Source organism: Arvicanthis niloticus, chromosome 2 (genome assembly GCF_011762505.2).
Source record: "Arvicanthis niloticus isolate mArvNil1 chromosome 2, mArvNil1.pat.X, whole genome shotgun sequence".
Classification (NCBI taxonomy): domain Eukaryota; kingdom Metazoa; phylum Chordata; class Mammalia; order Rodentia; family Muridae; genus Arvicanthis; species Arvicanthis niloticus.
The window spans coordinates 93031364-93137568 of NC_047659.1; the positions used below are offsets into that span (position 1 = coordinate 93031364).

Here is a 106205-nt window from a genome sequence, read left to right on the forward strand (position 1 = left end):
CCCTCTGAACTGTAAGACAACCCTATTTAAATGTTTTCCTTTATAAGAGTTGCTGTGGTCGTGGTGTCTCTTCCCAACAATAAAAACCCTAAGACAGGAGATGGAGCCTTGCTGAAGAAAGTATGTCACTTAGGGTGGGGCTTTGAGTGCTTCTTACCTTACCCCTGTAGGCTTGGATTTTTCAAAACCTACTTTAATAAGAGTTATTAAAAGCTTCAACCTCCCTTATAGCCCACTGACCAAAGGTAGGGGAGAAAGATGGTTAATGGGACAAGGGGGAATGGACCCATTTAGAAGTAGTTCCTTGGGGAGATTCCAATATTCACAGCAGTCTAGTCCACTAGCAAAACACCAACATGAATCAGCAGCAGCTGCTGGATTCAGAAGAAATCACAAATCTCCACCAATCGGCAGGAGTCCACTGAAGCAGCAAAAAGCAGCCAGAACACCACCAGAAGTTCTTTGATGTGTTTCTCTCTACGAAGTCATGACAAGGGAAGCCCAACAAAAACCAGCAAGGTGAACCAATGCCAGAGTGTCATCCATCGTCTGTTGGTTTATACTTATATCCTTTCTATATATCACGCGCTCTCTCAAGAATCCACACCAGCAAAACAACACATGCCCTTTCACCAGACAACTTCCAGAAAACACCACGTTCTCAATAAAGCATCCTCTCATAATACAGTTTCCAGAAAAACATCACTTGACACACTGAGTCTCCAACAAAACCAGAAATTCCCACTTCCCACACCACTTCCTTTCTGCCTCCTCTGCTTCCTGTGTATGAGTAAGATGAGATTAGCAAGCTTCTTGTTCCTCTCACAATGCCTGCTTATTGTTATGCCTTCCCCATCATTATGAACTCCGCCTTAGGAACAGTAAACTAAAATAAACCCTCCCTTCTATAAGCTGATCGTAGTGTTGTATCACAGGAGCAAAAAATTAACTAATTCAGAAGCTGACAGCAGTTCTGAAGACAGTAACCACGTTGGTTTTTAGAGGATGACTTTGTACTTAAAAACAATTGACTGCCATGAGCAGAGCTTAGATGTTTGTTAACAGGCTATTTTAGTTGAAGCTGTAAGAGCAAACGTTATGTTTTAAGTTTTAACTACTGTGCCTAAGAGATCCATAAAACAAAAATGCCTATAACCTGTAAGCCCTTTGTCCAAGGACAGATACTTCCTGAAATGCTGGAGACTGTTTTTATAGAAGATAGCAAGCCACATGTTTCTGCTTCTGTAAACAAGGCTGTTTGACCCAACTGTACCAGAAGTGCTTGATCACATGTAGGCAGGAGGTACACAGGCAGGAAGTATGTCAGGATGTATGCTCGCCCCTGATTGGACCTGATGGGAAATACGTAGCTTTATGAGTTTGTCTTTACAAGCCTCTGCACAATGTGACTCATTGCCATTCTGGGAACCCCAGAATGGCCCTGGCTTTTAATAAAAGCATTCTTCAGATTTGGCTCAAAACTGTAGTGGTGGTCTTGTTCTCACCTGGCAGGATTAAGAGAGCCTGGGAGATAGTAGTGCCAAGAGTAAGAACACACACTGTGGAGAGCTCATTCAAGAGGTTTCAAAGGGGAACAGGTGCTCCATTAACAAGTAGCCTAGAAAACATACATGTGATATTTTAGTAAAGAATATGGTTGCATCTGCTTATGCCCTTAAGACTTACTTGAGAATAAAATTTTAAAGTAATGGACTAATTTCTTTAGCAAAGGAAATTTCAAAACAGCCTGTGGTGGTTTGAGTAAGAAATGTCCCTGTCCCTGTATATTTGAACACTCATGGCACTGTTTGGGACAGTTCTGGGGAGATTCAGCCTTACTGAAGGAAGTATATTTGTTCTCTCTGTTTCCTATGTGTTGGTGGAAATACACCCTCTCAGCTTTCTGCTCCAGCTGTGCTGCCATACGTCCCTGGCCATTATGGACTCTTCCTCTGAAACTCAAAGCTCTTATAGACTCTTATTCTATAACCTACTTCTGGTCCTGGTGTCTTAACACAGCAACCGAAAAGTAACTGGTACAGAAGTTGGGCAGGGGCTGGATAGGGAGTCGTTGCTGTGAAGACCCCAACCATTTGGGTGTTTGTTTGTTTTGAAGGAATGTGGAAACCTTGACCTAGAAAAGTGGTTGAGTATTGTAAGCAGAGTTTAAAGAGTCATTCTAGTGGAAGCCTGGGAGATAGTAGTGCTGAGAGCACTGCAAGTCTGACTCAAGAGCTTTCAGAAGGTAACAGTACTATCAACTGAGCTAGAGTCAGTGATGCTTTAACTAAGTATCTGCCTTCTACCCACGGCCCAAGAAAATGTCTGCAGCTAAATTAAAAAGCAATGGCACAGGTGGAGGAGATTTCAAGGCAGCATAAGATTGAATCCATAGTATGGTTATTGCTAATAATGATTATGTAGGTCTACAGTGAAAAAAAGCAACTGAAGAATAAAATATAAGATGAATAGTTTGGAGAGAAGAGTACTCAGAAACTTAATGTTGTGGTCTCCATGTGGGCTGATAGGCTGTAGGTGTTAATGAGATTTGTGTGATTAAAGAGACCTCCATCTCTTCACTGGAACAAAGGGAAGGGTACCCTCAAGGCAAGACCCCACCCAGCTAAGCTTCCCACTTGTGAAAGATAGTCTGAGGACTTCCCTGTTCCTAGAAATCAACTGCATGCAAAAGTCACCGCTGATTGGATTCAAGGGTGGAAGGGTCCATCCTAAACTAACAGCCAAACTTGGCAGTATCATCCATATAGAACTGGCTGTAGGGGCATGAAAGATTCAAGAGTTAGGGGCTCATGGATTTCTCCCTCCACAGTTTCAGAGAGCCGCTGAAGCTAAGTAACATGCAATCGGACTGGCTTACTTACAAAAAAGGCCCTAAGAAGTCACTGTATAAAGACGTAAAGGTTGCGCCTGGGTTGTGGTGGAGACTCAAGATGTCAGAAATGTTAGAGCAGTGAGACATCACAATGCAGAGCTTCATACCAGGAGGTGGGGGAGGAGCAGGAAGACCACATACAGCAAAGCTGGAGGGTGGCCCAGATACCAGACACAGAACTACAGGATTTGGAGATTTCCCTGCTGGGTTTTCATCTTGCTTTGATCCAATCTTTTGTCACTGTGTCCCCATTCTTCCATTTAAAAATGTCAATGTATATCCTGTGCCATTATGCATTGGTGACATATAATTTATATTTTGATTGTATAGGGGGTCATAGTTAAAAAATTGCTTGGAGTTTCAGATGAGATCTGTTGAAAACTATGAGGACTTTTGAAATTGGACTAGATGCACTTCCATCAGGAGAGGGCCATGAGCCTAAGGAGCCAGGGGTCCACATGTGGTAGTTTGACTAAGAAATGTCCTCCATATCTTACATATTTGAACAGTTGGTCCTCACTAAGTGGTGCGGTTTAGGAACGTTATGGAACTGACTGGAAGAAATACTGTTCATCCCACCAGGTAAGACTAAGGCCACTACCACAATCTTTAAGCCAAATGTGAAGCAAGTTTTATTAACTACTGCCCAGGTCCATACTTGGAATTCCCAGAGAATGGTCCTGAATTACCTTAGTCCAGTGCTTATAAAGGCAAAATCCACAAGGTTACTACGAACTTCCCACTTTTGTCCTGAAAGAAAATTTTGAAATAGGCCCAAACTAATAAAATAGCAGGGCCCTGTGATTCCTTTTCCTAACCTAAATAGTTAAAAATGCCTGTCAGCAGGTTTGGGCCCAGTTAATTAGTTACAAAAGATGTGGAGTTACAAGACAAAGACCTATTAAATCATCCAAAGAAACTGACTGACCATGAAAGATAAAAAGTATACAAGGACATCCTTAGAAGAACAGAGATATGTCCAAATGAGTAATGAGCCATCTTCTTCCACCCTTCCCCATTTTGGGCCCACTTGGCCTATACAGCCTGCTGATGTTCAAAAATGTAAAACAACCAATCATATGTACCCACGTAAAAATCTCCCACTTCCCCCACCCCTTGCCTATAAAAGTCCTAATCCTTTGAGCTTCCAGGTCAGTCCTTCTATCTCCTATGTGAGATATGGAGATATGGGCTAGCCCAGAGCTCTGATATTAAACTGCCTCATGTGTTTGCAGCAAGCTGGTCTCTCGTGAGTTTTTGGGTGGGCACCATCCTGAGACTTGAGTGAGAATCCCCCTTTGAGTTTTTCAGTCCAATGAGGGCAGATACACACCCTGAGATACTTCCTGCCTATGCACCTCCCATCTGTGTGTGGTCAAGCACATCCTGTGCAGTTGGGCAACCAAACATGTTTACCATAGTGAAGACATTTGGCTTGTTATCTTACATGAACAACATGCCCCAGCATTCCAAAAAGTTATCTGTCTCATAGGTTAGAATCACTTTTGTTTTAAGATCTCTTAAGCACAGTAATTTAAACTTCAAACATAACTTTAGCCTTCCCAGGACATCACTGGGAGTTTATAACTTTGCTCTACTTCCTGCTTGTTCTCTCTGCTTTCTATGTGTGTATAAACAGTGATCAGCAGGCTTCCTACTTTTACCATTATGCTTTCCTGCTGCTATGTCTTCCCCACTATTACAGACTCTGGAAATATAAGTTAAAACAACCCTTCCTCCTACAAATTGTCATGGTATTTTATCATAGCATCAGAAAAGCAACTAACAGACACTTAACCCCTCATTTGCTAAAAGCTTATCTAGTCTTCATTGGCTCCCTGATATAAATGTTGTTATCACTTTCAGGAGAGTAAGGAGATTTAAAGTGCTTGAATAATTTTCCCTAAGCTTTCAAAACAAAACAACAAAAAGCAAGGAACTGGAAAATAAATGCCCATGGCTAGGCTTCTCCTTCTTTTTCTCTCTTGTATATCTGTCATGCTTTGACCTTTCAGGGTAATTATGGAAAACAGTAGTGCTTGCATAATAAAAATAAGGAAAGAAAAAAGTCAAAATATCAACTAAATAACCAATAAACATTTAGCTAGAAACCTCCAAGATGGCAGTGTGTATGTCGTAAAATCAGAAAGTAAGAAAATGCTAGAGGAGAAAAAGGAAAAACAATGGAAGGGAGAGAAGGTGGAGGGAGGAAGGGAAGAAAGAAAGAAGAGAGAGAAAGGGAGACAAGGAAGAGAGGAAGAAAAGGGGGAAAGAAAGAGAAATGAATAAACACATCAAAAGAACTCAGAGGCCATGTTGGAGTGTATAACAGGAGTTATAATCCTGCTGTTTATTAAGAAAATAGCAGGCAAGTCAACAAAGGTTGGTGGAGTTACTTTAACTTGGGTCTCACTGGGTGAGAACTCCAGCTTCCACCTATTCTGAAGCAGGATTGCCCAATATTCATTCTCTCTCTCTCTCTCTCTCTCTCTCTCTCTCTCTCTCTCTCTGTGTGTGTGTGTGTGTGTGTGTGTGTGTGTGTGTGTGTGTGTCTTTTTACCCACAGACCACAAAGGTGTGGGAATCCCCTGGAGTCAGGGTTATAGGCAGGGTTGTAAGCCACCTGATGTGGGGACTGTAAGCCAGATTCAGATCCTCTTCAAAGAGAATACATACTCTTAATGGCTGAGACACGTTTCTTCCTCCTCCCTCTTTTAAAAGATTTTCTATTTATTTATTTATTTATTTATTTATTTATTTATTTGTGTGTGTGTGTGTGTGTGTGTGTGTGAGAGAGAGAGAGAGAGAGAGAGAGAGAGAGAGAATGAATGTGCACGTGGGTACCAAGAGACCAGATGTGGGTGTTAGATTACTTGTTACAGAGACCGTTGTGAACCCTCTGGGAAAGTGCTTTCCCTGTTCACTTCTATGTTATAATTTCATAGAAAAAAATTAAGCTAGGAAATACACATACATTTATTTATGTTGACAGAACTGTGTGAAGTCTTTTCATGGGAAGCAAGAATCCACCCAAACATTGGATTCCTGGGGGAATTTTAATTCTTTGGGGCCAATGTTTTTAACAGTCTGGTAGTCAAAAGGATGGAGCACACGTGCCTTTCTTTAAACTATTGCTTTTTCTCCCAGAGTGTTTACAGTCAGAGGTCAGCCTAAAAGAGCTCACAATGAGGGAAGAAGTAATCACCTAATCCACAAATATATGGGGGCAGAATTATATCATAACCCAAGGAATAATAAATAATTATGAGTTTACTCTGACATAAAAAAAGCAATTAAGTAAACAAATAAATGGGAGGGAAAGGGCAATTACTATTCACAGAAGAATTCTAATTAATAATATAGAGCAAACCCAGCTTGTTAGGGCTGCCAGAGTCCTAATAAGTTAATAGCAATACCATACTAACCAAATGATCATGGTTAACAATCATCAGAAGTTAGACATGCTGTAAGAAGCCGTGGTCAGTGGTTCCATTCCAAGATGGCGCTGGCCTTGTGTCTTCCCACTGGTAAACAATTAACTGCGCAGCTGCAAAGGCAGAAAGCCCGCCAAAGTCACTGGCCAATCCCGAGGCGTAATATTGGGTGATGAGTGAACAGTCAATCAGAAGTGAACACGTCACTCTAGGGCGTATTTAAACGGTGCCTCTTCTGGCTTTCTCCATCTTTCCGCTTTACTGTTACAAGAAGTAAATCCTCGTTTGCAGTAATACCCGATTATTGCCTCTCGTGTCCTTATTCGAGGGCGAAAAGGGGCTTGGGAGGTGCGCGGAACGACATGCCACTATCATGTTCCTTTGAAAACACAGAGAAAGGCTTACTACCTTTATTTTTAGGTAAAATACCAAAACAAACAAACAAAAATCTGTGATTTCAGTCTAATGAAAAAACAGATAAACTCAAACTGACATGCATCTGCTGGATTCCTAGTTACTGTAATTGAAGAGGTTGTGCAACACGCGCATGATGGGGAACTGTCAGAGATACAGGAGCCTAAAGACACAGGAAACTTAGCTGGGGTGGCACTTGAGGAACACAGGCTGGAGGTTCAAAGAAAGTTCAAAGCCATTGTGGTCTACAGAGTGAGTTCCAGCTCCAGGCTGTATATGAACCACCTGTCTTAAGAACAACAAAAAGCAAAGGCAAAGGCAAAGGCAAAGGCAAGAGGCGAGAGGCGAGAGGCGAGAGGCGAGAGGCGAGAGGCGAGAGGCGAGAGGCAAAGAGAGGCAAAGAGAGGCAAAGAGAGGCAAAGAGAGGCAAAGAGAGGCAAAGAGAGGCAAAGAGAGGCAAAGAGAGGCAAAGAGAGGCAAAGAGAGGCAAAGAGAGGCAAAGAGAGGCAAAGAGAGGCAAAGAGAGGCAAAGAGAGGCAAAGAGAGGCAAAGAGAGGCAAAGAGAGGCAAAGAGAGGCAAAGAGAGGCAAAGAGAGGCAAAGAGAGGCAAAGAGAGGCAAAAAGAGAGGCAAAAAGAGAGGCAAAAAGAGAGGCAAAAAGAGGCAAAAAGAGGCAAAAAGAGGCAAAAAGAGGCAAAAAGAGGCAAAAAGAGGCAAAAAGAGGCAAAAAGAGGCAAAAAGAGGCAAAAAGAGGCAAAGAGGCAAAGAGGCAAAGAGGCAAAAGGCAAAAGGCAAAAGGCAAAAGGCAAAAGGCAAAAGGCAAAAAAAAAGGCAAAAAAAAAAAAGGCAAAAAAAAGGCAAAAAAAAAGGCAAAAAAAGGCAAAAAAAAAAAGGCAAAAAAAAGGCAAAAAGGCAAAAAGGCAAAAAGGCAAAAAGGCAAAAAGGCGGCAAAAAGGCAAAAAGGCAAAAAGGCAAAAAGAAGGCAAAAAGGCAAAAAAGGCAAAAAGGCAAAAAGGCAAAAAGGCAAAAAGGCAAAAAAAAAAAAAGGCAAAAAAAATGCAAAAAAGGAAAAAAAAAAATGCAAAAAAAAAAGGCAAAAAGGCAAAAAGGCAAAAAGGCAAAAGGCAAAAAGGCAAAAAAAAGGCAAAAAGGCAAAAGAGGCAAAAAAAGAGGCAAAAAAGAGGCAAAAAGAGGCAAAAAAAGGCAAAAAAAGGCAAAAAAGGCAAAAAAAAAAAAGGCAAAAAAAGGCAAAAAAGGCAAAAAAAAAGGCAAAAAAAGAGGCAAAAAAAAAGAGGCAAAAAGAGGCAAAAAAAGAGGCAAAAAAGAGGCAAAAAGAGGCAAAAAAGAGGCAAAAAAGAGGCAAAAAAAGAGGCAAAAAGAGGCAAAAAGGCAAAAAGGCAAAGGCGCAAAGGCAAAAGGCAAAAGGCAAAAGCAAAAGCAAAAGCAAAAGCAAAAAAGCAAAAGCAAAAGCAAAAGCAAAAGCAAAGCAAAGCAAAGCAAAGCAAAAGCAAAGCAAAAGCAAAAGCAAAGCAGAGCAAAGCAAAGCAAAAGCAAAAGCAAAGCAAAGCAAGCAAAGCAAAGCAAAGCAAAGCAAAGCAAAGCAAAGCAAAAGCAAAAGCAAAGCAAAAGCAAAAGCAAAAGCAAAGCAAAAGCAAAAGCAAAGCAAGCAAAGCAAAGCAAAAGCAAAAGCAAAGCAAAAGCAAAAGCAAAAGCAAAAGTAAAAGCAAAGCAAAAGCAAAGCAAGCAAAAGCAAAAGCAAAGAAAGCAAAGCAAAGCAAAAGCAAAGCAAAAGCAAAAGCAAAGCAAAAGCAAAAGCAAAAGCAGAGCAAAAGCAAAAAGCAAAGCAAGCAAAAGCAAAAGCAAAAGCAAAAGCAAAGCAAAAGCAAAAGCAAAAGCAAAGAAAGCAAAGCAAAGCAAAGCAAAAGCAAAAGCAAAGCAAAAGCAAAAGCAAAAGCAAAAGCAAAAGCAAAGCAAAGCAAAAGCAAAAGCAAAAGCAAAGAAAGCAAAGCAAAGCAAAGCAAAAGCAAAAGCAAAAGCAAAAAAGCAAAAGCAAAAAAGCAAAAGCAAAAGCAAAGCAAAGCAAAGCAAGCAAAGCAAAAGCAAAGCAAAACAAAAGCAAAGCAAGCAAAAGCAAAAGCAAAAGCAAAGCAAAAGCAAAAGCAAAGAAAGCAAAGCAAAGCAAAGCAAAAGCAAAAGCAAAAGCAAAAGCAAAGCAAAAGCAAAAGCAAAAGAAAAGCAAAAGCAAAGAAAGCAAAGCAAGCAAAGCAAAGCAAGCAAAGCAAAAGCAAAAGCAAAACAAAAGCAAAGCAAAGCAAAGCAAAGCAAAGCAAAGCAAAAGCAAAGCAAAGAAAGCAAAGCAAAGCAAGCAAAGCAAAGCAAGCAAAGCAAAAGCAAAAGCACAACCAAAGCAAAGCAAAGCAAAGCAAAGCAAAAGCAAAAGCAAAAGCAAAAGCAAAACAAAGCAAAGCAAAAGCAAAAGCAAAAGCAAAAGCAAAAGCAAAAGCAAAGCAAAGCAAAGCAAAGCAAAGCAAAGCAAAGCAAAGCAAAAGCAAAGCAAAGCAAAGCAAAGCAAAAGCAAAGCAAAACAAATGAAACTTCCAGAAGCTGGAGAGATGGTTCAGCAGAGAGAACACTTGCTGCTCTATTGGAGGATCTAAATTTAGTTCCTAGTACCCACATCAGGTAGCTCACAACTCTAGTGCCAAGAGATCTGGTCTCCTCGGCCACCCACACACACATGGAGCACACACATATACACAGACATGTAAATAAAAATAAACCTTTAAGAGTCAAAAAGCGTCAGCAAGATGGCTTAGTGAGTAAGGGCACTTGCCACCAAATCTGACAACCTGAGTTCAATCCCGAGTCTACCTGGTGGAAATGAGAGAACTGTGTCTGTGAGTTGTCCTCTGATATCTGTGACATGTACACCTCCCCAAATTGATTAGCTATATGTAAAACGAAGCGGAAGAAATGTAAAAACAGAATGTAATATGAAATCCTACCTCAAATCATACAACAAAAGGTATTTTTGAAAAATTATGATATCCAAACAAAGTCTGTGTCTTAGGGTCTTACTAATGTTAATTTCCTAGTCTTGATTAAGTGTGCTATGGTTAATAAAGTGTGACATTACCATTGGGATAACCAATATAAAGAATGTGCAAGAGCTCTCCCATTATCTTCAGAACTGCTTCATAATTCTAAAATTGTTCTAAAAATAATAGAATTAATTAAAATTAAAATTATGTGTAAATAATACAAAATTGGGCTTCTTCTGTTTTCTAAGTCTGAACTGTGCCTTCTAGAAAATTTTATTACTTTAAAATTATTTATTTTGTATATTATGGGTTTTTTGCTTGCCTGTATATCTGTGTACCATTTTGTGTGCCTGGTCCCAAGCAAGCCAAAAGAGGTTACTGGGCCCCTTGGGTTTAGAGCTACAGATGGCTGTGAGCTGCCATGTAGATGCTGAGACTTGAACCTAGGTCCTCTGGAAGAGTAGCCATACTCTTAAGCCACTGAACTATCTCTCCAGTCCCCCACCAAGTTTTAGTATTCATAAACCCTATGTATAAGATTGTCATTTTCTGGTCGGACCGGAGTGTTCTGCCAAAAGGACCTGAGTTCAATTCCCAGCACCCACATCATATGGCTCACAACCACCTGTAACTCCAGCTTCCGAGGGATCTGACACCTTTGGCATATGTGGGCACCTGAGCTCATGTGCACGCATATGTTTGCTTAAAAATAATGCAATTCAATTAAAAAAAATAAAATTGTTACTTTAATAACCAGGAATAGTGGTATATACCTGTGATCCTAGCACTTGGAAGGTGAAGGCAGGAAGATCAGAGGCGTTCTAGACGAGCCCCAACTAGATGGCAAGTTCAAGGTCACCATGTGGTACCTTTTGAGACACTGTCTCAAACAAATCAAACAAATCAAAATTAAAAAAAAATGTCACGGACTATAATTATACATGTATACATGCTCTTAAAACTGAAGTGCCAAATACAGAAATGACATACCTCATGGGTGAAGTAAGCATGTTATATGAACTCAGATGCTGTAAACCTTCCATTTTTAATATATGAGAGAATAAATACATTAATTGTTGGGAGCCGACTTTTAGCAGAAATCAGCTAGATTATTTTTGCAACCATCTGGAACATATACCCTGATAAGAGATTTGGTTTTCAATGTCCTACAACAGCTGAAGCACACTCTGATATCCCACATATTTTGTGTTGCTGTTTACTGCCCCCAGCTGCAAGGCGCACGTGGTAGTCACGCCTGCAAGGTATGCGGTTCACGTGCTGTCCACGTGCTATCCAGGCCATACATGCCTGTAAGGCGCACATAGTATCCAAGCCTGCAAGGCGCACGGTGCACGTGCTGTCCACGCTATAGACGCCTGTAAGGCTTACGTCATATCAACACCTGCAAGGCACGTGGTATTCACGCGCCTACAAGGCACGTGGCAAAAGCGTATAAATACCTCAGAATTCCCTTCAATAAATAAGACAAGAGACTAGAGAAAAGAGACTTGAGACTTGAGACTTGAGACTTGAGACTTGGTAAAAGACTTGAGACTTGATCAGACTTTCTGTCTTGTCTCCATTCTTCACGTCTCCTGACCCTGCAGCCCCACTCTCTCTCTTGACCAGAGCACTTAGCCCCAAAGCGTTGAGGCAGAGTATGGGTCGCAACAATTAATTAAAAAAAAACTTTCCATTTCTTTTTTCTCTGATGAACTTTGGGGCCATTTGACAGAACATTTGTCTTTGCCACCTGGTAACAGAATTGAGGTAACCCAGTGATGGCGCTCACTTCCCTCCCAAGCTGCACCTTCCCCCGAGTATTCAATCACAGTGCCTCATGTACCCCAAAAAGAGCATCCATCCGAGAGCTGACGCAGCCATGGAGTGATGGAAAGAGATGTGCTGTAGCAGGAAATAGCAACCTGCCTTTCGCACTCCCACTTCACGAACAGGGAATGGGAGAGAGATGAAAACCACAGAGAGCAACGTGCTCATACTTGCAGAATGATGGACAGGAAAGGACAAACGGGAGAGAATCAGATGAGAGCTATCTTTATGTTTTCTTGCCTGTATCCTCTCCTTTATGTGTATCTCTGAATATGGAGAGGTGTGTGTGAAGAGACAGAAGGAGAGACTAGAATTCATTTCCAAATGCGTGTAAGAGATCGTCTGCCTCTTACAGTTATTCGCACACAGTTATTGGTGGAAGCGCAGGATTGAGACAGAGATGCCTGCTTGCCAGTTCTCCTAAATATATATGTTCAAAATTTCCACCCATTAATGAACTGCAAAATAACTACATATTGAAGCAGAATACAGCTGCCTATACAAAGCTTGAAATGTTTTAGCCAAATATTAAACAAATAGTGTAAACTAGGAATATCAAATTCCCTGAGATGCTTCAATAAGAAGGAAGCAAGCAGCCCAGTGGTAGTGGTGCATGCCTTGATCCCCCTTGAGAGGCAGGGGGATCTCTGTGTGCTCAAGGCCAGTCTGGTCTACAGAACGAGTTCTAGGAACCCTGAGTTGAAACCAAAAAACAAAAACAAATAAAGCAAATGAAAACAAAAAGGCAACAAGTATGAGAAGAGAAAAAATGCACTTTGGAGGTTGGATGCTAGATTTGGGGATATTTATTATGTATGACCTTAGAGTTAAATATATAGCATGTATGTTTTAAAAGTTTAAAAATATACAAAAGACAAATGAGGTATTCTCAACCACTCAGGAGGCTGAGGTAGGAGGATCTTAGGTCTGAAGTGTGTGTGTGTGTGTGTGTGTGTGTGTGTACATGTGAGAGAGAGAGGAGCATGTAGTGTGTGTGTGTGCGTGTGAGAGAGAGAGGTGTATGTAGTCTGTGTGTGTAAGAGAGAGAGAGAGGTTTATGTAGTGTGTGTGTGTGTGTGAGAGAGAGAGAGAGAGAGAGAGAGAGAGAGAGAGAGAGAGAGGGAGAGAGAGGTGTATGTATTGTGTGTATGTATACACACACACATGCAGAGGTGTGTGTACATGCTGTGAAGGACAGAGGTTGATAACAGGTGTCTTCCTTGATCCAGGCAGGGCCTACCACTGCCTGGAGCTTACTGATTCAGCAAAGCTGGATGTCCAGAAGCTCCAGAAATCTGCCTGTGTCTGCCTCTCCAGCACTGGGCTTACAGATGTGCACTGTCATGTCCAGCTATTTCCATGGGTACTGGGAATCTAAACTTCACTGAAGAAGCCATCTCTCCAGTCATTGTTTGTATTTTGAGGCAGGGTCTTGTTCTGTCTTCCTGGTTTGCCTGGAACTCATCACGTAACCCACACAACTCTCACACTCCTGAATCTCATCTTGTAAACCACGCTGCTCTCACCCTGTGATCTCTTGGCTTCTGCCTCCCAAACATTCTGAAGCGTACCATCCAACATGCCAGGCTCTGCAAAACATGTAGTAGCTTAGACTTGTCCTTGATCAGATAACTGAAAGAGGCATAGGAAAACATGCTGGACCATCCATGTTGTGTGTGTGGACCATCCACATTGCTGAGGGTGGGAGGAGAACTGTTATTATCAATTTTCTTTTTTATGCTTATTCTATTTACAAAAGTTTATTCATCATAAGGTGGATGTTTTTATTACCACTGCACAACTGAATTTAGAAAAATTAACCAACTTGTGTTTGTAAAACTGAGCAGCTAACCAGGCATGAAGGTGCATACCTTTAAGTCCAGCAGTCAGAAGGCAGAGGCAGGTGGATCAATGTTAGTTTAAGACCAGCCTGGTCTACATAGTGAGTTCCAGGCTGGCCAGGGATTCACTGTGGCACTCTGTCTCAAAATAACAAATGTGTTCCTCAGGGAGAGAATTAAAAGAACACTTTTGGTAGTTGGTAAGATAGGACAAAGTCAAGGATGAATTTCAGAAGAGCAATGGCATTGTCTCTAATATGGGAATACAAGCATGTGAAAGGCGAGGGTGTTTATAGAGGAGGTTTGAAAATGGTAATTCGTCCCTATAGCGCACATAGGAGATAGTGGAAGGAACGTAGACAATCATAGAAGTCATGTGATCAAGAGAGGCCACCTGGACAGGGCTCTCTGTAGGGGAATCTGAGGATCTCAGCACCTCATGGTACTTTCTCCAACATAGACCATATAATTGGTCACAAAACATGCCTCAGTTAGGCAGTGGTGGCACATTCCTTTAATCCCAGCACTTGGGAGGCAGAGGCAGGCGGATTTCTGAGTTCAAGGCCAACCTGGTCTACAGAGTGAGCTCCAGGACAGCCAGGGCTTTACAGAGAAACCCTGTCTTGGAAAAAGAAAGAAAGAAAGAAAGAAAGGAAGGAAGGAAGGAAGGAAGGAAGGAAGGAAGGGAGAGAGAGAGAGAGAGAGAGAGAGAGAGAGAGCGAAAGAGAGAGAAAAAAGAAAAAAACAGGCCTCAACAGATACAAAAAGATTGAAATAATCCCTTGCATCCTATCAGATCACCACGGACTAAGGCTGGTCTTCAATAATAACAAAAACAATGGAAAGCCCACATACACATGGAAACTGAACAATGCTCTACTCAATGATGACTTGGTCAAGGAAGAAATAAAGAAATTAAAGGCTTTTTAGAATTTAATAAAAAATGAAGGCTCTTCATACCAAAACTTATGGGACACAATGAAAGCAGTGCTAAGAGGAAAACTCATAGTTCTAAATGCTTACAAAAAGAAACTGGAGAGAGCATACACTAACAACTTGACAGCACACCTGAAAGCTCTAGAACAGGAAGAAGCAAATACACCCAAGAGGAGTAGATGGCAGGAAATAATCAAACTCAGGGCTGAAATCAACCAAGTAGAAACAAAAAGAACTATACAAAGTATCAACAAAACCAGGACCTGGTTCTTTGAGAAAATCAACAAGATAGATAAACCCTTAGCCAGACTAACCAGAGGGCACAGAGACAGTATCCAAATTAATAAAATCAGAACTGAAGAGGGAGACATAACAACAGAAACTGAGGAAATTCAAGAAATCATCAGATCCTACTACAAAAGCTTATACTCAACAAAACTGGAAAATCTGGATGAAATGGACAATTTTCTAGACCGATACCAGGTCCCAAAGTTAAATCAGGAGCAGATAAACCATCTAAACAGTTCCATAACCCCTAAAGAAATAGCAGCAGTCATTAAAAGTCTCCCCACCAAAAAAAAAAAAGCCCAGAACTAGATGGCTTTAGTGCAGAATTCTGGAGAGAAACTTGAAGCAATCCCACTAAAATCAGGGACTAAGACAAGGCTGCCCACTCTCTCCCTACCTATTCAATATAGTACTGAAAGTCCTAGCCAGAGCAATTCAATAACAAAAGGAAGTCAAAGGGATACAAATAGGAAAGGAAGAAGTCAAAATATCTCTATTTGTAGATGGTATGATAGTATACTTAAGTGACTCAAAAACACCACCAGGGAACTCCTAAACCTGATAAACAAGTTCAGCAAAGTGGATGGATATAAAATTTATTCAAACAAATCAGTAGCCTTCCTCTACTCAAAGGATAAACAGGCTGAGAAAGAAATTAGGGAAATGACACCTTTTACAATAGTCACAAATAATATATAAAATACCTTGGTGTGAATGTAACCAAGCAAGTGAAAGATCTGTATGATAAGAACTTCAAGTCTTTCTGGGTAGTGGTGGCACACTCCTTTAATCCCAGCACTTGGGAGGCAGAGACAAGTGGATTTCTGAGTTCGAGGCCAGCCTCCTCTACAGAGTGAGTTCCAGGACAGCCAGGCAGCCAGGGCTACACAGAGAAACCTTTTCTCAAAAAAGCCCAAAAAAAAAAAAAAAAGCCCAAAAAAAAAAAAAAAAAAAAAAAAAAAAAAAGGCCAAAAAGAACTTCAGTTCTCTGAAGAAAGAACTCAGAAGATGGAAAGATCTCCCATACTCATGGATTGGCAGGATTAATATAGTAAAAGTGGCCATCTTGCCAAAAGCCATCTACAGATTCAATGTAATCCCCATCAAAATTCCAACTCAATTCTTCATAGAGATAGAAAGAGCAATTTGCAAATTCATTTGGATTAACAAAAATCCAGGATAGCAAAAACTATTCTCAACAACAAAAGAACTTCTAGGGAAATCACCATCCCTGACCTCAAGCTGTACTACAGAGCAATGGTGATTGGTACAGAGACAGGCAGGAAGATCAATGGAATAGAAAATAGAATTGAAGACCCAGAAATGAATTCACATACCTATGGTCACTTGATCTTTCACAAAGGAGCTAAAACCATCCAGTGGAAAAAAGGACAGCATTTTCAACAAATGGTGCTGGTTCAGCTGGAGGTCAGCATGTAGAAGAATGCAAATTGATCCATTCTTATCTCCTTGTACCAAGCTCAAGTCCAATAGGATAAAGGACCTTCACATAAAACCAGATACACTGAAACTAATAGAAGAGAAGGTGGGGAAGAGTCTCGAATACTTGGGCACAGGGGGAAAGTTCCTGAACAGAACACCAATGGTTTATGCTCTAAGATCAACAATAGACAAATAGGATCTCATAAAATTGCAAAGCTTCTATAAGGCAAAGGACACTGTCAATAGGACAAAACAGGAACTAACATATTGGAAAAAGATCTTTACCAATCCTATATCCGATAGAGGGCTAATATCCAATATATACAAAGAACTCAAGAAATTAGACTCCAGACAACCAAGTAACCCTATTTTAAAAATGGGCTACAGAGCTAAACAAAGAATTCTCAACTGAGGGAACTCGAATGGCCGAGAAGCACCTAAAGAAATGCTCAACATCCTTAGTCATCAGGGAAATGCAAATCAGAACAACCCTGAGACTGGCACGGAGCTTAGCAGTTTTGCTTAGCCCTGGGGGGGGGGGGGGGGCGATCTTTATAAAGTAGAAAAGGCTTTGGAGATTGTGAATGGCTTAGACCAGCATGTCTAAAAATAACAGTGTCCTTAAAGTGGGAGAGCAATCTAGAGATAAGAGGACATGGAAACAGAGAGAAAGGTCTATCTACCTTACTATAAAGCAAGGGTGGCAAGTTTTGCATTAAGCCTGTTTCTAAGGAAAAAATTAACAGAAAGCCAAATTCTGTGCTACTGAACATCTGGAAGGCTTGAAAGCCTGAAGAGCAGTTTACATCAGGCATCCATGATACAGGTGCAGAAGATCAAACCTGCCCAGGAGTGGGAACTGCTCGCCCGTCCAGGGGCTCCCTAAGCAGCCCCCACTGTGAGGTAGACGGAGAAACAACAGTGCCAGCCCAGAACCTGTCTGACCCAAGGAACCAGCCTGAGCAGCAGGGCACAGGGTGTGAGGGCAATTATTCCTCATTGGCCCTGGGCAGGGCCGGGCAGCATGAACCAGCCCCAACAAGCTCATTCTGGATGGGCAAATGATGGAGAACTCCATGGAAGAGCTCTGGGTGTGGGGGTGGAACGGCTCAGAGAAATGAAGACTGTGAAGCTCTGTGTTAGCACTTCCTTTCCTGGTACTGTAGCCAACATTGTTCTGTGGAAGAAACAATTGAGCCTAACATGATAGGCTTTGCTTATATTTAATTTCGTTGTGGATTTCAGTGATCATCTGATTCAACGGAGCTTCCAAGTGCTTTGCCAAGGCTATCTCTAAAGTCCCAGTAATCATTTTGGGATGGTGGTTTGGGACTCTGCATCATCATTCTAGCCATCATCTGTATAAAGGTTTGTTCTATAAAAGAGTGTTAAGGACATGTGAATGCACCTGAAAGAATAAGCGTGGCAAATTAGGCCAAAGGATGCAAAGGCCAGGTATTGTGGAATTCTGGGCAACTTTATGTTAGGTAAGGTGGTGATACCCACAAGATGATTAGGGAAAGTTTGAAATAGTCTGTGAATGTTTATAAGTAAACAAAACGTGAAACATGTTGCTCTTAGACACCACAGTCAGTTCACTGGGAATCCCAGTGCCAGGAGAGAGTTACCTCTCTAGGAGCTGTCGGCCACAGAGGCCGCTAAAGCTATAAAGGCTGTTGCCACTGTTGTGTGTTGCTTTCAAGAACTGAATTGGAAGACCCTATTGCTGAATAGGTTGTGGGTTTTAGTTGTCAAACTTCGAGAAATAAAGCTAAGACTGGGCCCAAGGTGTCCCCTCCCTGGGCGATAGCTCCTGTAATAATAGGAGTTACATAATAGGACTAACAGCCTCTAAGGATGCTGAGGGAAATTAAGATCAAAAGTCCTATTCAGTCGTGGATTCTGCTTGCTTCACAATGGAAGTCCGAGGCAAGATGTGCCAGCTGGTGTAGTGCCGTGAGTACTTATGGATAGGACTCACTTTCTTATCAGACTTAAGGCCTGCTTCAGCTGGTACAGCAACTGGTACTGGAACAAAACCTGTGAACATGGAGGTCCCAGGCTCCAGTGGAGAAGCAGCTGCTATCAACTGATTAAATGGTGTGCCAGATGAAAAGCTTCCCTCATTTGTGTTTACAATCATAGGTTATCACTGCAGTCCATTTGGACATTTTTCCGATTCCTGTTTTTTGTCTATTCCTCTACTGTGCTTTGTAGTAGGAGAGATAGTAGAAAGAGATCCCAGTGCCTGTGTTCTGGAAATGGAGGCAAAATGAAAGGACATGAGGATTTGGTACCTCACTGGAATTGGAGGAAAATAAGTCAGACATCACTGAAATTGGAAGAGAATTGTCAGTCATTTATGCACCCTCTCCAAGGCTCGGGGACCCTTTCAAAGGAAGGGAATGGAAAGAGGAAGAACCAGAGGAAGGGGTGGGGGTACTCGGAGAACAGGGCTGTTTTCTGAGCTGAACAATCATCATTATGGGGCATTCAGTTGGGCTGGCTTGCAATCCGTCATTCCAGTTTGGTTTGTTGACTGTATACATCCCTTTGTAGAGGAATGGGGAATGTCACAAAACCCTCACCTAAATTTCTAAATGTTCTCTACTACCTGTAGGTGACTCTGTCCTGACTGTGTGTGGCCTCTTAGAGGGACATTCCATCTATAAAGCTATGGCAAAGCCAGCATTCCTGTTGAGTAAAGACTTCTCATGGGGCTTAGGATGGGAGGGAGTATCTACACTCTAGAAAGTAACCCCAACCTGGTCCCTGTAAGTAAGCCCAATAAACTCCTTGGTTCCCCTGAGTAAACTTTGGTGGAATTACACATCAGTTTGTTGTTGGGACCTTACAAAGAAGGTAGATATGTTTATGTGTAACTTTAATTTTTTTCAACCTTATTTTTAATGATGGCTCTTAAATGCTTTAACCTTCCTTGTAGCCCATCAGCCACCAGAGGAGGTGGGAAAGAAAGGATACAGGGCAAGTGGACCTGTTTAGAAAGGTTCTTTGGAGCAACTCCCATCTGTGTTGTCTGGAAATCGGCAGTTCAGTTCAGAGGTTAGAAGTGGCAGCACTTCAGCATACTAGTTTGCTACAGTGGGGATAGCAAACAGGAATCAGCAGTGGTGGCACTACCTAGCAGAGACAGCCAGGCCTCAGCCTGAGCAGGAGGAACTAGGAGGATCACCAGGAAAAGTTCTTGGCTGTGCCTCTCTCAGGAAAGTGAAGATCAGTGAAGATGTGAGATCCACAAGTATTGCACAGCTATCTGTACCAGCAAGCCAAGCTCTGTCTCCGTTATTCGGTCTTACACCCTCCAAACATCTTGTGTCCTCCACATGCCTTGCCTCAGCATGTGCTCCAATCAGCCCAAGTCTGAGGAAGCAACAAGAAACTGCAGCACTCCACCGGAAGTTTTTTGGTGTGTTTCCCTTTATGGAATCCTGACAAACACAGATCAACTACATAATGTAAGGTAGACCAATACATGAGTGTTGTTAGCAAAGAATTCTTTATCACATGTTCTTTCAAGTGCTTGCTTTAGCAGAACATCCTCTCTCCTATGTCTGCTTCAGTGAAACATTCCTTCAGGAGTCTGCCTTAGCTTTTCACACCTGTGTCTACTTTAATAAAATGTTCCTTCTCGTGTTTGCCCCAGCAAAGCACCATCCAACTGACTTTCCAGAGAATGCTTAAGTTTCCACTTCACTTATGTCTCTTGAAGGGAAGGAATTTTATCAGCATGGCCTAAAATGTAGATATGAACAGTGTTAGTTTTAGTGATTGTCCATTCTCACCCCTTGAGAATGTGGTTCATTCTGTACTAAACTCTGCCTGTCTTCTATACCCTTACATGTATCTTGCCTAAATTTTTTGACAGATATCTCAGCGACCCAGTCTTGAGGACCCAGTAAAGAATATTGGAACCTAATGCCAGTCATCAAACCAAGACTCCCCACTGATATCTCTAAACTAGAAAGTACCCAGGTGGAACACTAATGGTGGAAAGAGTAAATACACAACGTGACGTATTTATATGAGTGTCACACAATAATGATAACAAGCTACGTCTACTCATGATACTGTAAGTCTCATAGATACAATGTTGAATACAAGAAATTAGATACAAAGGGACATATGATGTTTTCTCTCATCTGTGGAAAGTGAAAACAAAATGGGCAAGACCAGTTTCTGGTCTTCAAGAGTATACACTTAGAAAAGTCAACATCACAGCTGCCTTCAGGAGCAGAAGGGCATAGTGATGGGTAGGGCTGCAGTTTCTTTTCCAGACTAAGTGTCTGAGATATGTGTGTTTTGTGACAACTTGTTGATGATGTATTTTTATCTCGCTTGATCTTCTGAATTTGAGTCCTATTTCACAATAAAAAAGATTCACAAAGAGGGAGGGGGATTAACTTTACTGTCAGGAGGGGAAAAGGCATTTAGTGCTTCTGTATTGAACAAATAGGATACAAAAGTAAAGACCAGGGTTACTCCTATTTTATGGGACTATTTTGCTATTTTATGGGAATTGAGATGTATAACATATGACGTGGGTAAATTCAATGAGCCAGAAATAAAGGTATGAGTCAGATACTCATACTAGCTGTGTTTCTACAAAACACTATATCTAAATGTTGCCCTTGAAGTGATGGGTTTTGTTTTGTTTTGGATTTTTGAGACAGGGTTTCTCTGTGTAGCCCTGGCTGCCCTGGAACTCACTCTGTGACCAGGCTGGCCTCAAACTCAGAAATCTGCCTGCCTCTGCCTCCCAAGTTCTGGGATTAAAGGTGTGCACCACCACTGCTCAGCCAAAAATGATGGTCTTAATAGGAGGAATTGTAGTATCGATGCAAGAGAGTTACAAAGTGGATGCTATAAAGGATTCCCTAATAAATTTACTTAGAAATACCAAGTTACCCAAAGTAGAATCTAGTTAAAGGAGCACCACCTCCAAGAGGACTGGAAGATAAGTCGTGAACTGACCTGGCTTGTTAGAAAAGCTTGTGTCACCGCTTCAGTGTACAGCTCCTGACAAAATGTTTCTTCTAATGTTTATTCACTAAGACCAACTTCCTACTGGGCTCCATTCCTGTAACAACAAGAGTGATGGCTCAGTGGTCAAGAGCACTTGCTGCTCTTGCAGAGGGCCTGAGTTCATCATGTACCGTGCATGAACCTCCTCTAACCTCCAAAGGCATTGAACACACACATGGAATATAAACATATATTCAGACAAAATACTCACATACATCAATAAATCTTAAAAAGTAAGTCAACCATCTAGCTGATAACACACTACAAAATGCTAGATATTCTTATAGACTGATGTTTTATATGATGCAGATGTCAGATTTAGTGGTTCTTTGGCTACCTATATTGAGCTACTTCTGCAAAATAGAATTACCTCAAGACATCAAGATCAAATTGAATGAGACCAGAAGACTTACATCAGCAAAGGATGGTCTTTTTCTCAGGATAAGGGGACTTCTTATTCAAAGACGAAGTAAACACAGGGATTATTTGAGTAAAGAATATTATTTAGGGCCTGGAGAGATGGGTCAGCAGTTAAGAACACAGGCTGATCTTCCAGAGGACCTGGGTTCAATTCCCAGCACCCACATGGCAGCTCACAACTGTCTGTAACTCCAGTTCCAGGGAATCTGAAAACCTCACACAGACATATATACTAATGCACATAAAATAAAAATAAATAATTAAAACAAAGAATATTATTTATAGCCAGGCATAGTGGTACACACCTTTAATCCTAGCACTTGGGAGGCAGACATTGGTGGATCACTGTGTGTTCAAGGCCAACCTTGTCTACATAGAACATTTCAGGCCAGCCTCGTCTACATAGTAAAATCCTGTCTCACAAAAACAGAAAACAACAAAAAAGGACATACCACCATAGATTATTTTGACCCTGAGTAGAAATTAAAAGAGATGTCTTCAGAGCCAAATGTGGAGAAATAGATGGTCAGGCTCTTCTTTTATGTTTTATGGCAACCAAAAGGATTACAGCTAGGAGAAGATCATAATTTCTGACCCAAAGCAAAGTGGCAAGTTTCTGGAGTGAAGTCACCAGCAGAGGTCATTAGAAGGGCGTTTCCTGAGATACACCCCTTGGGACCTTAACACCAAGCATGTCAGCAAGTATGTTGAAGCAAACAGGTTTTTCAACATTTATTTGGGGGGTGGGGGTGGGGGAGGGGAGGTAGATCTATGCCACAGGGGTCAGAGGATAGATTGTGGGAATGAGCTCTCTCCTTACACCATGGGTTTCCAGGAAATTAACTCAGATTTTCAGGCACGACACCAAGTATAATTGTCTGCTATGCCCTCTTGCCACTCTGAGCCTCTCCCTCCAAGAATCTTTTTAATTTAAAGAGGGATTTATAATTTTACTTAATTGACCAAGCCAGCTCAGTCAGTCAACAGGTTCTCCAGTGCAGGAATGAGGATTAAAAAAGAAAACAGACAATTAGACAACATTATAGCATGGCCCCAGCCAGTTCTGAGGGTGAGGCAGGTTTATTTTTTTCCCAATCTGCTTTTATACCATTTTAATTACATGCACATAATAAGGTCAGGTCTAGGTTGAGGAATACAATAGATGCAAATAGTCAAGGAACAAGGAAGGAAATAAACAAAAAGTTCTGTGATCACTGTTTCTAACTAAGGATGACCAAGATATCTGAGCCTACTTCCCTGTCCTAGCCCAAAGTCATATTCATGCCTGAAGCCTACTTCCTTGTTCTAGCCTAAAATTACTTCCTTATCAAGGCCCAATGTCAGATTCTTTTTTCCCATTTCCTTGTCCTTGGCCAATCTCAGATTCCTGACAAGTGGGCACCCAAAGCTCTCCACACTTAATTAACTTTATTAGGGGCAAGATCTTACTGTGCAGTCTGGTTGCCTGGTATTCAGTGTGTAGAGCAGACTAGCCTTGAACTTGCAAGAATCTTCCTGCCTTTGCCTCCGGAGTGTTGGGGTTACAGGCATGTGCCACCACACCTGGCAGGAGAAAGAGCTTTAAAAGTAGGATCAAACTAATTAATAGGTTTACTAATGGAAAGCAGCAGTGTTCCAAGAGGCAGGCATTAATTAGAACTTTAAAAAATATGTTTTGAATTTTATGTATAGGAGTGTTTGCCTGCATGTATGTATATGTGCCATCTGAGTACCTGGTATCCAAGAGGCCATAAGAGGGCATCAGACAGCCTAAAACTGAAGTGACAGATGCTTGTGAACCATCATGTGGGTGCTGGAAATTGAGCACAGATCCTTTCAATTCAATATAGCATTATCATATGTTCATTCAATTATTATTATTACATGTGTTCATTCAATAGGACATTAAGTGATTGCTGGTTATCACCTTGTTGGCCATCTACTTCAGGTAATCTTGATCCTAGAATTTTGTCACTGATCCCAGAACTATCAGAGACTCTACTGATCTCCATAAAACATGATCTGGTTATCTCTCTCCTCAGGTGACCTGCCACCTTCTATTTTAACAAAGAAGATTGGTAGTGAAAATATCTGATTACAATCTCTTTTTTCTTGGAGGCAGGGATGTAGCTCCGGGATAGAGTACTTATCTAACATAGAGAAGGTCCTGTGTTTGACCTCCAGCAATGTCCTACAAGGTACATTTGGCGTTCCACCACCAGGATTCATTTCAATATGATAGAATAACACTAGGGGAGTAAATGTTGACAGACAAAATCACTCATGACAACTACATTGTCACAGAGCCTTGTCAAGCATCTAGCAAGATTGCAAAATTTAATGTCAGATGAAGATCTTGAAGACTTAGAGATGTCTAATCAGCAGGTTATAGAAATGACTAAGTTCATAGGCAAAGAAAGTTCTAATTCAGAATTCTCCAAGGTTCTGTGTCGCAGTGAGTGGTCCCAGCATCCATCCAGTTGTCTGTGACTCTTTCATTTTCATCTACACTGCACCAGTCTCTTCATGACTCTTCCTGCCAGCCTCAGACTTTAGACATAATCACAATTATCCAGAAAAAATACCCTAAAAGCAGAAGTCTGTTTATACTTCTTCTTCCTTAAGATCTGCTGTGGTTTCTTACTACTCTTGAACGGAAATCCAGATACCTACAAGTCTGGGTTGTTTTCTCTGGGCCTCACTTGTCGTCTCTCACTCCATTCATCCTCTTGATGGCCATTCTCTAGTCCTTGTACCAGGGTATCCCAAGCAGTGTGTACAAGATCATTCTCTGAACATGGATGTAAGTGTAAACTTCTACTAACCAAAAGTAAGAGACACGCAGAAAGAATATTTGAAAGCCCCGAGTAAGTTATGCAAAAGTTAAGAGGAGGCAAGAACTCAGAGGAAGAAGGGAGAATTGGAAGAACATAGAGAAAGAGGGACCTCAGAATAAATGGTTGATTTTCAGAGCTTTGATCATGATAGACAGACTCCTGGATCAAATTTTAACCTATTAACATGTAACATTCGTAGAATATATACTCCTTTCCTTGAGGCAATCTGAATAGGTTTTCTTTTCTTTTCTCTTCTTTTCTCTTCTTTTCTTTTCTTTTTTTCTTTTGAGACAGGATCTCACTGAGTAGCTCTTGCTGGCCTGAAGCTTACTAGGTAGACCAGGCTGGCCTTGAACTCAGAGAGATCTTTCAGCCTCTGCCTCTCAAATGCGGAGATTAAAATGCTTTCTTTGCATTTTAGCATTATGAGAGACATTTTTGTTTCATGCTATCATAAGAGTCTATACAATGAGCTTGTGATGTAGCTCAGAGGTCAAGTGCTTGCAGATGGGCCTAAGTTACACTACCACAACCACCACTACCACTACTACACCACTACCACCTCCAAAAACAAGTATCTAAACAGTGTGTCTCTTTAAGGGATTGTTTAAATATAGCACATCTTTCTATGTGTTAACCAAAGGTTGATGTAGATAGTGCTTAAATTTATTGACATAGATGTTTCCTATAAGAGGTAAATAAAAAAGTCAGAAAAATAGGGATAGTACTTTTAGTATTCATAAAAAGAATCTTATGGTGTAGGCTTAGATTTTTCAAAACCAACTTTAATAAGAGTTCTCAAATGTCTTAACCCCCCCCTCCCCGGCTTGTGGCCCACCACCCACCAGAGGGAATATCAGCAGTTCAGTTCACATGAATGATGGAGTGGTAGCTCCATCCACTTGCAAACACTATTTATTCACAAATCAGGAACAGAAGTTTGATCCAGAAGAAACTGCAAGGCTCTGCTAATCAGCTCAAGTCTGTGGAAGCATCAAGAAGCTGCTGGAATATCATGAGAAGTTCTTTGGTGTGTTTCTCTTTATGAAGTCACAACAAACAATGATCAGCAAAGAGAACAAGGCTATCAGCGTCAGGGAAGATCAGTCAGCAAAGCCCAACAAAGACCAGCAAAGAGTGGTAAGGCAAACCAATGCCAGACTGCACTGTCCACTATTGGGTTATATTTATACCATTTCCAAACATCATGTGGTTCTTTCAAGCCTCCACTTTAACAAAGCATCACATGCCCCTTTTCCAGGCAGCTTCGAGAAAAACAACATGTATCCATTTTCAGCAAAACATTCCCCATGTGTTTGCTTTAGCAAAAACATTCTCTCATAAGACAGTTTTCATAAAACATCACGTGATACAACTGACTTTCCAAAGAAACCAGAAATTTCTACTTTATGGTAAACATATGAATGTGTTTATGGGGGTGGGGGGTAGGTAGGAAAAAGTTTGGAAAGAGTGATGCCAAAATGTACCAAATGAGTGTACTGTGATTTTCAGCTTTTGTTTTTCCTTTCAGATTATTGGATTTTTAAACAGGTACATATATGTATGTGTACGTGTATGTGTATGTGTAGGTGTAGGTGTAGGTGTAGGTGTAGGTGTAGGTGTAGGTGTAGGTGTATGTGTATATGTATATTCAGGCACATCTGAGTGCGTGTGTATGTAGAGGAGAGGACAACCTTAGGTATCATCCTGTGAAACACCATTGACCTCCTTTGAGACAGGACGTCTTTGGGGACTGGAACTCCCCAATTACACTAGCCTGGCTGACCAGTGAACCCTAGGGATCCTCCTGTCTCTGGCTCCCAGCACTGGATTACAGGCATGTACCACTACACCCAGCATTTTTACATGGCTCCTAGAGATGAACCCAGGTCTTCATGCTTGCAACTGAATTACCCTCTTACCTGGGTTGCTTTCTTAGAACTAGAAATAAAGACATTTGTTAAGAAAAGAATATAACTCCCAAGAGCAGGAGTGGACTAGCAAGCTGAGGGACAAGCCAACAAAATTGATTTTAAAAATGTTAATTACTTTAACTTATATGATTTTATCATTTTCCCCTTTTCTTTCCTCCTTCATATATATACATATATATATGTATATATATATATGTGTATATATATATGTATATATATATACATATATATGTATATATATACATACATATACATATATACACATACATGTATATATATATATATATATATATATATATATATACACACACACACACATAAATATTTCTCCCGGATCTTTCAAATTTATGGCCTCTTTTTTTCATTAATTATTTATATATACATACACACATACACATATACTACCTGTTCTGTCTGTGTAATGTTACCTGTATGTTTTATGGCTGACCATTTGGTATTAACTATTCAATTGTTGTGCTTTTCTCTGGGGAACATGATTTCTCCAGCTCTTAGCATTCCTTGATTGCCTGCAGTTCTTCATGTAGGGTTGAGGCCCCCTGTTCCCCCAGCTTTCCCTCATCGAATTAGCATGCCTAATTGGTGGTGTTCTTGTTTCAGCTCATGTTTAGCTTGTCAGGTTGTGAGACTTTATGGATGTAGCTTCTAACAGCCCTAGGAGATACAAGCTCACAGCTGACTTCTGGTCCTCTGGCACTTACATTCTTCCTGCCCACTCCTCTGCAATGACCCCTGAGCCTTAGACCCAAGAGTTCTGTTGTAGACAAATCAATTGGGACTGGGCCAGTGTTGGTTCTTTAGATGAGCAGTCATTACTTTCAGAAGCATTAGAAGCTATGGAATTGTTTCAATTTTTAAAAACACAGGAAAAATTAATCTTGTCAGGATTTTTCTATGAGGTAGAAAGATCAAGGATGAGCAACGCACACTCAAAGAGGCACGTCATCTGTGAACATCCTAACTGCCAGCCACAGTGCTGAGTGATGGACAGGGGAGACAAGCAAAGTGTGTCTTTAAGATGTTCACAGCGTATAACCAGGATAAGGAAGTGAACTATAGCCATGTTGTAGCTATGAAACATGTAATGTCCCATATGTAAGATGAATCCAGGAGAGGTATTTAAATGTGAGTGAAAGGGTTTAGAGAATGCAAAGGGAACATATTCTAGAGAAAACAAAACAAAACAAAACAGTGTACCAAGGCACAGAGCAGGAAGCCACACAGTACGCAGACAGTGCCATCTAGTAATATATAGTGCGACCCAACTTATTTGTCTGTGTATATTAAAAGGACTTCCTTAAAATGTCATTAATTGTTCATGTATGTTAAACGACTCCAATGGAGCCCAGCTAACAAAGAACATGGTGTGTTCCAGCATTATGTGAATAAGAGTGACTATTTCCAAGACACTGTTATGACTCGGCTCCAAGAGCCTTCTCTCTAATCTCTGGCTGGTGCTCTGCCTTGAGATGTGTGCTGTTTCTCTAGGATACTGACAAATCAAAACATAGAACCTGAACAGGAACGGAGAAGTGGGCTCAATCCATCATTATCTCCTTATGGTACATCAGGGGATCTCACGGTTGAGAGCGGCATGCTGAAATTCACCAATTTCGAGAAAAACAATGTAGGTTAAATAAAAGCTTTTAGCTTCTACTTAAAGCTCAGACAACAGATAAATGAGGCTCTGCTTATGGAGCATAGTGTGACACTTGCACAGCTCCGTTGGCAGCTGTTCCTGCCCCCTGAAAGCTAATGGGGTGGGGGGAGTTAATGTAAGACCAGGTTGGCTTCTGCAACAAGCACACTAACTGGGAATCAACAGGGTAGTGGTGGTAAGTAAAAGTGGTTAGAAAACTCATAGGCTAATGTTTGGAACCAAGTCCATGTGAAGTCTCACTGCATTCAACAAGGACATGTTTAATTGGGTCACTCTACAGAGAGAGCCATGTCTCACAGAGAAAGCCACCACGAGAAGATTAGATGAACTGCAGTGCAGAGAAAAAAAAAAAATAGGGCAGAAACCTTGGATTTTCTGCCAAGTCCAGAAAAATAATACATTGCAGCAGACTGTGCAGAGGCATGGCTGCCTTTTCATTGGTTGCCAAGATCCTAAGTCTGGTTTTTAAAAGTTGTAAAGGAAGAGAAGTAAATGTTAAAGAACACAAACTATTATTTTTAAAGGATATATTTTTATTTGAAATTATATGCATGTGTTTGTGTATGCATGTGAGTATGTACAAATGGATGTTGTGCCCGAGAAGGAATGCTGGGTACTCTGGGAGCTGGAGGTACAAGAGGCTGTGAGATGCCTGGTATGGGTGCTGGGAACTGAGTACCAGTCCCTTGGAGAGCAGTAGCTCTCTGACTACTGAGCATCTATCTCTCTTGGCTCACCATTATGTTTTTGAAAAGAAAGCTGAAAATTGGTGACTAACTGGTCAAAAATACTTACTTAACCCCTACTATGTGACACAAAATCACAGGCTATTCTGTGAGTTACCTACTAAGAGAGAAAGGAGAAAAGTGACCCAGTTGGTGCCTTCTGGAATTTGTGGCTAAATGAAGACTTGGGACATGTGAAGGCATAAGTGTGGAGAAACAAGAATGCTGTACTGCTCTCTGTGAGTAGCCCCCAAACAACGCCATTTTGTGAAGAAGCTATGTCCCAACCTTGCACCTGCCTTTGAGTAGTAAAACAGAAAAATGTTTAGCTGTCACATAATGCCTCAAGATTCTCAGTTATGTGGAAGTTTTAGACTAAGTAATCTGTAAATTCCCTTTCTGTCCTGTTTAAAAGAGTCTTTTAAACATATTTCAGAGCTGGCAATATAGCTCAGTGGTAGAGAGCTCTGCCAGCACGTGCAAAGCTCTGGATCTGATGACCTAGTGTGCACACACACACACACACACACACACACACACACACACACGCACACTGCTTCAATGTGTTATATCTTGAGATGCCATTCTGTAGAAGTGCAGTAAGACTGGTTATTTGTACTGAGCAGGGAATGAGAAGTGTCAAAATTGTTTTCAGGAAGGGATCGGAATTGTTCCTAGACTGGAAGCTTGGGTCTTTGGAAGAACTTTTCCTTTCTAAAATTTGTTTTATTTTTAAGCAGGTGTGTGTGTGTGTGTCTCTCTGTGTGTGTGTGTTGTGTGTGTGTGTGTGTACACTAGGGCATCAAACTCAGAGCTGGAAGTTTGGTAGAGTCTGTGTTATAATCATACAAAAATGTGGCTGGGGATGGGGGTCAGTGGTAGAGCACTTGCCAATCATCTGTGAGCAATTGATGTCAATTTTAAGCATCCTGAACCTCAAATATTGCAAGAGCCAGGCATAGGTGGCCATGCTTGTAATATCAGCACTTGGAAGGCTGAGGCAGGAGAATTGTGAGCTTGAGGGCAGCTTGAGCATTGTAGTGAGTTCCAGGCTAGTTTTGGGCATACACCAAGGCCCTATCTCAAAAAACAAAATGAAAGAAGTCAAAATGGTGATTTCCTTTGGTATGTTAGTAATATACCCATAATTCCAACAACTCTGAAAGGCTGAAGCAGGAGGATTGTGAATTCAAGGCCAAGCTGGACTATACAGGGAAACTGTATGGCCTAAGGAAGGGGGTTTTGGAGACTCCTACTTTTTTTTTTTTTTTTCCGAGACAGGGTTTCTCTGTGTAGCTCTGGCTGTCCTGGAACTCACTCTGTAGACAAGGCTAGCCTCGAACTCAGAAATCCGCCTGCCTCTGCCTCCTAAGTGCTGGGCTTAAAGGCGTGCACCACCACTGCATGGCGAGACTCCTACTTTCAACTGTGAATATAATATGGCTGGATCTCCTTGCCCTCTTGGTCTCTAGGGTTATATATGACTAACATGGGGTCAACAAGAAGTAAAGGGACATGCATGTATACTTGAAGAAATCTTTTTAAAAGTTGGAGGAGCAGTGTTATCCTTCTGGTTCCTAGATCCAAAATGTCATAACCAGAGACAAAAGTGAGGATTACCCTGCAGGATACTAAGAGCAAAGCAGAAGGAGCCTGCCTTACCATTCTTGAAAGCCTACTTTGGGTGAATCTGCTGTTGAGTTAGTGGTGCTAGAGACTGAATCAAAACCTCATGTGTGCTAAGCAAAAGTTCTACAACTAAACTTTACTTTAACCTTGCTTGTGAATTTATTTTACATGAAAAAGATGCAGATTCTGTGTTCTTTAACTTATTTTTATATATCTTCTGTAATATATGGAGCCAGGATTAATTTTAATACATCATTTCATAAATGAGAAAAACTAGGATCCTGAGTGGTTTGTCTGATGTTACAAAATTAAGAAGCAGAGATGACTTTCCTTTGTATGTCTCTATAGTTCTGCAAGCATCTCATGAAAGACTTGATGAAAGGTTTGGCTGAGCCTAAGTGTTCAGCATAATACTTTTCAATTATACTCTAGAGCACACCACTCTTGTCATCAGGGTTTGTTGGTTGGTTTTTGTCAACTTGACACAAGCTAGAATCACCTAGGAAGAGGAAATCTTAATTGAGAAAATGCCTCATCAGATTAGCCAATAGGCAAGTCTATAGGACATTTTTTTTTATTAATGATTTGTGTAGAAGGGCTTCACCCAGACAGTGCCATCCTGGGGTATGTGGTCCTGGGTGCTATAAGAAAGCAGTCTGAATAAGCCTGTAGGCAAACCAGTAAACAACACTCCTCATTGAATTCTGCTTCAGTGTCCAGGTTTCTATTTTGAATTCCCCCAGTGATAGGCTTTAAACAGTAAGCTGAGATAAACTCTTTCTTCTCTAGATTGCTCTTGGTATTGATGTTTTATCATTACAACAGAAACCTTAATAAGACACAGACAGTTCCATTCACATGTCAGAGAATCTTCCAATAGTCAGATATGCTCTGCCTTAAAAAACTGGTTGTTTTAGTGCGAAGACTGGGGGATCTTTAATCTCTAGATTGTTTGTAATACCTCCGTAACTTAGAGCCTAGTGGCCTTTCCATTTTTGCATCACCGCTGTTGATGGAAATTTCCACTTGGGAAGGGCAATGGCTGCCCTTATTTTTGAGGCATAAAAGTTTATCTGCAGGGCTGGAGAGTTGACTCAGTAGTTAAAAGCACTTGCTTTCATTGCAAAGGACCCATGTTTGATTACCCAGCACCCACACAGAGGCTCACCATTGCCTCAAGAACCAGCATGTGTGGTGCACAGATACACGCAAAGACAAAACTCTCACATATAAAATACTAAAAATCTAAAATATTTTTATTTTTTTAAAGTTTAGCTGCCAAATAGAAGCAAATGGTAGACAGTACACCCTGTTGAAGAGATGGTTATCGGAGGGTCTGGTTCTCCTCTGTGGCTTTCTACTTGGGCAGTTATTCACACTTGCAGTTTTCCCAACTGTCTTTATGAGCGGCTTTTAAAAAAATTATTTTATGTGTACAGATGTTTTTCCTGCATGTATGTCTGTGCACTACACACATGTCTGGTATGCAAGTGGGCATGTGTATATGAAGGACATAGGTGAGTGTTGAGTATGCTTCTCAGTGGCTCTTTTTTGGTTTTTGTTTTGTTTTTATTGATTATTTTATTTATTTATATTTCAAGTGCTATCCCCTTCTCAGTCGCCCCCCACCCCCAACCATTTATCCAATCCCTCATTCTCCCTGCTTCTATGAGGGAGCTCCCCGCCCCCACTCCTGCCTCACTGCCCTAGCATTCTTCTATGTTGAGGCATTGAGTCTCCACAAGACCAAGGGCCTCTTCCTCCCATGGTTTCCTGACAAGGCCTCTGCTACATATGCAGCTGGAGCCATGGGTCCCTACATGTGTACTCTTTGGTTGGTGGTTTAGTCCCTGGGAGCTCTGGGGATTCTGAGTGGTTAATATTGTTGTTCTTCCTATGGGGTTGCAAACCCCTTCATCTCCTTTAGTTCTTGTCCTAACTCATCTATTGGGGTCCCTGTGCTCAGTCGGATGGTTGACTTCAAGCATCCGCATCTGTATTGGTCAGGCTCTGTCAGAGCCTCTCAGGAGACAGCCATACCAGGCTCCTGTCAGTAAGCACTTCTTGGCATCAGCAATAGTGTCTGGGTTTGGTGTCTGCAGATGGGTTGGATCCCTAGGTGGGGCAGTCTCTGGATGGCCTTTCCTTCAGTCTCTGCTCCACTCTTTGTCCCTGCATTTCCTTTAGACAGGAGTAATTCTGGGTTAATATATTTGAGATGGGTGGGTGGCCCCATCCCTCAACCAGGGGCCGTGCCTACCCTCTGGATATGGTCTCTACAGGTTCTCTCTCCTCTATTAGGTATTCCAGCTAATGTTATCCCCACTGGGTCCTGGGAGCCTCTTACTTCCCTGGCATCTGGGACTTTCTAGTGGCTACCCCCCCCCCCCGTTCCCCATCCCCCATGACTACACACCTCCTTTCAATTTCCTGACTTCTCCCTCACCCTGTCTCCTCCCACACCTGATCTTATGCCCTTTTCCCTCTCCCTCCCTCTCCCTTCCTCTACCTCCCATGATTATTTTGTTCCCTTTTAAAAGTAGAATCAAAGCTTCCACACTTTTGTCTTCCTTCTTCTTGAGCTTCATATAGTCTGCAGGTTGTATCATAGGTATTCTGAGCTTTTGGGCTAATAGCCATTTATCAGCGAGTGCATACCGTGTGTGTTCTTTTGTGACTGGATTGCCTCACTCAGGATAATATTTTCTAGTTCTATTCATTTGTCTGCAAATTTCATGAAGTCATTGTTTTTAATAGCTGAGTAATACTCCTTTGTGTAAATATACCACATTTTCTGTATCCATTCCTCTGTTGAGGGACATTTGGGTTGTTTTCCGGCTTCTGGTTATTATAAATAAGGCTGCTATGAACATAGTGGAGCATGTGTTCTTGTTATATGTTGGAGCATCTTCTGAGTATATGCTCAGGAGTGGTATAGCTGGGTCTTCAGGTAACGCTATGTCTAATTTTCTGAAGAACTGCCAGACTGATTTCCAGAGTGGTTGTACCAGCTTGCAATCCCACCAACAATGGAGGACTGTTCTTCTTTCTCCACATCCTCACTAGCATCTGTTGTCACCTGAGTGACCCTACTCTGTGCTGGGTTTACAGACATATATGCTATGCTCAGGTTTTTCATTGGTTGACACAGATCTAAACTCAAGTCTTCATGCTTGAGTGCCAAGTATTTTATTTACTGAACTACCTCTGCAGCTTCCATAATATGATCTTATACCCCCAACTAATTCTTAAAATATTATCTATGATTAGCCTGTATTTCTAGTTATATAATAATATAAACATCTATACTTGACAACCCTAAAGATATCCCAAAAGATAGTAGTATTTGGATTCATTTGTTTGTTTGATTGGTTGGTTGGTTTTTCAAGACAGGGTTTCTCTGTGTAGTCCTAGCTGTCTTGGAACTCACTCTGTAGACAAGGCTAGCCTCAAACTCAAAGATCTGCCTGTCTCTGCCTCCTGAATGCTGGAGTAATTGACTTATTTTTTTTAAATTGTTTTAGAGTCATTTCTGTTTTTTTAATATGTTTTGCCTGTGTTTATACTACATGCATGCTTGGTGCCTGTGGAGATCAAAATGGAGCATTAGATTTCCTGGAACTGGAGTTAAGGATGGTTGTGAGCTATAAAGTGGGCACTAAGATCTGAACTCAGCTTCTTTTCAAGAGTAACAAGAGTTCTTAACCACTGGATCGTCTCTTCAACCCAGGAATTGCTCTCTCTCTCTCTCTCTCTCTCTCTCTCTCTCTCTCTCTCTCTCTTTCTCTCTCTCTCTTTTTTTCTTTTTCCTTGAGGCAGGGTCTCACAATGTAGCTTTGGCTGGCCTGGAACTTGCTATGTAGACTAGACTAGGCTGCCCTCAAACTCATAGAGATAGCATGCCTCTGCTCTTGAGTGTTAGGATTAAAGGCACATACCACTAAGGCTGTCAGAATTGACTTCTTGAAAATTATCTTTAATTGCTTGCACAAGACTGCATTAGCCACCATGACATTATGGACGGGGAGAAGTTCACAAGGATTCTCACGTAGATGCAGAGTTACAAGTAGTCAGTCCCTACTAAGGGACAAACCCCTAAAAGATTGTTCAAGCCCAAGTGGTCAGTTCTAAGTCTGTGTACACACAGGTAAGATTAACATAGAAGTTATGGATTTGAGGGGCAAGGGAGTGGGAAGATGGAGTTGGAGGGAAAGAATGGAAGTGTAAATTCAATGTATTCATGTATGAAATTACCAAAAAAGTAAAGTTTAAATTAAAAACTAGGTTTTTAAGAATAGATCTATAGAAAAGTTGTGACTGTGTAGAGTTCTTCATGTCTACTTTCTCTTGTTAATAACCTTTACTGTATGTGTATTTGTGACAACGAACTATGCAAAATACATTATTGTAGCTCAGGTGGTATAACGCTTGCCTGGCATATGCAAAGCCCCAAGTTTGGTCACCAGCACTACTTAAAGTGATTGAATGTCTGTAATCCCTGCGTTTGGGAGGTGGAGGCAGGTAGATCAGAAGTCAAAGGTCATCCTTGACAACACAACATGTTTGAGTCCTATTGGCCTCTGATATATGAGACCCCTTTCAAAAAAAAAAGGAAGAATAATAATAAAACATTACTATTTGCACTAGTTAGTTTCCTGTCACTTTGATAAAATTCATGACCAAAGCAACTTCTAGGGGAAAAAAAAAAAGGTTTATTTGGGCTTATGGGTCCAAAGAATAAGTAGCCCATCACCTTTCTAGAGAAGCCTCAGGCATAGTGGCAAGCATAGCTGCTGGAACATCTAGTTGAGAGCTCATATCTTGAACCTCAGGTTAAAGTAGAAGGAGCAAACTAGAAGTAGTTTTAAAGCTCTCCCATTGGCCCTGCAGTGACACACTGGGTCCAGCAAAGCCACACCTCCTAAACCTACTCAAAGGATCACTGCCGCCTGAGGGTCAAGTGTTCAGGTGCCCCAGGCTGTGGGGAACAGTTTCACATTCAAACCACCACACTATTGCCTAAAGAGTGTGTTTAGCTAAGTCTCCCTTGATTTTTACCCAATGGCCTGTTCTGGTCCATGGCTCTGTGTTGCATTTGTTTATCATGCCCCTGCAGTTGTGGCTTTTTCTCAGGTTTTCTTTAGTTTTGATGACCTTTGATTTTTGTTGTTGTTGTCGTTTTTATCTGTAGTGTTGGGGATCAAGCCTGGAGAAGCACTCTACCCCTAAATGATACTTCAGACCACCTCAAAGACAACTTTGAGGAATATCGTTTATGGACTTTGTAGAACATCTCCTTTCTTAGATTGTCTGATGTTTTCCTCACCATCAGACTGGTGCCAGGAGTTTTTGAGAGGACTGCAGAGCAGTCTCACCACATCACACTGAAGACACACAGCTAGCATATTTCACTGTTGGACTTCATCTTGCTCACCCGGCTTAAAGAACTGGTGTTTGCCTTGATTTGGTTAATCCCTCACTCATAACTGGCTATCTGAATGCACTTATATGCTCTTTTGGTGATTTTTAGATTAGACCCTAATAAGGGGATAGGTTGAGGAGGTGATTGTGGGGGGAAAAATTCTCCAGGAGAGGAAAAGAGGCTTTCAAGCCTCGGCTCTGCAATCCCTAGCTAGAAAAGTTACTTGGGAATCTGTAAACTAGAGTAATGGTCAAATAGGGCTTTAAAGCACCTGTTGGCTAAAAGGTTGTGCTTGTGTTTTGTCTGAGGTAGGTCTGTCAGAGTCTCATTTTAAAAATACAACGTCCTTGGAAAGAATAACATTTTAAGAAGTTAATATCATTTAATGGATTTTCAACTACTAGCTGAGATAATACATTAATATATCGGATAAATGGTTAAGATTTCCAGTTTGGGGGCTCGAGAGGGGCTCAGTAGGAGGAGCAGGTACTTGCTGCCAGGCTGGATAACCTGAGTCTGATCCCTAGGACCCACATGGGAGAAGGAAAACCACTCTCACAAGTTGTCTTCTGACCACAACACATGTGCCATGGCATGCATGCCTCCCTCCAATGAGTAAATGTAATAATTATTTTAAATCCCGTTTTGACCTGGCTTTCTTTTGTCAAGGCCGCTTGGTTGATATCTGAGAGTGGAGATGACTTCTCAGATCTTCTTAAGTCAGAGCTCAACTTTTGGAGACAAGGACTTTATATGCAGCTCAAGCTGGCTTCCAGCTTCGGCCTCAACCTCCCAAATGCTGTAATTGTAGGAAGAGTTAACCTTCAACTTTGATGTGGAACTAACTAGTAACAATTCTGGTACTTTTGTTGTTGTTGTTGTTTGTATAGTATAAAAAGAGACACATCTCTCTGTGAAGGTACAGTATTTTTTGGAAGCAAATAAGCTTTATTTTTGAAATGCGCAGGAAACACGGAACAATTTTTCACTGTTGAAAAGTCTTCATGTCTCGAAACTATCGGCTGGTTTGAATAAACACACTTAAGTTTGTGTTCTTGTGCGCTTATGTTCACGCAAGTTCTTGACCCGGAGTGTGAAAAATAACAACAAATCCAACCTGTGGTTACACAGGTGAAAACCAGTAACGTTTTATTGTTTGTTTAAACAAATATAAAAGCAGCACGCAGAGGGAACAAGCAGGGGATTCTCTGCAGCACTGAAAATAACAGTAAACATAGACCACCTGCTACAAAGCAGAGAGAGTAATAGTGTTAAGAGTTCCGTTACTTGGCTTTAAGCCCAGTTCAGAAGATACTGGACTTTGAAGTTTCCGGATATCTTTGTTTCCTCCTTTTCTCATGTGTGAAAGTGTTGTTGGGATAGGAGGGATGTAAAACTAGACGTGCAGAAACAACTTGTAAAGGCTGCTATTGCTAATCCGGACTGTGTCAGCCGGTCAGTAACGGCGCATTAGCTGCCATTCACTGAGGGCAGCGTCTGGGCTTTCTCTTCAGCTAAGTCGAGGAAAAAGCAGCAGAGCGTTTTAAAATAGGAGCACCGCATTCTGGAATTCTTCCTGTCCGTGACAGCAGTAACCTTGGAAACCAGGCTGCTAACACATCTCAATCCCGGAGCTTCCGAAAGCTTAGGTTCTCTTGCTGTATTGTCTGGGCACCGCTGTTTTGTGGGCTAATGTTAACTGTTTTGGTTTTTCTACCTCGTTGGCACAAACAAGAACAAGCAGAAAGCCTTTCTAGACACCCGTCTCAGATCCCATCTCATCTAGAGCCTTCCCTACTTGGTAACAGGCTCAGAACTTGTCCTTACAGACGAAACCCTGTCTATGGGCCAGCTTAAAGCAGGACCTCTCTAAACCTGGCCTCAGGGGACACACACCCAGGTACGCAGATCGACCCAGACCCCGCGCCCCGACCTCCAGAGAACCCTCGCGAGACAGGACCGCAAGGGGACGAGAAGCAGCCCACCATCTCGCGAGAAGAGGGGGCGTCGGCGGAAACGAGCAAATGCCCCCCTGGGCGCCCCGGCCCCAGCCGGTGGGCGTGGACCGAAAAAAACCCGCCCCCTTCCGGCTCGCGTCCCCGCCCCCAGCCTTGAGGCATCGGGTCGCTGGTACCAGCGGCGGCTTCTCCCGCTTCCCTGCGGCGAGAGCCCGCTGGCCTTCGACTCTTGGAGGGGGCGCGGCGGGGGCGCAGAGGGGGCGGGGAGGACCCGCGACGCCCCGCCCCCCTCCGCGCTCCGGCGGCTTGGCCAGTCCCTTGGGGACCCGGTCCCGAGGCCGCACGGAGAGCAGGGCGGCGCTGCCCGCAGGTGTCGGCGGCGGCAGAGCCACCGGCCTCATGGTGGGTTTCGGGGCCAACCGGCGGGCCGGCCGGTTGCCGTCCTTCGTGCTGGTGGTGCTGCTGGTAGTCATCGTCGTCCTTGCCTTCAACTACTGGAGCATCTCCTCCCGCCACGTCCTGCTTCAGGAGGAGGTGGCCGAGCTGCAGGGCCAGGTCCAGCGCACCGAGGTGGCTCGTGGGCGCCTGGAGAAGCGTAATTCGGACCTCTTGCTCTTGGTGGACACGCATAAGAAGCAGATCGACCAGAAGGAGGCCGACTACGGCCGCCTCAGCAGCCGGCTACAGGCCAGGGAAGGCCTGGGGAAGAGATGCGAGGATGACAAGGTAAGGTCGAGCCCTTTCCTCGGCCCTCCTAGAGTTTTTCTTTTCACCTCTGGGGTGAGGTATTAATATTAGCCCGCCGTCGGTTGCTGTACGCCTTCAGCATGATAGCCCTGGAAGCTTCCCAGCCCACCAGCAACCCTGTTTGTTGTCAGACTTTTCCCGGTATCAGCGCCACATTCTCCATTCGCTTCCAGAGACTGACTGTAAGTTCTGGTTCTCTAGAGTGGCCTATGTGTAGATACCACCTTTCCTCCAAGCTCAGCTGCTGAGCTGGCAGTGGTAATCAACTGGCCTATGTGGCCGCTTTCCCTTCACGGGCACACAGGCTGCCAGGTATATGGTATGGGCATTGTCTCATCCTCATTCTGTGCAGACTGATAAATATTAATTCCTTTATTTCAGAATGAGGCCTTCTTCCCTTTTGGTGCTTAACATATATTTGTCAACAGTATGGCTTTTTAAAAATCTCTATAAATTGATGTATTTTGCTAAATCGATTTTTTTTAAAAAAACACACAAATGATTTTTGTGTTGAAAGTGTTTTGCTAGATGAGTCAGGAACCATATATGAGCCACACTTGTGACTTGGGCACCGTTAATCCATTATCTTCTCAATCTAAATTGTTAATGAAATTAGCCGAAATGGTAGAATCTAAAAATAAGTTCTTAGGAACAGAATCTTATGTCTGTCGTTATAATTCTTTTTTTTTTTTTTTTTTTTTTTTTTTTTTTTTTTGGTTTTTCGAGACAGGGTTTCTCTGTGTAGCCCTGGCTGTCCTGGAACTCACTTGGTAGACCAGGCTGGCCTCGAACTCAGAAATCCGCCTGCCTCTGCCTCCCAAGTGCTGGGATTAAAGGCGTGCGCCACCACCGCCCGGCTCGTTATAATTCTTGAAAGAAAATAAAATTGTGCTTGAGTAGCTCTTAGGGCTGCTGCTTAATGCAGATAGAAAATACAAAATTTTAAATTTAAAAATCTGAAGACTGGACTGTGCTCATGTCCTACTTAATAGGGTCTGTTTTCACCATTTATTGACAATTTATAACTTAGGCAACTTCAGTTGGTATATCAGAATTCTGAAGACTTCTAAATAGGCACTATAGTGGATGACTTCTTTTCTACACTGTTAAATCTTTTAAGATTAAACTTCTTTCTTTAGTGTGTGCGCCAGTGTGTGTGTCTGTGTATACATACATATGTGTGGAGATCACAGGACAGCTTTCTGGAGTCCTCTCCTTCCTTCGTATTGAACTGACTTCAGGTCATCTGACTTGGCAGCAAGTGCTTTTAGCTGCTGAGCCATGTTGCCAGTCCTTAAATTAAATTTTATTTGTGTGTGTACTCACCCACTCCCTAGTGCACATGTGGATGTCAGAAGACAACTTGTAGTAGTTGGTTTTCTCCTACCATATTGGTCCTGGGGATGGAACTCGGGTTCTATGAGATTTTTAATGAGCTTCCAGCCTTCCTACCCTCATTGGCCTCTATCTTCTTGATGAAAACTGGGTCTCAGTTATTTCTTGTACCCTTGTCTTCTTTATACAGTATGCACATCCTCTGAGAGGGCTAGAGATTAGCAGACTTATGCACCTTCTATACACTGAACTGCAAAACATGGAAAACTCTTGGATACAGTAGGTAGAAACCCATGAGAGTTTGGGATATTAAAATAAGGTCTTCAAGATGGACCTTTTTGAGCTAGCACTCTCTGTCTTGTGGTTGTGGCTCAAAATGTGAGCTCTCAGCTGTTTCTTTGCTCTGCCACCTACTGGATTTTGACCCTGTAAAACTATAAGTGGTTTAGTTTTCTCTTGCCATGACAGAACACCCTGACCAAGGCAACTTACAGAAGAAAGCATTTTATTTGTGGCTTACATTTTTATTATTTTATGCGTATGAGTGTTTTGTCTGCATGTTTTTTTTAATCTGTGCAACAGATAAGTATCTGGTTCCTGAGAAGGCCAGAAGCTTTGGATTCTCCGGGGCCTGGAGTTACTTACAGGTGGTTTTGAGTTACCATGTGGGTACTGGGAATTGAAGCCAAGTCCTCGGCTAAAGTCACAGAGGAACACTGGGAATGACATAACTCCTTTGAAACCTCAAAGCCTGCCCCTAGTGACACACCTCCTTCAACAAGGCCACACCTCCTAATCTTTCCCCAACTGTTCCACCAACTGGAGACCAAGTGTTCAAACATGGGCCTGTCAGGGCCATTCTTATTCAAGCCACCACATAGATGTAGGAATCCCAGCTCTGGAACCAGGAAGATGATATTTCCTTCTTCTAGTTCATTGTGCCAGTGTGTTCTCATCACTGTCCATGAAAGTAAGAAATCAGACCCCTTTCTATAGATTTTCTCAAACTTACTATATTTTATTTTGTCTGTAATGGAGGATTTTAACTTGGAGGTGTATATTAGTTCGCCAGGGCAGGCATAACAGTACCACACACTAGATTAGAATTTTATTTCTCCACAGCCTTGGAGGCTTGGAGTCCCTAGTCAAGGAACAGAAAAGAGTTGGGTTTCTCTGAGACCTCTCACTTTGGCTGCAGATGGCTGCCATCTTGCTGCTCTGTCCTGCCATGGTATTCCCTGATGTATGCATCCCCAGTGCCTCATCTTAGGTTCTGGGCACTTTGGATTGCGGCCCCTCTTATACATGACTGTTCTTTGAGTGAAAGAAGTGTCTTCAGGAGCTCACCTGTGCCTGCTTAGAAAGGATGATCCTGCTGGGCTTGCTGCACTGTTTACTTCCCCTACTTTTGTGATGAGCAAGGTCACAAAATTGTCACCTGAGTGTTCAGCCACTGCATACCAGCTATTCTATGCAAGTCTGCACCAATTGCCCAGGGTTTCAGGGAGGGACTAAAGTGTAGAGGCTGGTGAAGTCTAAGGGTGAAGGACTTCATCTCTGTGGCTATGGGAAAGCTTTCGTTCCTTCTGGGTAAAGGCCTTCTGGTGGGGGCTTTGGTCAGAGAATGCGAGCACCCACACTCCTGTCAGCAGCCCTTTTCCTGTGTGCTATAAGGAAATCCAGTGGTTTCTCAAGGGTAGATGTTTCTTGGGTTTCCCCTGGGGATGCATTTTAGCAACAGTCCCACACTAATAGCCTTATTCAATCACTGCTTTAAACTCCAAATGTGGCTATATTTTGAGATTCCAGAGGTTGAAACCTCAACATATGATTTGAGTAGTACAGTTCACCCTATATCTTGGAGGAATCAAGCATAAACACAGTGTAGTCTTTTTCCCCTTCTTTCTACCAAAAAGACTGTTCGTTACATACACTATTTTTTTTTTCTTTCTGTAGTAGACAAGAGTCTCACTGTGTCCCAAGGCTGGTTCCAAGTCCTGGTATTTATATGTGTGCCCTCACGCAGCTTGTATTTGGATTTCTGTTCCTGTGTCCCATGCACTGCAGCAAATGGTTTAGCTCAAGCCCTTGATTTGGGAAAGGAGCTGTGTGAGTGTAGACAATATCTTCCTCAAAGCTATGCTTCTGTTAGAAATAGACATATGCAAAGGTCCAGTGTTGAAGCTAAGTGTGGTGGCATCGGCTTGTACTCACAGCATGGGAAGACGGAGACCAGAGAGTCCTGAGTTCAAGGCCAACCTGGAATACATAATGAAACCCCATCTTAAAAAAAAGAAAAAAACATTGAATTTTGATGTTTGAAGCTGAATACTAAATGACTTGTTTTTCTCTTAACTGCCACAATCCTGACTGAGAATATATTAAAAAGAATTCATAAAATATGTAAAAATATATATATAAATAAATAGCTTTAGTTGAATTAAGAAAGGAGAATGGGGCACATATTATATTTTTCCTTCAAAAGTTATCTCCACTACACGGTGGAGATATAACTATATGTATACATCCTAATGTATTGGTATTTAACACACACACACACACACACACACACACACACACACACACACACACACACACACTGTGTGTATAAAAGCCTTGGCACACAACAGCTACTCACTTAGAAACTAGGTCTGGGCAGTAGGTGCTCTTTGCTGCACTACATTGTGCTTTGCTGTACCATGTGGCATCCGTATAAATCAGACAAGTTACTTCTCTGTGCTCAGTTGTCCTCATCTACAAAAGCTGCTTTTCTAGAGGATATGGGTTTGATTCCTAGAACCTATGTGGTGCTCACAGCCATCTGTAACTCAAGTTCCACAGGATCTAAAGCCTTCTGGCTTCCACAAGCGTGAGGTGCATCCATGGCACACAGGCATACATGCAGACAAAACTTCTATATACATAAAATAAATAAATCTTAAAAGGAAAATCTTAAATGGTGTCTTAGCTATCATTCCTTTACTGTTCCCTTATGACTGACTGCCTTCTCTCCAGGGTGGAACTCTATTTGTGTTCCTGCCCAAGATCCGGTTCTAGCTCCAGCATACTGTTTGACTTTTCCTTTCCTTCCCCATTTCCTGGTCTATTTTCAATGAACTTTAGTTGGTTCCTCCCTTAGTTGTCTTCCCTGACTCTCTGGAGCTTGGCGGTTTCTCTGTACTTCAAGAATCAGCCTTCCATCATTCTAAATGCTTCTATTACTTATGCTGTTCCTCTGATTCACCTGCCAAAATCTGACTACTTTATAACTGTAATTTAATTGCTACTTCATGTAACTCAAAATCATGAAAAATTGGTACCTTTATTCCAAGCTTCTATCGTACTATATTAGTCCTGTACGTGACATGTAACCATTAATAAAACAGGTTAGGATTTGGGGCTCTCCCTTTAAGCAGTTCTCCCCATAAACAAACCCGAGCATCCTCAGATCTTACTTTCAGAGTGGCTGTATCAATTACTTACTAGAAATCAGAATGTTGTTTAATCTTTTAAACTTCTGTAGCGTGTCTCCAACCACTTGTGTCTTCCATTAGCTCCTGTCGCCGCAGACTGTTCCAGACTGGTGCTTCTACTGAGTTCTGTCTCCATTTACCTTTCTATGTCATTATAATTGATTGTGTGTCTTTCTTCTTCCTTGACTCATCCTCTTGCTTCTTTTCTGTCTTCCTCTCTTTAATCCACCTTCTGATCCATCTGTGTTCACTCTGTAGCTCCTAGGACTTCTTATCTAGATCATGCTTTTCCTTTTTTATGTGTAATTTACCTTATTATTTGAGCCACACTAGCTTATTTGTTGAGCTGGTAGCATCCCATGTGTTAACCTCTTCTCAACATTGTACATTCCCTGAGGACAGACTGCTTTAAATTTCTTGTGGTGTTTCTGATAGTGCTTGCTGCTGATTGAATGTTAAGAATTCATTTGTGGGGCTGAAGAGATGGCTCAGTGGTTAAGAGCACTGACTGCTCTTCCAGAGGTCCTGAGTTCAATTCCCAGCAACCACATGACAGCTGACAACCATCTGTAATGGGAACCGAGGCCCTCAGTTTTGGTGTGTTTGAGGACGGTGATATATATATATACACTCATTTGTGTATCTCTCATATATCTCTTTTTTATATTCTGTTAAAGGTTTAATCCCTGTTATTGCAATGTCACTTTTGGAAACGGGTGTAGCTTTTGACATTCCTAGGAGACACAGTCTCACAGCAAGCTCCTTGTTCCTCTAGCTCTTAAAATCTTTCTGCAATGATGTCTTAGCCTTAGAGGTAGGAGATGTGTTATAGATGTATCAGTTAGGGCTGGGCTCCACAGCTCCACATTTTGATTGGTTGTGAGGTGTTTTTTTTTTTTTTTTTTTTTTTTTTTTTTTTTTTTGTATGATGTCTGTCTATTGCAAATAGAAGTTTCCTTATGAAGGTGAGGGCAACATTTAATCTGTGGTTATAAGGACAAATGTTTAGAGTGTAGTTAGGGATTATGATGGTTTAGTAAAGTGGTGATTGTAGGTTTTCCTTCAAGGTCTATGATTTCACTAGTCCTGGGTAGTTGACTAGGTTTTCATTACCAGACATAATTTCTCTCTCATTGAATGGGCGATAAGTCCAATTAGAGAACTATTGGTTACTGGCAAGGTATGTGTACCACTACTGTGCTCGTAGGGCTCTGGTGGTTGTTGTGGTTCATGGGATTGTTGGTTTCTTCCCTCCTTTGGAAGCTTAACACTGTGCCTTATGGTGCTCTGAAAGCTAGTTCTCGGGGGATTTTCAGGTCAGTTCTAGCTCAGGAGCCTCTGGGCCCTGTGTCTGAAAGGTATGGTGTCTTCAGCAATAGGGACTTACCTTCCATCGCTGGAATTGGAGTTCCAGATGGTTGTGAGCTGCCATTTGGGTGCTAGGAATCGAGCCTGGTTCCTCTGGAAGAGCAGTCAGTGCTCTTAAAAAACCTTTGTTATGATTTTTTGCACTTATGTTCATCAGAGAGATTAACCTATAATTTTCTTTTTCTTTTGGATCTTTGTCTGGCTTTGTTATCAGAATAATGCGACTTTGTTAAAAGAATTTAGCAATGTCACTTTCTTTTCTATTTTTATGGAATGTTGGTGTTCTTTGGAGGTCTAGTAGAAGTCTGCGTTGTATTTATCTGGTTCTGTTATATTGCAGATGTGCACCATTCCTGGTTTGGACTACATTTTTCTTTTTTCCCCAAATATATACTGTCTCTTGTATTTACATGGAAAGGATATGTAGTAGAATGCTTGCTTAGCACACAGGAGGCACTGTGTGTGTGTGTGTGTGTGTGTGTGTGTATGTGTGTGTGTGTTTTGGAGTTGGAATTGTAAGGGGTCCAACCTAGGTCCTTGTACATGTAGGTAAGCACGCTACCACTGAGCTGTATCCCCAGCAAAAGTCCTGAGTTTGGCTCCTAGCACTGCAAAAACAAGGAGAAGGCAACTGGGAGAGGTTGAGCAACAGGTGCTGTGTTAGGTAACAGGATGAGTAAGTTCTGATGTTCTCTTGCACAGTCGGCTGACTGTGGGTAACAGTAATGCATTGTACATTTTAAGATAATGGTAAGGATTTTAAGTGTTTTTCCAGCAAGAAGTGAAAAGCGCTTGAGGTGATAGATACATTAATTACTCTGCTTTGACCAATATACATTGTATGTGTGTATCAAAACATCACATTGTGCCCTGTAAGTTTGTATGATATTATATCAAAATAAAATAGAAAACTAAAAAACTGACTGTTGTAAACACAAATTTGGCACTATAAATTAAGTGTGGACTCAGTAAATATTTGATGACTGATTATCAGTTTGCCCTGGTTTTAGAATCAAAGCATGTGTAAATATGTGCTGGGCTACCCAACACAGATTACCCACTTATCTGAATACACTACCTCTGGAAGCTATGATCAAAACATTCTGATACAAATCCACCCATTGTTTTTCTAGTATGGGGAGAATTTTTTTTTTGTTTTGTTTTCTTCATGTTTTTCTCCTATACACCTGCCTTTATTAGTTAATTTTAAGATGAAGTCTTGCTATGTTGTCTAGGCCAGTCTTAAAATCTTGGTTCAAGTAATCCTCCTGTCTTAGCCTCCCATGTACCTGGGACCTTAGGTTTTAATAGCTGCTTTTCATTTCAAAACCCTAAAATATCTTTGTTTCAGTTTAATGAAGAGAAGAAAGTTTAGGGGTTAAGTTCATGGCATCTCATGAAAACATTTTCAGTCATATGTTACTGTCAGAAACAGTTTTCTTAACTAATTTTTTTTTAGATTTATTTTTATGTGCATGATTATTTTGCCTGCATATATATCTGTGTGTGTGTGTGTGTGTGTGTGTGTGTGTGTGTGTGTGTGTGTGTGCTATGTTTGTGCCTGGTGCCTACAGAGGTCAGAAGAGAGTGTTGAATCCCCTGGAATTGGAGTACCAATGGTGTGAGCTACCTTGTTGGGTGTTGGGAACCAAACTCAGGTCCTCTACAAGAACTAGTGCTCTTAACCACTGAGCCATCTCTCTTGCTTTGGGGACTTGTTTTATAAACTGATATGAAGAAATAAGGTCTTACATTCATTGGTAAGATGCTTTATGCTGTTTAAATGTGTCCCAGCTCTCGGAGGCTGAGGCAGGCAGACCTCTTGAGTTTGAGGCTAGCCTGGTCTACAAAATGAGTTCCAGGGCATCCAGGGCTACTGTTGTTGGGTCACCAGAGAAGACTGCTCTGGCACATGTTTAAGCTGATAGAAAGTCTTTATTAGTGGGCCAGTGACTAAACTGAGTGGTTGGGATCCCATTGTAGCCTGAGCCTTTCTCAGAGTGAGCTTTTAGGTACAAAAGCCACGTCCTGGATTAACAAGAACAGTTAGCTAGAAACAGAACTACAGAAACCCAAAAGCTAGGCTAATACATTTATAGACTTTCCCATGACTGTGTACTTTGATGGATTAGACCTTTATCTAGGTAGTGCTGTCTATGTACTAAGTTTTACAGCCTGAATGGTACTTCCATCATGGAGTCAGTTGTGGTAGGGTCTCAGGGTCTACTAAGATCTGGGGCCCTATTACACCATACAGAGAAGCCCTGACTTGGGGGAAGAAAGTATGTATTACTGTTTTGTTTTCTTGTATGTCTGTGCACCACATATGTGCCAAGCCTTCAGAGATCAGAAGAGGCTGTTAGGTCCCTTACAGATGGAATTCAAAAGCCACCATGTAGGTGCTGATAATGGAACCCAGGTCTAGGTGCTGATAATTGAACCCTTTGGAAAAATCGCCAATTCTCTTAACCGCTGAGCCATCTCTTCAGGCCCTTCCTACCTTGTCATTGTTGTCCTTATTCTCTGTGTCCGTCTCCTCCTTAAGGGAAGAGAGGCTTTGCTTCAGCTCATGGTTCAGGGGAGACTAGGCTATCATGGGGGCAAAGCATGGTAGCTAGAAAGGCTCTCTTTGTTCATTTTTATACTTGCCATTGTTGTTACTGAACTGTCATTCTTTATCTATTTAAGGTGTCAAGATCGGTCAGAATTGTTCCTCTGTTTTGTAGGTTATGTTTTCAGTCTGTCACTAGTGTTCTTTGAAGTTTTGAATATTGACAAGGTTCAGTTTTATCTATTTGTTCTTTAGTTGTCTCTGCTTTTTTTTAACCAAAAGAAAATTGATATTATTTATTAAAATAGGAATCCAGACTCACTAACTCACAAGAGAAACATAATTTAAAATCTTACAGATTATGACCTCAAAGTACACAAAGCATAATCTAAAAATTAAAAATTCCATTTACAGTAATTCTCATCCCAACAATTAATAGACAAAAGGATTTTAAAATTATTAAAGCTCTTAAGATTTAAGCAGCATGTGGTATCTTGATCACAATATCTAGAAAGTAAGTAGGTTTCATTAGCATAGACTTATCAAAATTGATGCATGTATTAGACCATTGGATTTCAACCTGTGGGTTGTGACCCCTTTAGGAATTAAATGACCCTTTCACAAGGGTCACCTAAGACCATTGGAAAACACAGATATTATTATCATGATTCATAATGGTAGCAAAATTAAATGGTAGCAAAATTTAAAAAAAAATTATGAGGTAGCAACAAAAATTACCGTATGGTTGGGGAGTCACCACAACAAGAGGAACTGTATTAAAAGGTCACAGCATTAGGAAGGTTGAGAACCACTGTATTAGGCTAACCTACACACAAGGTCAGATATTTGGAAATGGAATACAATGCTACTTGGTAATTCATATAACACAGAAGAAATCAGGGTGGAGGTCTGAATACATTTAAAACTTAGTAATACTCATATCAAAAACTTGTGGGATACATTTAAAACAATAATTTGAGAATATTTATGACCATACATACTTCCTTTAGAAAAAAATACTTGAATTTAGTGAGCTAATATTCATCTTGACAAGTAAAAATGACAAATTTAAATAAAAGATCACTTTAAAAGCAGAAATAAATTAAGATCCAATGTCCTGGTTAGCCATAATTGGCAACTTGACACAGCTTAGAGTGATCTGAGAGAAGGGTCATTAGAGGAATTGCCTGCATCAGGCTGGTCTAGAGGCATGTCTGTAAGATATCTTGATTCTTAATTGATGTATGAGGCCCAGCCCACTGTGTATGGCACTGTTCCTTTGAGGTAGTACTGAACTGTATTTAAAAAAAAAAAAAAAAAAAAAAAAAAAAAAAAAAGCCAAGAGTGAGGACTCACAGGTTAATAGTGCTGGCTGTTCTCTCAGAGGACCCAGGTTCAATTCTGAGCACTCTGGCTCAGAACCATCTGTTACTCTGATTCCAGGGCAAATGCTCATACACAGAAAATAAAAATAAGTAAATATTAAAAAAAAAAATAGCTAAGCATGAACAATGCAAGCCAGCCAGAGTGTGAGCCTGTAAGCAGCATTTCTCCACAGGTTGTTTTCGCTGTCTGCCTAAGGTCCTGCCTTGATTTCCCTCAGTGATGGATTGTGAATAAGAAATGTAAGCCAAATAAACCCTTTCTTCTCAAGTAGATTTTGGTCAGTGTTGGATTACAGCAGCAGACTGAAGCTAATACAACCCATGGACAACCATGGGCAACAAAGGCTTATAATTCCAGCATACTCAAGAATCTGAAGCATACTAAGCCTGAGTTTGAGGCCAACCTATGAGGCCTCAAAGAAAAAAAAATCAAACCATACAACAACAACAAACCTAAAACCAAAGCAAAACACCACCAAAAGTACCTCACCCAAAAGGCATAAGTCAAGTACAGCAAAATTTTAAAACTCTTATTAGAAAGAACTAAATTAATAAAAGGTAAACACACAATTATCTGTTGAAAGGTGGACAAAGTATCTGGAGTAATAGTTCAGTCAGAGTACATTCCCACAAGGCCTTAGGACCTAGGTGCAATCCCTAGAACCCAACTGAGAAGATTGGTATGGTTTTATAACCTTGTAATCTCAGCACTGAGAAAACAAAAACATATCCTTGGGACTGGCCAGCCAGCCAGCCTGCCAAACCTACTCTGCAAATTGCAAATCCCAGTGAACAATGCTATCTCAAAAAGCAAGGTGATGACTCTTGAGTAATGACAACCCAAGGTTGACCTCCAACCTATGCATCCACACCGTGACTGCCCTCACCAGGGGGAAAGGTTGTCTAGGGAGATGGTTCAGTCACCAAAGTAGGTGTAACAGTACACTCTAGTAATCCCAGCACTGGAGAAGCAGAGACAGAGAGATCTCTGGGGCTTGCTAACCAGCCACTCTTAACTAAATTAGCAAGATTCAGTGGCAAACCCTGTCTCAAAAATAATATGGACAGTGATTAGGAAGACATCCAGTGCTGAGTTCTAGTAAGGATATGCATGCATACACTATTTTTTTATAACCTTTTCTTGTTATGCTTTCTAAATATCATACTATACTCAAATACATTTTTTTTTACTTACATACATATATGTATACATTGTAGGCTAGTAGCCTCAATGGAGATGTCTTGAAAGGAAGCATATAAATGCATATCAGCCAAAATTAAAGCCAGAAGATAAAAATAACTTATACAGATCCATTATAAACAATGAATCAATGGTTCATTTTTTTTTTTTCCTGTTCTAAAACTTAGGTCTACTTTTTTTGGTCTCTTTGAGTTAATTTCTCACATCACATGATATAGACTTGCTTTGCATGTGCTTTATTCACCTGTCCCATCATGTTAAAGAAACTTGTCATGGCTAATCTTGTCAGTTTGGAGTGACCTAGGGGATTAGTTAAGCATGTCTCTAGTTGTATCCAGAGAGCTTATAAGGACTCTAACCTAAACAATGGTTTCATCTTTAATAGATTCAGTATTTGAAGGAGGAGGAAGCAGGCCATTGGAGGCCTTTAGAAGATAAATCTTGGCCCTTGTCCATTTATGTACTGTTCTTTGCTTCCTGCTATAAGATACCAAGCTCCTATGTTAAAATATTTTGCTCTCAGCTAAGCCCATAAGCATTGAAGCTAGTTGTACCGAAACTAACTCACATAAGTCCTACTCTTTAAGTTTATAACAACGAGTTGTTTGTGGAAGTGGGCTCTGAGGTCTCATATATGTCCAAGCTATGCCCAGTGTAGCAAGAAGTCTTCTGCTGCCTAGGGATCAAGATATAGAACTCTTGGCTCCTCCAACACCATGTCTGCCTGCATGCTGCCATGCTTCCCACCATGATGATAATGGATTAAACCTCTAAAACTATAAGCCAACCCCCCACCCCCATTAAATGTTTTTCTTTATAAGAGTTTCCCTGGTCATGGTGTTTCTTCACATCAGTAGAAACCCTAAATTAAGATATTGTTGGGGCCTAGGCTGCCCCACTTTGGGCGGCCTAAAATGTTGAGGCCCTCTCCACTCCACGCTTAGTGGCCACTGTTTTGTGGCCCAAGCTGCCGCTCCAGTCCGCAGGTCGGGGTTCAGCAAGAGAGAGAGTGAGGATGGACTCGAAGAATGGAGACCAGACAGAGTGTGTTTCAATCCCGTTTATTCTTCAGTCTCTCTTCCTCTAGGTGTCTCCTTCTCTACCGTCTGCCTCTGCCTTTTATATGTCTCACTTCTAAGCCATGCCTTTTGGTCACACCTATAATCATGCCCTTAGGTCTTGTCTCTAAATCTGATCTCTAGGTCACTCTTAAATCACACACCTTTAATCTCACGCACCCAAGGTATCTAAACCAAAATTATCAGAGTGTGCTCAGCTGTTGTAGGCTATTGTAATCCAAGTCTCATGTCAGGGTATATGGCTCAAGATGGCTGCAAAGCTGATAGCCGCTTTCTGCTAAAAGTCAGCCCCCAACAAGATATGGTAGGGTACATGTAGAAGTTAGAGAACTACTTGTTTCACTATGTGGTTTTCTGGGATTGAATTCAGATTGTCAGGCTGGAGGACAAGTGCCCTTACCCACTTAGCCACCTCACTGACCCCATAGTTAATACTCTGTTTTGTTTTGTTGAGACAGGGTCTCTCTGTGTAACTCTGCTGTCTTGGAACTCACTCTGTAGAACACGCTGGCCTCAAACTCAGAGATTCCTCTGCCTCCTGAGTGCTGGGATTAAAGTTTGCACTGCCATTTCCAGCTTATAGTTGATCCTCTTGAAGGAGATAAGCCACAGGAAAATCATTAACTATATATTTAGAGTGAAGTTTTGAAGTAATTAGAAAATAATCCAAAATGTACTTCTCTGTAGTATAATTAACTCAGAGCTATTAAAAAAGTTGAAAATTGGTTGAGTGTGGCTGTATATGCCTTTAATCCCAGCACTTGGGAGGTGAAGGCAAATAGATGTTTGTAAGCTTGAGACTAGCCTGTTTAATGAGTTCCAGGCCAGCCAGAGGTATGCAGTAAGACCCTGTCTCAAAACAAAGAATTGGGAATACCACCCCCCAAAACCCTCCCAAACCAACCAAACAAAAAGTAGAGCTAACAAATCTGGTAAGGCTTCAGGTTACAGAACCAGGACACACAAATCAGTTATGCTGCCGTTCACAGGCAGTAGGTTGTTAGAGCATATCATTAGCAATTCTGTTCTCATTAACAACAAAACAAATAAACACTTGGGACTTTACAAAGGGATGAGAATTGCTTACACTGAAAATTAAATTACATGATGAAGGAAATTGAAGAATATAAAAATAAATGGAAAGATATCTCCTGTTCATTGATTGGAAGAAGGAATACTATTAAAATATTGGTATCAAAGACAAACATTGCCTAAAAGTGAAAGAATTTAATATCCCCAGCAAATGCACATTGAAAACAACCTGGTGTAGCTATTCTGCTGACAAATTCAAACCAGAATTCACCAGAAAAGATGAAGAAGACCATACACAATAACAGAACAGCTCATCAAGGTAGAATAATTACAAAGGCAAGATGGTCTAGCAGCTAAAGGTGCTTGCTACAAGTCTGATGATCTGAGTTTGATCCTTGGGACTCATACTACAGATAGAAAAAGCTAACTTCTACAAGTTGTCCTTTGACCTGCCCAGGTGTAGAGTGGCCTGCATGCCTCTACACATTAAAGTCAATTAATTAATTAATTAAACAATTGTTAAAAGAAGATTGTAAATATTAATATTTATGTGCCAAACATTGGACTCTCAACATTATAAAACAAAACTAATAGAGACAAAAGTCCTGATAAAAATAACAGATAACTTTAGTGCCTCACTATCATCCGTAGATAGGTTAACCTATCTTTTAGGCCATAAAGCAAGTCTTAACAATTAAAAAAAAAATCAAAATAATTTCTTTTATCTTATCAGATCATACTGGAATAAAAGTAGAGCTCAGTAGCAAGAGATACCATAGAAAGTATAAAATATTAAAGAGGAAACAATATTCTCTTTTATTATTGAAGAAATCAGGGACAAGTTCCATTTCTTGAATCAAGTGAAAGTGAAAACAACTTACCAAACTCTGGGATTACATTTGAGTCAGGTCTGAGAGGAAAGTTTTTATCTATAAGTGTTGACATAGAAATATCAGAGAAATCTCAAGTAAATTACTAATGATTCACCTCACAGTCTTAAAAGAAAAGAAAAAGCAAACCAAATCACAAAACAGTAGATGAAATAATAAAGATCAGGGTAGACACTAATGAAATGGAGATTAAGAATAATACAAAAAACAAAAAACAAAACTAACAAAATAAGCTTTTCACCAAGATGGTGCCAAAAGTGAAGGAGGAAGCTCCTGCCCCTCCCAAAGCGAAAGCAAAGGCCTTGGTTAAGAAGGTAGTGCCGAAAGGCATCCTCAGCCACAGAAGATCGGCACCTACCTTCCTGCAGCTCTGGAGGCAGTACCAATAACCTCAAAAGAGTGAACCCCAGAGAAACAAGCTTGACCAGTGTGCCATCATCAGATGATAGAGGACAATACCACACTGTGTTCACTGAGGATGTCAAGGCTAACATGTACCACATCAAACAGACTGTGAAGAAACTCTGTGACACTGGTGTGGCCTGACAGAGAGAATAAGGCTTATGTTTGGTTGGCTCCTGATGCTCTGTCCAACAAGATTGGGATTATCTAAACTGAGTCCAGCTGGCTAATTCTAAGTATACACCTTTTCACCATAAAACAACAAACAACAAAACACCTAACAAAACAAAAAGTTCTTTGGAAAAATAAGCAAGAATAAGTAACTCATAGCAAAAGTAATCTATAGAGTGAAGAACTAAAAGGGAGGATATTACAACATTACAAAATCTACAAGGTTATTAAAGACACCTTGAAATTTTACATTTAAAGAAAACTGAAAAATGAAGATATAGTTATAAATTCCTAGACATATATGACCTACTTAAATCCAGAAGGTATAACCCATGTAAATAGGCCTATCATAAGCAGAGTTCCAACAAAGAAAAGCTCAAGATAACTGCTGAATACTAATTATTAGACTTCTAAAAAAGCTCAGACCATTGCTTCTATCATATAAACAAAAAGGAGAAGAATTCTAACATGTTCATTCTGTGGGTCTAATATTACCCTAATACTAAAATCAGGTAAGGACATAGAAAACGTTAGACCAATTTCCATGATGAACATAAAAACAAAAATTATCAGTAAAATACTTGCAAACCAAAGTCAGTAAAAACATTACAAAGACCACACACTATAATCAAGGTTTCATTCCAGGGTTTCATCCCGAGATGGTTCAAATCAATAAATCTAATACAGTACATACATAAGCTTAAAGACAGAAACCAGGCTGAGGAGATGTATCAGTAGCAGAGTTGTTGCTGATTAAGCATGAGGATTAGAGTTGAGATTACATTATCTATATGAAAGGCATGGCAGCCAGTCTGTGACCTCGATACTAGGGGCTGGGAGGGAAATGGGGGAAAACTGTTGGATCCCAGAGGCTCCTAGGTCAACCATTCTTACTCTAAAGGTTAAGTCCAGGTTTGATGAGAGATGGCAGAACAGTGAAAAATCCTGTCTCAAAAAATACAATTGAAACTCAATAGGAGACTACAATATCTGACATCAGCCTCTGGCCTTCATACACTGCACATATATACCACATCATATGATCATCTCAATAGCCAAGAAAAGGCCTTGGCAAAGTTTCATGATAAAAGCCCTAAAGAAACAAGTGGAAGGAACATAACTCAGCATAATCAACGTGATATGATAGATCAATAGCCACATAATACTAGATCAAGAAAAGCTGAAAGTATTTTTTTTTTTTTTTTTTTTTTTTTTGAGACAGGGTTTCTTTGTATAGCCCTGGCTGTCCTGGAACTCACTCTGTAGACCAAGCTGGCCTTGAACTCAGAAATCCACCTGCCTCTGCCTCTCAAGTGCTGGGATTAGAGGTGTACGCCACCACTGCCTGGCTGAAAGCATTTTTTAAAATCAGAAATGAAACAAAATATCTACTCCACTTAGTATAATGCTTGAGGACATAGCTAATGTAATAAGATAAGGAAATAAGAGTTCCAAATATGGAAGAAGAGACATCTCTGTATGATCCTAAACTTGAAGACCTTATGGACTCAACCTTCCTCATGCTGCAGCCCTTTAATACAAATACATACAGTTCCTCATGTTGTGGTGACCCCCAACCATACAATTATTTTTGTTGCTACTTTGTAACTGTGTTACAAAGGATGTCTGATATGTGCCTGTGAAAAGTTCGTTTGACCTCTAAAGGGGTCAGAACACACAGGTTGAGAACTACTGCTATAGACTCCCAGAAAACTCTTAAAGTCTCATAAGTAATTTTAGTAGTATAGATGGATACTAACCCAACACACAAAGATTAGTTACTTTCCTGTCTACTCGTAATGAGCTTGCTGGGAAAGAAAGAAGGGAAGGAAAAACATTCACAGCTTAAAAACAAACAACAAAAAAAATTAAAAATAAGCCTAACCAAAGATGTGAAAGACTTCCACAATAAACTTTAAAATGTGGAAGATACTGAAGAAGACACTAAAATGCAGAAATATCTCCCATGCTCAGGTTTGGCAAAATTTATAGTGTAAAATGGCTATATTACCGTATGTGGCCTACACATGCAACACAATCCCAGCAAAATTTCAGTGACGTGTTATACATGTCATTTTGTGTAGGGAATGATTAGCTTTCTCGTGGGCATGGATTCTTGAATCTTGTTGGACAGTTGTGATTTCCACAGCTCCAAAGAGACGGAGTGCAAGACTGAGTTGGTTCTGCACTGCACCAGGCTGGCACTGGGCTGTGAGAAGCTGCTGGGGCAAACCCAGGCGCCATTGGGAGGCCACAGATGAACAGAGACTGTGGTGGGCGTGCAGGCAGAACAGAGAAACGAGGGGGAAAGGGGAAGGGATTCTTTGGTTACTCGCTTGACTGAAAGGTGGCTGCTCTGCTAGCTTGCTTGAAGAGGCGGGCCTCCACGGCAGAACACAGAGGAGCTCTCCATGGGAGATTAGACACGGCTTGGTAGTTGAGACCTCCAGGGTTACCCCACAGCAGGGCCCCCAAAAGACACATGGAAGTCCGTGGGTTTTACAGGCTTAATTTTCATGACGGATGGTAGTTGAATCTGGATGCACACCACCCCCCCTTTAGGTCAGGGTGGACCTGACTTAAATAGGGAGGGAGGAGGGTCTTGGAAAGAATATGTAATTGGCTACGCCCTCTGGCTTTTAGGTCTCTTATTAATATGGAAATCTCTTGAGGCTGAGTCCTGTAGTCACGCCCTCTACTTGTGCTAGGTGACATAAACCTCTTTGGAAGGGGCTGCATTGCAAAATAGATGCCCATCCCTCACAGGCATGGACACCTGTTGTGTCTCTGGGCTATTTCTAGCCAGCACTTCTACCAAAACCCAAGCCATCCTTTCACGGCCCCACAATTTTTGTATACATAAAAAATTAGGGAAAAATGTATGAAAATATAAAAGACAGAACAGTCAAAGGTCCTCTTAACCCTGTCCCCCAGGCCCCTGCCCTTCTGCTTCTCTTCCCATCTGCCTCCCTTCCTCTCTGCCCCTCTGCCCTCTGCTTCCCTCCTGCTCCCCTGTCCCCCTTCCCCTCTGCCCCCTGCCCTCTTCCCCTCTGCTCCTCTGCTCCCTGCTCCAGCCCCTGCCTCTGAAATGCTGAAATTATTCATGTATAACACTACACTTGGCTGTACTGTTTCACATGCTTATTTCAAGCATAGTTGGCATACTGATGAACAGTCATACTTCAAGTCAATTTCTCTGGGCTGTATGCACTTTAAGATACTTTTCATATCTCCTGTTCCAACTAACTCATCCTCTTTTCTTACCTTTTCCCCAATTAAATTCCTTTTCTCCTTTTTCAAGGTTGCCACTTGCCTGTTTTAAGAATTATATGGTAGGACCAGGAGGTAGTGTCGCATGCCTTAAATCCCAGCTCTCGGGAGGCAGAGGTAGGCACATCTCTGATCTACAGAGTGAATTTTCAAGACAGCAGGACTACACAGAGAGACCCTATCTCAGAAATGTATAAACTTGTTCTACCAAATCTGCAGACATTTTGACATCTGCACTGTTTTACTCTTTAGTTAAAGGAAGCTAGTTTTTCTGTCTGTCAATCCTTCTACTTGTTCTTTGGACCTAATTCCCCTACCTACTCAGAGACCTTTAACAAGTCTCTCTTTAAATTTGTTCCTGGCATTTGAAAAATACTTGCATTCCCCCTTTGCCGTCAGCTATTCTTGAAGAGAATTGTTTTTCTCATGCCTGCATTTTCTTTTCTTATTTCCTGTGTCTCAGCCTCTTTCTCCAGTTCTCTGTGCTCTTGATTCCCATGACCCCACATGTTCCTGTTTCATACTCTCCTTTGCCGGCTTCCCCTCTGTTTACCACTGTTTAGTACTGCTCTTGAATCCTCCTGTTTTATTCTTTTCCTAAGTAGCCATATTTACTCACAAAACTTAGATTATGCATGACCCGAGTCATGCATGCCCATGACTCCAGAATTTGTATCAGTTAATCAAAACTTCCTTCTGTTTCTTGTATATTTCTAATATCTCTAATCTTTGCAGTATCATTCACCTACTGCATGCCCAGTATTTCCTTGTGACTGACTAATGAAATGAATGATTTCAGTGATTTAACTGACCAACCAAGTACTTTGTATCTCCAGTCCTAGAATATAGTATACTCAGAAGGTACTTTATAAATCATTGATTGAATGAATAATGAATGTGTACTATAATACATTACAATTTTAAAATACAGTTAATGAGTAAGTGAAAAAATTGTGGTTCATCATAGCCAACCATGACCAAAGACTTTGCTCATTTAAAATATGCAACTAATAGGGCCAATGAGATGGTCCAGCAGGTAAATGCACTTGATGTCAAGCCTGATGACGTGAGTTCAATCTCTGCAACCCACATGGTGAAGGAAAGAACCAACTCCTGCAAGTTTTCCTCTGACTGTCACACGTGGACATAAATATGCAAACATGCAAATAAATACTATAATAAAATTATTTTTAAAAGTATGAAACAAGATAAGCATGTTGCATGCTTTAAACCAAGCACTCAGGAAGCAGGGACAAGAAGATTGTTGTTAAGTTCAAGTCCAGCTTGGTGGTGAGTTGACCACCCAGAGCTACATAGCCAGACTTTGACTTATACACTCCACTGCCAATGTAACAAGCCATGATGTCTACTACTATTTCAACAGAGACAGATCAGATATTGCAAGTATATGTGCAATGTAAGATGTGAGAAGTCAAGATTAATCTCTTAGATTTAATACATGGACAGCAGTCACAGGCATATCTTTGGATTGCTTGGAAGAGTATCCAAAATATGTGCCTGTGACTTAGGGAACATCTGTGAAATAGAGACTATCTCTATGCCTGCTTTGTAGGGTAGTTGTAAGCATTAAATGAGGAGTATCTATCTATCTATCTATCTATCTATCTATCTATCTATCTATCTATCTATCAAGAGAATTTATCACAGGATCTGGTGTAAAAACAAACATTTAATATGCAATATTGTGCTATAGCTGGCTCCCTCTTTATGTGTATGAGTTTTGACTGAATGTATGTATGTATGTGTACCAGGTGAGTGCCTATTGTCCTTGGATGCCAGAAGAGGCCATCAGATCCTCTGTAACTAGGAGCTACAGACAGTTGTGAGCTGTCATGTGGGTGTTAAGAACTGAAAAAGGTTCTCTGGAAAAGCAGCCAGTGCTCTTGACTGCAGAGCTATCTCTCTAGCCCCTAATTTAGAGCTTGAACATTGTGCAAAGGTCCATGTGTTGAAGGCTTTGTTCCCAGTCTACAGGTGATGGGACTAGTGTTAAGGCCTGGTGGAAGCAAGTGAAGTCATTGGGGGCATGCCCTCAAGGGTGATCTTGATATCCCAGCCCATCTGCTTCCTCTCTTTTTGCTTCCCAGCAAAGAGATGAACAGGCCTTTGCTATGTGTTCCCTGTCTTGCCACAGGCCTAAAGAACAAAGGGACCAAGTGGCTGTGAGCTGAAATCTTTGAAAGGAAAGCCTAAATAAATCTTAACTTTTTGTAAGTTGATTATCAGTGATAGTACAGTTATTAATGGTGCTCTGTTTTCATACAGTTGGCATGCTTTCTAGCCAGAAACAGTATAGATGAGTAAATGTTGAACCTATTTATCAGAATCTCTTGAGTTCCTGTACCATCCCTGGGCTGCTGAATCATTGTGGGTGGTGAATGGACTTTATGTTTTTGATTTCTTTGTGAATTTTGAAGTCTGGAACTTACTTTATTTATAGTGTAGGCTGGCTTAAACTTTTGATTCTCCTGCCTTTGCTTCTCAGCTTCGAAAATGTATTCTTTATTACATTTATTTATTTTGTGTGCATATGTGGGCCATAGCACATATTAAAGGTCGGAGGATAACTTGTAATCGTTAGTTCTCTCCTTCTGTCCACCATGAGGGTTCTGGGGAATCAAACTCAGGTTGTTAGACTTGGTCATAAGTTCTTTAACCCACTGAACCATCTCACTGGCCAGATTAGAAAACAACCAAAACCATTCGTACACACGCACACGCGCATGCATGCATGCATGCACACACGCATGTACGCATGCACTCATGCACATATAACTACTAAATATATTAGATAGATTAACTACTAAATATATTAAAGAAGATAGAATTGAGGGGCTGGCTCGGCGGTGGTGGCGCATGCCTTTTAATCCCAGCACTTGGGAGGCAGAGGCAGGCAGATTTCTGAGTTTGAGGCCAGCCTGGTCTACAGAGTGAGTTCCAGGACAGCCAAGCTTACACAGAGAAACCCTGTCTCGAAAAACCGGGGGGGAAAAAAAAAAAAAAAAAGAATTGAGGGGCTGGAGAGATGGTTCAGAGGTTAAGAACACTGACTGCTCTTCTGGAGGTTCTGAGTTCAATTCTCAACAACTACATGGGGCTCACAACCATCTGTAATGGGATCAAATGCCCTCTTCTGGTGTGTCTAAAGACAGCTACAGTGTATACTCATATGCATTAAATAAATAAATAAATAAATAAATAAATCTTTAAAAAAGAAGAGGATAGAATTGTTTGTAAAAATCATTCAAGTGTGAAATAGTTTTAAAATGAGGGGTGAGGATGGGAGGCAGACACCAAGACTGTCATCTTTTTGGTGTTCAAGACAAAGGAGAAAGAAATGGCAGTAGCTTATTAAAAGCTAACTATATGTAACCTTTGTAGTAGTTGGTCATAGCTGTGCTAATTGCCCAAGAACAAGCCATAATGAAAGTAAAGCAGACACAGCTGAGCCATTTTCAGGGTCTCTAGATGAAAAGGAAAGCAGAGCAACTGAGCTGGTAACAGCTGCCAGAATTAACCTAGACAAGCCACAGAGGCTAGAGAAAGCATTAAAAGAATTTCAGAAATGGTAGGAAAATAGAGGCAAAGTTTTAGGTACTAGAGGATGAGAAATTAGAGGGAGCATATGAAATACTTGGAGATGAATAAGACGTATACTGGGAAATATAAGGAGATAATTCTTCCTGAGAAGAAGAGACAAGAACCTGTACTTCAGAAACAAGGTCATAAGAACAGTATTACTGTTTGGACATGAAGTGTCCTCAGAAAAGGCTCCTGAGCTTAGGGCTTAGTATCCAGGTGCTTGTGTTATTTTGGGAAGTCTGGAAACTTGAGGAGATGAAGCCTGATTGAAGGAAGTAGGTGTCTCAGGGTGCATCCATAGAGATATTTCAAAGAGGAAGACAGGAAGGGGTCAGCCTCAGAATGGCTCTCTCCCTCCATGCAGTCCTGTTGCCACGATGTTCTGTCCAAATACATGAAGCCAGGTGACTAGACTACACTCAGTATTAATCCTTGGTCCTTGTAGTTTGCTTCTCCAGTGAAAGTACTAACTGGGCCCCACTTTGTTTAGCATCCAAGATCAGATGAGATCCTAGCACTCAGGGCTGTATAACTATAGATTCCCTTAGGTTGGTGTTTTGTCACAGCAGTGAGAAAAGTAACCAGTGAAAAAAGACATTGACAGGGCAGAGGTCAGAGAGTACAGTGAATTGGCCTAGTTTTTAGAGAGACCCCAAATCCTAGGGATCAGTATTACAGAAAGGTAGAGGAGAAATAAACTCTTAATACAATGAAAATGTTGATGGGAATTATGTGAGGAAGTTCAAAAGTTTGTGATGCGTGGCTAGTGTAGCTTTGTATAGTGCTGACCTAGCTTGTAGGCTCCAGTTCAATACCAGCACTGAATAAACTGGATATGAAGGACAGCCTGTAATCCCAGCACTTCGGAGGTGGAGGCAGGAGGATTAATAGTTCCAAAGTTAGCTGACTGGTGGTTGTGCATGCTTTTAGTCCCAACCCTTGGGAGGCAGAGGCAGGCAGATTCCTGTGAATTTGAGGCCAGCCTGGCCTACAGAGAAACTTCCATGACAGCCAGGGCTACACAGAGAAATCCTGACTTGAAAAACAACAAAGAAAAAACCCTCAAAAAACAACAACAAAAAAGTTTCAAGGTCATTCTCACCTACAATGTCTAGTTTGAAGCCAGATAGGATACTAGACTCAACCTTCCCTCCCCTCACCAAAATTCTTGAAAGCTAATTAAAAATATACAAGCATGAATGAAGATAATTCAAATAAGGAAGAGTACAAAGAACATGGGGCATACAAGTCTAGGGAGTCACTCAGCACACATATATTCAGTGTTCTACAAGTGTCAGATGTTGGACACTTGGGGATAAGGATAAATACGACATAATTTCTTTTATGTCATAGTCCACTACCTGAGACAGTATTCTTATTGTTGGGATTCTTGATTCTGATAAGCATTGAGAGTTGAAAAAAAAAAATCTTAAGTGGCATTATCATTGGAAACAGACCAGATAACTTTTCAAAAAGTTTTGTTTTTAAGGACTGCTTATAAGGAGATTACTAGTAGAATCTGAGACCAGGCAAATTGTTTCTAATATTGTAGAACTAACTTCCTTCCTTCCTTCCTTCCTTCCTTCCTTCCTTTCTCCTTCTCTTCTTCCCTCCCTCCCTCCTTGCCTCCCTCCCTCCCTCCCTTTCTCCTTTCTTCCCCCTCTCTCTTTCTGCCTTTCTTTTTCTTTTCTTTTCTTTCTTCATAGTTTCTTACTATATTTTCCACATTGACCTTGAACTCCTGGGTTCAAGCAGTCTTTCTGTTGACTGTCCAGTAGCTAGGAGTATATAACTGAAGGCCAGTATTTCCAGCCACCATTTCAGATTTTTGAAATCTGGATTGATGACTCTCTTAGTCACTATTCTGTTACTGGAAAGAGACACCATGACTAAGGCAACTGTTACAAAACATAACTGGGACTTGCTTAAAATTTCAGAGGTTTAGTTCATTATAATGTGGAGAAGCATGGCAGCAAGCAGGCAGGTGCTGTAGCAGAGAGCTACATCATAATCTGTAGGTAGAAAGAGAAACTCTGGCCTTGGCATGGACTTTTGAAACCTCAAAGCCCACCCCAGTGACACACTTCCTATAAGGAAGTGTGTCACTGGGGTGACATACACCTCCTAATCCTTTAATTCTTTCAAGCAGTTCTACTCCCTGGCGACTACACATTCAAGTAAATGGGTCATTATTATTCAAACCACCACAGTGTCTGATTATAGATGTGATTGGGCAAGAGATGGGCTGTGTTTGTGACTATTACCTGTCTGGCCACGCTTCAACACCATTCACCTGCAAAGAAACTTGAAAGAGAATATATACATTATCTTTCTTATATACTTTTAAGTAATAATATCTTGCCTATTTTAAGTAAAAGGCCTGAAAGTAGAACCAGGGCTATAGCTATAGCTTAATGGTAGAACACTTCCCTGACTGTGGCCCTGGATTTAATTCTCAGTGCCAGGAAAAAAAAAAAAAAAATCACTGCAAAGCTAGTGAGTAAGGAGGGAGAGGCCACACAGAACCCAGAGAATGAAAATCCCTTTGTGAGATAAGCTGTAAGTAATACTTTTGAGGTTTTGGGCTGTATCCTGTCTAGAAGATATTTAGAAGAAAAGCTATTAATTTTAGAACTTTCTAGAGCATTGCCTATTTAACAGTGAGGGTGGAAATGTGGTGAATCCAAATTAATTACTAATTAATATCTAATTAATCAGTAGTAGTAAGAACCAAAATTAGGGGTTGAGCAGAGGACTCAGTGGTGCCTTCCATAGACCTGAGTTCAGTTCCCAGCGCCCTTAACGGGTTGCTGGTGACTGCCTGTAACTCCAGCTTTAGTGAGTTTTCAGTTAGCTTCTCATATCTTACTACACTGCAGACTCCTCCTGGGCTGGCTTGTCTGTGTGCCTGTTTTCCCTCTCCCTGCCCCGACCACTTATGTGTGTATCATTTACATTTATTTATTGGGGGTGGGGAGCTTCTTCATGCCACTATACTTATGTGGAGATCAGAAGACAACCTCAGGAGTCATTTCTCTCCTACCTTGTGGGTTCTAGAGATCAGACTTGGTGGCAAGCACCTTTAACCACGTAGATATCACAAGGAGCTGCCTTTCTATTCTTACTCTGACAGTTAGGAGTAATTGGACTTTTTTAATTAAAAGCCAGACAGCAAGTTCTTGAGGCTTTGGAGGCCATGTAATTTCTGTCACTATGGCCACAGCTATCACACAAGCATAGACATAGGCTCATTTCCCACAAAGCTATTTAGAGACATTGAAAGTTGAGTTTTATGGAATATTTATTATAAAATATTCCTTGGAAATTTTCCCCCAACCAATAAAGTGTAACCAGTAGTCCTCAGCTTGTTGTCCCTATACAAACAGGTCTAGTTGAGAGAGTTTTTTTTCTCACCTATAAAACAATCTGATTTCATTTTGTCTAATCTTGTCCCCTCTGGTTTGCCCAGCATACTGCAGCCAAGTTTACTTCAAAATTGTAAATTTGATATCATGATCTTACTTAAAAGCTTTTTAAAAATTCCATGGAAATGCCCATCATCTTTGGTAAGACCTTGTGCTATAGACCTTGACTGTTTTTAAAGAGACATATCTGACTGTTTCCTTTAATTTATTATTTTCAAGCTCTTCAGTACTGATTGCAGATTCTAGAATGTTAAATGATTTTTACTTCTAAGTTTTGGTGCATTCTTAAATGTCTTCTTTCCTCTTTACCTCCCCACATGGGCAAGAGTTACTCTTTCTATAGGAGTCATGTCAGACATTATTGTCATTTCCAGAAGCCTCCTGTTTTCTCCTGAGGCCGGATTTATGTACTGTTTCTACTGTGTTTTTCTATAAGTCTATAAAACTCATGATATCATTTGTCTTACCATACTATAATTGCCTGTTTTCTTCAGTGTCTCTTTTGACTAATGAGGTTCTCAAGCTCACAGTGTTTGTTCATTGTTCTGTTTGTATTTGCCTGTGTGCTATCCAGAGCACACTCAGCATTCTTATGGTCCTTCCCTTCTTGCATTATAAAATGGACATGTAAAAAAAAAAAAGTAGGTGTAATTGATATAAAAGTAACCCTTCTAAAGTATATAGTTCATTGGGTTTTTAAAAGTAAGTTTATAGTGTCATATAGCTGTTGTCGCTGTCTGATTCTATAATATTTTTTTTGCTCAAAAAGAAATACTGTGCACATTAAGAAGTCACTCTTATGGCTAGGGATACTGTTCAGATGTAGAGCATGGACTTGTGAAAGACTCTGGGTTTATCCTTAGAGACTTCTTGTTACCTTCCCTCCCCAGATGCTAGCTGTTATCTTTCTGTCCTTATGGACTGGCCTTTTCAGTGCATTTCATATGGGTGGGATTGGAATTGTTTTGCCTTTTTGTGAGTGCCTTCTCTCACTTGCCTGTGTGTTGTTCTCAAAGTGTACCTGTGTTATGCTATGTACTAGTAGTGTTTCATTCCTTTTCATAACTATGCATCATTTATTTGAACTTCCTTCTTTAAAGCCCCAGGACTTCAGTGATACGGTCAGACTCCTACTCTTGGAACAGTCCTGCTTTCCTGCTCTTTGTTTATGGATGAACTTTCACCTTAATAATTAAGCCATCGGGGGCTGGAGAGCTGGCTCAGCAGTTAAGAACACTGGTTTCTCTTCCAGAAGTCCTGAGTTCAATTCCCAGCAACCACATGGTGGCTTACAACCACCTGTAATAGGATCTGATGCACTCTTCTGATGTGTCTGAAGACAGCCACAGTATACTCACATACATAAAGTAAATAAATCTTTTTAAAATTAAGCCATCATGACTCAGAGTAAAGAATAGTCCCTGCTTGATTTGAAAGGACCTTCCTTGCCTTTTCTGCCCTAGCTCCTTTTCCTATTAGTCTTTCTTCTGTATCACCAGATAAGTACTTTGGAGTGTTCTTACATACCTTAGGCCTTCTTGACTCTATACATTTTCTTGGTTATTTTCTCTTTATGAAGTGCTCTTTTCTACTTGCTTCAAGCTTTACCCAATCTTAAATTCCTGTTTCAGATGGAATCCTTTCCATAAAATCTCTGAATTATCATAGGAGTTATACTCTTTAGGTACTACTTTGCTTGCTGACTCCTTGACACTGTTCTTAAGTTTCTCTCTTGTTTCATATTCTTGCCAGTATGTTGGCACTAGATGATAGGAGAAAGGAAATATGTCTTGACTGCAAAAGATAGTGGAAGATCTGGTAGGATGGCTGTAAGCCTGATGGACCTGACTTTGATCTCCTGGATTCATGTGGTGGAAGAAAAAAATTCTTTTCCTGCAGTTGTCCTCTGACCTCTGTGTACTTTATGTGTACACACACAGACATACAGAGACACATACAGACACCACTAATATTAGAAAACAAAATAAGAGAAGTCTTTGTGGTGATGGAATAGCTTCTGTGTCTTGACTATTATTGGGTGTCACAGACCAACACATATGATTAAATGACATAGAACTGTACATAGTTGTTATGTTATTTCCCTAATTTTGAAGTTGTACTAATAGTTATACACACTGGGAGAAATTATGTGGGAGTTACATGAGATATCTATGCAATATTCTATACTTCAAATCAGAAATTTAAAATATTATTTAGAAATTGAGTTGGTATTTATCATTTGCTTCTTATATGGTTGCTTTGGATCATTGTGAATCTGGCCTACTTTTGGGCAAGGATATCCATTTGTAGTGATATTTTACTTATGTTTTACAATTAGGCAAAGCTTGTCTACAGCAAGAAAATTTTCATGAAAAATTAGAGTATAAGGAGGAAAAAATGAAAGACCTTAAAACATAACAAATTTTATGTTCAAGTATGTATTTTTACTTTTACTTTGAGTGATAGATCCTGCTTGATTTGAAAGGACCTTAGCTTCAGTCAGGTCTTGTACACTTATGTTCTTAGTATTCATGTGTACCAACTGCTAAAGGGCAGTGACCGTGGCTTTGAATCCTGAGTACATAACTGAACACAGAGATACTGTGTTGCTCTGCAAAGCCTGAGAAGCAGGAATCACTTTTGATTTGATAATAAATGTTTCAAATAGTCTTATTCTAATATTGAGTTAATGAGAAGTCTTCTGTAAGATTTGGGGTAAAGAAGTCAATAAATGATGTTCAAACTTTGAAACATTGAAAATTGTTATACTGTATATCAGGTAAACACTCCCGTGCAATTTAAAAATAAACATTACAGCATCAGAATTTACTTCTTAATTCTTTTTGAAGTGGAGGTGGGGTATAGAGTTTTTGTTTACATTTATGATCAAGTTCAAAGTGAATATGAGTAAATATGAATGAAATGACATATTCTTGGTGGGTGAAATGGTGTACACATTTCACTAAGCACTAGAGATGGAGGCATGAAAATTAGGGGTTCAAGGTCATCCTTGACTTTACAGAGGAGAGCCGGGTGGTGGTTCCAGCACTGGAAGCAGTAGACAGGCAGATATCTATGAGTTTAAGGCCAGCCTGCTCTACATAGCAGTTCCAGACTCGCCTGGGTTATATAAAAATAGACCTTGTCTCAAAAAGAAAAACACAAACCAAACAAACAGCAACAACAAAAATAATATAGGGAGTTCAAGAATAGTTTGAGCTACATAGGACATTGTGTTGAAAAGGAAAAAAAAAACCCTATATATTATTAAAATGAAAAAAATTTCTTTTTTAGGTTAAGCTACAAAACAACATATCATATCAGATGGCAGACATACATCATTTAAAGGGTAAGAAATTTTTCTTTTAGATTTATTTATTATGTATGCAGTGTTCTGCCTGCATATAGGCTTGCAGGCCAGAAAAGGACACCAGATCTCATTATAAGTGTTTATGAGCTACCATGTGGTTGCTGGGAATTGAACTCAGGACCTCTGGAAGAACAGTTGGTGCTCTGAACTTCTAAGCCATCTCTCCAGCCTCCAGGAGACTTTTAATTATAGAATAAAAGTAAAGACTACTTCATGTCTGAAATCTTCAAGAATTAAGTAGTAAATGGCTGAGCCAGTTGGTGGTGGCACATGCCTTTAATCCCACCGACTCAGGAGACAGAGGCAAGTAGATCTCTGAACTCAGCATGCATATTTATGCATGTGTACAAGCATATAAACACATAAAAAAATTCTCAAAGAAAATTGAACTGTAGCTTATGTGGCCATTAATTTCTAGGGGGAAAAAAAGATGAGGTTCTTATTCTGTATTTTGTCTAATCTGCTACATTACCCATTCAGATTTAAGGATGCTTTGGTGAGATTCTCTTGAAATAGAAAGAAACCGGGAATGTAAAGAAATAAGTAATAGATAAATTTAAGGCTCTAACTTTAAAAATACATTAGTTTTCTATTTCTGTGATAAAGCACCATGACCAAAAGCAACCTAGGGAGGAGGTTTATTTCCTGTTGTAGATTATAGTCTATTATCCAGGGATGTCAAGGCAGGAACTGATGAAGAGGCCATTCATCAGTTTGCTTGCTTTCCATGGCTTGCTCAGCCTGCTCTTGTATCATTCAGGACCACCTTCCATGTTGTTTCAGATGAAGTGATAGGAAATAGTTATAGTTTTTATAGAAAAAAATAGGCAAAGAGAGCAAGCTCCTCACTTAGATTATTACATCACTTCCTCTGTCAACTTGCCTTTTGGAATTGGGGCATGTGATGGTTTAATCTTCATTTTCATCTTGGCTGGATTTATAATTACCTGGAGGAAACATTTCTGGCCACTTCTGCAAATGGTGTTTCCAGAGAAATGTACTGGAGGAGCTAAAACCTCCCCTGAATGTGAGTGACACTATTCCATAGGATTTTTAGTTAAGGATTGAACATTATCTTTGAGCTCATATTAAGAAATTACAATGTAACTGGGTAGTGGCCCACACCTTTAGTCTACAGAACCAGTTCCAGAACCCCTAGGGCTACACCGAGAAATCCTACCTCAAAAAACACAGACATGAAAAAGAATATACAATGTAACCAGGCATCCTGCTGCAAGCCTTACAGTCCAGCACTCAGGGCAGAAGCAGGTAGATCTTTCTGTGAGTTCTAGGCCTGCAGAGTTACATGGAGAGAACCCTGTCTCCAAAAAAAAAGTGTGGGGGGGGGGGGGGAACGGAGAAAGAAAAGAAAAAGTGGGATGACAATACTGTTGCAGTGCAATTCAAGATACATCTAAGAACTTATGTTCAAAACCTACCCAAATGTTCAAGTGTTCTGTTAACACGGGGCTGCCGAGGAATATGGTTAGTAAAGGAGAAGTAAATACAGACTTCAAAATTGAAGCCAAGAAATAATGTAAAAAAATATGGCAAAGTTGAAAAATACATGACACTTGAAATTTCTGGTGCTCCAATGATGAAGTGGTGTGGATATTTTTAGAAATTGAGACAGGTAAACAGCAACTAAAGCTGTTGTAGAGCCAATGGAGGTGTTTGCACAGATAAGCAATGAGAGCATTTCTACAGTCTGTATGACTATTGGGTCCTAGATTTGGCAGAACAGGTTTGATTTTGAGAACTGGAATCATCTCAGTGATCCTTACGTGAGCCACAGTCTGAACAATGAAAAAGGCATCACTAAGCCCTGGAGCTTGTTGACCAGGCAGCTTAGCCTGCCCAGTGAGCCGAGATCTTAGCGAAGGACCTTGTATTAAAACCTCCAGAGAAAAGGCTGGAGAGATGGTGTGGCAGTTATGTAGTTACTTAGTGCTCTCGTAAAGGACCCAGGTTTGGCTCTAGGATACACATGAGGCTTATAGCCATATGTAACTCCAGATCAGGAGACCTACCACCTCTTCTGATCTCCAAGGGCATATGTGGGGCACAGATAAACACTCAGGCACACAAAAATAACAAAAACAACCAAGGTTGACCTCTGACCACACATGCTATCTAACTTCCTGAGACTCTGAGTAGAAAAATTGAAAATGTACGTAATTAAAAGACCATCCCTATAGATTCTCAATAGAAAGTATTGTAGTAAGTAAATTTGATTCTTCTTTGGCCCCTTCCTTTGTCTGGCTAGAGCAACTGGCTGAGCTTCGTCAGGAGTTTCTTCGACAGGAAGATCAACTTCAAGACTACAGGAAAAACAACACTTACCTTGTAAAGCGGTTAGAATACGAGAGGTAAGGGGCCACGTGCAGCAGCCTCTGCGCTTCTCAAGTGTTGGGCCAGCTTTTGTATGTAATGCACCTCTTCCTATCTGCCCTCCGCTCTTTCTCTGTCATTTTCCTTATTTTATCTTTCAAAGGTTCTTGTAAATTTGCAGTCTTTTATTTTAATATGGTAAACACTAGATTGTCAAACAGAAAAATCTTCTGACAGCAGGTTTTGTTGAATGGGATATAGTAAGGACTGGGGCGTGTCCTCAGCATTGCTAAGGAGTATGTGCTCCTGCTCTCGATCTGTCCCCTCCCTCACACTTTGACACAGGGAGGAGGTGGGGAGCTTCTTAGGGACATACAGGTTTAATCAGGTTTATGGTAAAGGGTTGAGTTTTTTTAGGTTTGTACATGAGAAATTAGGCTCAACAGTTTTTCTGTTTGTTAATTATCTTCATACAGTAATTACTTACTGTATGAAGTATATTTTTAACCTGCCAGTATTCAGTGTTTTTTCTAGCATATCAATTTGTAAAAACTTAGATTCTACAAACTTGTGGGACCACTGTAGAAATTTTCCTTTTCTCGGTATTACTTGGATCAACAAGATGGCTCAGTGGGTAAAAGGCAGTTTCTGTGCAAGTCTGACCACCTAAGTGTGGGCCCTGGATGCTGCCATGGAAGAGAGAGCCCTAACTCCCGAAAGTTTATCCTCCAACATCTACACGTATGCCATGGTACACTGTGCCACTCGCGTGTCTACAAGTAGACACATAAATGCACACATCAGATACACAAACATGCCATAGTAATGATGATGCTGAAATAAAATAAATCATTGCAGATGGTTTTATTTTTAATTTTATGTAATTTTTTGAGATTTTTCCCTCTTAATATTTCATTAGCATATATTCACAAACATACATTTACTGAAAATGTTTATCAGTTAGCTGCTTGTATAACATGAATAAAAGATTGCTTTCTAAGTAATTGTGTTAATTTATAATGGGGATGTTTCCTCATAGCCCTACCAACACTGTTTATAGTTTGAATTTAATTTGGTCTCGAGATGTAAGAATAAGATAGTACAATGATATCAAGATAGAAAGTTTAATTTGTGATATTGTGAACATTAAGATGTATCTATATAGTCATTAAGTTTAATTTGTGATAATAACGTAAACATTAGCATGTATCTATGTATTCATTAAGTTTAATTGCAATAATGATATGACATTAACATGTGTGTATGTACTCATTAAGTACTTGTTTCTATTTTCAAGAATGTCTGTTTGTATTCTTTGACTACTAGTTCAGCAGAAAATCAACATTTTAACCTGTTTTGACTTTTTCCCCTGATACTATACTGTTTCTCCCTTTCCCTTTATTCCACGGTATAGACTTGTATTGTGGTATTTAAAGTACTATTGAAGACATGAATAGCTGTCATTTTTATTGGCTTCTACTTCTAACATTTCTCATCTGTTTGGTGAGAACCAAGAGTTTTCTTTTATACAGCATTTTTCTCTGCTGTGATTGAAATTGGTTTTGACAATTATTTCTTTATAGATATAATTTGTAAAACACTTGAGGGAGGCTTGCTTGCATCTGCCTGCTTTCTGTTTTTCCAGTTAACTTTAGCAGTATTCTCCCCCCTGCCCCCCCCCCACATGTAAAGACCCAAGTATTTATAATTTTGACTACATTTCAGTTTCTCTACTGGATGATGTTGTGTTTTTCTAAATATATGTGTGGCTTCTGGACAGACTTGGAGCACTCAGTCCTATATAATCTAAAAAATGACTTTCTAATTTAGTTTTCAGTGTGGACAGCAGATCAAGGAGTTAAGAGCACAACATGAAGAAAATATAAAAAAATTAGCAGATCAGTTTTTGCAGGAACAGAAGGTAAATTAAAAATAAGTATTTAAATAATGTATGCTTTGGTTATAATTCATGTAATTTAGAAGCAGATGGTTTTTGTCATAACACATTAAGAATTCTAATTTGCCTGATTTAAAAGAGGATGTGTATTTGCTAAGTAAAATGGATGTGTGTAAAAATATATCTACTTACTTGTTTTTTCTTATGGTTAGGAATCGAACCTAGGGCTTTGCACAGGCTAAGCAAATTATTATTATGGTGGTTATTGCTGTCAATGTCAGATTCTAAGGTGGATGGTATTTTACTGAAAAGCCTTCCTTTCTCCCTCCTTCCTCCTTTGCTGAATTCCTTTTTCTTAGTGTGTAGCTCAAATTGGCCTGGAATTCACAATCCCCTTGCCTGAGCATTTCAAGTGCTGGTGTTACAGGTGGATAACAGAAACAGAATTGTCCAGCATTCTCTTAGTAGTCTGATGCCCTGTCTTGAAACAGAAATAACATGACTAGATACTATATAGCTAATTTTGATTCATACTTATTTAAAGTACTATGGGTCAGATCTGTGGCTTCATATATGCTAAGTATAATTTCTGTTGAGCTACATGCCCAACTCTGCCTAATACATTTTGAGTCAGCAAATGATTTATTCATTTTGAGTTAAGCTATCATAAAGGTCATTGTAGAAATAGAGGGAATTTTTTTTAAATATCACTAACCATTATGGACATGAGTTATTTTTTATACTCTTTAATCTCAGTTGGTTAAATATGATTTGTATAAAATTTTGTAATTAAAAGTAAAGAGTGACTAGTAATAAAGAGTATTTCTTTTGTTCTTTGGTAACATCTGAAAACCAGATGTTACCAAACATCTGAGGACTAGAAGTCAAGGCTGTCAGGTTTTTGTTCTTGGATTTTCCTCAGCTTTGCAGCAGGATATTGCGGGTGTTGTATATTGCGGGTGTTGTAGCTCTCCATTTTTCAGTCTACAGATTGAAACAGTTGCTGTTTATCTGTCTCTGGTCTGAAGAATGTGAGAATGGACTAGTGAAAGGCTTGAGTGATCAGCCATTCTGGAGGTACTGAGTGTAGTTAGAGGTAGTGTTGAGACACCGGAAGTTTAGAGGAGTACAATGGGGTGGGAAAGGAAGGAGAGAGGCTTGTTGTAGTGCCATGTTATTCACTGAAAGCCTTTATTATTTTTCATGGTTTTGACAAAAATAGCTGACAAAACAACTTATGGCTGAAAACTTAAAAGAATATGATATTATGACATGGAGATACTATTAAAAATTCACAGTCTAGTATCCATAAATAAAATTTTGTATTGTTTTTGTGATACAAGGACAGAAAGATTATACAGATCAAAGGAGAATAAGGAGACTTGAAAACCAAAACTTCTTATAGTATATACTGAGTTAAATCTTGAAAAAAGATTTAGTAGAAAAACTGATTTAAAAGATCTGCATGAAGTCTGAAAGTTTAGTTAATAATTTTTTTTTTTTTCCTTTCTTTTCCTTTTGAGATAGGGTCTTGTGTTGCTCATACTGGATTTAAATTTCCTATGTAGCCAAGGGTGGCCTTAAACTTCGGGGTTTTCTGTGTTCTTATTAGAGATGTATGCTACCCTGCTCGGCTTATGCACTTTTGGGGAGCCAGCCCAGGCCTTTATAGATGGTAGAAAAGCAATCCTCCATCTGAGCCAGATCTCCAGTCTAGTAATACTGTTGTCTTTGTTTTACAAGTATATCATAGTAATACCAGTTTTGACATTAGGAGAAACTGGGTACAAACAGTTAATTTTCCCCAAATCTAAAATTATTTCATGCTGGGCAGTGGTGGTGCAAACACTCAGGGGAAAGAAACAGAGCAGATCTCAATGTCAGTCTGATTTATAGAGTGAGTTCCAGGATAGCAAGGGCTACACAAACCAAGATAGATAGATAGATAGATAGATAGATAGATAGATAGATAGATAGATTTTTTTTCATAATAAAAACTTTACTTAAAAACAGCAAGGAGGCTGGGCAGTGGTGATGCACGCCTTTTAATCCCAGCACTTGGGAGGCAGAGGCAGGCGGATTTCTGAGTTCGAGGCCAGCCTGGTCTACAGAGTGAGTTCCAGGACAGCCAGGACTACACAGAGAAACCCTGTCTCGAAAAAAACCAACCAAACAAACAAACAAGAAACACAGCCAGGAGTCCCCTCACTAAATTACAAAAACATTGTTTTAAGAAAGTTGCTTTATGTTTGAGACACTCTACATGGTGTCTTGTTCCTATAATCCCAGCACTTGGGAAGCAGAGGCAGGAAAATCACCATATATTTAAGGCTAGCCTGGTCTATTTTATCTAAGAAGTTCTAGACAGCATAAAAATTATGATCTTGTTTCTTTAAAGAATAAAGAGGTAGGTGGGAAAGTAGGCTATTAAAAGTTATCCATTCACACAAAGGTGATAATATTAAAAGGAAAATCTCTTTGTTAACTTTTTTTTAATGTATTTTTGTAGCCCTTAGATGGTTCAGTAGGTAGGGCACTTGTCGGTAAGCATGATGACTTCCTGAGTTTGATCTCTACTCCCCACATGGTAGAAGGAAAGAAACTTATGGATAACTGCACTTGCCTGCGCGCACAAACACACACACACACACACACACACACACACACACACACACACACTGTTTTATCAGTGGCTTAATGATTCAAAACTGAAAATATTTATTGTTACTACATCTTTATCCCACATCAGGAGACTCGTAAGATCCAATCAAATGATGGAAAAGAATTGAGTAGAAATGATCATGTGGCACCTGAAAACGTTCCAGATGTGCCTGGAAAGGATGCAGACAGGGATGAGGACCCTGCAAGCAATCGTCTGCCACAGGGGAAAGGTAAGCTTTGTGTTGATACGAGATTGACCATTTCTTCCTGTTTTGAAATATATTCAAATCATTAAAAACTTGTTTGATATTAGTTCTGAGATGATTTAATGTCTGTATTGTTTAAAATTTTGGTCCTGTGATAAAAGAGAAAAAATTATTTTAATTAAAACTGAATCAGGGCCAAGGAGTGGGCTCAGATGGTAAAGTCACTAACTGTGCATGTCTGACAGCCAGAGTTGAGCTCCTCACATGTACATTCAGAAGGTGATGTAGTGGCACACATCTGCAACCCCAGAACTACGTGAGGTAGGAGATGGAAACATTTTTCTGGAAGCAATCAGGCCAGCTAGCCTGTTCTGTTAAGCATAGCACACATAACAGAGACACTACTTCAGCAGTGGAAAGACTCCCTTGACCGCCACGTCATGCACACATGCATGCACATACACACTAAAGAAAGTATGTTTTTTAAAACATTAAAAGGAAAAAAAAAAGATAAAACTAAGTTTCAAACAAGGTGTTCACTTATAATCTGTGACATTAGAAACTGGTCTTTACACTCCTTCCAGTCATTTTCAATTTATATCCACATAAACATAGTGGTGCCTTCTTTTGTACCTTGGGCAGAACCAGTCAAACGAGTTGGTGATGCGGGGATGCCTGGAGTAGAAGAAAATGATCTCGCAAAAGTAGATGAGCTTCCTGCTGGTAAGTGAGACTTAGTGGAGCATTGAACTAACATTAATTACATTGTTTTTATGTGGCTGCATTCTCTTGATGCTGTTGTTTTGAGATGGACTTCAGCTGTGTAGCCCTGGATGGCCTTTGACTTTTCCTGCTTCAGCGTCCTGAGTGACAGGGGTTACAGGCATGCACCACCATACTCTGTCCTCCATTAGTTTTGGTTTGGTTTGGTTTTTGTAGAATCTAGAAAACCTACAGATTTATGTGTGTCTGGTGCTGCTTATTAATTGCCAGAATTTAAAACAAACCTTTTATTGCATTTAGTGTGTGTGTGTGTGTGTGTGTGTGTGTGTGTGTATCAAAGAGATTAAGTGCATGTCATGGCATATGTGTGAAGATCAGAGAACAACTGTGAGAGCTGATTAAAACTCAGGTTGTTAGGTTTTGTGACAGTTGCCTTAACTCATTGGACCATCTCTCTGGCCAATTACCAGTATTTTCTTTTTAAAGATTTATTATTATTCACGAATATGAGTGTTCTATCTACATGTATACCTGTATGCCCAAAGAGGGCATCAGACCTTATTATAGATGGTTGTGAGTCACCATATGGTTGCTGAGAATTGAACTGAAGTACCTCTGAAAGGCTTTGTGTGTAGACCTGTATGTTGGGCATTGCAGATAGCAGTGGAAACAAGGTGTGATGGTGACAAAGTCTGCAGAGAACAGCTCTGTATACATGAGTGGTGTTTTCTCAGAGTAAATGCCAGACTTCTTGTATACTTAAGTTTAGACACTATGTAATAAGTGACATAAAATTTAAGTAAACTGTAAAAATGACCCAAGTAATATGTTCTAGTTAGGATAGACTAGGAAGTAATCTCTACTAGACATCTTCAAATTAACAGTATCCTAAAATGACAAAGGTTTCTTTATTTTCATCTTAAAGCTTGATGCTCTTTTTGAACATCTGAACAGTGGCTTCTGTTATGATTCCACATGTTCATATTAGCCTTCTTTGTTGTAGAAGAAGGGAAAGAGAAATTATATATGATTGGAATGTATTTGATGGCCCAAATAAAAAGTCATTTATTCAAACCAGGCATGGTGGCCCAAGCGTTTAATCCCAGCACTCAGGAGGCAGAGGCAAGCAGATCTCTGGAGTTTGAGGCCAGCTTGATCTACAAAACAAGTTTCAGGACAGCCAGAACTACAGAGAAAACCCTCTCTCACAAACAAACAAACAAACAAACTGACATACTCAATTTCATCTATATCTTCAATGTCAGAATTAAAGGCCCTGTCCCCTAAACAGAAGGGAAAGCTGGTTCTGTATCCAGCAAAAATAAATAGGATCATATACCACCAAATTTACCACACCAATCTTTAGGAAATAAATTGTGCCTGTGTTCATAGGTAGGAGCTTCTTCTTCTTCTCCCTTCTCCCTTCTCCCTTCTCCCTTCTCCCTTCTCCCTTCTCCCTTCTCCCTTCTCCCTTCTCCCTTCTCCCTTCTCCCTTCTCCCTTCTCCCTTCTCCCTTCTCCCTTCTCCCTTCTCCCTTCTCCCTTCTCCCTTCTCCCTTCTCCCTTCTCCCTTCTCCCTTCTCCTTTCTTCTTCTTTTTTCCTTTCCCTCCTGTTTCCTTTTTTCTTAGTTTTCCTGTGGTCTGTCAACTTTCCTGTCATGTTCTTCTTCTGTGCAGGGATATATTGGAGTGAGTGCTGGTGCATAAAAAGTAATCTTTCCTGTTGACCTTCATTTCTTAAGAGAGAAGAAGTCTCTAACTCTGTTGGTAAAGCTCTTTGTACAAATAACATTTCCCATCTTAAAAATAAAAATTCCAGGGGCTGGAGAAACGGTTCAATGGTTAAGAGTATTTACTGTTCTTGCAAAGGACCCAGGTTCAGATCCTCACATCCATGTGGCAGCTTACAACTATCTGCAACTCCAGTTCCAGGGAACTGACCCCTCTTCTGAACTCCATAGGCTCCAGCATGCACATAGTGCACATACATATACTCAGACATACACATATGCACACACATACATGCACACACACATACAATTAAAATAAATGTTTAAGACATAGAAAGTAAAAATTCCAGAGCCAGACATGGTGGCTCATGCCTGTAATCTCATCATGAGGATAATAGTTATAGCCATATGTTGGAGGCCAGCTCGGGCTGAATACTAAATAAAACTCATATGTAGCTGGTCTTTGCTACTTTGTGGGTTCTTTTTCCTACCCTTTATCCCCCCAGTTTCACCTCCTATCACTACATAGGAGAGAAAGAAGGATAGAGAAGAGAAAAAGAGAGATCCCTGAATCTGATTTATTTCCTTCGTTTCTTCTTTGAGAATGACTACTAACAAACTGCAGCCAACCCTCCTGAATGACCACCAACCACACCTATCAGGGCTCTAGCATTTATATACCCTCTGAAAAGTTCCCAGAATTCCAAACTGCACACAATCGCAGAAACTATCTGCAACTGGCAAAACCATGCCTCTGCTAGAGCACGAGGCAAATCATAGTTCGCTGCTATAGACAGTCTGAAATAGCTCTATGTTCCTACCCCTGGGATTCAAACAAAAACACATTCTTACAATATTTCTGTGTTTTTTTTTTTTTAAAGAAGCCAAAATTCCTGAACTGTCACTATAGTTATGTCTTGTTTTCTTATTTTAAATTGAGGGTTCAGCAATAGACTCCATGGGTAAAAAGCACCTGCCACCAAACCTGATGATCTGAGTTAAATCCCCATGACCCACCTTTTGGTATCCTGGCTCCTCTGCTCCCAACACACTCATCTACACAAAATAAGTAAATACAAATGCCATAAAAAATGTTGAGCAACTGAGAGTACTTTCTTCTTAATGTTTTGCCTCATCAACAAGTACTAATTTTTGCTTGTAATTATTTATATAAAAAGATCTCATGGTTGTAAGTCATTATATTTAAAGAGATTGACTTGTTTGTTTATTCATAAACTCTTTGCTTAAGTGCCTGTTATGTGCCCAGGAACTGTTGAATATGATAGCCTGCAAGACAGAATTGATAGTATATAATTTAATAATCATATAAGAATTTTTTAATATGACAAAGGTAAAGATAACAAAATTAGGATACACACAGGATTACTGTTGTGTAAATTGATTCATAGTGTTTGTATTTTAAAAATCATAGTATTTTTAATGGGAATAATGTGGATCTTTTTTCTTGTAGCTTTAAAGAAGCCCCCTGTGTTAGCTTCTCAACATGAAAGTCATCAAACAATCTCTCATCTTCCAACTGGACAGCCTCTCTCGCCAAACATGGCTCCAGGTATAAAGTCTCATTTAGCATTCCATTTGAGAACCAATTTATTATTCAAGTGTTACTATAAAGTAAGTAGAACATATAATTTAGCAGTATGGTAAAAAAACATTTGTTTTGGAAATTAATATATTTTTTAAATGATTGGCACATAACACACATGCACACACATAAGATGTAGAGATTGCTGGCTGAGGACCTTTCTGATTTCAAAACTATTAGCCATATAGAGTCTAGTGGGCTCGGGATGCAGCTCAGTAACAGAATTCTCTAGCTTGTGTAAAAGCATAGTTTCTTTTCTCAATTTTGGAAAAAAAAATAAAGCCAAGATATTGATGGGATAAAAGACACACTGATGAAAAAGAATTAGAAAATAACAGCTAGGAATCATATAGATGAAGGTGACATATAAAAAGCAGGTCTTAGCGATCTCTAGCAGCTGTTTGGGGTTTGGAAGGAGAGGAAATGAATGTCATTGCTCCTGTGTAGAAACCTAGAGACAAAAGAGGTTGAATAAGTTTGTAGTCAGTGGTGGAGATTCTTAGCTACAGATGAAGTGGCATTTGATAAAATAGAGTAAAACTTAATAACAAACCAGCTCTGTGACTTGCCAATGTCAGATGGCTACAGTATTTTGCTTTTCTAAAGCAGGTCATATGAAATTGTTCTGTTAAAGAATTATATTCTCTGGTTGCAGATTTAGTTCAGTAGGCTGCTTACATAGCAAGTATAAGGCCCTGGATTTGGTACTTGACTCCAAAGAAGGGTGGGGAGTTACATTCTTAGCCAGGTGGTGGTGGCACTGATGGTGGTGATGACAGCACAGGCCTTTAATCTTAGCACTCAGGAGGCAGAGGCAGGTGGATCTCTTGAGTTCAAGGCCAGCATGGCCTATAGACTGAGTTTCAGGATAGTCAGGGCTACACATAAAAAAACTGTCTCAAAAAAAAAAATTACATTCTTTTAATTTGATTTTATACTGCAGGTTCACATCTAAGCCAGAATGAAAATCCCAGTACTTCAAAACAGAACCCTTCAAATCCTCTGCAGCACATAGTTCCAGGCCCAAACCTGGAGCGAGAACCCAGAATTCAAACAGACACACTAAAGCAGGCCACCAGGGACAGAGCCAATGATTTCCACAAGTTGAAGCAAAGTAAGAATCAGTTGATGAATACTATGAATGCTGTACTAACAGGAGTTCTTTAAATATGTTTTTGTGCGAGACTGAATTGTGATTTCACTGTTGTGCTCTAACGGATGTGTAAAGAGAAAGAGTGGTTCTGTTAAAATTTAAAAGAAAATAGTTTTTAAATGACTAGAAAATAGTCTAAAGAAATTGTAAAAGGCTTATCATGGTCACCGTTGTTAATAAATTTCAGGTGAGTTGATTTCTTAAACAATGCTTAGTTTTTGAACATTAAAACTCTTTGGAGAAATAGAGAAGATACAGTTTGTGAGTCTAATGATGGAAAGTTTGATTAGGAGGGTGGAAAGTAGTTTTGAGAAGTGGACTATTGGGGAGAGCAGACACCTGGACAGGCTGCTGTAGGGAAGCCCAGTGCCGCTTCCTCCTCCATCTTTCCAGTTGTGTCTGCCTCATGTGGATGTGAACACACTCAGCACTGTGGAATGAAGTTTATTGCTTAGTTACTTCAAAGACACTGATTTTGGTATTAACATCTCTGAATCTGTAGACCCCTAGTTAATGGGTTCTTGGGATCTGTAAGGAAAACCTATGGTAGCAGAGAGGATTTGCTGTTGGCGCTATCTCTTAGGTCAGCTCCTTAAACTACTTTCCATTCCATTTTCTCCTCATGGCTTCTTCTTTCCTTCAATTCTAAGTAGATAGAATGTTCAAAAGCTCCAGTTACGGCAGCAACTGTCCCAGAAACATGGTACTGTCTGCACACAGGTTGTTTATAGGTTGAGAATTTGCCAACATATTTCATTTATTCAAATACTTCTATTTTCTAACAGTTACATATATATATATATATATATATATATATATATATATATATATATATATATATATATATGAATATATAATTTGGACATGAATTGTCTTTTCTTCCATGATATTTTAAAGCGTATTTGTGCAGCTTGATTAAAATGCTACATGTTTTATTTGTAAGAATATAGCTAACTTTTAAATATGTTGAGAAAAATTTTTTTTCCTAAAGTCCCACTGTGGAATTGGCTCGTATGCTAGTTATTTGTTTCATTGCTGTAACAAAACACCTGAGGAAAACAATTTAAGGAAGGGTGTGTTTACTTTGGATCACAGTACAGCCCGTCTAGTAGGGGAAGGTATGTCAGCCGGAGTGTGAGGCCGCTGTCCACAGTGCCTCCTCAGGTGCGACAGTGCTGGGTGTGCTCAGCTCCCTTTCTCTTTATTCAGTCTGGGATCTTAGCCCACCCACATTTAGAGGGGATCTTGCAACTTAAATTAGCCTAACCTGGATACTCTTCCACTGACATGCCAGAAGCTAGCTTCTTCAGTGAGTCTAGGTCTTAGCAAGTTGACAGTAACCATCACAGACTGATGAAAAACTTTTCTCTCAACAAGGACAGGGGACAATATTGAACAAGAGATTTAAATGAATTGGTCCTGGTGGCTCACACCTGTAGTCAGTCCTTGGCACTTTGAAGGCTGAGACAGGAGGATCACAAATTTGAAGCCAGCCAGGGTTAATGAGTCAAGACTAGCTTGGACAGCATAGTGAAACCTTGTCTCACAAAAAAAAAAAGGGGGGTGGGGGTGGGAGGGGTGTCCTGAGGATAGAGTGCTTGCCTGTCATGCATGAAGCCCTGGACTTTATTCCTTGCTCCACATAAACTAGAAGTGGTAGTGCACACCTGTAGTCTCAGCCTTTAGGAGGTAGAAGCAGCAGTAGGAGTTCAAGGTCATCCTTGGTACATGTTGAGTTTAGGATATATGCAGTTCTTTAAAAAAAAAAAAAAACAGGAAGGAAAAAGAAAAAAAATACTAGTATAGGGTTGATAAGATGGCTCAGTGAGGAAAGGCGCTTGCTGACAGTGATGTCCCTAGATTGATCCCCAGGACCAATACAGGAAAAAAAAAAAAAGAGAGAGAGAGAGACAGACAACTGGCTTTTGCAAACTTTCCTTTGACCTCCACATGCATATGCAACATCACACATGCACTCAAGCACATGTGTGTACACAAACAGTGTTAAATGTTAAAAAAGAAGTTTATATAATAATAAAGCTCTTAATTTGTCACCTAGATTCTTTTAACAACATTGATTCTACAGAAATTTTTTGCTAGTATTCATTTATATTTTAGTATACATAGATTAATTTGTAGGTAAAGAATGTCTGTAAATAATGCTGGGAAATTACTCTCTATAAGTTATTTTGAAAGGACCCCTTCTAAGCCTTATTTTCCATGTATCATTAATAAATATGAAGAACTGAAATCAGTGCATGTATACTTTCTTTTAAAGAAAAATTATATGTTTTACTTACATGTATGTATATGTACCATGTACATTCAGTACCTTTGGAGGCCAGGAGACAGTGTTGGGACTCCTAGAACTGGAGTTACAGGCAGTTGTGAGTCACTGTGTGGCTACTGAAGCTGAATCTTGTTCTCTGCAAGAGTAACAAGTGCTCTAAACCACTGAACATCTCTCCAGCCCCCCAATGTACTGTTTTTAAAATCATTTCAATTGACATTATTTGTTATATGCCCTTTGTAGGGTGGTAGGAGCAAGGTCTTGCTATATAGTCCAGGATAACCTAGAACTTGTAGTCTTCACCCCATCTCAGCTTCCTTTTTTTTTGGGGGGGGGGGTGGTGTTGAGACTGAGACAGGGTTTCTTTATATAACTCTGGCTGTCCTGGAACTCACTCTGTAGACCAGGCTGGCCTCAAACTCAGAAATCGGCCTGCCTCTGCCTCCCAAGTGCTGGGATTAAAGGCATGTGATACCACTGCCCGGCTCCATCTCCCCTTCTTAAGTGTTGGTGTTACAGGGATGTACTACTACACCAGCTCTCTTACATACCTTTTGATTTTATTTTTAATTTTATTTTATGTGTATGGGTGTTTTGTCTGCATGTATGTCTTTGTACCACCTATGTGCCTGGTGTTTGTGAAGGCCAGAAGAGAGTGTCAAATCCATGGAACAGGAGTTAAAGGCAATTGTAAACCACTGTGTTGGTACTAAGAGTCGAACCTAGGTCCTCTGGAAAAGAGGTCATCTTAATACTGAGCAATCTCTCCAATAATTTTGTATGTGTCAGTAAAATACACGCACATGCACACAAAATACATACATTCGTTGTGTGCGTGTGAGTGTACGTGTGCGTGTGTGTGAATGTAGGCCCCTGTGCCACAATGCTTAAGTGGCCAGAGGACAACTTCAGGTGTGCCTCACTTTTACTCTGGCTCTCCGCATCACCTTGTTCAGGACAGGTGCCCATTTGTTGTTCTCCATAGTATTTGCCAGGCTAGCTGGCTCTTGAACTTCTTAGAACTTTTCTGTCTCTGTCTTCCATCTACCCATAGGAATACAGTTGCCAGGGTCATGTGTCTGGCACTTACAGGAATCCTGGGTTTTGAGCTTGGGCCTTCATATTTGACCATACATTTACCCACTGAGCCATCTGGCCAGCCCACATATAAATTTTTTTTGTTTGTTTGTTTTTGTTTTTTGTTTTTCGAGACAGGGTTTCTCTGTGTAGTCCTGGCTGTCCTGGAACTCACTCTGTAGACCAGGCTGGCCTCGAACTCAGAAATCCGCCTGTCTCTGCCTCCCAAGTGCTGGGATTAAAAGGCGTGCGCCACCACCGCCCGGCCCACATACACATTTTTAATATCTATATTCCATTGTGCTTTTTACCCTTACTATTTAGATTATTTTTTTTCATTTTAATTGTCATGATTTTTTTCCTGATTATTTATTCCTTCTACTTTAAATTCAAGTGTAGTTCAAAGAATGAAGTTACTGAGTCAAATGCTTGGCCAGCTTTGCAGCCCATGTGTCTTTAGAGAGTTCTCAGTGCAGTCACTGCAGATGGTTAATATTATCCGTTGCCCTGTGAGCTGGCCACATTAATTTTTATCTTATAGGATATTTAGAATATGAGTTCCTTCAGGGTATATTACTGGGGTCTGGAGGTGAAGCTCAGTGGTAGCACACCACTGTACAAAGCCCTGGGTTCAGTCTCTTGCCCTGTTGATAGCCTTGTTTTTTAAAAATAGTATTTATTGTTTTTGAGGTAAGATCTCACTATGTTGCCCATGCTGACCTGAACACTGGGCTCAAGAGATCCTCCTCTTTAGCCTGCTGAGCAGCCTAGCTACCTATGGTTTTTATATGAGAAAGTTTACTTTAATGATTTCCTGGTATGTAATATGTATATTGATTTTTTTTTTTAAAAAATCACTTACCCTGAAATTTTTATAGATTGATCTACATACTTATATCAGATCTTTTAGAAAAAATCAGATATTAGTCTTTAATAAATGACTTTAAAAATGTTAATTTTACTGTTGTGCTTTTAGAGGGCTTTGTTTATTTATGTATTTTCTTTACTTTTTTAAATTTATGTGTATTTTTGGGAGTGAAGCAAGCGCAGGTCCCTAAAGAGATAAGAAGAGGACTCTGGATTCCCTGGAACTAGAGTGATAGATAGTTGGGAGCCACCATGTGGGTGCTGGGAATTGAATTCTTATCCTTTGGAAGGGCAGCTGGAAGAACCCTGAACCCATTAAATTGTCATTTCTCTGTTCTCTCCTTAGAGCCCTGGCAACCACCAATCTGCTTCAGTAAGTAGAATCATAAAATATGTGGCCTTAAACCAAATGTGGTGGTACACTTGTATGAGCATAAAGGAGGAGTAAAGGCCAGAGGAGTCAGGGTTCAAGCTGCCCTGTAGTGCCAGGCTTCTTAGCAGGCTTCAGCTCTTAGAGTGGTATAGAATGTATTACTGTTTTATTCCTTTATAAGCTAGGTAATAATCAGTGTATGGATTCATTTGTTTATTCAACTATTCATGGGCACTTGACTTATTTCTACTGAATATTATAAGGAGTACTGCCATGAAGATTCATGTACAGATTTCTTGCTAACACCTGTCTAAAGCTTTTTGGATATGTACGTAGATGTGGTATTGCTGAGTCACATAATAATTCTATGTTTAGCTTTTTGAGGAACTGCCAGGCTGTTTTCCATAACAGCTGCACCATTTTATTAATACATTCCTTCCCTGAATATGGAAGAGTTCCAAGGTGGGGGATATGACTCAGTTGGTAGAATGCTTGCCCAGCATGCAGTAATCCCTGGCCTGTCTTTGATTACCAGCACTACATAAAAACAGACATACTTGCAATCTCAGCTTCCATAGTGAGTTTGAGGCCAGTCTGGACTACATTGAGGCACTGCCTTTTTTTTTTTTTTTTCCTCCACACCTTCAGCAACATTTAATCATTTTCCCATCCGCTGGCCTTTTCTCTTTGTGCTGTCAGCCTACTGGATGTGATGAGGTATTTTGTTTCGCATACTCTTTGTTTTTCAGTGCTGGGGATCAAACCCAGGTCTTGCACTGGCATCCTAGGCTTCAGTCCTTTTGGCTTTGATTCGTGTTTCTAAAGACTAAGCTCCTTTTGGATAAATCTGGGAGAAATATCCATTTAAAAAGTTGTTAGCCCATTTTTAAAACTGGATGTTGTTGTTGTTAAGTTGTGAGAGTTTCTTATATATCGGAGATACTATATCTATTATTTTCTGTGTATATTGGATGCTAGACCCACTGTCTAAAGTTCCACTACCCTTCCCTCTCTCTCCCTCCCTTCATGTGTGTGTGTGTATACACACACACACACATATATATAAAGTTTTCAACTTTTTTTGTTGTTTTTTTTCAAGACAGGGCTTCTCTGTGTAGCCCTGGCTATCCTGGAACTCTCTAGGCTGGTCTCAAATTCAGAAATCCACCTGCCTCTGCCTCCCAAGTGCTGGGATTAAAGGCATGTGTCACCATGCTCTCTTCAGACACACCAGAAGAGGGCATTAGATTCCATTACAGATGGTTGTGAGCCACCATGTGGTTGTTGGGACTTGAACTCAGGACCTCTGGAAGAGCAGTCAGTGCTCTTATCCACTGAGCCATCTCTCCAGCTTCTGAGCTAGGGTTTCTTTATATAGTCCTCACTGTCCTGCTGGAACTTATTCTGCAGACCAGGCTGGCCTTGAACTGAGAGATACACTCTTGTCTGCCTCCTGAGTGCTGGGATAAAGGCATGAGCCACCATCATACAGCATTTTTCTCAATTCTATGGGCTACTTTCTTACTATTCCTCTAATTTCAAACCCTAGCACCACAAAAGGAGATGGGGGAAGACTCCCATTGAATAATCTTAACATTCTTACCAAAAATCGATTGACCACCAATGTATAGGTTTAATTCTGGATTATGAATTATGTTCTGTGGTATTCATGTCTGTCCTTAATGTCAAGATCAGACTGTTTTGATTATCATCATCCATCAAAATAGTTTAGAGACTGTGACTTGAGAGTCATTCAGCTGTGTTTTTGTTCCTCAAGTTATTTTATCTATTCACAATCCAGTGTAATTCTGTGAGGTTGTTTTTAAAGGATCTGTTCTGCTCTAAAGGCAATTGGTTATCTCACTTCGTGTGTGTGTGTGTGTGTGTGTGTGTGTGTGTGTGTGTGTGTGTTGGGGAGTATATGTATATATACATGTTTGTTTGTGCACATGTGTGTAGAGGTCAGAGGTTGATGTCTTCTGTAATTGCTCTCCCTTACTTTGTGACACCAGGTCTCTTCACTGAACCTGGGGCTCATGTGGCACAACTGGATGACCAGTTAACTAGCCCCAGGCCCCATCCCCTCTTCCCAGCATCATCTATGAATGTGACCCCTTGCCCAGTGTTTCTGTTTCTTTTTAATGTGGGTTCAGGGGATCACTTTGGGTTCTTGTGCTTGTTCAACAAGCACTTTACCTACCTGGTGAACTGTATTTCTAGCCCCAGCAGTTAGGTTAAGAATTGCATTGACTGTCAATCCCATCTGAAAATATTGCCGTCTTCATAGTAATCATGCGTTTCATTTTGTTATGTCATCTTTGATTTCTTTCAGCAGTGCTTGTATACAAATTTTGTGCTACTTCTGTTTTAATTATCCCTCACTATCTTATTCTGCTTGTATTATTATTAATTTTCAGATTCTTCAGTTCTAGCACTTAGAACCAGTGCTGGTTTTATGTGTCTGTTTTGTCTCTTGCTGCTTTCCTGAATTTGATGCAGAAGGTTTTTATGTTTTTGTTTGGAGAAGTTAGCTTCTTCATTTTGTTGTTATTGTTTGTTTTGGAGGTTTGTTTTGTTTTTCTAGTTTGTCTTCTAGGTTTTTTTTTTAAGATTCATTTATTTTATGTGTGCATATGTGCTTGAATGTATGTATATATAACATATAAATGTAACTACCTGTGGACTCCAGAAGAGGGTGTTAGATCCCCTGAAACTAGCTATAGGCATTTTAAGTTGCCAGATTAGATGCTGGCAACAGAACCCAAGAGTATCAAGTGATTTTAACCACTGATACATTTCAGCTCCTCATTGTTGATGTTTGAGATATTCTTGCTGTGTAGCTTTGATTAAACTGAACACAGGTCAGTCCCTAAGCCTCTTGAGTATTGGAATTATAAGCATGAGCCACAATATGCAACATTTGAAAACATTTTTACATTTTTTATTTAGTGTGTATATGTGTGCATATGTGTGCCACAGGTGGAAGATGACTTTGCCAAACCAGTTCTCTTCTTCCAAGGATTGACTTGTCAGGTGTGGTAGTAAGCTCCGTTACCCACTGAACCAGCTTCTTATTGCCCTAGAATGTTTTTTGTTTGTGTTTGTTTTGTTTTTGAGACAAAATCTCTTCCCCAAGCTGGATTAGAACTCCTTACTAGCTGACAGGCCCTTGACCTTCTGATTCTCCCTCCCTCCTTCCTCTTCCTCAGTGCTGGGTTGTGTTACAGCTATGTGTTGTCATACTTGGAGGGTGAGTTTCCTCTCTTCTCCCCTTTTAAGTTTATAATGATTTACTTTTTCTCTAACCCTATGTCCATTTATTTCCCCATTCTTCTATTTGACTACCTAGTCCTCAGTTGGTGGAATTGTTTGGGGTTAGGAGGAGAAGTCTTTTTTTTTTTTTTAAGATTTTATTTATTTCATGTATATGAGTACACTGTAGCTGTCTTCAGACACACCAGAAGAGGGCATTGGATCTCATTACAGAAGTTTGTGAGCCACCATGTGGTTGCTGGGAATTGAACTCAGGACCTCAGGAAGAGCAGTCAGTGCTCTTAACCTCTGAGCCATCTCTCCAGCCCTATTATTTCCCCATTCTTAACAAATTTCATTTTACCTTGGAAATTGTTAGCAACAGTTACCTTATTGTGATGAAACATGATTACCAAAAGCAACTAGAGTAGGAAACAGCTTATAAGTCCTCCATGAAGGGAAATCAGAACAGGAACTAGAACAGAGACCATGGAGGCATGCTGCTTTCTGCCTTGTTCCCTCTGGCTTGCTCACTCAGCCTGCTTTCTCAAACATCCCAGGACCACTTACCCACAAGTGGCACTGTTCACAGTGGACTGGGTCTTTCCAAGTAAATCATTTTTATCTAATGGAAGCATTTTCTCAGTTGAGTTTCACCTTTCCTAGCTAACTGTCTAACTGTTGCACATTAAATTATCTCACTTCAAGCTTTTTTTTTTTTTGACTAGGGATGGTAGCACACGCCTTTAATCCCAGCACTTGGGAGACAGGGATAGGGTGATCTCTGTGATTTCAAGGCCAGCCTAATTTTCAAAGTAAATTCTAGGCCTTCCAAAGCTACACAGTAAGACCCTGTTGAAAGAAAGAAAGAAAGAAAGAAAGAAAGAAAGAAAGAAAGAAAGAAAGAAAGAAAGAAAGAGACAGAGAAAGAAAGAGAGAAAGAGAGAGAGAAAGAGAGAAAGAGAGAGAGAAAGAGAGAAAGAAGAAAGCAAGCTACACAGTGAGACCCTGCTTAAATAAGTAAATACATAAGTAAAAAAATTTTTCAGTATTTTTGAGAATTTCATGCAATGTGTTTTGATCATTGACCTCTTCCCCCAACCCCAAATCTTCAAATTTATACCATTCCCTAATCACCCAGTTTTGTCTTTCATGTTGCCTATGTATTTTTCTTTGTGTGACCTTTCACTTTAATGAGGTTTACTTTCTAAAGGATTACAATCTTAAAGAAAAGTGACTTCTGCCAGGCAGTGGTGGTACATGCCTTTGGGCCCAGCACTAGAGAGGTAGAAGCAGGTAGATCTCTGAGTTTGAGGACAGCCATGGCTACACAGAGAAACTCTGTCTTGAAAAACCATAAAAGGAAAAAACAAAACCAAACAAACAAAAACCTGACTTCTCCCTTTTCCAGCAGTTATCAATTGCCAAAAGTTCCTTAGCTACGGTGGGACTTGGTGCCTGCCTCCGTTCTCCATCTTGGGATTTGTTTCTGTTGTCTACAGCTGCTTTGAGTTAATATGTTTATATATAGCTGTCCTGTTGAGTTAATAAGACATGGTGTCCTTCCAGTCATCCTCCACCTCCTCTTATATTCTTTCTTCTTTATCTTCCACAATGATCCCAGAGCTTTGAGAGGACAAGGAGATCTGATATACATGTCCTATTTAGGGTTAGACATCCTGCAGTCTTATTCTCTGTGCCTTGACCAATTGTGAGTATCTGTGTTCATCATAATCTTCTATGATATAAAGTTTTACTGATGAGGACTGAGAGATGGATTCATCTATCTATATAAAGATAAGCCACTGGGAGTTGGTTCCATACTATGTCTATTTAGGAGAATGTTTTTCCTGTAGAGCCTATGACCTCTGCAGCCACAGGTTCTTGGTCCCAGTAATAGTGCCAGGTATGGGTTTCATTTTATGGAGCAGACCTTACATTCTACCAGAAAATGGTTACTTCCATGATGTCGATGACACTGCTTCTCCTGTGGGCTTGTCTTGCCAGACCATTCCTCATGGTAGCTCTCAGGACTCACAGCTGGATAAGACTGAAGATCACAGGGTTCACAGCTGGATGAAACTGATGGTGACTTGTCTCTTCAGTAACATGCATAGCACTTTCCTACACTGTAAAAGCTAGCCAATAGGGATAAAGCTTCCACATCTCTGGTCAGACTGCTTATGAGGATTGCAGGCTTTGACTTACACCTTCTTTACATGCATGTTAAAGTTTGAGACTGCTGCTCAGGTGCTGGGAACAGAGTTCAGAGCATGTACATACTAGGCATGTGCTCTGCCACTCAGCTCATAAACCCAAGACTGTTATTTGGAAGTGGAAATACTCTTTAATATGTGTTTGTTCAGTTTTTAGCAAGCTCTTAACCATATTTTGAAATGCCACTGTATGGTCACCAAGTTGGTATAGCCCTAACTCATGCCTACATTATCTTGTCCATGTCAGTTTCTCTTCTCATACTACTTCAAACTGTAGAGCATACTTTCATTAGTATATACAGCTTATCATATTGTTCTGTAATTACCTGTTTGCTTTCTGTCTTCTCTGCTATAGTAGTAACTTCAGTAGTGCCAGAGTGTCTTACTTTTTGTTTTCCAGCCTAGCAAGCATTTGTTAAGCACTGATAAAGTTGTCCTATCAGTATTTTAATTTTATTTCTTTGGATAAACAATGAAATTATTTATTAATACATAATCATATTTAATGTATAATTAATATCTTCACTTTATATGTTTTGTTTCGAGATTCTAAATCCTGTACTTTTTGTATTCTCTTATATTTAAAAATTATAAGGCACTACATACCTTTAATCCAAAACTCCAGAGGCACAGACAGTTGGATCTCTTAGTTCCTGGCCAGTCTGATTTACAAATGAGCTCTAGACCATGCAGAGCGACAAAGTGATACCCTGTCTCAAAAAAATAATGAATCTGTGTGTGTGTGTGTGTGTGTGTGTGTGTGTGTGTGTGTGTGTGTGTGTGTGTTAATCAGTAGGGTAGAGGGGCTCACTAGTGGACCAGCCTAACTGAAATGAAGAACTCCAGATTCAATTAGAGGATTCTTTTATCTTAAAGTGGGTGGGGAGAGGGTTGGGGATGGCCAGAGATGAGCTCTGAAGTTAAGAGTGCCTACATTTTTGCAGAAGACTTGTGTTTGTTTCCCAGTGCCCATGTTGGGCAACTCATAGCCACCTATACCTCTAGCTCCAAAGAATCCAACACCTTCTGACCTCTGCAGGCATCGTGCACACATCACACATACCACACACACATACAGACACACACACACATCACAAATACACACAATAAACAAATAAATCTTTTTAAAGGGGGCAGGGGAAGACATGTCTCAACAATTAAGAGTGCATATTCACTTTGAAGAGAATCTGAATTTGGTTTACAGTCCCCCCACATCAGGTGGCTTACAACTGCCTATAACTCTAGCTCTAGAGTCCCCATCTTATGTACTTTGTGGGTACCAAGCTCAGACACACACACACACACACACAAGAAGAAGAAGATTGTTATAATTCCCAAATAGGAATGAGGTGAATTTACTGAGGACCTGAATTCCATCCCTAAAAGGCACATGATAGGTGGGGAGAGGGCCAAGTTATACTTTGACTGACACATACACACTGAAGTAGGTGTGTGGACACACACACACTACATTACTAAATAAATGTAATAAATATTGGGAATTACTGGGTGTCCTTTAATCCCAGCAGAGACAAGTTATTTCTGAGTTTGAGATCTACAGTATGTTCAAGGATAGCCAGGACTGCACAAAGAAACCTGTTTCGAAAAAACATAACCTCCTTCCCCCCAAAAAATTGGAAATCATTTTCAATTTAAAAAGATCTTGTAGATCCACAACTCTATGTTAGGTGGATATGGCCACAGGTCATAAAGCTTTCTGTCTCTGCAAAAGATTTGACAACACTTTATGACCGTATAGATACACAAACATTCATAACTATTGTGAACTGGGAATAAAGCTTAGTGATAGCACAATAAAACATAATTTGCCAAATTTAATCAAAGTCTGACATTCCTATACATTGTAATCTCCAAATAAACAAGTAGGCTTAACCTTTAGCTTCAATCCCAAATGTTCATTCACCTGTTTGGAATGTAGTTAGAAGAAAAAAAAATTAACAAGATCATGGCTGGGTGTGGTAATGCACACCTTTAATCCCAGCACTCAGAGCTGCAAAGGCAGGCAGATCTCTATGAGTTTGTGGCCAGTCTGGTTTACACAAAGAGTTTCAGGATAGCACAGCCAGGGCTCCAAGGGAAACCCTGTCAAGTGCCGCAGTGAGAATTGCAGAGATCAGAGGGTAATTGTGGGACTCTTCTCCTTTCACCCTTACCTTGGGTTCCCAGATGGAACTCAGGTCAGCAGACTTTTGCAGCAAGGACTTTTACCAGCTGAATATCTCTCCTGCCCTCAATATTTAATTCTGGTTAAATTTAATGTTAAAGTAGTTTTACAGCATTTTTTATTGGTTTGTTTGTCATAGTCCTAGGAATTGAGCACACAGCCTAATATATTCTAGACAAGTGATCTATCACTAAGCTTTATTCCCAGCTCACAATACCTATGAAGGTTTGTGAATTAGATTTTAGTGCACCTAGCGTGTTTACTTTCACAATTTGGAATATATGTGTCAGAAAGATAGACTCAACATTCCCTGCTGAGCCATCTCACTGGCCCCGTTTTTGCTTTTAATGTTCAGGAATTGGAAAATGGGGAAAGGAGATGGCATCTGAAATGTAAATAAAATATCACACTAGTAGAGATTCTGAATCGTACTGTCTGCTAATGCCTCCCTAGAAGCTCATGGCTATGGTGAGCCAGTATTACTAAAGGAATTTGAAGGAGCCTTCAGATGGTGTTAGTTTGTCTGCATAGAACTCACTGATTACTTTAAAAATAATGTTCAAACTATTCATGAGTGATATTTCATATAGCAGTAAATGGCTACACACTTTAAGTGTATATTGTATATAGTAATACAGTGATGTATCCTCTTCTTTAAAGTGTCACTTTCAACCAGTACTTACATTAAATGTAGGTCAGTAGAAAAAGAATCATAAACATGGAATCTTTTCTTTATGAGAGCTTTCAAGTCACCAGAACTGGGGAGACCAGCCTGAGCTACACAGTAATAAGAAGACTTTGTCTCAATATAAAGACAGACAGCAGTAACTTTTTTTTTTCTCAACTTTCTGTGTAGCCCTTACTGTCCTGGAGCTCACTCTGTAGACCAGGCTGGCCTCGAACTCAAAAATCCACTTGCCTCTGCCTCCCAAGTGCTGGGATTAAAGTGTGTTACCATGGCTGGCAGAAAACATTAGATCTTAACAGGAAACACAAAGAGAAAGTTTTGAATACATTTTATATTGGGTCACAAGCATGGATGGGGTTGCTGCTCAGCCCACTACTCTCTTGTAGTGTGATCAATAAACTACTTTTTTAAAAGGTATTTTGAGTCTTCATTCTTAATTACTTTGTCTTATGTAACCTTCATAAAATGTGTTCTTTTGTAACCAGTACCCTGACATTTGCTGGGTCCCCTCGCCTGCTTTCTCACCTGTCTGCAGTATAGGCCCCTTCTTCCTGCTCTTTACTCTTGAATTAATCCTCTGCCTACTTCACAGGCCGGTTCTTTGATGAAAATGAATCCCCTGTTGATCCGCAGCATGGCTCTAAACTGGCGGATTATAATGGGGATGATGGTAACGTAGGTGAGTATGAGGCAGACAAGCAGGCTGAGCTGGCTTACAATGAGGAAGAAGATGGTGATGGTGGAGAGGAAGACGTCCAAGGTGAGCGTGGCCTAGCTTCCATGCTGTGACCGTGAAACTCACCTCTTAGGTTTCTGATTGAATTTGTGTAGAATTTTCCTTACTTGTAATCATAGTAGTATGTTAGTCTTAACTCAAGAGGTTCTGTGTAATTTTTCAGCTTTGAGAACTATTTAATGAATAGTACAAGTTATCTATGAATAATTTGAAGTTTTTTCCCCATTTTTAGATTATCATATATATATATATATGTGTGTGTGTGAAATATATATATTATTGGTGTGATAATATGAAATGCTGAGTCCTCAGAATTTTTAGAATTAAATTGTTTGAAATGAACGTAGGCATTACTTAAGGCAAATACTTTCAGGAAACATCCTTTTCTAATCTCAATGGAAAACACTTACTATTACAAGTATGTGTAGATGTTGGCTTGACAGCCTTTTTGTTAAAGCAAAGCCACAAGTGAAATATGGTCTCTATAATGAACAGAAATTTAGTCTGCTGCTGGTGGGACAGGAGAAGGCTGAATGCTCTGAGAACCTAAACATTTACATTTCATGAAAGGCTTATAAGATTTGTCTTCATGTTTAATACACAGATTCAACACATTTTTTTCTTGTTAACTGTTGCTTCTGAGCTTTTAACTTGGTAAAAGCTCAGAATCTTAACTGTGTGCACACCTCAGACCATACTGCTGTGCTATAGTGGGGCTTTGGGTTTCTTTTTTGTCTGCTTGTGTTCAGTAGTATTTATGGAATCTATAAAAGTTACCTATGATCTTAGGGAAAATGTAAGATTTTTATAGTGCAGTGCATGAGTTTTCTGCTATAACCAGTTTGATTTCTTATTTCTTTTTATAGTTATTAAAAATTTACTTAGATTCAGGACAAGAGTTTTTTTTTTTTTTTTTTTTTTAAACTTAGAGAATAACTGCTCTTGAATACTATATAGTCAAGATAAAAGGGAAAACCAACAGTCGCACTTTCTAGGCATCACTTTGTGGTCCACCCTAGTTTATGGATAAATATAGTTATTGATGAAGAGATTAATATACTGGGAGTTCTGTAAGGACATCATCTTTTCTCATACATCTTCCTTTTCTCATTGCTTTTATGATTTATTGAATTATATTTGTTCGTCATCTGTAATACTTTACAACCTTTTCATTCATGTTATCACATCACTAGTTAGATTGTAAGCTCTTGGAGAGCAGGAATTTTCATTTATTTTACCTTGTATTTAATTCACGTCTTTTTTGTGTCCACTCTTCCATAGTATTTGTACTCAGGACCCAAACAATGCTATTAACTATTAATACTCTGCGTTTTCATTGGCTTCTGTTCTTCCGGCTGAGCGCTTTGGTGGTGATGCTCTTTAGCTCTGGCCACAGCTGGCTTGCTGGCCACAACTGGCTTGCTGCACTGTGAAGAGTCCCCTCCCTGCACTAAGGATCTCCATCATTAGATCATTTTGAGGATTTTTTAGAGTAGTTTATTTCAAGAATTAATAATCCTTACATTTTGCCTGTCTCGAGCCAGATGATTTTTAATTACAGAATTTTATTTGATATTTGTATGGGTTTATGCACAGTGAGTGGTGTATCGTCAGTGACTTCTCCCCTTTTCTTGTATCCTTCCCACAGCCATTTCTCATTACCACTTTGCTTTTCCTTTTGCCAAACAAATGGAGAAAGGGTTAGTTTTTAATTTTTCCCCCTTAGGACCTATTGTAGCCCAGTCTAGCTTCACACTTGGTACATAGCTGAAGGCAACCTTGAACTCTGGATCCTCCTGCCTTCACCTTCCAAGTGCTGGAATTACAAACATATGCCATCACATCCAGTTTTATGTGGTGCTGAGGAAGAAACTCAGAGCCTCACATTTGATAGGTGAGCATGCCAATGACTAAGGTACATCCCCAAGTCTAAATTTTTACTTCTGTATTTCCAAGTAAATCTTACTTCGGTTGAGAGTTGTTCTTTAATGTTAATCTTATTTTGGTATCCATTAGTAATAGTGTCAGGAAGTGAACCACTACAAGGATACTCATCACAGAACAGAAATAAACAGGGACAGCAGTCCCAATAAAGGGGAATAATTGGATATACCGACTTTAACAGGAGTATCTAAAAGACCTAAAATAATTTCAGACATACTTGTAAGATCTTTTTTAGATCCATTATTAACTGTCCAAAGAGTGGGGAGGTAGATTTAGCCCTAACTTAACAAGTTAGATTCAAGGCATTATTGCAGGGTCAAAGTTCACAGAGTTGAAATCATTTTGTCACTGTGCCCACATAATTACAATGCTCTCACAGCCCAAGCAGGTTTTAGAAGTGAGAAGTAGGGGCAGGGATGACGACAAAGCCACATATTTTAGTTAGACTTAAAAGAGACTCTGTGTGCAGTTTTTCATCTAGAAATTTCAGTGGAATTGTTGTGTATAACTTAAATACTATAGGAAAAAATATGATCTTGATTTCAAAATGCCTGGGGCACATCTACCGTCAAACTCGGGAAAGAAAAAATGATTTTTTTTCACGGTTGGAACCTTATGACCAATAATAAAGACAAACAAATAACCCTGAAGTGTGGCTAGGCATGATGGCCTCCACACATCATCCCAACACCCAGGAAGCTGAGATAGACAACAGAGGAAGTGCTGGGCTATTTCGAACTACAGAACCTCACCTTTTCTTTTCCTTTACAATATTTTCCTAGTATTTTATGTGTCTTTTGAATGCATGTGTGTCTGATGCCAGAAGACAAAAGTAGTGTTATGTCTTTTGGAACTGGAGTTACCATGTAGGGACAAGGAATTGAACTTCGGTCTTCTAGAAGAGCAGCCAGTGCTGTCACTGCTAAACCATCTCACTCACTAGCAGCAAACCTTGAGAGAAAGAAAGGGGGAAGGGGAAGGAAGAACCTCACACATTAATAAAGCTGTGAGCACAGCCTCTGCTCTGCTCTGCTTTGCTCTGCTGATTGTGGAAACAATTTTTTGAGGTGTGGGATATACAGGGTTAGAGACTCTAGCTAAAGGCTAAGATTCTGTCAGTTAGATATACTTTATGAGAATTGTGAAGTGGTAGCTTTGGCCAATAGGGAGCTAAAGCATTCCAACCTTACTCTGTTCTCTGTGCACGCAAATGATTTTGGACTCAGCACTGTTACCTCTTATACTGCTTATAGAATTATACTTATACTTATACTGCTTATAGAATTAAATAAGGCCTCTTTTTCCTGTGTTAATAATAATGACTCATTTTTATTTCAAATTCATAGAGTATTCTGAAGAAAATAATTTATTTGCATTAATATAACATTTTAAAAAGAATAAATCTGGAAAAATGATAAACAACATATTTTTTTAGTTCATTTTTACTGTTAGAAGAAGGTAAAAACTTGGGACTGGAAAGATGGCTCAGCTGTTTTTGAGGATCTAGGTTTGATGCCCAGTATATACATGGTAGTTCATAACTATCTGTAACTGTAGTTCCTGGGAATCCAACACCCTCTTTTGGCCTCCAGCCCATGTGGATGGTACACAGACAAAACACTCATATACATAAAAACTTGAAAACTTTTTAAATAAAGATTTGCTAATTTTAATTTTCTGTCTGTCTGTCTGCCTGTCTGTCTCTGCCTCCTCCCCTTGGAACTAGAGTTACAGATAATTGTGGGTGCTGGGAACTGAACTCAGGTCCTCTGGAAGAGCAAGTGCTCTTACCTGAGCCATCTCTCCAGTTCCAAATTAAAATTTTTTTAAAAAGATGCTAGAAATTTGTAAGTTTCCTATACTATTTAAAATCAAAGAAGTCCCCAATTTATTTGCTAAGTTATTAATAATATTAATAAACATTATATATATAAACAATATTAATAAACATTAGCCACTGTCTGCAAACTGAAGTTAAGCCTGCGCTCCATGCTGAAAAGCCTGGGATTGAATCGTCTCTCCTTCACTTGCTGACACTGTGAGCTTGTAAATACTAAGGTTTGTGCTATAACTTCCACAACTAAAGCAGAAATATATGTACTTATCTAACAGAAGTTATGTGGACTACATGATTTAGTATTAGTCCGCACTTAAAACAGACCATGTCATTCTATAAAGTATGTGTTCAATAATTTTTTTAAGTAAAGGAAACTTTAGAATTTTCACTCTGGATTGCCTCCTTTGAAGGATAATGCCCTGTGCCCTGTGGGTGATTTGTGACTTTGGGAGCCTTGCTGTCTTAGGAATTCTTTAGTTGTTAGTCCTTTTTTTTAAAAAATTAATTAATTAATTAATTTTGCTAGTCCTTTCTTACATTAACAGCAAGCTTAACACTGATGTCACAAATTATGCTTATCTCTCTGGTTGTATTTCTTTGACTGTTTCCTCATGGCTAGCTGATTACAGGCTCTGCTCCTTTATGTAGAAATTAAACACTCAGTTTACTGTCAGAGTGTCAGTTATATTCTGTCAAGTAATTGTATAGGTTTATAGTTAAGTATAAAGAAGTTGATAGAACCTTGAAATCTGGGTAGAATAACTACACTGAAAACAGACTGTAGTTAGTTTAAAAGATGCTCACTGCAATATTCCAAAAGTCCTATGGAATTCTTTAAAACAATATATCGGCATTATATTAAAATTGTGCTAATGTAAGACTGGAGCTATCTATCTAACTCAGTGGTAGAGCGCTTGTCCAGCATATGCAGCTTCTGAGATCAGTCTTTAGCTACATGCACACATAATCACACATGTGTGCACAGTTAAGAACGTAGATAAAGGTTGCCAGACCTCCCTTTTATTTATAGAGGACTTTGCAACTAGAAACTGTAGTTCCATCATTTCATTTTGAGGTCGGACAGTTGTTCTTGTATTGAGAAGGCTCAGTGCAGGTCCAAAGGATGCAACTAGTTTGTGTGTGAGTATTTGATCCAGGAACAGATTTCAGTGTTTCCTATTCCTAGAACCTTTGTTTTCATCTCATTCAGTCTTTGTATTTATTCATGCAGAAATTCACAAAAGTAATAACATTTTTCCTGCAGTAAATTTTGTGTTGAATTTCTCAAAATGTTCCATTGCTCCATAGTGATTGTCGTTACTTACTACTAATTTCTTAAAAGATGTGTTCATGGGCATAAATTGAAGCTTCATAACTCTGGTTCTCCAGAGAGTACCCCTTCAAAACCAAAGGTGTTTGGGTTTTGGGGGCTTTTTTGTTTGGTTGGTTTTTGGTTTTTGTTTTTAAGTGTGGTTTTTGGTGAGGTATTTGTTTGGTTTTGTTTTTATAAGAAAGCGATTGTCATGATTACAAAACACAAATGTGAATGTAGTGTAATTTCAGGTTTTACAAATATTATAATAGGTCCACGGTACATTTTACCTAAGAGATATCTGATCATCACACAAGGCCTAGTGGCACAAACCTCTAATCCCAGCTATTCTGTAGGCCAAGTACAAGCATTACAAGTCCAAGGCCAGCCTAAGCAACTTCTGGTGAGATGTTGTCTCAAAATAATAAGTAGAAGAAATCTGAGGATGTGGCTCAGTGAACAGGTGCTCAGAGCCCTGGCTTTATTCATAGCACCACAAAAACAGAAGCAGATGAGCTAACAAGTGTAAGCTGGCTGAGGATGGAGCCCAGTGGGACAATACTTGACAAGTACACAGTCAGAATTCAGTCCCTAGTACCCCCTCCAAAAAAAGAAGTGATCAGTTTTCAGAATATTATACAAAATGGTTGCCTGAATTCAAAACAAGAACGTCTATGATTTTAACAGGAAAGTTGTTAAAAGAAAAGAAAGTTGGCTTGTTTGGTCATTTTTGAAAAACCAAAATAGCACATGGAAGGGTAAAATAGGAGGGTTGTGAGTCCAAGCCTGAGTTACATAGTGAAATTGTCTCACAAACATACTGTCGCAGGGCAGCTTGGGTCTCAGGGTGGAAGTAGGAGTCAATATGGTCTACATTCATACATTGTATGAAATTCTCCAAGAATTAATAAAAATTTTTAATTTAATATGATTAATATTCAAAGATGGTTTCTAATTTATAATAGTCCAGTGTATGATTTTCAAGTTCCCAGTTGTACATACAAAAGCATACCCATGGAGCCACCATGCTTTTCATTTTCAGTATGTTATTCAGTAAATTATGGGCAGTACTAAGAAATAAGTTTAAAAAAAAAAAAAGGAAGCATTACAGAACTATAAATCTTAATTAAACTTCCTTTCATTCTTTTTTTAAATTTTTACTTATTTTTTGTTTCATGTGTATTGGTGTTTCGCCTGCATGTGTGTCTATGTCAGGATGTCCAATCCTTTGGAACTGGAATTATAGACAGTTGTGAGCTGCTATGTGGGTGCTGGGGATTGAACCCGGTCCTCTGAGTTTTCCAGAAGAGAAGCTGGTGCTCTCAACCACTGAGCCATATCTCCAGCACCTTCCCCTTTCATTCTTATTCTAACATAATTTTAATTATTTCAAGCAGTTGTATGTCAAAATATAGGGGTGGGGGGAGGATGGTTATTTACAACCTACAAAATGGCAGCTGACAGATGAGACTATAGCCAGAGAAGTCAAACTGCAAGGTGCTCACTAGAGTCGTTTCCTACAGCCGCTCAAAGGGCTCTGGTGGTCTAGCAGCTGTAATTTCTTTTTTGGTGAAGAATTCTCTTAAGTTTTGGTCAGTGTGCTCTGTTTAGAAAGTTATAGGTTAGCTATTTGTAGAGATTGTTACATATTGGGGTTGGGGAGAACTTATTGTATTCTCCTCTCTTAGTTTCTGGTTTTTTTTGTTTGTTTGTTTGTTTGTTTTTATAACAAGTATAGATTACCCTTATAGTTTGAAACGATGATGGTGGTGTTTTGAGTATCACCTGTAGCTTAGGCTGTTTTGAAACTGTGGAGATAAGAATGACCTTAAACTTTGACCTCACAGGCACATAAAACCCCAATTAAACCAGCTAAGATGCTGGTTTTTAAGACAGTGCACAGCACTAGCTCTTCAGCGCTCTGATTTCCTAACATTTTTCTAGCTCTGTCTGTTCAAAATTTGTCCGTTTCCCTAATACCTGTTAGAGATGATTCTTGTTCTGTTTTTAGGTTGGAGTTGGTTGTTTTTTTGTTTCTTTTGAGCTGGGATTTCATGTAGCCCAGATTGACCTCAAGTTTTCTATGTGGTCCAAGCTGGTCTTGAACTTCTAATCCTTTTGCCTCAGGCTCCCTAGAGCTAGGATTACAGGTGTGAGCCACTATGCCCAGCTCAGAATATTTGTTAAAATTAAAATTTGCAAAGTAATGATAGACTTTTTATACTTAAGCCATGCAGCTAAAAAACAGAGCACTGTGTAAGATAACAAATAAGGGATAATGAGACAAGATTGCTGTAAATATGAAAAACTGGAGACACTTTGGAGCTGGCTTTCTGCAGCAACTTTAGAACTCTATTCTTGATACATATTATTTTGCTTGCAGATGATGAAGAACGAGAGCTTCAGATGGATCCTGCAGACTATGGCAAACAGCGCTTCAGTGATGTCCTTTAAGTCTAAGGGATTCCCGAAACGCAAAGTGCTGTGCAGTGGAGCATCTCTCCTTGTCAATTGTGACTTTTGTTGTAAAGATCAGTTGTATCAGTTGTAAAGATACACTGAGATAGGTTTAAGGAAACTTTAATGAAGGAATGTACTGATGTACATATGTGAACTTTTTCATATTATATTATCAAAGCAGATACTTTTTTTGGTTATGACACAGCTGGGCCAAAAACAGTTAATCTTTGCATTTTAAAGCAAACTAATGTAAATTTCACATTTTATTGAGCCTAATTTTTTTCACAAAGAGACAAACAGGAACAAATGGTTGTACAGGTTATATGCTGCACATAGTATAACCATAATGAGAAGGTATTCAGCTGAAAAGTCTACACTAATACATTTTTGTTGCCCCATAGGTGTCCCCTACTACCCCTTATTTAACACTCTTGAAGAAGTTATGCTAAAATATTTACACACAAGTGGGGAGGCCAAACAATGGGCAAATGTACAGCATGACCTCCTCCTCCGTTTATCTTCCATGGGCGCTGGTGTGATTGGGCTGAGGCCTGATGAAAGCCTAGGCCACCATAACCATATTTATCAGTTGTTCCTTACTTGGTTCTTGAAGTTGTGGAATGCATGGTTGACAATGTATTTTTATTTTCCAAGTAATACCAGAACTGTTTGACTCTGGTCAGCACTGGCTAAAATTCTTTATCTTTTCAGAGTTCAAGCTGGTGAATATACCAGCTAAGTGTCAGATCCTGTGAGAGACTAACTAAATCCACTTTGAAATGAGTCTACAGTCAGTACAGCAAAGCTTTTCTGGTAGTTTTAATGATTGTATTTGATTAGACTTTTCCGGAACTACTAAGTAAGGAATTTTAACAGTTTTTTATTAATGAACAAATGAATAGAAGTACCGTGAAGTCCACAGCTATATTACTGAAATAGCTGAAAACTTTGTAATAAAAATGAGTATTTGTAATTAATGTTACTTGAGAACCCATCAAGCTTATTTGCTAGACTTACAGAATTATTTTCAGTGCATTGTATCTTTTGGCATTATTCATTAGGATATATAAGCTAGCTAACCCTTGTTTACTGATTTCAAGCACTTTTAATTTTTTGTGTTCCCTAAAAATTAAAGGTGTTGATCATAAGGGGAAAATATAAGGCTATTAATCCCAAGGCTATTATTCCCATTTTTTAAAAGAAGGGCTGCTATTAATTACACATAAACATGAAATACTGGAGTGTGACTGTAGCTCAGATGTGTGAGGCCTGGGTTTGATTCCAACACTGAAAAACAGCAAACAAGTAAGTAAACATGAAAAGTTCCCACACTAAGGCTCTAATCAAAATACTAACAGAAGTTGTTTACCTGCTGAGATCTGAAATTCTTACAGTTCAGTCCAAAGTTATTTAATGCCCAGGAAATGAGGAATACTTTATTACAATTTGTTTTTCTACTATATCAGATTATAAACATATGGGCATGTATCACATCTGCAATACTAATGTTGAGGAAACAGAAACAGGTTTGTCCCTGAGGCTCACTGAGCAGCCATCCTGGTCTAATTAGCAAGTTGTAGGTCTCAATAAAGGACAGTTGTTCCTGAGGAACACCCCCTCACACACACACACAAATAGGTTGATCCTCTGGCCTCCACATATACTCATGGCCTACATGTGCACACATGTAACTGCACGTGCATACACACACACACACACACACACACACACACACACACCAAGAAACTAAATAGTTCATGCTTTTGTTGTCAGTGAAGTTAGGCCTGCAGTAAAAAGTATGATTCACATTAAGATGCAGTCCAAGGAGAGTGGTGCACAACCACGGGCGTTAGCAAGTGGAGCTGAACCTACAAACGCCTAGTGATACTCCATACTTGATACTGTAGAACTGTACAGACAAAACCATAAAGATGCCTGCTGGTTCCATTGTCATAAAAACAGTCACTTGATTTTATGTTACCTATCTTTATATAGCAAAAACTTCAAATAGCAGCCTAGACATTTTATACATTGAGGAATCTTGGACCAATTGATAATATTTCTGACTGTTTAACATTTTAGTGCTACAAAGTACTATGTGGATCTCTTTAAATTGTGACATTCTACAGTCTGTATTAGACATGCTATTTTGTTCTGTTTATAGTATTTTACTTCTGCCTTAAGATTTAGGGATTTTTTTTCATTTTGTTTTAATATATTTTTGCCCTGGATTAAGTGTTAATTTGATGGGAACTCTGCTTTTAAAAAATCATCATTTTCTGGGTTCTAATAAATTAAAAGTTAAAGTTATTTCACAGTTTTGATCATATATAAAATTACATGAATATAAACATTACATCTTGACATTGAAATTTGAATAAATGTTACTTATTTTAGGTTAAACTGGACTAGAAGACTAGGGTTGTTTACTATAGAGCCAGCTTATTCTGCAAAAGTTGAAAGTCTTTTGTATCCTTAGCATTAGTTGTAGGTAGTGAGATATGTAAATAACACAGACAAGGTCTGTTCTAGAGCTTACATTCAAATGGAAGCAGCCAGCTTGAAAGGGATAAAATAAAGATAAAATGGAGAATGGGGGGGGGGGGTAACGTAAAGCTGGGGAGGAGGGTTAAAGATTACTAAGTACAGACACGGGCCTGATTTGGGTTTTTGAAACCTCAGAGCCTGCCCCTAGTAACATACCTCCTCCAACAGAGCCACACCTCCTAATAATTATACTCTATGGTGACCAAGCATTCAAGTCTATGAGCCTATAGGGGCCATTCTCATTCAAACCACCACATAGATGTATGTGTATCTACACATGGAAAGAGATAGAAAGATAGAGACAGAGGCAGAGATTGTTAGAAGAATCTACACTACTTGGGACAATAATGCTTCCTGAAAGAACCATTGACTACCTAACAGAAACTCTAATATCATGCCCGAGAAACCCCCTCTCAAGTTGGGTAATGGACTCCAAGAGACACAAAACAATATAAGCTGTTGCTGTTGCCCTGGTTGTCTCTCATTGCTGAAGACATGGTACACTTCAGACAGAACTTGGAGTGATGCAACTGGAACTGATCTGGAAGCTTCTCTGAGAAGTTGCTCTCGTAGGAGCTGTGCTATGCAAGCTGTTAAGAGTAGCATTGGGTAGTCTTACCCAGCTGTAAAGCCTATGAACCACAGCTGTCACTGGACCAGCAACAGATCTACATTGGTGTAGATCATAACACATATCTTGGGGCTTACCATCAGCTTTCTAATATACTGAAGGCTTGCTCAACAGGAGAGAATTCATGCCTGGTACTGTAAACCTAGCCAGTTGCCTGGAACTGGAGAGGTCACAGACCTAAGAGAAAAAACCTACTAAGTCTCTAGAACACTATAATTCCTAATTGCACTCTAAATACTTATCCTTATACCCACAGATGAGTTTAGCTATCATCCATCATCAAAAGAAGCTTCTGTTTACAGCAGGAAACCATTACAGAAAGTCACAGCTGTTCAAATGCAGAGAATGAAATGCAGCCACAGTGGAGACATCCACAACACAACTGCATTTGAAGCTCAGGAAATATCTCTCAAGAGGGAACAGAAAGACTGTAAGAGTTAGAGGACCAGGCAGTGTGCTCTGAGATTGTAGTTATGTCAGGGAGCCACATCCATGAAATCTCAACCACATGGCTGCCTAAACAAGACCTGAACAACAAACAAGGCAAGGCTTCAAGTGGAGGGATAGGAACACCAACCCAGCCATAAAACTTTCCACCTTCAGTTTGTCCTGCTGCCTCTGTGACCAGAGGCTAGAAAGATCATCATCAAAGCAATCAGTGAGACTTTATCCAGCAACTGATGAAAGCAAATAGTCACATAACAAGCATGGCAAACAAAGTCCTGTGATCACTCCCATGATCACTGTTTCTTAGGGCTTATCAAGATGACCAAAATATTTGAGCCTACTTCTCTGTCCTAGCCCAAAGTCATATTCATGCCTGAAGCCTACTTCCTTGTTCTAGCCTAAAATTAGAATTCTGCCTGAACTTACTTCTTTTCATGGCCCAAAGTCAAATTCCTGCCAAGTGGCCTCCAAAAGCTCTCCACAAATCACTAAGAAAATGCCCCACAGGCTAGCCTGCTTACAGCCTGGTCTGCAGGCATTTTCTCAATTCTGGGTCTCAGGTGACTATAGATTGTGTCAAGTTGACATAAAACTAGCCAGAATAGCTGGAATGTAATGAGCAGGCGAAGAAAATGATAGATGATAAATCAAAGACATGTTTTCAGTAAAATGTAAATATAACTAAAAATAATTTGTGAAGTACATCATATCTTTTTAATTAAGGTTATGTGGGACTGGGGACATAGATAAGTAGAATGCTTGCCTAGCACTCATTCAAGATTAGAAAAATCCAGGAAGCCATAGTTTTCTTTTCCAGCACCATATAAACTAGGCGTAGTAGTACATGCTTGGAATCCGAGCAGTTGGGGAGGTAGAAGCCAGAGAATTAGGAGTTCAAGTTCACTATATAGTGAATTCAAGGCCAACTTGGTATATATGGGACCCTGTCTACAAAGAAGAAAAAGAAAAGTATTTCTCCAAAAGAAGAATAGATGTGTGCATCTATCTGTTCATTTGCATGTTCATGTAACAAAATGAGAACAGAGAATACATACTCGCAGTCACAGCATTTGGGAGGCTGAGGTAAGGGAAACTCAAGTTCAAGGCCATCCTGGCATAGAGTGAGACCTTGTCTTAACCAAATAAAACTTGTGAGGGAAGGTGTTACTTCCAGGGTGGCTGACACTGGAAACTTCTATTCCTCAGCTGGACCTGTGACTCCAAGGAGGTGGCCATTGGAGAATTCCCAAAAAATTGGGTCTGCCCATGGAAAATATAATCCTGAAAGGCAGCAAAGAAATGTATTCCCCAGGTGGTGGTGCTACATGCCTTTAGTCCTGACACCTGGGAGGCAGAGGGGAGGCAGATCTCTGAGTTCAAGACCAGCCTGGTTTATACAGTGAGTTCCAGAACAAAGTGGCATTTAGAGAGACCTTGTCTCAAAATAAAACATAAAATGGAGAAAGGGAAGAAGGTAGAAAGGAAGGAAGGTAGGAAGTCTGGCCATTTGTCCTTCTTAAATAGAGGGCTGTGGGTAGTGGTGTGCATGCTTATATTTTCAGTATTCAGGAAGCAGAGACTGTTTGAGTCCAGCCTAGTCTACATAGTTAACTCCAAGAGCTACACACACACACACACAAAAAAAAAAAACCCCTGCTGTCTCCAAAAAAATAAAAAAATAAAACAGAGAGAGAAAGAGAAAGAAACATTCAATTTGGAGAGTTTTTAAGACAGTGTGGAGAAGGCCCATGGGCCTTTCCTATTGGGACATCACTTGAGGTAGAAGGCCAGCTGGGTATTTTCTCTGCCTCTCTGAGCTAGTAGGCTTTCATCCAGCATCTGGCTCCTGAGTCTTCATTTGGTAAAATCGCATAACTGGAATTTAAAAACAAAAAACAAAAAACATTTTGGCACTCCATCTTGTGGCACAACCCCACAGGTCAGAAAAATCACTCCAGATGCAGACAAACTGA

The 106205-nt window shown here is 40.0% G+C and overlaps 1 protein-coding gene across 2 annotated transcripts; it reads left to right on the plus strand.

Moving 5' to 3' along the window:
- Positions 1 to 37932: 37932 nt before the first annotated feature.
- On the plus strand, positions 37933 to 102917 carry Golm2 (golgi membrane protein 2). 2 transcript variants are annotated; one of them, XM_034494560.2, is made up of 10 exons: positions 37933 to 38491; positions 66992 to 67046; positions 69334 to 69436; positions 71229 to 71319; positions 74045 to 74186; positions 74805 to 74885; positions 78086 to 78184; positions 79161 to 79331; positions 92911 to 93078; positions 100531 to 102917. In XM_034494560.2, exons 1-10 carry the CDS (start codon positions 38165 to 38167, stop codon positions 100599 to 100601), a joined length of 1308 nt encoding a protein of 435 aa, XP_034350451.1. In that variant the 5' UTR covers positions 37933 to 38164; the 3' UTR covers positions 100602 to 102917. The 2 variants fall into 2 exon arrangements, with proteins under 2 accessions (XP_034350451.1, XP_034350453.1); XM_034494562.2 differs by lacking the exon at positions 92911 to 93078 and having other exon boundaries at positions 38013 to 38491; positions 100531 to 100809.
- Positions 102918 to 106205: the final 3288 nt, after the last annotated feature.

What these genes read in the sequence shown, in the direction of transcription:
- Golm2 (XM_034494560.2), top strand. Translation starts at nt 38,165, where the DNA reads ATGGTGGGTTTCGGGGCCAACCGGCGGGCCGGCCGGTTGCCGTCCTTC. An exon ending in AAGCGGTTAGAATACGAGAG is followed by an intron (nt 69,437 to 71,228) that starts GTAAGGGGCCAC and finishes TTTCTAATTTAG; the next exon opens with TTTTCAGTGTGGACAGCAGA. An exon ending in TTTCCACAAGTTGAAGCAAA is followed by an intron (nt 79,332 to 92,910) that starts GTAAGAATCAGT and finishes CCTACTTCACAG; the next exon opens with GCCGGTTCTTTGATGAAAAT.